The sequence below is a fragment of the Erpetoichthys calabaricus genome, chromosome 9 (assembly GCF_900747795.2).
Source record: "Erpetoichthys calabaricus chromosome 9, fErpCal1.3, whole genome shotgun sequence".
Lineage (NCBI taxonomy): Eukaryota > Metazoa > Chordata > Cladistia > Polypteriformes > Polypteridae > Erpetoichthys > Erpetoichthys calabaricus.
This window is the reverse complement of record NC_041402.2, coordinates 46,946,445-47,090,623: the sequence shown is the minus strand read 5'-3', so window position 1 is coordinate 47,090,623 and position 144,179 is coordinate 46,946,445. Positions and strand designations below refer to the sequence as shown.

Here is a 144,179-nt window from a genome sequence, read left to right as displayed (position 1 = left end):
CCAACTAGGTTGCTGCAGGGAGAGGTGTTAGTGAGGCCAGCAGAGGGGTGCTTACCCTGTGGTCTGTGTGTGGATCCCATTGCCCCAGTGCAGTGATGAGGACACTGTGCTGTAAAAATGGCACCACCCTTCAGATGAGACGTAAAACTGAGGTCCTGTCTCTCTGTGGTCATTAAAGATCAATGGGCATCCTTCGTAAAGATCAGGGTGTACCCTGATGTCTTGGCTAAATTTTTCACCACTGCCTGGTTATTCTGGCCCTCTAATGATCCCATGTCTCTTACTGGCTATCTCTCTCCACACTTCATAAATAATATATACTCCACTTTGATCATATCTTTTTGTTTCTTCCTCACTGAATTCTTCATAGAATTCTAACAGCTAATATGTGGTGAATGTACTGGTGCAAAATGGCTACCATCACATCAGCCAGCTGGGTGCTGCACATTATAGTGGTGGTTGAAGTGGCTCCCAACTCACTGTGTAAAGCACTTTGAGTGATGAGAAAATGTAAATGTAAAGAATTCATATATACATACATATTTTTATTAACAAGTGAAAGAGTGAGTCCAGAAAATTATTAGGGTAACAGCTGAGGTCACCCTTTTGAATTTTTTATGCAGGTTTAAAAGAAAGCAAAATCTCACAAGGATGCAAAGCACAAATACACTCAGCAAAAATATCAAAGTAACTTCCTTACCGTGGCAAAACTATTTACTTGTAAGAAAAGGTCTGGAGCATGGAGCTCTGTCCTCTAACAAGTCTGGGACCAACTGAGATGTTGATCTTTGGGGATATCAGGTTTTTATTGGTCTCTTGACTGGAAGGGGTGGAGTCAATTGGCCTTGATGAGTGTCTTCTCAATGCTGTGGGAAGAGAAGACACAATATCATTAGCGACAGGGCTCCCTCTTGCCCCAGCAGGGTATTGCCTACCTTAGATACATATATACAAAAACACAGCATGCTCAAGGAATATCCATCCATCCATTTTCCAACCCGCTGAATCCAAACACAGGGTCACGGGGGTCTGCTGGAGCCAATCCCAGCCAACACAGGGCACAAGGCAGGAACCAATCCCGTGCAGGGTGCCAACCCACCGCAGTGCTCAAGGAATATTCAACCCAAAAATATTTCTTTTATATCACTAACCAAATGTAGTTGGTAATTACGGCTGAAAAAAATGTTTATCTCATGTTTTCTTGCAGAATGAACATAAAAAAAGATGACAAATATTGGACACCAACGTACAATATCAAAAACATCCATAAAAAAATTTCATGCTACTTGTTTCACATACTCCACACGTGAAGTCACCCATTTGTATGCTTACAATGCCCCAAACACATACAGTTTTCCTAAAATATTGTTCAATTAGTCACTTCCAGAAAAATGTTCTTGTGAACAAAAGCGGAACATACTCAGATGTGAAAAAGCGTTTGAACCGAACACCCGCCTCCCCCTCATTCATTGGTCACTAACCCAGCCCAGTAACAGCTTATACACTCACTGAAATTGCATTTCATATAACAAGCATTACATCTTGCCTGAAGAAGGGGCCTGAGTTGCCTCGAAAGCTTGCATATTGTAATCTTTCTAGTTAGCCAATAAAAGGTGTCATTTTGCTTGGCTTTTCTCTACATTCATAATGGCTAACACGGTACAACACCCTAGTATTTCATATAACAGCAACAGTTCAAAGTGCACTGAGAGACATGTACAACTAATCATTAAAAGTTAAAGAAAAACAAGTCAATGCATTATCAGGAAGAGAACAAGCCTCGTGTTGTGTATTTCTGAGATGCTTCAACAAGCAGAGGCTCAACTCAACCATGCAGTTTCACAGCCTGTCATTAATAATCCAGAGTGGATGCCATATGAAGATAAATGTAATGACGAGAGATAGGACTGCAATTCAAATGCTTGTTGGCATCTGAGCACATTTCATTTTAGGTCATGACAGTGTTTTCCAGAAGTGACTTATGTGACAATATTTTAGTAAAAGTACATATGTTTGAGAAGTTGCAAGCCTACGACGAGATGACCTGACATCGAGAATTATGCAATATGATCCACGTGAGATTTCTTCATGGATGTTTTGATATTGTTTGCTGTAGTCCAATGTTGGTCACCATTGACTTACGTTGCATCATAAATTTTCTTTTATCTCCATTCTGCTTGTAAACATGAAATTGAAAGTTTCTCTTAGCCATCACTACAAACTGCATGGGATAAGTACAGGGCCATCTTAACAGCATTATAGGCCCCCGGGCAAAGCAGTGCACTGGGCCCAAACCCCATCCTTCCGGCACACAGAACCACTCACTGGAATTAAAATGTAAATGGTAGATAAAATTAAACATATATTATTTGTATTGGTACTTCCAACACAATTAGTGTTTAAACATTATAAAACGTCCTGTACAGCAAAGATTAATTAACACAGATGTTTGAAAAGTATAACATGAGCCTTGAAAACAAGAGCGCCGTTTGGAGATAGCAAGTGGGGTGGCCGCTCCAGGCCCCGCACCTAAGGGGGTCATGCTTTTGAGGTCCGCGTGTCCCATTCGAGCAGATTTGTCAAGTTATATTCTCCAGTATATATATATATGAGATGCTTCTAAGAGGAACCCTTTTAAAATCCCTCTTCAAGGTCAAATTCTGTACACGTACGTCTTTGAAAACATTCCATAGTCCGAATATTAATGCACAAAAACATGTATCGTTAATGATAACCGGTTGACATGACATCAATGTGAGTTGTGACTGTGACATCCTGAATATCGAGACTCATCGAGTATACTTGTAATTTGGGTACTGTTCTACAAGAGGCCCTGCTAATTTCTGCACGACACCACATTGCATCGCTTTTCGCACTGTCGTGGTATTGTCATGAATTATGAATTGCACTTAGATAGATTAGATTAGATTGGATTAGATTTTGATAAAGTCCACGTGTTATCTTGCAAAAATTTAGCTGAAGACTGTAATGAGAAAATCAGGTGAATGTTAAAATTGTTTTTATTAAATTCGCATGCAGTTTTACACAATCCATACACACCGATAACAGTGTTTGACGTAACCGGGCCCCGCGTTGGGTTGATCAGCCCTAGGCCCCGCACACCCCTAAGGCCGCCTCTGCTTAAAAAACACAAAAATTTCAACATATAAATGATACTCAATTTGTAAACATTACAGACGGAGATGGCACAGTATGAAATTATTATGAATTATTTATTATTAATCAAGTGTTCAACACAAACATTTGCAAAATGTCTTTGCACAGAATTGAGTTGAAGTGACGTTAACATATATACCTTTATGTTATGTAGTGCATGAGATCTGTACACATACATGCACGTGAGATTGCAAAGGTTACTGTGAAACTAAATCAGAGGTGAATGCCACTGTCCACTTGTAACACAATAACAAATATTTATAGTTTAGTATGGTATAGTATTTACTATAGGGGCCAAGCCCCCGACACCTTTGGCACCCAATCCCCAGTTGTGGCCAAAATATTAGTAAAATCTGTAAATGTAAAAAGAAAAATTTTTATTTATTGGAGTCAAAATCACGAAATTTTATAAATATGTAAAAGAAAAATTAATCATTACGGAGTAAAAATCATGAAATAAGAATAAAATATTTACTCTCTTACCAATTGGAGTATTCCCGTTAAACTGAGGTCCGCTATGCTCGATGAGTATTTGTAAGAGACTAAAAAAACGATCCATTCGTTTTAACTGACATTCTTATAGATAAAAAAAACTTTTTTCAAAAAATGACTCATTCAAATAACAGGAAAAATCACGTGAAAACTAAAGTGGTATGCTAAATGGGTCATCGTAACTCGACCTTCACCTAACTAAATCACTTAAATACAAACATTTGTGTTATGAATAGATCATTTTTTTTAATAGTTTGTTTCTGTGAAAGAAAGTTTACTCAAACAAAAATAAAAACCACGACTTCTTTGATATTTTAGTTTATAATTTAAAAACAGAATAAGAATCTGAAAATCTAACAACTTCACATTAAAGTTCAATAATTTCTGAAAAGAATGATACCAAACATATATATGTAGGTTTTAAAATAAGCCCAATTTAAAGCGTGACAAAAAAGTGACATAAAAACGTCACATAAAATCGTTGCACAAAATCATTGCACTTTTAGGTTTAGGAATTTATATATAGTCGATTTATTGACAGCAAGTCACAACATACATAGTTTAGCATGGGGCCCCCGGGCAACTGCCCAGTGTGCCCATGCGTTAAAATGGCCCTGGATAAGTAACATACCACAAAAATCATTTGGGGGGGATGGGGTTTACTCCTTTTGAGTAGGTCACTAGGCCAAATCCAGAAGCATGGGGTGAAAGACACGACGCAGTCATTGAAGGGATGCTAGTCTGTATATGTAATACACTTTTTAAAAGTTTAATTTCATCTTCACATGGATTCCGTTTTTGATCCATGAGCAATTCAAGTGGATAAAAGGAACGTGGCTCTGCCTAAAGGTAGAAATTATTGCGTGCATTTCCCTGCTTTAATAGCCATTTCTCTGCTCTGATAGCTTTCATACATGTTCTCGATTTACCCCTTTGTTGTGACGGTCAGGGTCAGGGGGTCCTTTTTGTTAGTTTTGTTATGTTGCTCTATTTTCACATCGCCCCTTACTTTGTTTTTCCTTACCTCAGAATGAATACACTGCATATGTAAAACACCCACCTGGTCAACTACTCGATATTCTATCATTGGAAATGAGAAGCAAAAAAAAGACATTCACGTGTGTGTTTCTAAAGTGTACCGTATATTGTGGTATATGACTGGGCTCTGAATTCCAGTATGTTCATTTTGGGCAGGATCAGTGTAACCAAGTTACAGATTTGATGGAACCACAAACGGATTACTGTAGCAGAAAGAAATCACTGATTTTTCTTCCAATAATAATCCCCAGATAAAACCAGCAGTGCATTTTTCGATATTGTTTTGAAAGCCTTGATTGTATTTTTAAGAATAAATTGAAATCCTTCACTGTGCTTCTTTCATATCTTTTAAGTTTTTTTTTTTTTTTTTTTTTATGTGACACGATATTGAAATCTTTGTGTCCGCCGTGCTGGAAAACCAGGTCATTGTAGCCTGCTTTTATGAAATTAGCGTTTTCATCTAACATAATCTTTGTATATGCAGTGTTAGAAATACAATCAGCCAGACGTGGAGGAAGAAAAGAAGCCGGCAGCGGAGCTTGTTTTGAAAAGTGTGGCACTGGCAGTGACATCTCATAGCCATATGAAATAAATGATGGAATTTGAGAGTTTTGCTGAAATTAAAAAAAAAAAAAAAAAAACTAAATTAAGGAAAAACAGCAGACAGTAGGATGTCTTGTGATAAAAAAAATCAGATTTACAAAAACTGTACATGTTCTCAGAACTCCTTTTTTCTCCAAATCTAAGCAGAAATGACACCATTGCTAATCAGAGCATTTCTTTTATGAAAGCTAGTGAGAACTGAATAGGTTTATAAACTACCGAGTCTACTTTCCACATAGCTATTTAAAATGAAAACAATGCATTTCATTAAAAATACATCCATCCATCCATTTTCCAACCCGCTGAATCCGAACACAGGGTCACGGGGGTCTGCTGGAGCCCATCCCAGCCAACACAGGGCACAAGGCAGGGAACCAATCCCGGGCAGGGTGCCAACCCACTGCAGATTAAAAATACATTTCATAGGAATATTTTTTTTCTGATTCCATACTGTTTTTAGGGTTCTCTGCAGTCCTGTTCTCACTCTTTTCCTTTCCTGCATGCTTAGCCCTCTGATGGTGAGAAAGTGTGGTTAAGGCTTTGGACTTGTGGGTACAAACCCCACTACTGACACTGTGTGACCCTGAGCAAGTCACTAGACCTGCCTGTGCTCCAAGTGGAAAACCAAAAGAGATTTAACTAATTATATCATAAATGTTGTAAGTCACCTTAGATCAGGGGTCTCCAACTCCAGTCCCGGAGAGCTACTGTGTCTGCAAGTTTTCATTCTAACTCTTTTCTTAATTAGTGACCAGTTTTAGTGCTAATTAACTATTTACCTTTATTTTAATTGACTTTTCTTAAGACTCTGACAGCTGAAATTATTCTTTTTTCCTTAAACGGCACCTAAACATAAATTTGATGTGAAGTGAGCCAACAGTTGACCAACTAAGTTGGGGTCTCAAACTCCAACCAATTTCACTTTATTCAGTTTCTTAATTTGAAGCCAATTCTCATTGCTAATTAAACTCGTTATTTAATTCCATGGCACTCATTCTGTCATGGCAGACATTCTTAAAACGGTTGGTTTTCTTTTTTTAAGAGCGCTGTCAAAATGTTTTGTGGACCTGAGCAGATCAACATTACTGAGGCCTTCACCTTTCTTTATTTTCAGTTATTGTGTGATGGACATAGGTTGTTGTTTATGTGTTGGCTCATTTTGTGTCTTAATATTGTTTTGGTTGCTAATTAATGAAAAAAGAAATAATTAAGGGGCCTGAGTCTTAAGTTGTGCATCAATTAAAATTAAGGCAAAAAGTTAATTAGCAGCAAAATCTGATCACTAGTTAAGAAAAGGGTTAGAATGAAAACCTGCAGCCACAGTAGCTCTCCAGGACTGGAGTTGGAGACCCCTGCCTTAGATAAAGGGGTCAGCCAAATAAGTAAACGTAAAATGATAAGAAGGGGGCTGGCAGGTGAGATTGTCAAGTGACCCTCCTCAGATTACTTCAGCAGCCCCAAGCTTTCAAGTGACATTAGAGAATGAAAGGACACCAGAATGCCATTTACTGTTCTTGTTCCAATTTTATCTCATTGAGTATCTCTTGCTCAATGATCATTCTGTTTCCACAGAGACTGAATCATTTCTGAGCACTGCCATTTCACACTGCTTGAACTCAAGTATGTACTTGTATGTTCTCCTGTTGTTGTTTTTTTTACGGCTAGCTCCATGGTCTCTTGTTCTCTTATGGTTGATTAGCAATTATCATTTGATCCATTATGAATGAGTGAGTATGGACCTGTGACTGGTGATCCATCAAGAATGGGTTTCATCTGCCATAGACACAGGTTTAGTCCACCTGAAACTAAGCATGTTTGGGCCCAGCCAGTACTTGGAACGGAGACCAACCATAAAAGCTTGGGTTGCTGCTGGAAGAAGCGTTGGTCAGGCCAGCTGGGGGGCTTACCCTGTGCTCTGTGTGCAGTGAAGGGTAACGTAAAAGCGAGGTCCTGACTTTCTGAGGTTGTAATGGATTCCTGGGCATCCTTCATAAAGAGTAGGGTGTTTCCCAATATCCTGGCTAAATTGTCCACTATGGCCTTGTCCATTCTACATCCCCTGTTTCTAACTGACTATCTCTCTCACCACTTCACCACCAAATAGCTCATGAGCGGTGAGCATACTGGCACAAGAAGGGCTGCCATTGCATCATCCAGGATGATGTCACATATTGGTGGTGGTTGGAATGGCTCTCCTCTGTCTATGTAAAGTGCTTTGTTTGTATTCACCCCAATTTTTGACAGCCATTGTATGCCCAACTTTCCTGGAACAGGGTCTTTCTCTAAATTGCCTTGCCCAAGATTTCTTCCATTTTTTTCCCCCTACAAGGGTTTTGAAATGGAGGGGCTATCAAACAATAGGGCCTGTTAAAGCCCTTTGAGGCATTCCTTGTATGATTTTGGGCTAATTTTGGACTATACAAGAAATGAATTGTTGTTGTTGTTGTTGAATAGCTAGAAAAACACTTAATAAATATAATCAATTATTATTATTATTAATATTATTATTATTATTATTATTATTAAACTCGTGACTAAACTGGGCATAGTAAGTGGAATACAACAAATAGTTTAATTTTGTTTTAATGTTTCCTGACTGGCGTGAATATGCGGGCATTGGCGTAGCTGGGGTGGGGGGCAAGGGGGGACATCTGTCCCTGGGCGCAGCATCCAGGGGGCGCCAAATTTCCCTTCCCCATTGCATTTTGACAAACAGGAGGGGGCGTGAAATCTTCAGTTGTCCCCGGGCGCTGAAAACCCTAGCTACGCCTCTGTATGCGGGTGTGTGGTTGGACTCTGCACTGGGCTGGTGCTTTGTGCTGCCAGGGTAGGCTCTGGACCCTGGTGGGCTAGAATTGCTTTAAATAGGTTGCAGAATATGATTATTTTTTTCCTACTTTATAGAAGCTCGTGGTTGACTCAAAAGGCCTTGTGGTTACATGCTTTTCAATTCATTGTTCATCTTTGATAACTGCTGCATGACTGGAGCAGGGGCCTCATGCATAACGACAAAAGTCGAAATGTGCATATGCACAAAAAAATTCAGATGCAGAAAACTGTATGTAAGCCATCTTCCATGCACTTCCGCTACATAAATCCCGGTCTGCGTGAAATGTAATGCTCGTGTATGTGCCTGTCACCCCTCCCAGAGTTATGCCTCTTTGACTATGCAAATCAATATAAATATTCCCTTAAGTTCAGTGTTCTGTGAAAAGCCAATGGCAAAAGCACATGGAAAAAAGAAAAATATCAGCGAATGCCAAGTGGAGGCAAGGAAAAACATACTTTTGTTGGTTTAAGCAGTGATATAAACAACAAAAGGAAGCTGATTGAAAGTTCAAGTTCAGAAAGTCTCACAGTGCCCGAAATAAAAAAGAAGTTGTCAGATATCAAAGTTGCAGTGAAAAGCCGAGTCATAGCCCACCGTTTGAGAGTCATATGGAAGCTTTTTAGGGTACAGAGAAAAGAAAAAAAAATAGGGACACAGTGGAACAAAAGCTCAAAATGTCAACTTTAATCTCAAAATTTCCATTTTAATCACGTAGTTTATTTTGTCATTAAAGTAGAACGTCATAAACTTAATCTTAAAATCTTTTAATTTACCAGTTTCTCAAATCCCATCGTAAGTAAAGTTTCACGTTAAATGCTTCATATACTATGTGCTCTTCTATATGCTCTATGTGTGTGAATCACTACTTGCTTCTTAAACAGGCTTTCTCTTCCTCCAACAGGACACAGAATACATTACATTCATGATATCACAGCTGGCTGGATAATTTAAATACTAAGATGTACACCTGATATCATTTTCACGATGAAATGAATTAATGCATGTATTAAACATGGGGGCATGGTGGAGCAATGGTAGCGATGAGCTGGCTCCCCGTCCAGAGATTGTTCCTGCCTCCTGCAAGATGCTTGCTGCACCGTGCGCATCCCTCGATGAAATAATTTATTGCAGCAGTACAGTCTCTTTCAAATATACTGACCTCCAATTCCTGTCCTATCTTTTCTTTCTCCATGTAACCAATCACCACACAATCAGCTCTTTAATAAATGTCAGACTATCTGTAATCTTAGAATGGCGATTCTTCAAAACTTTTAAGTAACATTGAAATATATTTGTAGTACATGTTTAATTATTCTGTCTATCCAGGGTCACGCCAGTCCCAGGAAGCATACAGTGAGAGGCAGGAACAATCCATGGAAGGGGCATCAGTTCATCGCTACCACTATCTATTATTTCCACACGTTTAATAACAGTATACATTATTTAAATTAAGTTAAAAAATTATCTGTATAATGTAATATATATAATTTACTACATTTCATCTGAAAAATTATATCAAGAGCTCCTAGAAGATTGTGCTTGGAAATCTAAATCAACTTAGAAGCCAGTCGTCATCATCTGTAAATACATGCTCTCAATTGAATTGAATTCCTTTATTGTTATTGCATGGTACAATGAGATTCAATATGCAGATCCTCCATAAACTTATTTTCCTATAAAATGGTAAAATAACAACAAAAAAAAAAAATAATAATACGATAAAAACCAATGAAAAATATACAATATGAAAGCATAAGTAGCTCAGGTTGTGTAATACTACATCTGTAATGCAAGTTTACAGTGAGGTAATTGTACTTATACATACAAACAGTTCTACCGGGAGCACTTCATGGACTGATTGAGTGCGTTTATAGCTCTTGGGCTTAAACTGTTTCTGAACCTCGAGGTTCATGCAGGAAAATTTCTAAAGTGTTTGCTGAATGGGTGAAGTTCAAATAGACTGTGCACATGGCTGAGGCAGCGTGTGCTAGAAGCTGCATCCTCATAATTCTCCCTGCTCTTGACACAGCCCGCCATAGAGCTATCCAATCAGCTACTGTAGAGCTGTGATTCCACACTCAGATACAGTGGGTTAAAATACTCTGAGTGGTGCACTGATAGTAACAATGCTAAAGCAGCTACAGTATTTGGAATAGTATGGCCATTCCGGGCACCATTATATGGTTACATGTTGATTACAATCAGATGCCTTAAACTAATAAACGATATGCGGTTAATGTCAGTGTACTTGATAAAGCTGTGTCAGGTATGTGAATCTAAAAAATAAAGGGAAGCCAGCCAGGAACAATAGTACTGCTTTGACACTGGGTGCCGCCAGTTTGCAAAACCGAGCTGAAAACTTGTGTACGCTATAGTTTGAGCTGGCATGAGAATGTGCGTGGCTTTACGCCAAGTTTAGTTTGTATACATCGCGATGTGAGTGTGGAAACGGGAGTATGCAACATTTTTGTGCATATGCACCGTTTATACATGAGGCCCCTGATGATCACTTATCCTGCTTTGGCTTTAATTGTAAATATATGCATATATAGTGACCTGCAGGGGGTGCATCAGTTCCCCAAACCCAACACAGACAAACACAGATGCAAGTTCAGCAATACACACAGCTTTTACTTTTCTGTGGGAAACTCTTCCCAAAGTGTTTACCACCACCAAAGCACAGTTCCAATGCCCAGTACAATATAGGCAACCCAGAGCAATGCCTTTCTCTTCTTCTCCTTATCTCTCTGTTTCCTTCCACCTGGGCTCCTCCTCCAGCAAAAGCTTCATCTTCTCCCTCCTGACTTTGGCTCTAGGAATGAAGGCAGTGGGCTTCTTTAATCCTGCACCCAGGAGTACTTCTGGTGGCCTATTAGTGTGGTCCACATGCACTTCCAGGTGAGACGGAAGCCCAACAATGTACAGCTCCGCAGTCCTTACAGCACCCACTAACAGCACCCACAGAATCAACAGGACTCCAACTCTCATGAAGCTTGGTGGAAATTTGAGGCACCGTTGCAACACAGGGGGGGCTGCCATCTAGCTCTCCAGGGGAGATAATGCCCTGTGTATATTCTCTCCCACAGTCCTTCCATTAAGAATGCGTCCCGGCCAGGCAAACCACATAACCTTAGGGTTTTGAAGTCCAAAGCCTTAACCACTACACCATTTTGCCACACCATCAGGGTGCTAAATATATACAGTATAGGAAAAAAATGGTGTTTTAGCATTGCCCTTATAAAGCATACTATATTAAATAAAATATATTTTTTTAAACAAAAGTTGCTGTTTAATAGAATAAAAATATTTTAAGCTAGCTTCCTCTTTTCGATATTTTTTAAAGACGAATTTACCTATCATTTTAACAAATAATATTATTTCACCTGTCAGTCTGGATGTAATATATGACAGAGAGCATTTTTCATAACCTGACTACTTAAATAAAGAACCTACTCCACCTTTATTGCATAGAAAACAATACAAAGCAGTCAGTCACAATAATCTTTTCCCATCTCCAAGCGGCTGAGAATTAAATGATATTTTTTTTTTCGTGGTGTCAGCTTTTACTTTTGATCTAAAATCTGCTTTTCAAAACCAAAGAAAATGAGAAATCTGAATAGCCTTTTCTCCTCTACTCGTGCATCTCCTACCGTATAAAATCTGGCAGGGAGCCACAGGAAAACAGCTTTAGCTTTAGGCTAAAATATAAGATGAAGTGTCCATTAAACATGCAATGTATAAAGTATTGAAAGCAACGGACTTCCAGTAATAAAGGCAGAATATTAACTACATGCATGCCGGTTTAGCCCTTATAATGAGTAGGCAGACGATTTGAAAATAAGACAAACTGGAAATGAACTGACCTTGCAGCAGACTTTTTCAGCTTAATGGCGAATCGCATACTCAAGGACACCTGTGGAAATTAAGGGGAAGTGCATTTAAGACTGAAGCCAGGAAACACATCTTTACTCAAAGAGTTATGAGAATCTAGAATAAACTATGTAGTTATATGGACGACAGACATGGGCTGGTGGTTCATGGTTTCCTTACTTGGCTAAGGAATTGAGAGGCCAGGTAGAAAGGCAAGGAGTTCCCTGCCTCACGAAGGAGGATGGCAGGAGAAGCCAATACGAGCAAAAAAATCCAGATGCATAAATCTGTGTGAACACCAACTTCCACGTTCTTCCGCTCCATAAATCCCGGTCAGCTTGAAAAGTAACGCACGTGCACGCACCTGCCGCCACTCCCAAACTCCTCCCAGAATTACACCTCTTTGAATATGCAAATCAATATAAATATCCCTTAAGCTCAGCGTTCTGTGAAAAGGCAATAGCAAAAGAACGGGGGAAAATAGAAGAATTTCAGCGAATACCAAGTGGAGGCAAGGAAAAACTTATTATTTGTTGGTTTAAACAGTGGTATAAACAACAAAAGGAAGTTGATCAAATGACATAGAGTGTCGGAGAAGTTTGAAAGCTCAAGTTCACAAAGTTGCACATTGTAACTAAAGTAGCATGTTAAATGCTTTGTTTTGTATTTGTTCTTCTATGTGCTCTATGTGTGTGAATCACTACGTGCTTCTTAAACGGGCTTTCTTTTCCTCCGACAGGACACAGAAGCCATTACGTTCGTGATATTACAGCTCTTTGAATAATTTAAATACTGAGATGTATACTTGATATAATTTTCGTGATGATTGGAGTTAAAGCATGTTATTAAACATGGGAATACGGTGGAGCAGTGATAGTGATGAGCTGACGCCCTGTCCAGAAATTGTTCCTGCCTCCCGCAAGATGCTTGCTGTGATGTGCGCAACCTTCGGTGAAATAATTTATTGCAACAGCATTGTCTCTTTCAAATGTACTAACCTCCAATTCCTGTCCTTCCTTTTCTTTCTAAACAATATGCGATTAATTTCAGTGTATTTATAAAGCCGCATCAGGGATGTGGATCTAAAAAAGAAAGGGATACCACACTTGAACAAAAGCACTGCTTTGACACTGGGTGCTTCCAATTTGCAAAACCAAGTGGAGAACTTGCGTACGCCAAGCATTTAGCTGGCGTGAAAATGTGTGTGGCTTTACGCCAAGTTTAGGTTTTATACATCGCAATTTGAGCGTGGAAACGGGAGTACGCAACATTTTTGTGTGTACTCACCATTTAAACATGAGGCCCCAGGCTAATACTGTGGAACATTTTAAAAAACTGCTGAAAACTCATTAAATTAATTTGGCTTTTTCATTGCTACATTTCAGTTGTATTCCTTATAGACTATATGGGCTTAGAATTATCATATTCTTCAGGGATCTGCCTCTGCACTAATCTGTACTAATCTATATTCTCTGCTCTCTTTTCTGGTTCTTCTGTGGTGGCGATCTGCACCACCACCACCTGATTAAGATACCATGCAGCCCCCTGAGATGATGGAATGAAAGAGACTGACATCATCAAATCTTATCATGTGGAACATGAAAACAAAGAGGACTGATTTAGAAACTTTTATGTTAGGGAGAATGCCCAGTGGGGGCTGGGTGGTCTTCTGGCATTGGAACCCCTGCATATTTTGTTGGTTTTTTTTCTCTAGCCTAATTGCTTTTTTAAAATTATTTATTTATTTATTTTTGTTCTCCTGGGCCATCTGACCTTACCTTGTTTTGTTGTTTCCTATTCTTTAATATTATTGCCTAATCTTAATCGCTTTTCTTTTTTGTAATTTTCTCTGTTATCTCGTAAAGCACTTTGAGCTACATTGTTGTTTGAAAATGTGATATATAAATAAATGTTATTGTTGTTGTTGTACCACAACCCCGAAAGTATGCAAGTTAGGCTGATGAGTATCTGAGTTTGGTACATGTGAGATGTTATTTTCCTTATTTGTACTTACTTTGTTTTTGCCATGTTCCTGGGGCTTTTCTTGTTTGCGTTCTTCCACTTTGTTCAAGTATGCAAGGGTGCGGCCCTATTGTTTGTAGAGATGATCCTATTGTTAGCCATGTGATACAGGACTGGTGATGTCCTTGACCTGCCTATTAAAAAAAGATGATGGCTCACATTATCTGGCGTCCTAGTTTTGAGGTGGTGGGTGCGGCAACATGCTCTATTAGCATATGCTCCCAACCTACTTTTGAAACCAATGCTAAAACTCCTGCAACTTCTTTTAAAATCTTTGTTAGGTTTTAAAAATTTCTAGTTTAGTAAAAATGTTTTATACTATGAATCTTTGACAAATACATTTTTTCATTTTGTTCTGGTTTTGATGATCATTATTTTTGTCTCATTTAGTTCCTGCTTTTCCTTTTGACCACATGTTCTGCTTGCTCCCCAAACCAAGTTTTCAGTTTGTGCTTATTAAATCTCTTTTTCTTACTCTGTCGACAGCTAGCCTTTTAAAAGTGATGCACAACATGGAGAAGCTAATAGACAGGAGACAGACTCAACTTAGACCACGATAAAGGACACAGACCAGCATCTGAATGCAAAATTGCAGGAGCAGCCTTACCCTGAAGCTTTCCATTTAATACAATGCAGTGCTTCACTTTGCTAATAGTCTTCTCCTTCGAATCTGATGCTTACCTGCTCAGTTCAAAGCTCTCCCTGACTTGCTGAACACATTTTTAAAACTGGCTCTAATACTGTTTCAGCAGAGGAGTGCACATAAGAATTCAAACTGCTTGACTTTCACCCTACTATAATATCCAGATCTCTTTTGTTCTGCTATCATTTCCAAAAACCTTCTGACGTTTGTCTTCTGCGCATTGATCATCATGTCATACATCCTGCCTGCAGCAGTTTCTTGGTTTTAACTGGCATATAAATCCTGCTGTTGTGACTCTATAATGTGAACATTTAGAAATTAGACATTTGTGGTAGCTTACATCTCTTACCTCTACATCACCTCAGTTAGCACTTCTCTCAAAGTGTTTAATTTAAAATTGGAATGCAACCAAAAGCAATTGGATGACCAGTAGAGAAGTTGTAAAAACAAGCCAGGAATCTCTCTCTATATATAAAATCTGACGTCTGTCTGTCTGTCTGTCTATATGTTTGTCCGCTTCTCACAAGAGAACTACTTTTAAATTAGGTTTAGATCAGGTTTTTTTTTTATAATTTGCTTGAACATTCCAGATGATTTTGCGACTTCTCTTGTTGTGTTATGTATCATACTTTGCTTGTGGTACTGATTTATTTACACAAATCTGAGAGAGACGAAATGGGCCGAGGGAAGGGGGGGGTGGAGGTCTCGTCACTCACATGCCAGCCTCGGAGCGTACCTTACATCCGCATAGCTAGCAAACGAGAGAACTACTTAATGGATTTACATCAAGTTTTTTTCTAGAATTTGCTTGAACATTCCGGTTGATTTTGCCACCTCTCTCATCGCGCTAAGAATCACAGTTCACTTGCAGGAGCCATACATACGCGCTAATTGAAATCAAAGGCTGTGGGCCAAGGGGAGGGGGAGGTGTGGCGTCAGGAGTGGGGAGTCGGTCTACCTCTGCGTTTTGGAGTGTACCTTACCCCCATTTAGCTAGCCATACCTTTTTGTTCATTGATTTTTAAAGTTTGTCTTGTTTCACTACTACTCAGGCAGAGCTGCAGGGGATGGCTAGTAGTTATTAAAAAATTAATTGAGAAAGTGTCAAATTTAAATCATAACCCAAAAAACACATGGTTAAAATGCTAAAGCTAATGTTGGAAATCAAGAAATCTTTAGAGGGATAATAAGAATATAAATAGCACAATGTTTTTTTTATTGGAATCTGCAGATCTTAGATAAATATATGGTGATCTTTATATTGTTGCGTTGATGATGCAATTCACCCAACTTCCGGGATCACTGTCTGTGCAAACCGAAGATGCAAAATGGCAAACACAATCCAAAATGGCAGCAACTGTAAGTAACTAAAAATGATGATGACCCATTTTCAAATAATTAATGGTAACGAGAAAGCAAATAAAAAAATAACAAACTATGAAAAAAAAATGTGATTCAGAAATAAGAATCATGACACCAACCAGCCCAGCTGAATTCAGGCCTCTACACCTCACCACTGTCTCTTCATTATAATGCGGGTACTCTAACTGGTTTCAGTCCAGGGATCTTTAAACATGTAAAGAATATTGATGGAGAGCAAAATCAGGCAGCTTGGGTTAGACAGTGAAAAACATAAGAAATTTGACAAATGAGAGGAGAAAGTTCAGTCCATCAGGCTTGTTTGTTTAGCTAATAGCTAAGCTGTCCCCATATCTCATCCAGATACTTCTTAAAGGTTGTCAAGGCTTCTGCTTCAAATGCATGTCTCAGTAATTTGTTTCAGATTTCCTCAACTCTTTGTGTCCTGGCTTCAATCCTAACTTTAGTTTGTGGAAGAATAATTTTAAGGTAACATGGCATTCATCTTAAAGAAAAAGCATAAAGGGTTAATAAATGTCACAAACCTGTTCAGGCAAACCAGGTAACCAGATAGAGGTCAAGTGAACAACAGAGACAAAGATATATTACTCACAATGTACTGAACATTGACTAAGAGATGACTAAGAAGTCAGCAAATGTCCTGTGAACAACTAGATTGGACATTTGTTACATACATAGAAATTTCAAGGGTGGTGGCTCAACCCAAATAATAGTATAAGAAGAACCAGAATATAATAAAATAGACATATTTTAAGTCATTTGGGTGTAAACCAATGAACCAACCAGATTAAATGTATGCATTGATTGACACTGTTATGTAATTCAGTTGCTGATAAAACAGAACTACACCTTTAATATTTGACCCTTCCTATAATGCTGTAACAGACTGCTGTAAGAGATGCTCCCTTCTCAGCTTGGTGCTGCAGGTGAAATAAGTGACGCAAATGGACATGATATCCTCCTGTCTGATTACTGACTCAATAAAGTTTTTATCAGACTTGTCCTGTTAGAGGATAAGTTTCTTTCTTCAATTAAGATGTTGATTTCTACCACAACTTTCCCTTAATTTCCACTGGTGTCCTCAAATATGTGATACATCATTAATTTGAAAGATTTCTGCTGAATCTCCCTTTTCAGTGCCTTTGTGAATTTTTGAAGACCTTGATTAGGTCTGCATGCAGTCTTCTCTGCTTGAGACTAAACAGGTTTAATTCTCTAAGCCTCTCACAGTAGGATATGCTTTTTAGTCCCTGCATGCTCTCCTCTGCACAGCTTCAAGTGCTATGTCTTTTTTGTAGCGAGGTGACCAGAATGGCACACAATACTGTACTCCAGATGTGGTCTCATTAGTACATTATTTAGTCTAAGCATAACATCCCTTAATTTATATTCAAAGATTTTTACGCTATAACCTTAATATTTTATTAGCCTTTTTAATTGCTTCTGCTCATTGCGTAGATGATGAAAATGTTGTGTCAACATAAACCCCTAAAAATTTTCCAGAGATTGTTTCCTTTATGACAGTGTCTCCCATCTTGTATTTAAAATTGTAGCACTTTGCACTTTTTGACATTAAAGTGCTTTTTCCAAGTGTTCACCCAGTTCTGAAGATAGTCCAGGACTTCTGTTTTTGCCATTCCTCGAAGTTTAGTATCATCTGCAAGCTTCACAAGTTTATTAACTACACCAAAATCTATACTGTTAATAAAAAAATCAGAAAAAGTAACAATCCCAGGACAGACTCCTGAGGGACCCCACTCAGGACCTCACCGCATTCTCCTCTTATCTGTGTCACATACATCAGGAGATTACAAGTTCCATCCTGAGGACTCCTGTGGCTGCAGCTTTTTGTTTCCAGCAGTGAGTTATTGTCAATTGAATTGATCTCATTGTTTAATTAGCTGGTCTGTATATCTTTTTACTCTCCATTTAGATTTATATGAAATGTAGAAATATTTGTATTTTACTTCATTTTTAAGTTTTTATCTCTCTTTTGTTATTTTCTTATTAATTCACCCTTTCCTGTTGAGTTTGCTCCCTTAATTGTGTTCTAATAATGACAATTAACAGTAAGTAGAGTAGACACCAGGGCAGATGAAACAGATAGATGAACTCATAAATGCCAAGTGCACTTTCTGTAATTGTACTGACAAAAGCTTTTAATACAGTAAATGCCAACATTTTCATTCATATTTTATGGATATTTCTTTGCAAATCCATTGTAACAGGTGCACCTTGGCTTGGCGTGATGATTGACCTGGCTGATTGGGGTCTGCCTTGCCATATGGTGTTTATGCTTGGACCTCTACCTGATATTATTACTTTGTTTTATTATTGTTGAATATTTTGACAGTGATCTTATTATTTGACAGGATTCAATGATTGTGTGCCTTTAGTTAATTGGCAGCAGTTGTTTCTCACGTCATTGCCGGTTTTCATAAATTCAAGGGCGTAAAAGCCAGCAGCTGTTTACTCTTAAAGTTTGTTTATGCAAAACTAAAAACTTCAGTCACTGTTTCTGAAAGAGAAAAGAAAAAAATAGATAGACGAAAAGGTAAATGCAAAAATGATCATGAAACAGACAACACCTAAATTTCAGGTGAGTTCAACCAGACTAAAGTCCAAGTTTGTTGAGAATTATTAGGAACTCTTAACTCCATTATGGCCTGAGGGGGCATTCATGAAGATTTCTGGACCCAAATGAAACCCAAGTAAATCAAAAAAGTCAGGTTTATGTAAAAATAATTTATAAACAGATGGGTATGGAGCTATGGAGATGAGATAAAAGCAATAAATAAAATCCTTAATTCACCTTGGTCCTATACAGGTTCACTCCTATATGTCAGGTCGGGTGTCTACCACATTTTTCCACACAGCTGTATCTCCCTCTATTTACTACTTCCATCTTTTCTCCTTGCTGTTCAGCCTTTCTTCCTTCTGACACTTGTTCTCCTGGCACTACTAGACTTACTGACAATGAGCCCAACATATTGACAGTAGGATGGACCCTTAAATTGCTGGCCCCTCTTCACTTCTGGGTAAACCCTGGGAAGTCCTTCAGGGGTCTCAGATGACATTATGTAGTCTTGGGGTTCAGGGATGGATCCAGTGACGTGCAGTTAAGTTCATGGCTGGTGAGGCACGGACTCAGATTTACGGAGTCATATTTACAAATATATGAACCCAACAGAGTAGCTTATTCACTATTCAATTGGCAGCATGCACATTGACTACTGGTTATGTTTCATATCTCATCAGCTTTCTTTACACACACATCGATAAGGCGCATATACAGTGCATCCGGAAAGTATTCACAGCGCATCACTTTTTCCAAATTTTGTTATGTTACAGCCTTATTCCAAAATGGATTAAATTCATTTTTTTCCTCAGAATTCTACACACAACACCCCATAATGACAACGTGAAAAAGTTTACTTGAGGTTTTTGCAAATTTATTAAAAATAAAAAAACTGAGAAATCACATGTACATAAGTATTCACAGCCTTTACTCAATACTGTGTCGATGCACCTTTGGCAGCAATTACAGCCTCACATCTTTTTGAATATGATGCCACAAGCATGGCACACCTATCCTTGGCCAGTTTCGCCCATTCCTCTTTGCAGCACCTCTCAAGCTCCATCAGGTTGGATGGGAAGCATCGGTGCATAGCCATTTTAAGATCTCTCCAGACATGTTCAATCGGATTCAAGTCTGAGCTCTGTCTGGGCCACTCAAGGACATTCACAGAGTTGTCCTGAAGCCACTCCTTTGATATCTTGGCTGTGTGCTTAGGGTCGTTGTCCTGCTGAAAGATGAACCGTCGCCCCAGTCTGAGGTCAAGAACACTCTGGAGCAGGTTTTCATCCAGGATGTCTCTGTACATTGCTGCAGTCATCTTTCCCTTTATCCTGACTAGTCTCCCAGTTCCTGCCGCTGAAAAACATCCCCACAGCATGTTGCTGCCACCACCATGCTTCACTGTAGGGATGGTATTGGCCTGGTGATGAGCAGTGCCAGGTTTCCTCCAAACGTGAAGCCTGGCATTCACACCAAAGAGTTCAATCTTTGTCTCATCAGACCAGAGAATTTTCTTTCTCATGGTCTGAGAGTCCTTCAGGTGCCTTTAGGCAAACTCCAGGCGGGCTGCCATGTGCCTTTTACTAAGGAGTGGCTTCCATCTGGCCACTCTACCATACATGCCTGATTGGTGGATTGCTGCAGAGATGGTTGTCCTTCTGGAAGGTTCTCCTCTCTCCACAGAGGACCTCTGGAGCTCTGACAGAGTGACCATCGGGTTCTTGGTCATCTCCCTTACTAAGGCCCTTCTCCCCCGATCGCTCAGTTTAGATGGCCAGCCAGCTCTAGGAAGAGTCCTGGTGGTTTTGAACTTCTTCCACTTACGGATGATGGAGGCCACTGTGCTCATTGGGACCTTCAAAGCAGCAGAAATTTTTCTGTAACCTTCCCCAGATTTGTGCCTCGAGACAATCCTGTCTCGGAGGTCTACAGACAATTCCTTTGACTTCATGCTTGGTTTGTGCTCTGACATGAACTGTCAACTGTGGGACCTTATATAGACAGGTGTGTGCCTTTCCAAATCATGTCCAATCAACTGAATTTACCACAGGTGGACTCCAATTATGCTGCAGAAACATCTCAAGGATGATCAGGGGAAACAGGATGCACCTGAGCTCAATTTTGAGCTTCATGGCAAAAGGCTGTGAATACTTATGTACATGTGCTTTCTAAATTTTTTTATTTTTAATAAATTTGCAAAAACCTCAAGTAAACTTTTTTCCCGTTGTCATTATGGGGTGTTGTGTGTAGAATTCTGAGGAACAAAATGAATTTAATCCATTTTTGATTAAGGCTGTAACATAACAAACTGTGGAAAAAGTGATGCGCTGGGAATACTTTCCGGATGCACTGTATAACTAAGAAAGAACGTTACATTTATAGCGATGAGAAAGAGCGGAGAGAGTGCATTTGCTCTGCATTGTCCATGTGTTCTAAATTTGCCGTTGAAACTTCATAATTCATACTCATTCAATACAAATGAAAGTATAGAGTGGTGTACAAAAAATGCATTTCAAATTTGACCTTAATTGAAATATTTATTTGTTTTTAAAAGCTTTTAATTCTGATGCTTTAATCAATTTTAATAAAGACTGTCCAACAAAAGGATAACAAGAAAAACAAATGAATATTTTATTTAAGGTCAAAATTTAGTTTTTAAATATTGGATTGTTTTTTTCTTAGTCTGATCCCATTTTTTTATAGATTGAAAACTGTTTATGGTCTTACCTTTATTTGTAAATGAAGTCTATACACCAGTCCTTCTCCATGAATATCTCAGTCACTTTCTTGTATCAGTCCTCCTTATTTTCCTTTAGTTTTAAAAGTCATAATCTCACATTTGGGCGGCACGGTGGTGCAGTGGTAGCGCTGCTGCCTCGCAATTAGGTGACCTGGGTTTGCTTCCCGGGTCCTCCCTACGTGGAGTTTGCATGTTCTCCCCGTGTCTACGTGGGTTTCCTCCGGTTTCCTCCCACAGTCCAAAGACATACAGGTTAGGTGGATTGACGATTTTAAATTGGCCCTAGTGTGTGCTTGGTGTTTGTGTGTGTCCTGTGGTGGGTTGGCACCCTGCCCAGGATTGGTTCGTGCCCTGTGTTGGTTGGGATTGGCTCCAGCAGACCCCAGTGACCCTGTGTTCGGATTCAGCAGGTTGGGAAATGGATGGATGGATAATCTCACATTTTGGCAGTCAGTTGGAACAAAAAATAAAAATAAATGGACCGCTGCAGTGCACTTGACTTTCTAATATCGTTAACTTATTGGCGCCTCTGCTTAGAAGAACAGCAGCATCGAGCACCTGTTGGGCTCACATGCGCCCCCCCCCCCCTTCAGTACAGCACGGTACTGTCTGCCTCACCTTGTGCCTTTTCACTGCGGTTTTATGTCCGATCAGCAAGACTAAATATATCACACACATTCATTAAAGATATTAACCAGACTGTAGAAAGTCAGGGTGTATAATAAACATATCTGCAAACATTATATTGGTGACATACAGAGAGACAGCAACAGGCCGCGACAATTGCAGGCATCAACCCAGTGTGTGAGGGAGAGCGCAGTCCAAGGTGAGGTGAGACTCGTTGCTGCCACACCTTACGTTTCTCCCCTGTATTTGAACAGGGAATGTGCCATTTCAGCGATTTTGACTATCAAAATTATCACAATTATTGGAATCATACAGAAAACAAACTTATAGCACAGACCACTGGACATATTTATGTTATCATGATGACAGGTGAAGCCTCCCCTGACCACACGTCCCTAGATAGATCTGATGTCCACAGATCTTTGGGCCTGTGCCATCAGTGAGGTATACCCTAGCGATGCTACACAATAACAAACATGATATTTGTGATGGAAATGTAATAATATGTATATAAGCAACTAGCAGTGCTACCCATCTAAGACGGGATGAAATCAACATAGACCTTAGTGTTAATGTTTGCAGTGCACCATACAATGCTATTATGTCTCTGTTATAAACCATTTAGATTAAAGGTTAGATAAAACTTTATTAATCCCACCTGGAAATTCAAATGCATAGAGCAGCAGAAACATAAAAAAACAAGAATACAGACTCACAGGACAGATAATACAGCCAATCAATTGATAAATGAATAAATAAATAAATAATGTTAACAAGTACATCGGGTAGAAACATTGAATTGCCTGATAGCAGTAGGCAGAAAAGACCCCCAGAGGTGCTTTTTAGCACACCGTGATGAAATGAGCCAGTGGCTAAAAGTGCTCCAAAAGAGTGCCTCCTGGCGGGCATCCATTTATTATCCATAAAAAAAAGCAGTTGAGATATCAAACAACAATGAAAACAAACAAACAAACATGGAGCTGCTGAAACAGGTAGCTGCTCGTGGCAGTGCTGGAAGAAAAATGGTATTGGATTCATAAAATCAGTGTCAATGTTTGTGTTGTGCCACCTATTAGAATGACAGACATAGCAACCAGACGGACACACAGACAGACAGACACAAAGACAGACTGACACTGGTCCTTTCCTCCTTTCCTGTCTTCCACGTCAGTTGGTGAAACAATCACATTCAGGAATCAAGAACTTCATCTACATCCTAAATCAACTGAAACCGCTATTTGCTTTTGCATCTTTTCATTAACTTTAATAACATCAGACTGTCTCTATTCAATGGCTTACCTATGTCTACGTAAAATGTAGATATATACTATATATACAGTACTGTATATATGTTTATTTTTATATTAGATCTGGTTGTTCTATTGTCAACCTTAGTGTATAAATATTTTAATTAGAAAATCTTTTTCTGATAAGAGTGAAGGTTTGTTTTGCACTTTAGTAGTTAAATTTTGCTTACCAATACCTGAATGATTTTGTTTTTAGTATATTTACTGTACATGTATTAGAAATTATCATAGTAGTAATTAATGATAACAATCCAAGTAAATGTAGTATATCTTTGTTTTTGTTGATTAACCTGTGGAAAGTGCCTTGTGTTGCATGTAAATGCATGACACAGTGCTATATAAATACAGTTATTATTCATCCATCCATCCATTATCCAACCCGCTGAATCCGAACACAGGGTCACAGGAGCCAATCCCAGCCAACACAGGGCACAAGGCAGGAACCAATCCCAGGCAGGGTGCCAACCCACCACAGGACACACACAAACACACCCACACACCAAGCACCAATTTAGAATTGCCAATCCACCTAACCTGCATGTCTTTGGACTGTGGGAGGAAACCGGAGCGCCCGGAGGAAACTCACACAGACACGGGGAGAACATGCACACTCCACACAGGGAGGACCCGGGAAGTGAACCCAGGTCCCCAGGTCTCCCGCACTGCACCACAGTGCCGCCCAATACAGTTATTATTATTTATTAATGTGGTGTCACAAGAATGAGTCACAGACATCATAAACGTTTGGGGCAGCCACCTGTATATTGTTTCTTGGCTGCAAAGTTGTTTAGAGTTTGACAGAGAGATGTTCATAGAACAGAGTCCAAAACAGAACTGATCATTATAAGAAAAAATGGCGGCTTTAAAGGCTGGTGGAGGAAGTGACGTCTTTGGGACTGGAAGTAACGTCATCATAAATGCCAGGACCGGAAGCGATGTCAACACATGCTGGGGCCGGAAGTGACATCATCAAAAACAGGGACCGGAAGTGACGTCTTCAGAGGCACCAAAACCCAGTGGGATTTCCCAAGAAAGCTCTGCAGGGAACTGAGAGAGACAGTCAGTGCACCCCGCCACCCCCTGGTCTGGTGTAGAATTACAATTACTCAAGCCCTTTAGCTGCCTCCTACTGACACGTGTGTGATGCTGGATATTTGTAAACTCCATTTCTTGTATTTCTTTTGGAATCAAATGCTTGAGAGTATAAATTGGAAACTGGTTTGGACAATTCCTGACAGCTATTATATTTTAAATAAGGTTAAAGAGTATCGTTAAAAATTGTTCCCAAGTTTTACCCAGAAAAACGAGTACTTTCTATGTTTAAACACTAGTAAGATGGCTTGTGCTCTTTTTGTACTGCTGATGGGGTATCTCTGTTTTCAAAATGATTGTGAACTGATTTGCAATATTTTATTTTGAAGGAGGGCGGCACGGTGGCGCAGTGGGTAGCGCTGCTGCCTCGCAGTTGGGACACCTGGAGACCTGGGTTCGATTCCCGGGTCCTCCCTGCGTGGAGTTTGCATGTTCTCCCCGTGTCTGCGTGGGTTTCCTCCGGGCACTCCGGTTTCCTCCCACAGTCCAAAGACATGCAGGTTAGGTGGATTGGCGATTCTAAATTGGCCCTAGTGTGTGCTTGGTGTGTGGGTGTGTTTGTGTGTGTCCTGCGGTGGGTTGGCTCCCTGCCCAGGATTGGTTTCCTGCCTTGTGCCCTGTGTTGGCTGGGATTGGCTCCAGCAGACCCCTGTGTTCGGATTCAGCGGGTTGGAAAATGGATGGATGGATGGATATTTTGAAGGAATTAAAGGTGTATTTGAAGTTTAAGGATTTAGATATTTTATTGTACTGTGTAAGAGAAAACAAGGAAAATGAATATCTATTTATTATAAATGTATGTATTCATTATTTTGTGTAAAATTCACATTCATAAATCAGAATGGACTGGGAACACTCCATCATTCAGCACCTTTTAATAACTATTTAAAGTTTATGAAAGGTCTTGAAAATCTGGACACAAAGCAAGCCTTTGAGTTATATAAAAGAGTGCAATTTGGTTAAATAAATGTTCAATTTGTTGCTTCTGGATATAATTAGTGTAGGTTCTCTAGATTTGTTGATTCTGTTTTGTTTGTACTTGTATGTTTATGCAAAGTGTTGTAATATTCATTATAATTAATAAAAATAACTTTGCAAAAAATAACAGTATTATAGGCATCAATAGAAAGTCTGGCTGGAATTGTTAGATTGGATCTAAACATCAAAAGTGTATCCATTGATGGTCCGTTGTCCTTGGAGAATTTGACTTTAAACTGATAAGTAAATCTGGCCTTATCCTACTCACGTGGTCCTCCACTCTGTAAGGGGTCTTCTTAATTGTTCTCATCTGACAAACTCAACAAAGTCCTCTTTTCTAGACAGTCATTCTTATTGGTGCTTTATGCGATTATTCTGTACACATAATTACACAGTATATGCTAATGTCTTTCTTCTAGCATTTTGTGTTTTTGTTTCCTGCTTGTTGATTCTTATTCTAATTTATAAAATTGAGTTTGGTGTTTTAACCTAGTATTTGTTGTTTAATATTTGTTTCTATACAGCATTACTAATTTGATCTTTTTTCTGAGCAATTATTCTGTTTGTATACTGAATATCTGTAAAGTGCTTTGAGCATGGGAAAGGTGCTAGTAAAATAAATTGTCTTTCTTACCTTTAACATTATCTCTATGTAATTTCTCAGTGAACCAATACAGGCCAACACTTATCACCAGGTCTAAGTATAGAATGATCATTAATAAATCAATTATCCTACCTTAAAGAAATACTCCACCCAAAAATTATATTTTTTAATACACTACTCACCCCTTTGTAGTCTGCAGTAGTAGCCCAGAACAATCTTCAATGTTTTCATGGAAAAAGCACACACCAAAGATTGTGACTGACCGTGACCCAATAGTGACCAATGCTGAATAGCAGCAAACAATGTCAAAAATGTCCATAATCAACATGTGACACATAATCTACATGTCCATTATCCATTTGAATGCTAAAAATGATCAAAATGCTTGCAATTTTTTTGCTAAAATATAAAAACTTGAAAAGTCGCTGTACAAGTTTAATAGCAAAGTAGCATTTTCATAATACAGAAGACTGGATTCCTGACCAATGAGTGAGGGGGAGAGGTGGGTCTTCAGTTCAAAAGCGCAGTATTATAGAAATGCTTCTTTCCTGTTTATGTTGAGGTGTTTGAGTGTGTCATAAGGATGCTCTCCAGGTGGCTTCTTCTCAGCCTGCTGCAGGCACATCCCACTGGGTGGAGACTCCTTGGCAGATCCAGGACATGCTGCAGGTATTCTGTCTATCAGCTACTTTGGGAACACTTGATAACTCTACAAGAAATGCCTGGAATCTGTAGCTGGGGACGGGGAAGTCTGGGCTAACCAGCTTCACCTGCTGCTGCCATAACCTCACCAGCGAAAACACTTTCAGAAGAGAAGATGTGCTGAAATTAAAATGTCTTTAGCAATTTCAGGTAAGGCTTTTTCTGTACTTTAAATGGGATGAAGCCGGGACTTTGTTCATAAAGATGGTGCTTTTTAAAATAACTATGACGTTGCAATTTTCTCTAATATTTTTGAACTGAAGGATTAGATGTTTCCACAGCTCTTAAGAACATACCATGCCATTTTCTAAGCCCACTTAATCCTGAGCAGGGTTGCAGGGGGTCTGGAGCCAATCCCAGTAAGAACAGGGTGCAAGGCAGGATCAGTCTTTGGAGAGGGCGCCAGTCCATCACAAGGTGAAGACACTTATACACACACACACACCACACAAGGAACAATTTAGCATCGCCAGTCCACCTAAGCTGCATGTCTTTGGACTGTAGCAGGATCTGGAGCACACGAAGGAAACCCGCGCAGATGTAGGAAGAACATGCAACCTCCACACCTGGAGGACCCTGGATGCAAACCTTGGTCTCCATAATGTGAGGCAACAGTGCTACCCACTATGCCAACATGCTGCCCATCTTACGAATATTTAGGTCTAAAGTTGCTGTTTATTTAAAAAAATGCAAACACTGCTTACCTTGAAGGAATTGGGAACATCCTGAATTATATTCATTAAAACCTGCTGACATTTCCATTTCTTTTTTGGCAATTTAGTTAGAATTGAGTCTGATGGACAGATAATAGTTTTTATTTCTGAAAATATAATATTCAATTGTTTATTTAATTTGCTGAATTAAGCACTAACATATTGTGATCCAGCAACTAGAAGCTGACTACCTAATTTCCAATCCTGTGTTATCTAGCTTCTTATTAAATAAAATCAAAAATGCATTTCTACTAACATTAAGTGGAATTAAATCAAACAGTAAATTTGTTATTGTTCTGAATAAAAATATAGATTTCCATCTATTAATGGTGGTGTAACAATTAAAACATACAACTATGGTGCAAAATATGAAACAAGTGGAGGAGCTCCTGACAATTAGTGAACTTTTGGGAGGACCTCTAAAAATTGAAAATTGTCCATTTAAATTATAAAAAATTAGCATAAACTTACATTTAAACTAAACTGACACTTTGTGTGTCATGTTTTGATTGCAGGCTACATTTCCACTTCATTTATTCTAAATGTGCATTGGCTGTCAGGGGGCCAGTCCATCTCCGGGCCCACTCACATACACATACACAAACATATATAAACATACATACACACTTGTACAAGGGTCATCTTGGAATTAAATTAGATAGATAGATAGATAGATAGATAGATAGATAGATAGATAGATAGATAGATAGATAGATAGATAGATAGATAGATAGATAGATAGATAGATAGATAGATAGATAGATAGATAGATAGATAGATTAACACTTGTGGCCTGCAGGGGACGCACAGCTCCCAACACCCGACACAAACAGACGCAGACACAAGTTCCACAAGCACAACACAGGCTTTTATTTTGTTTTTTTGTGGGAAACTCTTCAATACCAAGTGTTTCCCACACCACAGCCACAAGACAAAGCTCAATAGCAAAGCAGCCCACAGCAACATTTTGTCTTCTTTTCTCTCTTTCTTCTCTCCTCCTCTCCTCCTTCAGCAAGCTTTATTACCTTCCTCCCGACTCTGGCACCAGAAGCAGTGGCAGCTGCTGTATTTTATAATCTTTGGGAATACTTCCAGTGCCCCGTAGGACTGGTCCAGAAGCACTTCCAAGTAAGGGAAAGGCCCAATGGCATAGGGCTCAGGAGTCCCTGCAGCACCCTCTTGCACCACCCCCAGAACCCAACAGGGCTGTGCCACCAAACTCCAATTCCCAATGTGCCCTGTAGGAACCTGAGGTGCTGAGCAACCCAGGGGGCTACCACCTAGTGATCCAGGGGAGAACATGCCTTCCCCAAGTCGTTCCACTATGGGGGCATTCTGGCCAGGCAAAGGCACTGACTGTCCACAACACACTATATGTCTTTAAGGCTGTGGAAGGAAAATCCGAGCAGCACCCATGTGAACACAGGGAGGACATGCAAGCACCACACAGACAAAAAAAATAGCCATAGGATTCAGACCTAGGATGATTGATCCCAGGATTTCTTCAACTATTTTTTCCTACAAGTTTTTTGGAAGTTTTTATGGAGTCAAGGCTTGTCGAAAAAAAGGGTCTGTTCAAGTCCATTCAAACATTCCTTGTGTGATTTCGGGCTATACAAGAAATAAATTGTCATCATTGTTGGATCAGCGAAGCAACCACTGCACTCCTGTAACATCCCACTGTAACACAACTCATTGTGGCAATGGGGTTAGGTTTTAATAGCCACTATGGCCTCATAATTGGACTTAGCAGTTTTGAGTGTGTTGTTTTATGTTCAGTCTACATCAAAACCTTCTAGTATCCACACTCAATGAATAAATTATTAGCACTACTATACTAATATTGGGTAAGGCCTAGTTTTGCTTTTCTCTAAGTTCTCCATGACATGGATTCCACAAGATATTGGAAACATTCCTTTCATTCCTTCATTCTGGCCCATGTTGACATGATTGAATTTCTGTAGATTTGTCATCTACACATTTATGTGAATCTCCTGTTCTACCACATCAAGAACACTGACCTCATTGTCATGTTTTTGAAACCAGATTGAGATGACTTTTGCTTTGTGACATCATGCAGTATCATGTTGGAAGTAGCCATTAGAACATAAAATTTTGGCCATGAATGAGTTCACATGGTCAGCAACAACACTCAGATAAGCTGTGGCATTAAAGCGATGATTGATCTGTATTAACAGGCTCAAAGTGTGCCACAAAAACAATCCCAACATCCTTACACCACCACCACCACCATCCTGGGCTGTTGGTTTTAAGGCAAGTTAGATATTTGGATTCATGCTGTTGGTGCCAAATTCTGACCCTACCATCTGTGTGCCTGAGCAGAAATCGAGATTCACCAGACCTGACTACATCATTCCCTTCTACAACTGTCTAGTTTTGGTGAGGCTGTGTCCACTGCAGCCTCAGCTTTCTGCTCTTGGCTGAACAAAATCAAACCCAATGTTGTCTTCTTCTCTTGTAGACCATCCGGCTTAAGGTTTAGCATGTTGTGCATTGTAAGATGCTTTTCTGCCCATCACAGTTGTACAGAGTGAGTATCTGAGTTACCAAAGCCTTTCTTTCCACTCATATCAGCCTGGCCATTCTTCTCTGACCTCTCATGAACAATTTGTTTCCATCCAAGAACTCACAGGATATTATTTGTTTTTTTGCACCATTCTGAGTTAACCCTGGAGACTGATGTGTGTGAAAATCCCAGGAGATCAGCATTTATAGAAATATTCACATCAATTTGGCACCAATAATCACTCTACAGTTGAAATCACTGATATCACATGGTTCCCCATTCTGGTGTTAACATTAAATGAAGCTCCTAACCTGTATCTACATGAATGTATGCATTGCACTGCTGCCACATGATTGGCTGATCAAATAATGCCATGGACATGCAGGTGTACACGTGTTCCCAATAATTTGTTCAGTGAGTGTATGTATTTAGCCTGTGGATTCCAGCATTTTTTACATCATCACAATACAAGCCACTTACACTCCCACAGATAATAAAGTCCGCTCTTGAAGAGACTTCTTGAGACTTGTCATTTGTCACCTATGGATTCTGGTACCTTATTTATTGTGCAAACTTTGTTATTACATACTTTAGCTGTGTTGTTTAAAATGCAGTGCAGTAATAACAACGGTGTACAAAATATTATATCTGTAACAACTTCGCAGTTATACGTAAGGGTTTTATTCCAAGATAGAATTGTGCCGTAAACTAAATTAAATACGTAAGCACAATGATGCTTTTAAATATCAACCGGAGATGACGCGGCTTTTCCATGTCGATCACCCGTGACAAGATAACCGAAGCACATCGCTTGTGCCACGGCCACTCCCCCCCCACCCAGCGCAAGCTTTGCGTGCCCTCGGCCTGGTCAAGTTTATCTCGGTTCCTCTTCGCGTAGTCCGTAGTAGTAATCGAACATGGCCTCAGCTAACAGGTGCAGGTAAGAGATTTCAAATTGTAACTACATTTGGATTTAACGAGGAAAGAATCGGCTTCAACCTGTGACAAAGAGAGGATTAAACACACATCGCCAGTTTATTCCAGACTGTCATCTATACGGCAAACTGTTACCATAAAACCTGTATTTGTATTCTCGATCTCGATGTTATCCAGCACGAAATATATAATCGCTGAAACTCTTCTGTTACGTAGACAATGTAACTTAAAAAAGACAATGTGGGACACTACAGGAAAGCAAATGAAAGCAACAATCCGGATTTAATTACTTAATGCAGAAAATAAATGCTAATAAGAAGCATGTGTAATTGTATTAATACCACGTATGCATGTGTGAATCACACGAAATTATTGTCAAGTCTAAATCTGTTGGTTTCAGCCGAAGACACACATGGATGTATGAATATTTTATTGTAAGAGTAAAATCTTATAATCCTGTTTCATCTCGTGTAGGCATTAAGGTGAAGAACTGTGCATTTCCTCGTTATGCCCATTTTGTAATTTCATTGTTAAAATAAACCTTTCTGTTTTACAAGTAATATTTAAATGTGAAGACATGCAGTTAAAGTAATAAAGTGTAACTAGATCACGATTTACGTGTAAAAATGTGCAATAGGTGTCTAAATGTTTTAATATAAATGTGCATCAGCCTGATAATATTTATTTTTGAATAATGACGATAATATTACGCGTGAATTTCTACTGACACCAGAAATTCCATTTGCTATGCACATATGTAACTGTTGGGCTTATGTTGCTATTGCACCAAACAGCCTAGTTAAGTGAGCGGTTGATTTCCGGTCCCATGGAATCAGCTCAGCATTTACCCTAGCAACAGTTGCCAGGGTATCGGACCACGTGCACACTCGTTCCGGGTGCTGATGAAAGGGGGGGAAGGGTGCTATTATTCTCCACGTTGGCGAACGTCCATATGAAATGCTGAGTGCAGAGCATTCCTGTCAGGACCGCGGACAGCTCACAAAGGAGGTTCTTTGTCTGGTACGGGGAGATCCTTTCCAGCTTTTTTTCTGTTTGCTCAAAGCTGACACTACAGTATTTGTTTTCAATCCAAAAAAAAAAAAATCGAATTCATTGCTCTTCTACTATGAAGTGAAGGAGCTCAGTAAGCAATAATTCAATGTTACCTAAATGATCTGATGGCAGTAACTGTGTTACCGTTACTTAATTACATCATAGTAGCTCAGTCAATCTTTTTTCATACTTGATGGTTTTCACAACATATAATTTGCTTTTCTATTATTCATACCTGATGTGAGCACAGACACAGCTGGTCTTCCTATTCCGATTTCCTTTAAACAGACCGTGATGATCGCATTTAACAGCTCCATACGTTTAGAGCAGATATTCCTAATCCTGGTCCTGCAGGACTACTTTGGCTGTCGAGTTTTTTTTTTTTTTTCTCAAACTACTTTTAGAGCTGGAAATCACTCCTCCTTGTTAATGATCACACTATTTAATTAACTGTCTCATTTTTGCTCGCGTTGTAATGTATTGGAAACTGAAAATTTTGCTTTTCAGGAAAAAAATCGTCAAAATATAATGAACCAGAGGAGATTAACAAAAATGCAAGTGCAAATAGTTCCAAGTCAACTCGTCATCTGTTGGCTATTCATTTGTAGGTGAGCCTCATTGTTAATTGTTAACTGGCTAAAGAAGGGAAGAAAATAATAAGAAAGCTGTCTAAAATTAAAGAAACAAACAAACAAAAAGGTTTAAAGTGCACCAGCATCTGTGGCTGTGGCAAGCATCCCTACAAACATCATAGGGAAGAAAGACTCAAATGACCTAGGGATGGAGATCCATATTACTAACCGAGAATGGTAAACCGGATGGACGCAGGGACATCCGGCCATGGGCCGTGGACGCAAAAGACGTACTGCGCAGGCGCCCCCACAAAACCCCCCTTCCAAGCAACAGAAACCGGATGGAATGCAACGTAAAATAAGAAATGAGGCGCCCGTAGCACACAGAAAAAAGGAGTCAGACGCCGGCGCTGCACACAGCGCCGCACGAAGCCCATGCCACACGAAACGGTATGCACACAAAGAAGAGGATTCAGACCCACGACACACAAACACCCCCTCCACTAACAGAGATAAAAAAAGTGAGGCAACGTGCCCCTAGCACACAAAAAAAAAAGAAGTCAGACGCGAGCGCCACACAAACCCCATTGGACACGAAACGGGACAGACTACGGACATAGCACACGAAACATACACAAAAAGGAGAATTCGGACCCACGACTACACTAACATAAATAAGAAATGAGACACAAAGCCCCATTACTGAACGAACCGTCCGTATTAAACATACGTCATCTGAACACATTCAAATTATGCAGCATAGGTCGATCTCATTACACTGATGCACTATTAACTGTTCAACCACAGAAAAGGCTCGATTACAGCTCCAAAACAACACATCCCAAATACTGGACATACAACGACACACCTCTCAAACGGCACAAGCAAAACATACACGTCACGGACATCAACGACAGACAGTTGTTGGGTATGTCCAACTTGCCAAATGCAATTGCTGATCTTGTTGCCAGACCATGAAAATCACTGGACATGTCACATTTACCTGCTGCATGCCACCCTTCCAGCGCAGTTGTGCTTGTCCTGTTTTGTGACAGCCAATAACATGCTGCCTAATGGAGCCTTCATAAGCTTCATTTACATAATTTTAGCTAATCATCAGCCTTACTCCCGTGAAGCTGGTCACATAATGTGACGTACCCAGGAACTGACTCCAGCTAGTCTGTGAGTCACCTCAATAACTTCAAACAGGTTTGATTTTGTGTTTAGTCGTAGGGTTGGGCTATGTGTGCATGAGAGCTGACAACCAATGAATGTTCATTTGGAGGTACAGTGCATAACATGCAGTGATGAGCAATAAGGAACACAGGTGTTTTGGACCTCACAAAACAGAAGAGAGGCTTGTCTCTGTCATGTCTCATGTTTTATGTACCATGACAGAATAGCAAAGAAAAAAGGTTGCAGATTGAAGCTGAACTGGCTGTAGCTGTTAGCCATTTGTACCACACCAGCTCTGTCAAGCAGTACAACATTAGCTGTCATAAAAAGGTTTGGGCAGGACTGTGATTGAAGATTGGCACATGATAGCTAATCGGGACGTGAGCAGCGATTTTCTGTCATGTAAACTGGCACTGTCTGATGACAAGATCAGCAACTGTGGTTGGCAAATCTGACATACCCTACAACTAGAAGTCACATAATGTGATGTCAGCTTAAAGCACATCAGCTGGAGCCATTCTAGCTCAGTAAAGCAGTGTGAACTGACTACCTCTCCTCTAATTCAGTCACCCTGTTGTCAAATTGCTGGATTGAATGGAAATTTTTATAGACGTTGTCTTGAGAGTTAAGATTCCAGTAATCCATAAGAACATTTTTATAATTTGGGGTGAGATAATGCATTATTGCATGCCCTTAAATATTCATGTTAACCCCTTTTTGAAACAAACAGCTGTTGTAGCCTTAAGAGGTGCTCCTAATTGGCTCCAAAGGGTGCCCAAAAATGTAGAAGAAAGGTGAAGATTGAACAGAGGGGTATGGGTTATGGAGGACAAAATACAATAGACAACAAATCTGTTTCCCTCTGGGCCAATTTACGGCATGAAGGGGCTCAATCCTATCGGCATTAGGTGGAGTGATGCCTTATGCATTTTAACCACAAGGCTGAATCTTCTCCTGCAAACTAGAAAGCACATTCATGATCAAATTGTATTTCATGCAAAGACATACATGCTGCCCTGCGGTGGGCTGGTGCCATGCCCGGAGTTTGTTTCCTGCCTTGCGCCCTGTATTGGCTGGAATTGGCTCCAGCAGACCCCCATGACCCTGTAGTTAGGATATAGCGGGTTGGATAATGGATGGATGGATGGAAATACATGCTTGATACATTTATTTTATTTCTTTTTTATTTCAATGATTATTTTTAATTGCTTTTTGTGTGGATCAAGTAGAAAATCAACAGCAAAACTCTCACTTCTCGCAAACTGGAAATCAATGTGAACAAACTGAAACAAGTGGGAGTTCAGGGTGAAGTTTTTAGATGGGTGCAGAATTGGCTCAGACACAGGAAGCAGAGGGTGATGGTGAAAAGAACCTCATCAGAACTGGCCGATGTTAAGAGTGATGACCAGCAGGGGTCGATGCTAGGGCCGCTGCTATTCTTAATATATATAAATGATTTAGATAGGAATATAAGTAACAAGCTGGTTAAGTTTGCAGATGATACCAAGATAGGTGGATTAGCAAATATTTTGGAGTCCGTTATATCATTCTAGATGGACTTGGATAGCATACAGGCTTGGGCAGATTTGTGGCAGATGAAATTTAATGTCAGCAAATGTAAAGTATTACACACAGGAAGTAAAAATGTTAGATTTGAATACACAATGGGCAGTCGGAAAATCGAGAGTACACCTTATGAGAAGGATTTAGGAGTCATAGTGGACTCTAAGATATCAACTTCCCTACAGTGTTCAGAAGCCATTAAGAAGGCTAACAGAATATAGCATCCTGATTTGAAGAGGACAAGTCCAAGGAGGTTCTGCTCAAGCTTTATAACACACTGGTGAGGCCTTATCTGAACTACTGTGTGCAGTTTTGGTCTCCAGGCTACAAAAAGGACACAGCAGCTCTAGAAAAGGTCCAGAGAAGACCTAGGCTGATTCGAGACATACAAGGGATGAATTATGAAGAAAGATTAAAAGAGCTGAGGCTTTTCAGTTTAAGCAAAAGAAGATTAAGAGGAGACATGATTGAAGTGTTTAAAATTATATAGGGAATTAGTCCAGTCGATCGAGACTATTATTTTAAAATGAGTTCATCAAGAACATGGGCTCACAGTTGAAAACTTGTTGAGGGTACATTTCACACAAACATTACAAAGTTTTTATTTACACAAAGAACAATAGACACTTGGAATAAGCTACCAGGTAGTGTGTTAGACAGTAAGACGTTAGGGACTTTCAAAACTCAACTTGATGTTTTTTTAGAAGAATTAAGTGGATAGGGCTGGCGAGCTTTATTGGGCTGAATGGCCTGTTCTCATCTAGATTGAGGGGGTTGGTGAGATGTCAATATTGGGCCTCTGAAAATTCCCCTTAGCATGTGAACGCAACATTTGTTCTGGCCAGGACTGTCACCTACGAGGTTGAGACAGGGCCAGATACCTCCTCAGTTTATGTTATCAGTGCTACCCCTAATGACTCCACCTGTCCCTGCAATCCTGGACTGCTGCCTTCTGTTAAAGGGCCAGTGAGCGCGCATCCAGCTGTCTGTCCAACACAATAGGGAGCTAGGAGGTACATACTGGAGAGCCATTCTCCCTGCTGCCACCTAACAGCTTCGGGGCCTCCTGGCATGGCTGTTGTTACCCCCAACAGCTGTGGACTGATATGGTGCCCAATAATCAGTTATCTCTGGAGTTCCACATAGTGCACCACTGATTGGCTTTCACATGCCTAGGACTCTAATGACCGTTATGGCCTTCTATGCACCTCTGTCTGGAGTAGACTAACTTTCAGATACTCCAGCACTTCGCCTGCTTCGCTGCCTGACTCGAGAATCTTGAGAATCACCTAGGTGTGTCACACAGTGACTTCATATGCTAGATTTAATTTCTGAAATCATCCCCCTTCACTTCACACTTCTCTTTGTGGCTCTTCTTAGAACAGTAAAGCCTAAAGCCAACTCAGCTTGAGCATGAATTTACTAATTTACCTAGGAACATTTTCTAATATATTTTACCATTCCTTATTTTCTCCTTTACTGCATTTTTCTGACTGTAAATGTAAATTAAGACGAGTAAGGATGTAGCAGTCAAGAAAACTAATGTTTAAGAGCAAACAATGTTAGCGAAATTTAAAAAAAGAAACTTGTATAGTGAGATCACAAACACGCTCGAGCAACGACGATTAAAATCAAAATGACATCGTTGTCCAAAACCTGTAGCTACAGCGGATCTCCAAGATCAGGGCTGGTGAGCCCTGGCTTTGATACTCTGTGTTACCTGCACACATTCTGTGAGTGGCTGAACGAAGTGACTGTTAAAGCCTCGATGGCTATCACATCAAATGACTAAGTAAGCACCTCTATTTATTTATCACCTTGGAAACATTTTGGTGGAAACACTAGAAGGCCCTTTTGAACTGGCTTTGAACCACTGAGTCAGGGGGGCACAGGAACCATTAGTCTAAATGTGGAAAAGCCCATGTTGTCCCTATGGCTGTGATCTGGACATTTACTTGGAGTCACAATGCTGCCCTTCAGATTGGCAGGCATTTGAAGTGAATGGAAAAGTGCCGACGTCTCTCCGCCCTGTTCCTTTGATTAGGAAAACTTTTATTAGTCGGAAACCATCATAGCCCACTAATGCAGATAAGTTAGCTAAACTTACAGGTTTCATGTTCTGTGTGCACATTTTCACTCTCCTTGGTGGATAAAGTGCAAATAGTTAGGCCTATACAAGTAACAGCTAAGGACCTCTTAAAGATTATCCAAAGATGAAACAGAAATAAAATTGCAGTACTATGTCAGCTGAAGAATTTCTTTATTTTTGTATATTTTACCATTTTGCAGCAAGTCAGCAGAGAGTTAAGGACTGCTGGGCTGTCAGAACTAAGTAGTGTTTATGCTTTTATGATATTCCTGCTGAATTAATTTACACTTTAAAAGTTAAAATGGTTTGGTTAAGTTAACTTTGGTTAAGTTATAGCAGTATGAATTTTGTAATCAGCTTTGTATTGTGCTTTTTTTGTTAATTTAATTTGATGCACAGTAGTTTTGGTGAAACAGCACTGCATATATTTCAATTGAAAATGAAGCTGTGAATTTCTTTGAATTTTACTTAGTTTGCAAGTTAATTAAAACAGTTTCTTGTATATTGCTCTTCACTGCGTTTGGGGTCAAAGCCACTGTCCTCTCTCTCCGTCTCTCTATACTGTACATTATATAGACACACACTAGGTGTGTAACCACTTTGCCCAGGAAATTTCTAAGTTTTGATTATTCGGATATATCAGATGTGCTATGTAACTAAGTACTTTTCTGTACACAATATTTGCATTTACTTATTTTTTATATTATTAGTTCACTTGAGCTAATAATGAGATATTGAAGGTTAAAATAACAGAATACAATAACACAGTCCATCTTGAGAGGCGCTGCTATTTCTCTAAGATTATAAATAACAATGTTAGTAATCCCAGAATCTTATTCTCTACGACTGATCGTCTGCTAAACCCAGGTCACTCAAAGGAATGCCTCCAAAATACTTCTAGTGAAACTTGTGAGGCTATTGCTGTATTTTTCAATCAAAAAATGAATGATATTAGAAATAATATAGAATATCTCCCCAACATTGCAGATCCTCTTAAGCCCCAGTACTCCGTTATAAACAAATTAAACTCTTTCACCAGGATAGATTTACCTGATTTGCATAAAATAATTTCTCAACTGAGACCCTCCACCTGCATCCTTGACCAAATACCAACAAGTTTTTTCAAAGAAGTATCGGGCGTGCTAATTGATAATGTTCTTGACATAGTAAATTCATCATTAGATACGGGGGTCTTCCCAGACTGTCTTAAGACTGCTGTAGTTAAACCCCTACTCAAGAAAAATAATCTTGACCCCTCTGCTTTTGAAAATTTTAGACCCATTTCTAACCCGCCTTTCTTTTTTTTTTTTTTTTTTATATTATTATTTTATTAATTTTCATTGTAATCATTCCATACAAATAGATCAATTTATAACCCAACAAAATTGAAGACAAATCAAACCCCACCCCTGAGAAGGAGAGCTTAGCTAAAGGAAAATTGCTTAGAGCTTTTTAATAAGGCAACGTTAAACAAAAGAAAGGGAGAAGTAAATATATATGAAAATAAGAGATGGAGAAGGGAGTTAAATGCGGTAATAGTTATTTCTCTTATTCTAAAATAATATTGATTAAATCCTGCCAGGTTTTGAAAAAATTTTGTACAGATCCTCTAACTGAGAATTAGATTTTTTCCAATTTCAAATAATATAAAACATTGGTTTCCCACTGACTTATCAGAGGAGAATTAGGATTCTTCCAATTTAACAAAATAAGTCTGCGTGCCAAAAGTGTAGTGAATGCAATCACCGTTTGCTTGTCCTTCTCCAATTCAAGTCCATCTGGAAGAACACCAGACACAGCTGTTAATGGGTTAGGAGGGATTGTGACCCCAAGGCTGTCTGAAAGGCACTTAAAAATTTTTGTCCAAAACGATGTTAGTTTGGTGCAGGCCCAGAACATGTGACCCAGTGAGGCAGGAGCTTGGTTGCAGCGTTCGCAGGTTGGATCCTGCCCTGGAAACATTTTGGACAGTTTTAAGCGAGACAGATGAGCTCGATATATAATTTTTAGTTGAATAATTCTATGCTTTGCGCATATAGAACTCGAGTGAATTCTCTGCTTTGCTACCTTCCACTCCTTTTCTGATATATTGATTAAGAGATCTTCTTCCCAATGTCCTCTTGGATCTTTGAAAGGTAGGGACTCTAATAAGATTTTATATAATGCGGAAATGGTGTTTAATTCCTCGAAATTGAGCAGTATTTTTACCAGCATTGTGGAGGGTGCGAGGTGGGGGAAATCGGGCAATTTCTGTTTTACAAAATTTCTAATTTGAAGATAGTGAAAGAAATGTGTAGCTGGGAGGTTGAATTTTGAACGTAATTGTTCAAAAGATGTAAATATGTTGTCTATATAAAGATCTCTGAGCATTTTAATCCCAAAACTTTTCCAGGTATTAAAAACTGGATATACTTGCGAAGGTTGAAAGAGGTTGAAAGAGGGGGAGGGCCCCTCCTCGAACCGCCACCTTACCATGGTGGAGGGGTTTGCGTGTCCCAATGATCCTAGGAGCTCTGTTGTCCGGGGCTTTATGCCCCTGGTAGGGCCACCCAAGGCAAACTGGTCCTAGGTGAGGGATGAGACAAAGTGTGGTTCAACAGACCTCCTATGACGAATAAAAAATTTGGACGGCGTTTTCCCTCGCCCGGACGCGGGTCACTGGGGCCCCCCTCTGGAGCCAGGCCCGGAGGTGGGGCTCAATGGCGAGCACCTGGTGGCCGGGCTTGCACCCATGGGGCTCGGCCAGGCACAGCCCAACGAGGCAACGTGGGTCCTCCTTCCCATGGGCTCACCACCTATGAGAGGGGCCAAGGAGGTCGGGTGCAGTGTGAGTTGGGTGGTGGCCGAAGGCGGGGACCTTGGCGGTCTGATCCTCGGCTACAGCAGCTGGCTCTTGGGATGTGGAATGTCACCTCTCTGAAGGGGAAGGAGCCTGAGCTTGTGCGTGAGGTTGAGAGGTTCCGGCTAGATATAGTCGGGCTCACCTCGATGCACAGCTTGGACTCTGGAACCAATCTCCTTGAGAGGGGCTGGACTCTGTACCACTCTGGAGTTGCCCCCGGTGAAAGGCGCAGAGCGGGTGTGGGCATACTTATTGCCCCCCGACTTGGAGCCTGTACATTGGGGTTTACCCCGGTAGATGAGAGGGTAGCCTCCCTCCGCCTTCGGGTGGGGGGACGGGTCCTAACTGTTGTTTGTGCGTATGCACCGAACAGCAGTTCGGAGTACCCACCCTTTTTGGAGTCCCTGGAGGGGGTGCTAGAGAGCATACCTTCTGGGGACTCCCTCGTACTGCTGGGAGACTTCAATGCTCACATGGGCAATGACAGTGAGACCTGGAAGGGCGTGATTGGGAGGAATGGCCCCCCCGATCTGAACCCGAGTGGTGTTTTGTTATTGGACTTCTGTGCTCGTCATGGATTGTCCATAACGAACACCATGTTCAAGCATAGGGGTGTTCATATGTGCACTTGGCACCAGGACACCCTAGGCCTCAGTTCATTGATCGACTTTGTGGTCGTGTCGTCAGACTTGCGGCCACATGTCTTGGACACTCGGGTGAAGAGAGGGGTGGAGCTGTCAACTGATCACCACCTGGTGGTGAGTTGGCTCCGATGGTGGGGGAGGATGCCGGTCAGGCCTGGTAGGCCCAAATGTGTTGTGAGGGTCTGCTGGGAATGTCTGGCAGAGCCCCCTGTCAGAAGTAGCTTCAACTCCCACCTCCGGCAGAACTTCGACCACGTCCCGAGGGAGGTGGGGGACATTGAGTCCGAATGGGCCATGTTCCGTGCCTCTATTGTTGAGGCGGCTGACCGGAGCTGTGACCGTAAGGTGGTCAGTTCCTGTCGTGGCGGGAATCCCTGAACCCGTTGGTGGACACCGGAATTGAGGGATGCTGTCAAGCTGAAGAAGGAGTCCTACCGGTCCCTTTTGTCCTGTGGGACTCTGGAGGCAGCTAATAGGTACCGGCAGGCCAAGCGGAATGCAGCTTCGGTGGTTGCTGAGGCTGAGGAGTTTGGGGAGGCCATGGAGAACGACTTTCAGACGGCTTCAAGGAGATTCTGGTCCACCGTCCGGCGTCTCAGGAGGGGGAAGCAGTGCAGTGTCAACACTGTATATGGTGGGGATGGTGCGCTGCTGACCTCGATTCGGGATGTTGTGGGTCGGTGGGGGGAGTACTTCGAAGACCTCCTCAATCCCACTAACATGCCTTCCAATGAGGAAGCAGAGCCTGGGGACTCAGAGGTGGGCTCCCCCATCTCTGGGACTGAGGTCACCGAGGTGGTCAAAAAACTCCTTGGTGGCAGGGCCCCGGGGGTGGATGAGATACGCCCGGAGTTCCTCAAGGCTCTGGATGTTGTAGGGCTGTCTTGGTTGACATGTCTCTGCAACATCGCATGGACATCAGGGACAGTGCCTCTGGATTGGCAGACCGGGGTGGTGGTCCCCCTCCCAACTACAAAGGGATCACACTCCTCAGCCTCCCTGGAAAAGTCTATTCAGGGGTTCTGGAGAGGAGGGTCCGTCGGATAGTCGAACCTCGGATTCAGGAGGAACAGTGTGGTTTTCGTCCTGTTCGCAGAACAGTGGACCAGCTCTACACCCTTAGCAGAGTCCTGGAAGGTGCATGGGAGTTCGCCCAACCAGTCTACATGTGTTTTGTGGACTTGGAAAAGGCGTTTGACCGTGTCCCTCAGGGAATCCTGTGGGGGGTGCTCCGGGAGTATGGAGTACTGGACCCCCTGATAAGGGCTGTTCGGTCCCTGTACAACCGGTGTCAGAGCTTGGTCCGCATTGCAGTAAGTCAAACCCGTTTCCAGTGAGAGTTGGACTCCGCCAGGGCTGCCCTTTGTCACCGATTCTGTTCATAACTTTTATGGACAGAATTTCTAGGCGCAGCCAGGGTGTTGAGGGGATCCGGTTTGGTGGACTCAGGATTGGGTCACTGCTTTTTGCAGATGATGTTGTCCTGTTTGCTTCATCAGGCCGTGATCTTCAGCTCTCTCTGGATCGGTTCGCAGCTGAGTGTGAAGCGGCTGGGATGGGAATCAGCACCTCCAAATCTGAGACCATGGTCCTCAGCCGGAAAAGGGTGGAGTGCCCTCTCAGGATTGGTAGCGAGATCCTGCCTCAAGTAGAGGAGTTCAAGTATCTCGGGATCTTGTTCACGAGTGAGGGAAGAATGGAGCGTGAGATCGACAGGCGGATCGGTGCGGCGTCCGCAGTGATGCGGGCTCTGCATCGGTCTGTCGTGGTGAAAAAAGAGCTGAACCATAAGGCAAAGCTCTCAATTTACCGGTCGATCTATGTTCCTACCCTCACCTATGGTCATGAGCTGTGGGTAGTGACCGAAAGAACGAGATCGCGAATACAAGAGGCTGAAATGAGTTTCCTCCGCAGGGTGTCTGAACTCTCCCTTAAAGATAGGGTGAGAAGCTCAGTCATCCGGGAGGGGCTCAGAGTAGAGCCGCTGCTCCTCCGCATCGAGAGGAGTCAGATGAGGTGGCTCGGGCATCTGATCAGGATGCCTCCTGGACGCCTTCCTGGTGAGGTGTTCCGGGCACGTCCAACCGGGAGGAGGCCCCGGGGAAGACCCAGGACACTCTGGAGGGACTATGTCTCCCGGCTGGCCTGGGAACGCCTCGGGATTCTCCCAGAAGAGCTAGAAGAAGTGGCCGGGGAGAGGGAAGTCTGGGTATCTCTGCTCAAGCTGCTGCCCCCGCAACCCAACCTCAGATAAGCGGAAGAGGATGGATGGATGGATGGATGGTTGAAAGAGGTCGTTCTCTTGCAGAGGTGCCACTGATAAAAGATTTTCCATCTTAAAATGCTTTCTAATTTGGTTCCATATTCTGAGTGAGTAAAGCACAATTGGGTTATTAGTATATTTGCGATAACTTGCATTTATTGGAGAGTAGAGCAAGGAGTATAAAGAAGCACTACAGGATTTTACTTCTATTGCGGACCAAGCCTGTGTATGTTCATTTATTTGTGTCCAGGTTTTTATGGCCTGTATGTTTGCTGCCCAGTAATAAAACTGAAAATTAGGTAAAGCCATGCCACCTTCTGCCTGAGGTCTTTGTAGGGTCGCTCTTCGGATACGTGGGTGTTTTGAGTTCCAAATGAATGAGGTTATTGTTGAATCTAACTGTTTAAATAAAACGATTTATTGATATATATTGGAATGTTTTGAAATAAAAAGAGAAGTTTAGGAAGGATATTCATCTTACCAATGTTAATTTTTCCGGCTAGAGTGAGATGAAGGGTTGACCATCTATGCAAGTCTTGCTTAATTTTTTCCATACAGACGGCAAAATTTTGTTGATAAAGAGCTTTATGTTTACTTGTGATATTTACCCCAAGGTATTTAAACTGATCTGCTATGGTAAAAGGTAGAGTGTCCAATCTAATATTATATGCTTGTGAATTCACTGGAAAGAGTATACTTTTATTCAGATTAATTCTAAGACCAGATATCTTTTGAAATTCTGTTAGTGCTGTTAAAACAGCAGGGACAGTGTTTTCTGGGTCTGATATATATATATATAAGACCATATCATCTGCATATAGAGAAATTTTCTGTTCCAGTCCTTCTCTGACAATCCCCTTTATCTGATAAGAATTTCGGCAGTGAACCGCCAGTGGTTCAATAGCGATTGCAAACAACAGTGGCGACAAGGGACATCCTTGTCTGGTACCACGTTCTAGTTTAAAGTAGTCAGAGCAAATGTTATTAATACAAACTGAAACTTCTGGATTGGTATACAGTAGTTTGATCCATGCACAAATATTCGGGCCAAACCCAAATTTCTCCAATGCAGTGAAAAGGTAGTTCCATTCAATCATATGAAATGCTTTTTCTGCGTTTAATGATAGTAATATCTCTGGGGTGTTTGATTTTGCTGGTGAATATATAATATTAAACAAGCGTCGGAGATTGGAAGATAGGTGTCGGCCTTTAATAAATCCAGTTTGATCCTGTGATATTACCGAGGGCAGCACTTTCTCCATCCTTCTAGCTAGGATTTTTGAGAGAATCTTAACATCATTTTTCAGGAGTGAAATTGGTCTGTATGATGCACATTGTAACAAGTCCTTATTTTGTTTAGGAAAGCCGGTGATTAATGCTTGTCGAAATGTTTGAGGTAGTATTTGGTTGTCTGTAGCTTCTGTAAATGTTGCCAATAAGTGGGGAGCTAGCTGAGTGGAGAATTTCTTATAAAATTCTATGGGGTAACCATCAGGGCCTGCTGATTTCCCGCTTTGTAGTGACTTTATAGCGTCTAGTAATTCTGTTAGCATTAGAGGTTTATCCAGTTCCTCAGCACTTAAAGCATCTATTTGTGGTATCTGTGATGTATCCAGAAATGCATTAGATTGTGTGTTGTCTTTTTTGGGCTCAGTAGAATATAAAGACTTATAATAATCTCTAAATGTGTGCATTATATTTTTATGGTCAATAATTTCTTCTCCATTCTTGTTGGTGATTACTGGTATTGCATTGCGAACTTCTTGTTTGTGAATTTGTTGAGCTAAAAGCTTATTAGCTATATCTCCGTGTTCATAGTAATGATGTCTAGACTTATAAATAAGTTGTTCAGTTTCTTTAGTTGTTAAGATGTTAAGTTCTGTATGCAAGGCCTGCCTTTTCCTGTGGAGAACTTCATTTGGACACTTGGCTTGTTCTTCATCTGTTCTAGTAATTTCACTTCTTAGCTCTGACACTTTCTTGGTTTCTAATTTATTTCTGTGGGAAAGATATGACATAATCTGTCCTCTTAAGAAGGCCTTTAGAGTTTCCCAGAGTGTTCCTGCAGAAACCTTTGTGGACGTGTTTGTCTCTATGAAGAAGCTGATTTGTTTGGATATAAATTCTGTGCAGTTCTCGTCTGCCAATAAAAGAGGGTTAAGACGCCATCTACGAGGTGAATGTGAGGGGCTTAATGATTTTAGCTCCCAGACTAGAGGGGCATGGTCGGAGATAACAATTGTGTCATATTTGCATGATTTAATTGTAGGCAGGAAATTATTATCTATAAAAAAATAATCAATTCTTGAGTAGCTATAATGCACTGGTGAGTAGAACGAATATCTTCTTGAGTTTGGGTTAAGAAACCTCCAGGGGTCTGATAAGTTGTGATCATTTAAAAACTGTGTAATTGTCTTTGCAGTATTAGATGTCGTCCCCTCTGTCACAGGAGTCCTATCTAAGAGTGGATTTAGAACACAATTAAAGTCACCAGCCATTATAATTTTATGAGTGTTCACATTGGAAATGGATGCAAATAGATTTTGCATGAATTCCTTATCATCAACATGGGGTGCATAAACATTTATCAAAATCATTTTACTGTTATATAAGTTGCCCATGACCATCACTTATCTCCCTTCAGGGTCCGATACTACAAATGGAACTGTTCTGTGTATGAGAATTCCCTCTAGTTTTCTTTATAAAGCTAGAATGGAACATTTGGCCAGTCCAGTCTTTTTGTAGTCTGAACTGATCCTTGGTTAGTAAGTGGGTCTCCTGCAAAAATACTATTTTAGCGTTTAAGCCTGTTAGGTGAGAGCATACTTTCTTTCTCTTTAATTCGTGATTCAGGCCTTTCACATTCCAGCTCACAAAGTTAACTGTCCCATCATGGAGACATTGATTCTGAGTTTTTAATGTCATTTTATAGTTTTAATTGGTAATGAGGCAGTTTTAATCTTAGTTTCAAGATTCCCCATGAGTTATTGCATTTTAGCCTATTGTTGCATTGATATTTATAATTATAAGGATTACAAGAATAGATTAGATATAGCCTGCTCTCCTTCTCTCCCCCCTTTATCCCCCCTCCCCCCCATTTTGCCTCCCCACATGAGGCTAGATCCCACTTCACGATTTCCCAGTCCTCTGACATACGAAGAGACAGAGCACGTCCAAAACAAAACAAACCCCACCCTGCAGCGGCGTTAGAGAATTAAAACAGAGATATCTTTTGCAGCTAAATTCTTAATACTATCTGCCGAAAATATTATCATTAGCAGTCTTTAAGCTTGAAATAATCTTCAGCGCTTTTAAGTTATTAAGATATTAAGATAAAAAAAAAAAAAAAGAATCAACCCTGGGAATGATTTTAAAAACTAGTCTAGGATAAACCTGGTAATTCCTACTGTAATAGTATAATGGTAATAGTATAAATAGTAGAAAAAGCAATAAACCAAGGGTATGATGTTAAACAGTCTACTTTAAGGTATAGTACAGTAGAATAAATAAAAAAAAAAACAAAAAAAAAAACAAATCCTACTTTAATTACTTCCACACTTTCACACTCACGTCTATAACTCTATAACTCTAATTAAAACATAAACATATAAAGTCCAGATAAAGAAAAGGATGTATAACTATAATACCAGTCTCTTTAAACATGGATCCAGAGAGCAGATCATAGGTCCTTCCCGTGCCTTCCCATGCCTTGATAGAATACGGCTCCTTATTAACTTTCAAAAAAGTGTTGGAAACAGCTTCTTTAATTCCTTTTCAACTTCTTCTTTGCCTAAGAAAATATAATATTGATCTTGAACTTCCACTTTCAGTTTGGCGGGATACAAGAGGCTGTATTTGATATCGGCTTTCCGTAGCAACTTTTTAATGTCAATGTAGGCTGCACGTTTTGCAGTTGTTGATGGTGAGAAGTCGGGGAAAATACGAATAACATTATTTTCAAATATAATCTCTTGCTTGTGTCTGAGAAGTGCCATCACATCAAGCTTACATTGTAGTCGCTCGAAGCGGACAATAAAAGACCTAGGTTTAAAGGTGTTTGGTCTTTTAATGCGTTAAGCCGCTACTATCTCAATGTCGAGTTTAAAGTCATCTCCAATTATTTTAGACAGTAATTCTACTGCAAATTTCACTGGGCTTGAGCTTTCTCGTTTCTCAGGTATACCCTCAATTCTTATATTGTTTCTTCTGCACCCATCCTCCAGAACTGCAAGTCTGCCTCCAAGTTTTTTGCATTCGGAATTCGCAGCTGTGGCTTTTTCATCGGCGTTAGACGCCAGTTGTTCCGCTGTTTCAACTCAAGCCGTGAATGCCTGCTTAACGTCTTCCAGCTGATCTGTAACGTCATTAATCTGGTCGGCAAGCATTTTCAGTTTGGATTTAGTTTCTTCGATGTGTTCCACTAATTTCTCCAACATGCCTTTAAAGTTCATGTCAAAACGTTTAAATAGACGGGTTTCCTTATCTTTGTTATCCTTCTTAAGCTCGTTCTTAAGCTCAATGGTCGCCTTCTTAAGATCATTCTTGTTATCTTTCTTAAGCTCATTTATGGCCGTAACCATGGCAGTGGCCAGTGTAGCGATCATCTCTTTCAGTTCGGACAGCTCGCTTCGGCTTTCATGCTCCGCGAGTGGAAATGCAGCTCCTGTTACAGCAGGTGCTGTGGGCTCGCGATGAGTAGATGAGAGCACATCCTGCAGGGCCTTTTCTAGTCTCGAATGATCCTCGCGACCTGTATCACTTGCACCTTCGCTCCCATTTTCACTCTCGACTGGAGACGATACAATGGAGCGGGGTCCCAGGAAATCTGCGCATTCGTCTGCCTGTTCTAGGTCAGTCTCCGAGATGCCATACCTTGCACTTGGGCCGGATGTCTGTCCAGACTTTGATGCAGCTTTAAGTTTCTTTTCCGGTTCTTTCTGACTTTTCTTCTTGTTACTCATGCTTGTATATTGTAGTGGAAGTTCCTTGGTCGGGTTAAATACAGGATACCTCTAAATAATATGAAATACGTGGGAAAATAAAGCCGCTAGCACGGAGCTCTGCTTCAGACGTCCATCTCCCATAAACGGACGAGACCAACTCCCATAAACGGACGAGACCAAATAATACATTATTTAAACTGTAACTGTAACTGTTGACTGTAACCTGAATTTTAAATCGCATATTAATCAGATCACTAGGACAGCATTTTTTCACTTAAGAAATATAGCAAAAGTTAGACCTCTTATATAATTAAAAGATGCCGAGAAATTAGTTCACGCTTTTGTTTTCAGTCGACTAGATTACTGTAACGCACTCTTCTCAGGAATACCCAAAAAAGACATCAATCATTTGCAACTAGTGCAGAATGCAGCTGCTAGAATCCTAACTAGGAAAAGAAAATCCAAGCACATTTCTCCAGTTTTGATGTCACTACACTGGTTACCTGTGTCATTCAGAATTGACTTTAAAATACTGCTTATGGTTTACAAAGCCTTAAATAATCTTGCTCCATCTTATATATCGGAATGTCTGACATCTTATATTCCAAATCGTAACCTTAGATCCTCAAATGAGGGTCTGCTTAGAATTCCAAGAGTTAAACTTAAAAGAAGTGGTGAGGCGGCCTTCTGCTGTTATGCACCTAAAATCTGGAATAGCCTGCCAATAGGAATTCGTCAGGCTAATACAGTGGAGCACTTTAAAAAACTGCTAAAAACACATTATTTTAACATGGTTTTCTCATAGCTTCAATTTAGTTTAATCCTGATGCTCTGTATATTAAATTAATTATCATAACTATTCATGGTGGCTCTAAAATCCATATTAACCCCTACTCTCTCTTCTGTTTCTTTTCCTGGTTTTCTGTGGTGGCGACCTGCGCCACTACCACCTAATCAAAGCACCATGATGTTCCTACATCAAAAGTGTTGGAGAGAAAAAAATGCTTAAAAAGAATAATATAGGTGCAAATTCAGAAAATAAGGAAAGTAATAATCTTTTTAATTTGCTTTTTGTTTGAAGTTTGCTCTTTTAATTGTAATTGACTACTGACAACTATGGACTGAGTAGACATCAGTGCAAACAAGACAGGCAGCCATTTCACAAATAGCCTCTAGTGTACTTATTAGTTAATAATAGCTTAAACAACCAGAACATCAAAAAAACTAAAAAGAAAAGTAATGAATACTTATCATTCTAGCACTCATAAATTCCTGCTTTATTCTATACATTTTTAGCATATCCAGTTTGTAATTATGGTGTAAAAAGAGAAGTAGTGTGAGATGTAAATTAATAAAAAACCTAGAAACATTCAAATCCTTAACCCTTGACACTTTCAATTAATTTACCTTCTTCTGTTTCATTTGCTCCCTTCATTGTATCCTAATAAATACAATTAACAGTGAGCAGAGGAGACACCAGGACAAATAATAAGTGGTCACTAATAAATAAATAAATAGAAAACCTGGCAGAATGTAAATCTTGGTGATGAAATCTTAAAAACCAAGATAAAAGAGACATTATCTTCCTGTGATATACATAACTGTTTTCTACATTCCAATAATATTAATCAAATCCAATTTTGAATTTTCAGGTTTTAAGCTTTCATCATTCTTTGTTGTCTACACCACTTCATCTTTTGTAATTGCACAAATGAAGAAATGTAGACAAGCTAATTAAACAATTGTCAGGTTTCCATTTGAAAGATTTCACGTGAAAAATGTTTAACACTCTGAATTGTTAATTGATGCAGGTGATGGAAATGATAATTGCTGGAAATACTTCACAAATATCAATAAAAAATAATCTGTTCTGTTTTAGTGGATAAATTGTTTATCGAGACTTGAAATGTTTGAAAAACTTTAGGGGAAATGTTTTCAACAGGAAAAGGTGTTTATGCATAAATTTAGTGTCAAGTGCTGGGAGTTTCATTATGTGCCTTTTCCTATAACAAATCATACAGCCGGTCAAAATCATCATACCTGCAACTTTCCATAACTGTCAATTATCAAAAATTTTCAAAAATTAAAATAACCCAATTTCCTCATGGGCATAAGTAAGAATACACTAATAAATCATTAAAAAAGGCTTAGTGCGTGTATGCATAGCCTATCTAAGTGTTCATAATATTTAGGCATCTTGTAATTGTTTCTATGTATCGTCCCTGGATAATAATTCTGATTCTGTGAAAATGGCTTCATTTTAAGTACTCACAGATGTGGCCATGCAAATGTTTCAGATGAAACACGTGTCGTTGACAAGCACCTGAGGAATTATCCATGTACATCCTTTACAGCTAATGTGATTGCTGTAATGTTCAGTTGGGGGAAGAAGACGTATCTGTGTTCCATTGAATGCTCTGCATGACTGTAGTAAAATGTGTCACAAAGAATTGTGATCACAGCAACATTTATTTCTATAGCACATTTTCATAAAAACGATTTAGCTCCATGTGCTTTACAAGATGTCAATGAAGTAGTTACATTCAAGTAAAAACAAACTAAAATTAGATACAAAAGGTAGGTGATTGGAGATCTCATTTGCATCCTTGATGTGTGGTAATCTGATGCATTGTTCTCTTCCTTGATTGGCTGTGCACACTGTGTAAACAACAGATGTGGATGGCAGGCTTACTGACCTCTAATGTGTCTTTCACAATTGTATCCTCCGTTTTTACAAAGCTCTGGCAATGAACTTTTGGATTGGAACTGCTAGTCAGTGGCTATCATGTGGAGTGACAAATGGTCCTCATCAACTCTGCAGCATTTAAAATGTTGACCTTGACATTCTAAATTGTTGTAGACTGAGAATTTCAGTAAAATGGTCCAGAATTTTCTGGTCAGACATCACTATTGTATGGGTGGTAGAAGTAGCTTGGCAAAGTAACAGTCGTATCAAGTGCCACAGCAGGATACACTGAGAAGAAAAACAGACCAAGGAGGTTTAATCAGAACTCGTGATGATGGTCAAGGTTTTAGTTTTGAGCAAATGATTAATGAACATAGTTGCAATATGAACAACTTAATTAGCAACTCTGATTAGGGTCCACCAGATCAGAGTATTGCAGATTCAGCCAGGATTTAATTGCAGAGACCTACGAGGCACCCTTTTCACAAGCAGGCAGATAGATCATTCCACATAAATAAGCACACAAAACCGGTCCAATGGAAAAGAAAGTTGCAAGCAGCTTGGACATACCCATAGCAATTAAATAGAACCAGTTGTTTTATTTCCACATGTCCTGAGCTGTCTACTGGCTCGCGCTTATTTACTGCTTTAAATTCTGTGGTGGTCCAATATTCCTGGAAAGTCAAGTGCATTTTAGGATGGCACAGTGGTTCATGTGGCTGTCTCACAGTTTCAGGAGGCTGGATTTCAGTTCCAGTCAGGTCATTTTCTTTGGGTTTTCTGCTTTCCTTCCACATCCCAAAGACATTGGTGTTAGGATAATCTGTAATTTTAAACTGGCCTTGTGTGATTACTATTTGGAGTGATGGTCCTGAGGCTAGGGATTTTCACTGGCAATCAGAAGGTTGCCAGTTCAAATTCTGTAAATCCCAGAAGTGATTCCACTCCTTTGGGCCCTTGAACAAGGCCCTTAATCTGCAATTTCTCCATCCTGGGTATTATGTTAACTGGTATCCAGTCCTGTAAGCAGGTCCTCCAACATGCAGGGAACACTTGGGAGTTTGTGGCAGAATTGGTACTCCACCCACTGTTAAAAAAAAAAAAAAACTCACACTCTTCTATTCAATTCAAACCAGTGTGGTGCTGAGGTTTCACCCATTGCATGGCTGCACTTGGGTCCTAATTTAGGATCGTGAGGTGGTTTGTTGTGTGGCAGCGCGCTGTATTGGTGCATACTCCCAGTCTCTCTCTCTCCCATGTGATTACAGGTGCTTGGTCTGGGGTCAATTACCTGCTTGCACCCAATTCTACTGGAGCAGCACCTCCTGAAAGCTTCATTGGAATAAGTCTGTCCTAAAATAGTGAGATGTGTTTTATTTCATTTGTTATTTACTGTGTGTGTTTTTTTAATCCATCTGTACAGTAATTGTCTTCACCAGTGATTGCATCAGTCCTCTTTTTACTGTAATTACTATCATTACATTAAAATGTAAAGCTGGATGGACAGACAGGCAGGCAGGCAGGCAGGCAGATAGATAGATAGATAGATAGATAGATAGATAGATAGATAGATAGATAGATAGATAGATAGATAGATAGATAGATAGATAGATAGATAGATAGATAGATAGATAGATAGATAGATAGATAGATAGATAGATATAATAATAAGATGCTACAGATGTTCTATCAGATGGTTGTGGCGAGCACCCTCTTCTATGCGGTGGTGTGCTGGGGAGGCAACATTAAGAAGAAGGACGCCTCACACCTGGACAAACTGGTGAGGAAGGCAGGCTCTATTGTAGGCATGGAGCTGGACAGTTTGACATCTGTGGCGGAGTGACGGGTGCTGAGCAGGCTCCTATCAATCATGGAGAATCCACTGCATCCACTAAACAGTATCATCTCCAGACAGAGGAGCAGCTTCAGCGACAGACTGCTGCCACTGTTCTGCTCCACTGACAGGCTGAGGAGATCGTTCCTCCCCCACACTATGCAACTCTTCAATTCCACCCGGGGGGGGTAAACGTTAACATTATTCAAAGTTATTGTCTATTTTTACCTGCATTGTTATCAATCTTTAATTTAATATTGTTTTTTTTTGTATCAGTATGCTGCTGGAGGAGAATGTGAATTTCCCCTTGGGATTAATAAAGTATCTATCTATCTATCTATCTATCTATCTATCTATCTATCTATCTATCTATCTATCTATCTATCTATCTATCTAGACGGACGGACGGACGGACGGACGGACACTTTACTAATCCTGAAGGAAATTGCAGGGTTACAGCAACAGACAAAAGGACACAAATATACATATAACAAGAATTATAATAATCTTAGATATGCTAACAAGGTACAAATCTGTAAGTAGAGTAACAAAGTGCACTGTAGGTATTTGCTAACTGTAAAGTGATTCGCATTGCACATGTAGTACTTATAAGTTACAGGATGTCACTGGCACTGTATATTGCACATGGCATCATTGTCTGTTGAGATGTTTCCTAGACCAGCTCAGTACCATTCAGCAAACAGAGCGCAAGACCACCTCAGCCTTGGAGTGACCCGTTATACAGCCTGATGACTGAGGGTATAAATGAGCTTCCATTCCTTGAAGCGACACAGGTGTCTCAGTCTTTATGTGTTCCTCAACAAGTTTTAAAATGACCGTCAGAGTGCAAGCTGCTGTTATGCAAGGCATGCGAGCAAGGAGTACTTTATGTAAGGTGACCATGAAAAACCCAAAATAGAAGGTCAGTCAACATCGCAACCAAAATGACAGACCAATTATTGTACTCAAGAACGATACACAACTTAAAGCCTGGAGACACTAATGAGGAAGAGTTTTGAAATGTTCAATAGGATATTTGATAAAGAGTTTTGTTATACACAAATATGGAAGTGCTCTGAAAGACCACCTTTTCATCCATCACGCTGTTTCCAGGAGCACATGACCTCTATGGACATGCCCCTAACTATGCGGGTCACTGTTCTAATGAAGGGAGACACAAAACTGCAGCATCTGTCAATAGTCAAAATGGTTGGGAGAACTGTCTAAAAAATATCACAACGGTTAACATAATTATAAAAAAAAGTGATTTCAGAATCAGACTTCTGTGCTACATAAAAACTCAAAACAAATGTCAGAACACCCAGTCTGTTCAAATTAAAGACATTGACATTTTCTGAAATACAGATTCCTAACAGCTGCACAGCAACTACAAGAATACATTTCTGACAAAGGGTTCTCTCGTCATCACTGCCAGACTTGTGCAAGAGACCTGTAAAATGATATAGATAATTCACAACCAAAGATGCGCATTTCTTATGATGTTTGTAGTTGAGGCTCTCAACAAAAAATGCTTAAACGAGTTCTGGGAAAATGTAAAAAAAAAATTGCAAGCTCAATCAAAAGCCTTATCCACGTTTACATTTCTACAGAATTTCAGACTTCATCTTTTTTCACTTGTTGAAAAGTCAAAAACGTCTGATTGAATTTTATAAAGGTTCGATTTGCTTACAGTTTTAAGAAACTGCAACTGAAATTCTTTTCCCTGGTGATTTTGCAATTGCCAAGCACAAACCTCACTAAAGACTTTTAAAGGAGTTTTTTTGGAGTGGGAAACAAGGATTTTTTTCTGTGTTTACCTGTGTTCACTTCTACAGCTGCGTAAGGCATTTAATCCGTATCACATCAGTTAAATCAATTCTGTCCCTTCCTGTCATTGACATCACTGTGAAGAATTGCTGTACAGTTTTTAAAAATGTGACGTGCTGCATATTTTCTACAGCAAACCTCAGTTCATGGAAAGTTGCTGCTACTAAAACCACTTTCACAGGACAATGTCAAGCAATTATCTTATCCTAGCTGAGAATATGCACACTTTTTTTCTTTCACTATCATATTTATTTAAACACTAAATGACAGGTAGACATGGAATTAATGAATTGTAAAAGGAGACAAGAACACTTGGAGGCAAACGCTGTATATTAAAGTTACACAAAAGGTGTAAAAATAAAACGTGTGGTAATGCGCAAAACTGAGACATCCTTGAAATGAGTCAGTCAGCCCAAGATGGCATTGTTTCTTCTTATGATGGATTTTGGGAGAAAGAGGCAGGTCCAGGAGGTCTGACCCCAGAAGTGATGTGATCAGTGGGAGAGGTGTCAATCTTCCTTTCTGCAGGAAGGGAAGGAGAAGAGAGAACATTATTACACAGTGCCCCCTCATGTGTCGGTGGTAAATTACACTCACACAAGAAATTAAGTTGTTCCCCAAGCACATGCGTGTGACAGAATGAAAAAGCTTCCGATCAGGAACTAAATCCTTTTCTTTTTATGTGAATGGCATGATTTTGGTTGAAAGCAAAACACTATTTATTTTCCATAGTTTTTTTATGAAGCAAGCATAATTTTGCTCATCACCTTTTAGGCTTTTAGAACAATCTTAATGCAAGATTGTGTGGTGACACCATTGGGCACAATTTGACACTTTGAAGAATGGCGTAATGTTCTGCTCCATCTGTTTTACAGTAGGCTAACTGTAGCTAATCTTGTATTCCTACTAGTCTGTGTTACTTTTCCATATCAATTGCTAGTACAAAAAAGCAAAACTACCAAGAATTTCTAGCTATTGGATAAAGTTCTGAAGTATTTCTTCTTTGACAACCCAATCATGTTATTCCTTGAAACAAACATACTACAGGAGATGGTTCTTTTGCCACACCTTCATGAATTTGTTCTACTTGTCATGTCTTGTCAGGTAGAAAAGTTGAGATGCCAACCCAACCAACCTTTTTAGTTGCGGAACAACAAAAAAGTATTTAGTAACAAAATAAACCGGCGTTCAATGGCACAAGCCTCTGATGGATCTAAGGATCTGTCCATGGAGCTCTGTCCTGTACTAGGCCTGGGTCAAGACTAAGACTCCTCCTTCTGGGAATGGCTGACTTTATATAGTTTGGACCAGAAGGGGCATGGCTTGTAGGAGTGATGAAGGAGGGGTCAATCATCCTTATGGGGCGTCTTCTCAGAGCTGTGGAGGAAAGAGACAAGACTATCAGTGAAAGTGCCTCCTCTCATCCCAGAGTGGCATTGCATACCTAATCTGAACCAATAAGATGACCAACAGACACAGATGCATAACCATCTCTACAAATGTTTCATAGCCATACTTGCAAAAGCACAAACACAGACTTGCTTCCTGATTGGTCAATATGATTGAAACACAGAATCAGTTCACATGACCCCTCTCACCAGACAGACTCCAGCTGATGGTGCTCAAATTTTTATGACATGTCAAAAAAAAAACATTGTCAGCCCATTAGCCATTAGTGATTTCATATCGTGTGATTTGTGGCATTCAACATTTTTGAGATTTTCTGACAATTTGAAAAACCACTAGAGATTTGGCAATTGAGCACTACGTGTATGCCCACCCTAAAACATGTGCAGAACTCACTAAGTAAGTGTAATGGTGTATTTAGCAAGCAACATGACAGTTTGGAATTAAGTCAAGAAATAATCATGCAGCAAGTAAAAAAAAGAACCAAAAAATAATAAAATGAGATAAAAAAATATCAAAAGAGCCAAAAGCGAAGCAGAATTTGACATTTATAGCTAGAGAAGCACAGCAACTTCTTATGTTCTCCAAACACACATTTGTAATGGGACAGTGGTGACTTTTATAATTTGTATTATATGTTATTGGCCCACATAATTTCTTTTATATAAGAAAGCCCCCAACAACATGCCCCCCACCTCACTAGTGTATAATGTGATGAGCACATTTTACTGGGCCATCTTTATGCCATTTGCTATTCACATCACCCTTTGCTTTTTAAAATAATTTGGATCTCCTCATTTGCCTGGGAATTGTCGTTCTGGCCTTACAATTGGCACTTGGCATGGAAGTTCCAACTGTCTCTGGCACAGCACTTACCCCTGGCATTTGAGGACTGGCATTGAGATCTCAGCCTCACATTGACAGCTGGCATTTGCACTAAATATGTTGGCTGACACTCAGCGGAGTTATCTGTTGGAAGATTTATATTTCATCTTTGTTGGATTGCTTTTTCTTGCACATTGTCATTTTTTAAAATAAATTACCATTCATTTTCAAGGCAGTGAAACCATGTCAGGGTTATAGGGAGCCTGAATGAAATCTGGCAGTGGTAAGAGCTGAGTAAGAGAGGTCCTGGATGGGGGGCAACTCTAGATCAGTGCTATTAAAGATAAATGTCAGCAGCATTAATGGCATATCTTATAATGCTTGAAATTTGCTGATTTATTTTGATATACAAATAATTTTAAAAAGGAAAAGACAAGCAAATAAAGGTTCACATCTGAGGACACATTAACAAAGAAGAAGATACAATAGGTAGAGTATCTGTTCTCTGTGCTAGCATGAAAAATTTGAACTACTATATTAAATAATGTGTCTTTTTATGGCAGTCTTTTAATTTAATGAAAACTCATTCATTCATCCACCCGAACAGATTCCGAACCTACTTACTCCACAAGAGGGGCCACGCAGGGAGCTGGCAGTACTGGCAGAAACTTGACCTGGGAAGGATGCCAGTGCCTCGCTGAGCAAACGTATGCACACAAACTCAAGGCCTATTTAGAGTCATCAAGACTGAGTGTGAGAACAATGGAGTGAGGATCATACTTGGGCAGCCATGTCTGAAAGACTGATCCAGAGAGGCAGAAGACAGCAAAACAAAAACATTAAAGGCCCAAGCACAAAAAAGAAAGATTTAGCAGTTCAGAGTGTAGTGATAAATGAAGGATCATCCTTTGAGATTTTGCTCTGAATGACACCTTTGCTCCAAAGAGGGATTTTGCTGCTGGGCAGTGTAGCAAGAAGAGGTATGAAGTCCTAGGAGAGGGCGTCTGTTTGAATGTGTGTTAAGGGGATAAAGACCTGCCAAAAGAGCATCTGATAGTCACAACACCCATGACTTCTCTCCTTTAAAATGTGTCTGCCCAAGAGAGTGGAGATCTCAGGCAACTTCTGAGCAGGTAGCTGTGACTGATGGCTTTGTTCATCAATGAATTGAACAAATTTGTTTTGATGGCGGCATGCCGTTCCTTTTGTTTTATTTATCCTGGTGTAAAGTCTCCATTCATGCCTGAATGTTCTACATTTCTATGGAATTTTTTATGCTTGGCTGAGGACATGTTGTGGCTGTCGTCTAACATCATTTTGTGAGCATTTTTCTGGTTCCCACATTTTTGGAATGTCATACTCCTACTTTACCTTTGCTGCATTTGACCCAGCCGATGTTGTTAAGGCAGGTGGCTCACTACGCAACGACTGCAGATGCTTAATCTTGCAATCTTGACTGTCCAATTACACAACTTGGAGTCATGGGAGAATGATGGCTTGTACGGCCGTAAGCCATGGTTGAATACACGGTCAACCAATATTGCTCTTATCTCCTTAAGCCTCCTTACTCTATCACTTCCACTTCCTCTGCTTCTTTTTCTGTCCATCTGTGCTATTTCTTTTTCAGTTTTGTTTCATGAATTTTACTAACATCATCTTTAGAATATATAGGGAACCAAGTTAATCATTTTGGCTGATTGTCTTTGCCCAGGTGATGCGTTTTCTCATTCATTAGCTCATTGGGTTTTACTTGCTGACTGAGGAATTTCTGCAAAAAGAAACAGCTGTGCTTATGATGATAATCTGCGCTGCTTCACTGAGGTGTGTGTGTAGAGTTTTTCATAAAGCATGCACCAGAATTTCAAAATGTGCAAACACAACAGAAATGTGTGCATAATTGTGGAAATAAAGTTTATGTTTCTGAGGTGTTAGCATTAGCAGTGCCTTAATCGGTCTATTCATTCACTCACAGTGTGTTAGGAATTGAGAAAAACTGGGTTGCAGATTGGAGACCCCACCCAACCTTGTTGGTCCCCTTTGAAGTTTTTCTCGAGTTGGACACAGATGTCAGCTCGAAGCGGGTTGGGGGATTGTTATCTTGGAGGTCCACACGAGGAGTCAAATGTGGATGAGAGATCATTGATTGTCTGAGAGTTAGCGCACCATGAAATTCCATGTGGGTCATACATGCATTTAAGATCGAAGAGTGGTGTGGGGGTGTCATGGTGGTGCCCAAGACCAACCAAAGACACCCCCTCCCGACGCCAATGCCTGCATCTTTTAAAATTGTCAGAATGCCCCCTGCCAAAAAACTCCACCATGTAGGCAACCATCTAGTTCACCTATATGGTAGCGCTGGCCTTGTTTGTAGTCAATTTAAAACTCAAATACAAGGGGAAAATCAAAAGTATTTTTCTAAAAACAATACATTTTGAACAATTCTTGGGTATGAACATTAGACTTATAGACAAAAGAATCATAAATATAAGAAATAAGTTTTAACAGAGAAAAAGAGAAAGAAGGAAAATACTAGAAAGGGAAAGGTTAGGTTGCATCTTGTCTCCCGCATTGGTCAGGCCAGAGCATGTCATCCATATTGTAAGTGATGTTCTACCTGCCAAGACAGTGGGGAAAGTGTCATCTGGAGTGACATATGTACCCCTGGTATGTTCCTTTATCTTTACCTCCACAAGCCTCCTCCATTGCCTGGAGAAGGGGACATGAGTCTGTAGTGCAGCTGGTCATACACCTTCTACCTCCAAGATGTGATAAAATTCTTCAGTTCAGTTTAAGGAGGGTATGTATAACAACAACAACAACAACAACATTTATTTATATAGCACATTTTCATACAAAAAGTAGCTCAAAGTGCTTTACATAATGAAGAAAAGAAAAATAAAAGACAATATACAAAATTAAAATGAGACAACATTAGTTAACATAGAAAGGAGTAAGGTCCGATGGCCAGGGTGGACAGAAAAGACAAAAAAAAAACTCCAGACGGCTGGGGAAAAAAATAAAATCTGTAGGGGTTCCAGGCCATGAGACCGCCCAGTCCCCCCTGGGCATTCTACCTAACATAAATGAAATAGTCCTTTTTGTAGTTAGGGTTCCCACGGAGTCACTTGATGGTGATGGTCATACAGACTTCTGGCTTTTAATCCATCCATCATTGTTGGAACATCATGGTGCTTTGGGTAGATGCGCCACCACCAAAAGGACACCGGAAAAGGAAACAGAAGAGAGAGTAGGGGTTAGTACAGATTCTGAATGAATAGTTATTATAATGAATTGGATATACAGAGTATCAGGATTAAATTACAGTGAAGTTATGAGAAGGCCATGTTAAAGTAATGTGTTTTCAGTAGTTTTTTAAAGTGCTCCACTGTATTAGCCTGGCGAATTCCTACTGGCAGGCTATTCCAGATTTTAGGTGCATAACAGCAGAAGGCCGCCTCACCACTTCTTTTAAGTTTTGCTCTTGGAATTCTAAGGAGACACTCAGTTGAGGATCTGAGGTTGCGATTTGGAATATAAGACGTCAGACATTCCGATATATAGGATGGGGCGAGATTATTTAAGGCTTTATAAATCATAAGCAGAATTTTAAAGTCAATTCTGAAAGACACAGGTAACCAGTGTAGTGACATCAAAACTGGAGAAATGTGTTCGGATTTTCTTTTCCTGGTAAGGATTCTAGCAGCTGCATTCTGCACTAATTGCAAACGATTGATGTCTTTTTGGGTAGTCCTGAGAGGAGTGCGTTACAGTAATCTAGCCGACTGAAAACAAAAGTGTGAACTAATTTCTCTGCATCTTTCGGTGATATAAGAGGTCTAACTTTTGCTATGTTTCTTAAGTGAAAAAATGCTGTCCTAGTGGTCTGATCCATATTACTAACCGAGAATGCTAAACCGGATGATGGACGCAGGCACATCCGGCAATGGGCCGTAGCTGCAAAAAGACGTACTGCGCAGGCGCAAAAAGAGTCCGCGAAAGTCGGCTGAGGAGCCGAGAAAGGCGGACAAAAGAGGGCGAGAGAGGCGGATGAGGGGCCGCGAGAGGCGGACAAGACCGCAGAAAAAAGGAGTGAGCACAGGAAAAATGGAGAAATGAGGCGCAAAGAGCACCGAAAAAAGGAAAAGGCACATAAAAAAGTATTCAAATGCAAGCAAAGCACGAAACACATTGCACACGAAACTAGACCCAAAAAAAAAAAAAAAAAAAAAAGAGGCTCGCGCACAACAGCAAGGCAAACTACAGGCACTGGACGGGACACACAGCAAGAGGGGGATTCAACAAGCCCATGGAACACAAAAAAAAGAACACAAAACCACCCCACAGACCCTACAAGCAAGGGACGGGACACACACAAAGAGGGGGATTCAACAAGACACAGGAACACAAAAAGAAAGAAGACGCTCGCGCAACAACAATCCTCCCCCCCCCCCCCCCCCCCCCCCCCCCCCCCCCCCCACACACATCCATAAGAAGTGACACCCAAAGCCACATATTCTAAAGTGAACGTCAACACCTTCACACTAGACAGCATAGGTGTCAGCATAGGTGGATCTCCTTACAATAAAGCACTATTAACCGTTCAACTGCAGAAAAGGAAACATATTAACAGTGACTGCGATCCTCCTTATTACTTATCCATATTTCGCATGCTGAGAAAGAAACAAGTCATGAATACACGGTCACGGGTACAAAACGAAAAGGAAAGGATAACAGGAACAAACACACGAACACGAAAGAAACAACAAAATAGACGGCTATGCAGCATAGGTGGATCTCATTACAAGAAGGCTCTATTAACCGTTCAACCGCAGAAAAGGCTCCATATTAACAGTGAGTGCAATACTCCTTATTACTTATCCATATTTCTAAAAGAAAAAATGTCTCGACTCCAAAAACGCAAAGCTCAACTAAAGCTTCTAACTAACGATGTACCTAAAAGTAAAAACTTTATGAACTGCATTAGATCCTACAATAGTTCATTTGCTTTTGCATATACCGGAGTAAATATCAGGCCACCAAAAGGCAATGGCCCATACTGCTTTCGCATATGTGCACAAATACTGCATCGCATTGGAACAGTGCACCCTGAAACAAATCAACAACGCAAATATGCACAAATCTACATCCTAGATCCACATCACGCAAACTATCAATCAGAGTGCTGCATCGCAACAGGCACGGATTCAAAACGAAACACCTCCCGTCTCAGACATACGTTAATGGCAGCGAAGGCTACAACAGTCTTCTCACACAGCACAGGCAAATCGATTACAGCTCCAAAACAACACGTCCCAAATACTACACATGCAACAACGCGCCTCTCAAATGGCACAAGCAAAACATACACCAGGAAAATTCATTCGGATAAATGAATGTCATTTGCAATCATTGTCATTCAGTTCACTTCCCTGAAGAAACAACTGGCAATACAAGTTATACATTTACACGTTGTTGTCAAAAGGGTCAAATTAGACTGCCTTCTTTACATTCATATACTGAATATCTACAGAAGATTCTAACTGACGATGTACCTGAAAGTGAAATCTTTATCAACTACATTAGATCCAACAAATCGGTATTCACTATGAACATTAACGGTGGCACTGCACGTGACATCCGTCTTGAAAAAATGTTGTTTATTGATGAATGTTCAATGGCATCCAGTCACTTACTCAACACCATTCATAAACTTCTACAAACGTTTATGAATAATAATATTCGATTTGGAGGAAAGGTACTTTTATGAGGAGGAGATTTTAGACAGTGATTAGCTATTCTTCCAGATGCCATGCACTCAGCTATTGTTCAGTGCACCTTAAAATACGCAGACAATTGGCATTGCTTTCAAAAGATACAGTTAGTAAAAAAGATACGATGTCCAGAACCAGATCATAACAATTGCTTATTACAACTGAGAGATGGTACACTCACCAATACAGATGGACTTCAGCCACATATTATTACAATTCCTCAAGCCTTTATCTGCGACGACTTAGTTACAGAGACATTTGGAACAGCAATCTCATTAGACCAAATGCCCCTTTTAACACAACACACTATATTATGTCCAAAAAATATTAATGTGGAAAACATAAAAACCCAAGTCATTCCATTACTTCCTGGAGAGACACAACTCTTTCTAAGCTCTGATAAACTTGACTCTGATCACAACAATAACCATCTTAAATGACCTTACAAGTTCTGAGCTGGAATTACCTTTTACACTTAAACGGCGTGTACAAAGAAATTTTCAAATAAACCTTTACACTGTGCCACACACTTTATTGTTTGCTTTCTATTTGCATCATCTACACCGTCACACTATTCTATATCTCATTCATACATCACGCTCTTTGTCATTCCCAACACCAGGGGTTGGCGAGCGAAGCGAGCAGGGGGCGGAGCCCCCTAGTTAATATGCGATTTAAAACTCAGATTACAGTCAACGGTTACCCCTAAGCTTTTTACCTCCGTTTTGACTTTTAATCCTAATGCATCAAGTTATTTCTAATAGCCTCATTGTATCCATTATTGCCAATCACTAAGATTTCGGTTTTTTCTTTATTTAATTTGAGAAAGTTACTATTCATCCATTCTGAGATACAGGTTAGACATTGTGTTAGTGAATCAAGAGAATGGGGGTTATCAGGTGCTATTGATAAATACAGCTGTGTGTCATCAGCATAGCTGTGGTAGCTCACGTTATGTCCCGAGATAATCTGACCTAATGGAAGCATGTAGATTGAGAAGAGCAGCGGACCCAGGATAGAGCCTTGTGGAACACCATATAGGATATCATGTGTATATATCATGCATAGTGGGAGAGACAGCATGAAAGGACATGAATGGTCGATGAGCCCTTTTTGGACCAGTGCATACTCAAGCCATGGTTGACCACATTGTCAAGCAGGGTATTTGTAATAGTTCTTCTTTGTCTTTTTTCTTGTCCTCCTCCTTCTCCTGTTATTCTCACACCTCTTCCTCCACCTCTCTGAGCAATTTTTGGTTCTTTTGTTCTCAAAACCAAGAGAACTAACCTGTTGCATATGAGGAGGGACCCAAAAATAACGATTATTTTTTTTTAAATTGTATATTTCTGAGAACATTTACAAAATGTAATCACCCTTAAAATTCTTTCCCTGAGACGCAATACACTTGTCCCACTGCTTTTTCACTTGTTCAAGAATATTCTGAAACTCTTGCAAAGTGATAGCCTTCAGTGCCTCCGTCGTTTGTGTCTTGACGTCCTCTACATCTGGAAAACAATTTCCTTTAAGGTCCCTCTTCATTGTTGGAAATAAGAAAAAATCGGAGGGTGCAAGGTCCAGGGAATAGAGGGGCATGAAAAACTGTTCTCATCCCATATTTTAATGAGAAACCTACACGCTCAATGTTGTGTGGGTGGGAATGTTGTGATGATGCAGAAGCCACTCGACTGATTGCCACAATTTAGGTCGTTTTCTCCACACTGTATCACGCAATTGCTTGAGCACTTCAAGAACACCGCTTGGCTAAATGATACAGAGGGGAGTCTAGTACACACACCTAGCGGCAAACGTTGGAACTAATTCTCCTCCAGCCTCCAGAAAAAAATTCTCATTATTTTTGGGTCTCCCCTCATATTTATACAGTAGTGCCCATGCTCTCAACTCTTAATGAAGAAATTGGCTGTAATAAGAGTTTTCACGCGCGGCACAGTGGAGCAGTGGTAGTGCTGCTGCCTCGCAGTAAGGAGACCTGAATTCACTTCCCAGGTCCTCCCTGCGAGGAGTTTTCATGTTCTCCCCATGTCTGTGTGGGTTTCCTCCCACAGTCCAATCACATGCAGGTTTGGTACATAGGTGATCCTAAATTGTCCCTAGTGTGTGGGAGTGTGTATCCTGTGGTGGGCTGGCGCCCTGCCCGGGATTTGTTCCTGCCTTGTGCCCTGTGTTGGCTGGGATTGACTCCAGCAGACCCCCGTGACCCTGTGTTAGGATATAGCAGGTTGGCTGATGACTGACTGATTGAAGAGTTTTCACACTTGAGAATTTGGTGTAGACAGTTGTCCAGTGAGTTTGCCATTTTGAATTACAGTGTTTTCCAAATTCAAACAAAGGATGTTTCAGTTTTGATAATTGTGTCTAATGCAGAGAAGTGTTTGTAGTGTTTTGGGAAATGTGACTTTTGAACTTGCAAACTGAGTGCTAAGCTGAAAATGTGTTTGCAATTTCGCAGACTTGGTTAAAAGATTTGGTACATGAGTAAATGGATTCAGTGATTGTGCCTCAGATACCTTTTTTTTGTGTGTTTATGATCAGAAAAAAACTAATTCAATTCAGGGTAGTGATCCCAAATTGGGCACAAGGTGGGAAACAACCCGGGACAGGATGATCAGTCCATTGCAGGGCACAAAGCCCCACTCAGTCACAGCGGCGTCAGTTTAACAGTAGCAGTAGTAGTACAGTATTGTCAAATGTACAGAGTGCCACGAAATTCTTATTTGTACGTCCAAACAACACGCAAAACGTCACAACTCTCTGGAGCCATGATATATTAAATTACATAGCCAAATCAAAATCACAAATCAGCTTGCCTGATATTCAGCACTCTTCACCAACTACACACTCCGAGTAATTTAGAGCCAACAAGAAACCTGACCCACACATCTTTGGGGACATGGAAGGAAAAACTGAAGCAGACACAGGTACATTGTGTTATAAATAGAGACCGGGCACAGGATTCACACCCAGGACACTGGACCTATTAAGCAGCAGCAGCACTGACCTCTTTTTAAAACTGCTTCCCCCCACCCACCCTTAAAAAAGCTGTCCCAGAATGCTCCAGGAAGGCTCATTTATAGTCATGGGGCTGCTTTGGTGACTGAAATTGCACCTTTGCTTACCTATTTTGACTATTTAAGGATTAATTGAAAAAACATGTATGCTTAATGATAAGGGATCAAAAGCCATTTTCAAAGATTTTGCAGGAATTTTAATATTTCAGAAGTTTCAAGACTACCAACACATTTTCTGGCATCACATTTTCCTGCCACTACACATTTAAATGCACCATGTGCATTTACATTTTTAACTGTTGTAGCGACTTGTATTACTGCTACTTTCTGGGAGCTTACAGTTGCTGTGCATTATTATTAATTTTTTTCTACCCTGCTGTAAAACTTTAAATGCTAATCGCTCTTTATGATGTTCACTATTAATAAAATCTCTTCCGCAAAAGGCTGAATAAGCTGATGTAGCTTCTACTCTTTTAGCACACACTTTTAAATACAATGTCTTGCATTTTTAATGCACTCAGAAAGCTTTTTGCTTGAGCTTCAAGGATTCTGGACAAGTAAAAGAGCATGAGGCACGTCTGAGAAAGGCTGCTTTAGTGAATGGGATAAATGTATGGTGAAGCTAAGAACAGCAAAGTCCTCGTGGGCTTCCTAAAATAGCCTTCAATCCCAGTGATGGAAATAGTTCAGCACGTCGTACTGTGCAGTAGTCCATGAATGGATAAATGTAATCGGGTCTATTTCCTCCATGACAAAAAGTGCATTGGTGTTTGTCAATTTCATGTATATGATGAGCCCGCAGAGTTTACAGTGTCCACTGGGGGCAGCGACACAGTGTTCTGTTGCCGAGTCCCAGTGTCTAATGTCACCCCCTTGTTCTAGGACCCTCTTATTAGAGCCTCTGTTTTAACTCCGTGAAGAGCCAACACTGAAGGTTCTTTCTGCTGCTATATAGCATTTTCTTTGAGAAGTAACTTCCTGCAGGAATGTACAAAATATTTATATTCTTTAAAAGTCTTTTCATTATTTATAAAGATCAGTGCCTGCATTTATCAAGCGCCTCAGAATTTCCCCTTGGAATTGCACTAAAAGTCAGACTAGGAAAAGAATTTTTGAGAAGTATATGCGATGCGTCCTTGAGGAGTAGGAATTTGCATTTGAAAATGAAAGATGTCACGATTTTATGTCACCCTGAGCCACAAAACGGCACTCACGAAGGTAAATGCATTGCACCTCAAAGATAATAATAATAATTATTATTATTACCGTGTGAAAGAATGGGGGCACCAGTGAGCCCCAAACCCCAAACATGAATACACCAAACAGTCCTGGGTTAAAATAAAGGTACCAAAGAAGTACCAAAGTACAAGTTCTCTCTCTTCAAATCACCTCTCCTCCTTTCACCGCACTGCTCTCCTCCAGCTGAGTGTAGCTCGTCCTTCTCCCAGCTCCGACGCACCTGGACAAGGCAGTGCAGTCCCTTTTATTGAGTACCAGGGATGTTACCCATTTGAAGTACTTCAGGGTCACATGAAAGTCCCACATAACGAGGAGTACATCTCCCTGCAGAGTCCTCTTGCAGCACCCATGGACCCCAGCAGAGCTGTGCTGCCGGACTACAATTCCCTGCATTCCCTGCTGGTTCCCGAAAGGGTGCAGATATCAAGGGCCATTGCCATCTAGCAACTGGGGGGGGGGGGGGGGGGGGGGGGGGGGGGAATAAACACCGCCCTGAGACAACCTTTCTCTGTTCTACTCTTTTATCACAGCCAGGGAAATTGCTACACAGATGTCCAGTTGAGACACCTGTCCATTTGTCTGGGGCTTCCTGTCTGGGTAAGGAACCATTTCATTCTGGCTAGGATGTCCATCTGTCCTTTAGGGGAGCCTTGTCTGGGTGCAACATCCTTCAGTCTCTTGGCTGGGATGCCTTCCTGTCCACTTGGGGCCTCACGTCTGGGTAAGGTAACTTCCCTGTTCCTTTGATGGGATGCCCATCCCATCCACAATTGTTATCAAAGGAGTAGGTAGCGGAAAAGAAGAAGAAAAAGAAGGGAAACATAACAAGTTGGGATACTGCGCTAAGCTGTACGTAACTGTTGCCACAATATCAAGAATAATACAGTAATGAGCACAGAGATGGAAAGACCAAGACCAAGACACACGCACACAGCAAATGAGCGAAAAGCCTAATAATGGGTGTGTTTAATCATATTTTGTAATCATTTCCCACTGTTATTGCCATGGGAAACATTTTTCAAAGTATCAGTTACTGAAATTAGCCACAGCTTTTCTCACACTTTTTCTGATGTCATGTTCACTCTCCTAGTGTTCCTGAGAGTTGTATGATGTGCTCTCTAGTAATCCCCCACATCTTCTGCGAGGCTCTATTTATCCAATGCCTCAGTAGGTTCCTCCCATCTTCTTGAGCCTTCTCTGGCTAAAGTGTAATGTGAATGTTCCAGAGGTTCATGGAATGCACGACTCAGTGAACCTGTGTAACTTTTTGCTGTCTGTCAATCATCTTGCCCCGCCTAACTTCAGGGTAATATGCTGGTTACTACAGTACAGTTTGAGTCAATGACCACCTGTGTAGATGTGCAGCCTGTAAATATCAATGCTGTATGTAATAAGTTAAAGGAAACCACAAATCAGAGTATATTGCTTTTAATCTAAATCTTTCACAACTTTATATTGGGTACAAGATTACAGATTGTGGCCTGCAGTGGGCGCACCAGCTCCCCAAACCCGACACAGACAGACGCAGACACAAGTTCATAAGTACAACACATGCTTTATTCAGCTGTGGGAAATGCTTTTCAAATATTTCCCACCTGCACAGCACAGTACAGCTAAGCACAATGATAAAAGCAGTACACAGCACTTTGTCCTCTCTTTCTCTTCTGCCTCAACTCTTCACGGCAAGCATCATCCTCCCCCTCCCAACTCTGGCTCCTGGAGCAGTGACAGTGGGCTTCTTTTGTCCTGCACCCGGGAGAACTTTCGGTGGCCCATTAGCATGGTCCAGAGGCATTTCCGGGTGAGGCGGAAGCCCGACAAAATAGGGCTCTGCAATCCCTGCAGCACCCCCTGGTGGCACCCATGGAAGCCAACAGGGTTGTACTGAACTCCAACTCCTGCTGGAATCCCCGAGGGAATCCAAGGCACCGCTGGAAGCCAGGGGGCTGCCATCTAGAGCTCTGGGGAAGATAATGCACTGTTCATGTTCTTTCACCTGGGCCTTCTTTTGTGAAGGCGTCCTGGTAAGGTAAGAGCCCTGGCCGTCTGCCACAAGATCAAAGCATTAACATTCAAATCTGACTGAAGCCACCACATTTACAGGATCTGCTACTGGGTGAAATTACGTTTATACCCAAAATTCCCATTATTCCTACTAATTACCTGTTTGAATTCAAAAGAATACAGTTTCCTCTAAAATGGTGTTTTGCAATGATGATCAAAAAAGCCAAAGTCACTAGGAAAAGCAAAAATTGATCTAGAGCAGGAAAGATTTACTTATGGACAATTGCATGTGGCATGTTATTGAATAGGGAGCCCCAATAAATTAATAATTTTAACCCAGAGGAAAAAAAATTGTATACCAGTATTGTATACCAATATTGTATACAGAAAAGTATTATATTTTTATGTACTTAGTACTTCTGATACATCCAGTTAAACCTCGGCAGTATAACCGAGACCCACTGACTAAAAATTACATTAAAAATAATCATTTAAACTAACAATAAGACTGAACACATACAGAAGTCAGAGAATTAACCCTGGCTGTAACACACAATGCTTTTAGAAAGTATTAAGACTCTTTCACTTTTTTTACATTTTGTTGTGTGGCGTTGTGTTACAATCATTTAAACTATTGCTTTTCCTCATCAAGCAACACTCAATACCCCAGAATGATAAACAAGGAAACCGGATTTTAAGAATTTCTGCAAATTTTTTAAAGATAAAAATTTAAAATATCATATTGATACAAGTTATCAGACTCTTTGCTATGATATTTCAACTATGACACTATTTACAGGAGCAGGTACACTTCCAGAGTTCTCCTTTGGTCAAACTATCCGATGTCATTAAACTGCAAAAAAACGTTTTCTAGCAGGCATGCATGAGTGACACCAAGATATTAAAGCACATGTGAACACACTAAAAGTAATATTTCTGTTTTTATTGTTAGTAAATTTGCAAAAAATTCTAAAATCCTGTTTTTGCTTTGTCATTCTGGGTTTTTGAGTGTTGCCTGATGAGGGAGAAAAATGAATTTAAATTATTTTAGCCTAAGGCTGCAGCATTACAAAATGTGTAAAAGAGTGAAGAGGGTCTGAAAATTTCTTGAAGTTGCTTATACAGCATAACACTGAAATGAAGAATTAAGCAGATTCATTAATGGATAAATGGATGGATGGACAGAACCATCAACTATGAACAGGCACAGACACTTAGATAAACAACTAAGAAATGCATTAGAATGGCTAAAAGGAATTGGAGGAAGCCATCTTTTTAGATTGTTACAATAAGACACATTTTAAGTGAAGTAACAGCAGAATAAGGAAATAGAGAACATAGTAGATGTAGATTTTTCTATAATTTCCATCAACGGCAATTATGTAAATGGAGCCCAAGTCATATTAAACATTAATTTAGTGTTGTGGCATACTGGCTAGCACTACTGGCTGACAGCTCTCAGCGTGTGGGTTCAAGTTCCAGCTCTGCGAGTTTGTACCTTCTCTCTGTATCTGTGCAGATTTTCTCCAGTTACTCTGGTTTTCCTCTCACCTCCCAATGACGTGTTAAGATGGATCGGCGATACTTAATTATCCCAGTGTATGTGTCCAGTGCCGGCAGAGTAAGCTCTGACCTCCATGACCCTGACCTGGAGATGCAGGACATAAAATGAATGGATAGGAGAAAACTATACAGAATGATGTATAAGAGAGCCTAAAGAAAATAAAAAATAACTTACAGTAAGTGCTTCCAATTAGAAGTTGATGAATGTGGGCTTGGGTGGCCGCACACTGGCACTGTTCCCCTCATAGCTCTAGTGATCTGCATTCCGGTCCTAGCCATCTTTCTTCCTGCGTTAAGGGTATGCTGGTGAGAAAGTTATAAATGGGGGTCAAACAACAGGAGGAAAAGTCTGCCCCCATTTTTGTTCGTTCTAAATATGTACAGTCTGATGCAGCAGTAAAATTTGTTCATAGTTTACAATAGTTTCTCATACGGAACAAGGATAAATCCTGATATTTGAACAAAATTTATACACAAACACTAACTGAGGTCTTATATTAACCAAAGTCAGGCAGGGCCACTCTGAACAGGTTATATCAAACTGGGTGACATGCTGATCATTGGTCAGGTCTACAGAGGAACTGCAGTCTTCGATAACTCAGAGCGCAGCATAAAATGCCTCTGTGTTATTTATGTGAGCAATGAGCTGCTCAAGGGTGACCCTCTATTAGTCATCATTGGCAGACATATCAAGAGGCTGCTGCTGCCTGAACCTTCCTTGCTTTTCCAATATTGTGGTCATGTTCCGCATCAGAGATCTCATTTGATTTAAACATATTTCGTGTAGTCATGCAAGCTAACACTATCCTCAAATCCCTGAGCAGCAATGTCAATATTTAAACTGTATGTCATTTGTTTTGAAAGTGGGTAGGAGTGAATGTAGTAAAAGAAAACCCTAAGACTGGAAGTCTGTGGAGAAGGAGGACTGGAGTGAGGGGAGATGAGGTTATTTATACGAGAGTAGACATTCCTCACAATGTCAGGGATGAAATTTGTGTTCCCCTCACTACATTCAAAGTGCAGTCAATCTGGATGTTTTATATAAATTATAAAGCAAGTTTTCAGCAACACCTGGAATTGGCAGGGTACAATAGTGATGACAACTCTAGCTCCATCCATTCACATGCCTTAAACTTTATAACCAAGTGAGTCTAGAAATAGATAACAAACCATTGCAAAAATGGCGCTAGTGTAGACCTGCGTCGGTGTCATCTGCAAAGGGGAGAAAAGTTAAAATGTTATTTCCATACTGAAAAGGAAAGAAGGTTAAAGACACAACGTTTTGTCTGTATGGCCTTCATCAGGTGTGCAACTGAAAAGGACAAGCAAGTAACAGCAGGGGAAGGAGGCAACAAAGTCAGGAGAGATGGAAGAAGAAAAGGCTGTCATTACAGACAATGAAGGGAGAGAATAAAAGGTTAGTCCAGCGGTTCTCAAAGGGGGGCATGAAGGAACAAAAAAGGGGGTGCGAATGTTGCCATATGTGGCGTAATTTCGCTATTCGTAGGGAAATTTTAAACTTGTAGTGGTGTATCGGCAGCAAAATATATAGGAATAAATTTTATTAGGGTTTCAAAGAAATGTTAGGGGGACGCGATTAAAGCTGTTATGAAATCTCGGGTCGCAAATACTTAAAGGTTGAGAAATGCTGGGTTAGTCGGTCATTAAGTCCTAGAGAAATATGTGATCACAGGCTCAGAATGAGCTTACCTTCTTTTTTTGTTAGAATCTTTAAAGCCTTGTGAAACAGCACAAATTTAGAGATGAGTGCGGCTGTGATCAGGGGATATGAAGTGTTCTACAGTAGACTTTGTAAGGTCTTTCATTTTAATAGCTCAAACTTGCTCCCAGAAACAGTCTGCTAGCTGTCTCCTTGTTTTACCTATGTACAGTAGATGGCTGGGCACTTCCTACAAGAAATGCAGTAAATACATTTTTTAGGTTAGAACGATACCTGTTGTTTAATATTGAATTTACCGGAAGGACCAGATACAAGGGTACTGTTGGTGTCATGTCTGTAAGTGACACAGTGGCATGTGTTACAGCTCAAAGTGCTTGGTGAGGAATGTTGTTCTCCTCTGTGAAGTGAGCTGTGGAAGAGAGGTTTGTGTGGGTTAGGTTGTCGAACAGAAGGCGATCAAGGGAGGGTTTGGAAAAAAGGGTTATGTGGAAGGATCAAACCTGTGGAAAATAGGGAAATTTTGTTTAATGACCTCTCAGAAAAAGAGGGTGTTGAGGTGAAATTAGAAGATCATCAGGATGTGGGTTTCATTATCAGGTTTCCTTATAGTGAATGTTATCAGGTTTACTCCTGGCTTGATTGAGGGCCCTGTCCACATTATGAGAAGAGTATCCTCTATCAATGAAGAAACTCCTCATTCTAGTAGTTTGTTACAAATGGCAACCTCATCACTAAGGAGGAGGCAGAGTCTAAGGAACTGTGAATGACTAGAGAGTTTTTAGTATGCCAGGGATGGACGGATCTTTCAGGGAAAGCAACTGTGGGAGTCAGTTGGCTTGTAATAGACAGAGGTTCTAAGTCCTGGAAAGCTGAGAGAAAGACTGACATCTAAAATGGTACAAGTTGTGGTGGTAAAATCGACTGTAAAACTGGGAGATGAATGGAATCTATTTTCTCCAAAAAGGTGATAATGTGTGAGGCATTCCCAAAACATACGACTTAGTGAAGAATGTTGTTGATTACATAATTGATAGTTAGGAACTTTTTCCAGATACAGTACATTTGAAATAATGTGAGTCAAGACTGATGTGTACAATGTATAATTTTAAGCTGAACACCTTGAAACCATACTTATGTGCAGGCTTAAGAATCATGTAACCTGTTAACGGCTGAATTTAATTCTTTATGCAAGATTCTAACAGAAAAGTCAATTTTCTGTCTTTGCCAAAGATCATCCAGTACTGTGAACACTTTTGCATCTGACATCATTGCCAGAGTTTGGTCCACTGCTGGTAGGATGTGGCTCTGTCTTCTCTCAGATCCATTCAGAGGTGTGAGGTCAACTCAAATTCTGATGTTACCCATCATAAGCTTTGGGATAACAACCATACCTGAACATCATTCTCTCGGCTCCATCACTTTTGAGATTACCCTATCTTTTCCATTTTGTCCAGCTCTGTGTGCACTTGGTCTCTGACGTGCAAAGGGTGGGGTGGGGTCTTGAGAGGGAACAGGGTGTGGATCTCAGTTCAAGTTCAATGTGATATGGCTCTTTTAGTTTGTCTAGTTCCAGGAAAACTGCTCGATATGCAACTGTAAAATCGGTTTCTTCATGCCCTACTTCTGTTCTGCAGATCAGGCTTAAAGCCATTATAGCTGGTCTACTTAGAAGTGGCTGTACCAATCCTGTCACCAGAAAAATGTTCTGTGAAGTACAGCCTCTTCTTGTTGCTATTTCTCCTTTAAAACAGCCTTCTGCCTTAAGTGGGTATTTACCTGGTCCAAACAATGTCTTCTGTGCTTTCTTCAGTTTGCCATCTCTCCCTAGGTATGGACGTAACGTCTGAATCTGTATCAAGTTTCAAGGTGACCTTGTCCCCATTTAGGTGGATCCATAGGACTGATGTCTACAAGTCTATTGCTCCTAGAAAGACAAAATCCTGAGTGTCTGTGTCATGGTGGTGTATGTACAGCTTCACCTGTGTGACAAGCTACAGCATAATATTCCTTTTTATGGCACTTTCTGTACTCAATCTCTCTAGCTGGGCAATCCTTCCATGCGTGTTTTCATCCTCAACCACACTGACCACACTGCCTGTTTGTCTGTTTTTTTTTGCCCCTTATGGATCTTTTGACCTATCTGTTTCTTCTGCTTTTTCATCTTTATCTTTATATTATCCACATTTGATGTGTTGTCACCATCTGTATTGCTATGTAGTATCTTTTGCTGTTTCTTCACACTTTCACTTTGCCTCACTTTTTGTATAGCATTTGCTAATATATCAGCTCAGAGTTCATTTGTAGTTGTTCTGACAGTTCCCTGTCTCTTATTCCCACTACAATTCCGTCCCTTATGAGCTCCTCTTTTAATACTCCAAAGCTGCAGTGTTCTGCTAGTTTGTGTACAACTCTGATGAAAGACTCTACACTCTCCTTCTTGCTGACATATTAAACTGTGCTCTCTCAAAAATCACATTATGTTTTCCTATGAGGTGCTCTTCAAATCCTGTCTTAACAGCCTTATGTATCTTCTTATCTCCATCAGTCAATGGTAAAAGTGCTAAGATGTCATCAGCTGCATCCCCCATAGCATATAAGAGTGAGTTTACCTGGTATAATCTTGTTTTGTATTGAGCGTGGATGCTACACGAAACTGTTCAAACCTTCTTATCCATCTTGGCAAAAGTCAAATGGCTCTGGATGCGATATTTGCACAGCAGTCAATTCCATCCAATTCTATCGCCTTTTTTTTCTTTTTCATTTTAAGTTTCACAACAAAAAAAAACTCCAGACTTTTTTCTTCACTCTATTTTCGCATGCTTATTCTTGCTGTCTTTTACAGCTAATCAGTGTTTAAACTTTGCGCTGATGGAAATGCGCCCAATATTCAATATACAATGCATCCGGCGCCGCCGTGAGTGGCAGCCTTTTCAGCAGCTCCGTGTATGACTGTATATGTATGTGTACTTTTCTACTTTTATTTTTCTATTTTTATTTATTGATCACTCCTACCACTTTATTTTATGTGGATTCCTTCCCTGGACACACTTACTTTTACAACGTGGGCATGGATTTTAACACGCCGAGACTCGCCTATTCAAGTACTCAACTTCGGGCGCTGAGAACAAATGCCAGTGCCGGTGTGGTTCCCTATTTACCCTACGAGGTAAGAAGGGCGGTATCGTGGCAGCAGAGCCGGCACTAAGCTAAAAAAGAAGCGGCTTGCGAGAAAGTGGCGTTTCAAGCCTTCGGTGCCTTCTGTGATTCTGGGGAATGTAAACTCAATCTCAAATAAGATCGACGAACTGGCTGCGCTGGTGAAAAATGTAAGGACCTACAGAGAATGCAGTTTGTTGTGTTTCTGCGAAACGTGGCTAAATAACACCATCCCAGATGCCAACGTGGAGCTACCCGGGTTTAGGCACAGTTAGAGCGGACAGAGATGCAAGTACCTGTGGTAAGCACAAAGGAGGAGGACTCGCTCTCTATGTTAATACACGGTGGTGTCACTCTGGACATGTTAACGTCAAAATCTCCACTTGCTGCAGGGATATCGAACTGTTGGCCGTAAGTTTACGTCCCTACTATTTGCCCAGAGAGTTTGGACATGTCATTGTTGTTATTGTATACATTCCTCCTCGGGCAGACGTGGAGTCAGCGAGTGACATCATCCATTCCGCTGTTGCTAAGTTACAAACGCAGCACCCTGAGGCGCTTGTGCTAATCGCTGGAGACTTTAACCATGTGACGCTGGACAAAACATTGCCTGCATTCTCCCAGTATGTGGACTGTAACACCCGGGGAAATAAGACTATTGATTTACTGTATGCAAACGTTAAAGACGCATACAGCGCCACCCCGCTGCCTGCGCTTGGGAAAGGAGATCATAACCTGGTTCAGCTTCAGCCTCACTATAAACCAAAAGTTAGAGTCCTACCTGTAACCACACGATCATTCAGGAAGTGGACCCCAGAGGCTGAGAATACTCTGAGAGAACTTTTTGGAACTACAGACTGGGATATCCTGCAGGGATCTCATAATGAGAACATTGAGGAAGTTGTTGACTGCACTACTGACTACATCAACTTCTGTATGGACATTGTAGTTCCTGTAAGAACAGTACGCTGCTATGCTAACAACAAGCCATGGATTACAAGTAACATCAAGGGCCTTTTGAATCAGAAGAAAAGGGCTTTTAAAGACGGTGATCAGCATGAGCTCAAGCGCGTGCAGAAGGAACTCCGAGTCCAACTCAGGGCGGCGAAGGAGCAGAAGTTGCAGAATAACAGCATGAAGGAAGTGTGGGATGGGATGAAGATCATCACTGGCTGCAGCTCGAAGCGGGGTACCACCATTGAGAGAGACGTGAAGAGAGCAAACCAAATGAACAACTTTTTTAACAGGTTTGACCACCCTAACCCACTCTCACTCTCACCTCGGAGTACTGCACCCTCCACACATCCTTCTGCTGATACCAGCATAGGAAAAACATCCCCACCCATAATAACAACAGCGCAAGTGAGCAGAGAGCTGAGGAGACTTCGTGCCAGCAAAGCAGCGGGTCCAGATGGAGTATCGCCACGACTGCTGAAGGTCTGTGCATCGGAGCTGGGGGGTCCTCTACAGCGCATCTTCAACCTGAGCCTGGAACAGGGGAGAGTCCCGAGGCTTTGGAAAACATCTTGTATCACCCCAGTCCCAAAGGTATCACGTCCTAGTGAGCTGAATGACTTTCGGCCTGTTGCTCTGACATCACATGTGATGAAGACCATAGAGAGGCTGCTGCTTCACCACCTTAGGCCACAGGTTCAACACGCCCTTGACCCTCTGCAGTTTGCATATCAGGAGAAGGTGGGAGCGGAAGATGCCATCATCTATATGCTACACCGATCCCTCTCTCACTTGGACAGAGGCAGTGGTGCTGTAAGAATTATGTTTCTAGACTTCTCTAGCGCCTTCAACACAATCCAACCTCTGCTCCTTAGGGACAAGCTGACAGAGATGGGATTAGATTCATACCTAGTGGCATGGATCGTGGCTATCTTAAAGACAGACCTCAGTATGTGCGTCTTGGGAACTGCACGTCTGACATTGTGGTCAGCAACACAGGAGCGCCACAAGGGACTGTACTTTCTCCGGTCCTGTTCAGCCTATATACATCGGACTTCCAATACAACTCGGAGTCCTGCCATGTGCAAAAGTTCGCTGATGACACTGCTATCGTGGGCTGTATCAGGAATGGGCTGGAGGAGGAGTATAGGGACCTAATCAATGACTTTGTTAAATGGTCCGACTCAAACCACCTACACCTGAACACCAGCAAAACCAAGGAGCTGGTGGTGGATTTTAGGAGGCCCAGACCCCTCATAGACCCAGTGATCATCAAAGGTGACTGTGTGCAGATGGTGCAGACCTATAAATATCTGGGAGTGCAGCTGGATGATAAATTAGACTGGACTGCCAATACTGATGCGCTGTGCAAGAAAGGACAAAGCCAGTTATACTTCCTTAGAAGGCTGGCTTCCTTCAACATCTGCAATAAGATGCTGCAGATGTTCTATCAAACAGTTGTGGCGAGCGCCCTCTTCTACGCAGTGGTGTGCTGGGGAGGCAGCATTAAGAGGAAAGACGCCTCACGCCTGGACAAACTGGTGAGGAAGGCAGGCTCTATTGTTGGCATGGAGCTGGACAGTTTAACATCTGTTGCAGAGCGAAGGGCGCTCAGAAGGCTCCTATCAATTATGGAGAATCCACTGCATCCACTTAATAGTATCATCTCCAGACAGAAGAGCAGCTTCAGCGACAGACTGCTGTCACTGTCCTGCTCCACAGACAGATTGAGGAGATCGTTCCTCCCCCAAACTATGCGACTCTTTAATTCCACCAGGGGGGGTAAACGTTAATATTTAACATTATACATAGTTATTGTCTGTTTTTTTCACCTGTATTATTATCATTCTTTAATTTAATATTATTTATTGTATCAGTATGCTGCTGCTGAAGAATGTGAATTTCCCATTGGGATTAATAAAGTATCTATCTATCTATCTATCTATCTATCTATCTATCTATCTATCTATCTATCTATCTATCTATCTATCTATCTATCTATCTATCTATCTATCTATTCTTACGCCAAGAAATATTGCTGAGATTTGGATTTCGTAGCTTCTGACACCATGTACAGTATAATGAATGAGGTCAGACGCTGACGGCTTGGTGAAAAGAACAACAACTCTTTATTTTTTGGCTACTTCTGTACCGCACACAGCATCATGGAAATTGTAGTTGCTACTGCTACTGCCACTCAACTCTGTCAAAAGCATTTTCTCTCTCCAGAGTTAACAGGATATCTGGCAGCTCAGATTCTGCAGTGGTATAAAATATTGTTAGCATCTGCACCAAGTGCAACAACGGATGTATTCTCTGCTTTTTACAATGCTCTTTGAGGTGGCTCGCTTACCCTTAAAAGAACTGCTCGCTTTTGTTGCACTAGTTGGAACAAACACCTGTGACTGTGCAGAGTTGCCATTTTTACATGTTTTAGATGATGTAATGCTAGCTCATTCTTTTGGTGACTCATCCCTGGCTGATGTAACTTGTTCATTGCATAGCCCTCCCTTCAAAGTCACTGTCCTCAGTGACCACTTCCAAATCTTTGCAGTGGCACACAAACTCGTCAAAATAGCGGGGTGATATTCTCTCCTGCTTTGGTCATGCAGCCGGTGTTGTGGGTACATCAGCAGAGATTAGGGTCACTGTGTTATCAGATGGCGCAGCTGGGATGTTGCATGCTTCACTCACAGGTGGCACAACCCAGATATTAAGTGCTGTGTTGTTATTCGGTGTTGCAAGGGGTGATCAGTGCTGGTCAACTGTAGACAAGCAGGTGAACCTCCTTGTGTGGAAATGCAGATGTACCAGTCTCTTTGCTATTTTCCTTTACTGGTATTGCAAACTGCGTTCCAGGTCTGGATTTTAGATTTGAGACTCTCTCTCTGACGCGCTTCACAATGCCTCTACGGTCTGCCTTGTCCTTCGCCTGCACATTTTTATTACTGGCCCTGCTTCTCACAGCTCATTTTGGGTCAGTGGCAACTCGATCTGCAACACTTTCTTAAGCCCCATGAGCCTGAAGCTGTTTGCACACCCAGGCTAATGGACCTTAGCAGATGGAGAAGTGGTTGTGGAGCTGCAGATGTGTTAATCTCTCAGCTCAGCTGTCTCCATCCCTGTACTGCTTCTGCAAATGGCACTCCAGATTATGGATCTGAGCTTCAAGACTCTCCAGCACCTTCTCCGATGAACCAAGCAGGTTTGTTTTAGGACTCCAAAGGACTCAGTGCTTCATTGTGTCAGAACAGAGGTCCTCTCCATGTCCTGCTTCTGACACCAATGTAGTGTCGGTGTCAAACCCCTCAATGCATGGATTCGCTATACTCTTTACATGGCTCTTTGAGGTGGCTCGCTATCCTTAAAAGGACTGCTTGCTTTTAGCTGTACTAGTTGGAAATAGCGCCAGCGACTGAATGGAGCTGCCATTTTTATAGGCGCTGCTGTTATTGATGATATAATGGCAGCTCATTCTTCTGGTGATTCATCCCTGACTGATATAACTTGTCCAGCACCATTGCAATATACTGTAATAAACAAATATCAAATGATTGATAATGAACATCTGCCTTTAATAATAAAATTAATTTGATGTTGATTTAGTATAGAATGGAGCACACTCTTCCTTCTCTTGGGTAAAATTTAACCAGGATCTAAATATATTAAATAAAAACATTTTGAATGGAAACTTAAAAATGAAAAAAAATTTTTGACAGCCTAAACATCACCTACAATTTAGACACAAGCCTGATCTTTAGCCATGAGGAACAAACTGATGAGCTGATTATCTACTTGGCATCTGGCCGAGGGTTACATTTGCAAATTGCTTAGATGGATTTTGCTTTCTGCTTCTTTTACTGAAAGTATCTTTTAGGAAACCAGAATGGCAGCCATTAGAAATAGAATTAGCCCTTTATTATAGATAAGTCAGGACAACTGTAGATGATGTGTGTCTGTTGAGATCTGCTGTCTTAAGCTTTGTTAATGAAACTTCATGTGTTGCCATATTTGCTCTTCTTTATGTCCAGGTCATTCTGAATGTGTACAGTTGGATCAGCTCCATTTGTATTATATCTCAAGTGAATGGTTTATATTTTGGAGTGGTTAGCCTTTGGCATTTCCTCCATCTGAGATCACTTTGGTCCCCATCTTACGCACCTGCCATTACATTTTTTGGAGGTAGTCTTCTCACTTGGGATGGAGTGTGAGTCCAGAAGGCTGTCTGGATTCAGGTTTTTTTGGACTGACCTTGCAGGGTCATATGGTTCGTCTCACTTCACAATTTGCTTTCTGTCATGTGGTCGGGTCTGTACAAAGGTTCTTTAGATTTATCGTAGGGTGTTAATGTGGTGCAGCGTTTAGCACTGCTGCCTCACATTTCTAGAAACCTGCAATTGAATTTCAACTTGTTCACTCTGTGAGGAGTCTGCATGTTATCCATGTGTCCTTGTGGATGCTTCTTCAAGCAAACTTTTCTCTCACACATCTCAATAACTTGCTGGGTGGGTTAACTACTGGCTCTAAAGTGGCCCAGTATCACTAAGTAAGACTGGGTGTGGACCCTGTGCTGATCTCTGTCTAGTCTTATTCTCAATTTAGATGTAAGGAATTAAATGTGGGCATGGATGGTGAACAGAATGTGAATGACCATTGTGCTAGACTTTCAGATTTTCAGTCCAGGAAAATAATTATGTAGACATCCAAGGTTAGAAATTGAAGCAGCATCACTACATGTGAAAGGCAGCTGCTCTAACCACTACTTGTGATATAGCTTGTCCGCGGCTCTAAATGGATGGCCATTTTTTAAAGAAATAAATTAAGTAGGGTGCGTGGTAGCATGGCCGAATCGGTTCCTGGGCGATATGCAGGCATAGGTGTTTCCGCCCTGAAGTGCACAGGTGTGAGATCACCGTGTCCATAATTGATGCCGGGAGCTGCTAATCGGCACACCTGTGCCACATCTCCATTATCAAAAGGAGAAGCGTGAGTGTGGAGGGGGAAAAAAAATAAAGAAAGGAATGGAACAAGAAAGAAATGGGCAGAGGTTAAGAGAAGAAGAAGGCAGGAGGCGTTGAGAGCCGGTGAGGGAGCGAGCGGGCGAGTAAAAGAGTGCAGGCGCACTTGAGCAAAGGCAGGCAGTTGGAAGGAGAGACCTGGCAGGGTGTAAGGCCGACACTCTGGGGCGGATGGATTAGGTCACTCCTGCTGAGCTTTTCAGAGGAGCAGGAGTGACCAGGATCATTGACAGCTTGCTGTGTAAGGCCAAGAAAGCAGTGAGAATTGAGAAGGCTTGGGAGGGAGAGCCCCAGCGTGAGCGCCCTTGCTGTTGGGGAACCAAGTCTTGGTCCAGCGAGTGAGCTGTAAATAGCCAGGGGACAGAAGGCTACCGGACCAGTTGAAAGTCAGCTGCACCTGTTGATAGGGCTACTACCCTGTTGCAAGGCCCATATAGGAGAAGCAGGGTAGCTGCCAGTTAAAAGGAGAAGGCATCAGGTTTTTTAAAGGACAGCTTCCCTCCATGGTTTTAACCTTATTTGAAAGGCTTTGTTTTTATGGATTTTGCCCTTCATTTTTTTTCACCTTGTTTTTATGGCTTATTTATTCATTAACTTTGAGCACTGCACTGTGGACACTGTTTTGGTTTTGCTTGACTATTTTTAATAAAAGCACTGAACACCTTTTTCATTATTCCCTTGCTCAGTATGATTTGTCCTCATTGCACAGCTCATCCCAGTCATAACTATCGATGGTGTCGGGCTCCCAAATCTGGAAAAGTGAGTATGCAGCAGGACCCGTACCGCCACACTACTCCACAATATGATCTGTGGATCAGCTATACCTTTGACAATTAAAAATGAAAATCTAATCCCAAATACAGTATGTGATACTCAGAAATTTGAAGTTTTTTATAAAGCTACCTGATTGAAGAAGTAAACTGCAGTTAATTGACAGGCATATTGATCCTGGGAATGATGGGGATGTCATTACTTTAACGCTATGCAAACAGAACATTTCTTAATTAGACAACTTAATGAAGCACACCATGTGTCGTCCCTGCTAGCTGCCTTCCTGCAGATGCTATCATCTTGGCCAGCTTTTTGACATTCTGGACTTGTAATATTTTTTTTTTGATTCAGCTATTTTGGATCTCTATTTCTTTTCTCGCATAAGACCAGAAAACTGTTTTTCTTAAAGCATCACAGTGGCTGCTTTCTGTTATCAATATGGCACTTTTTTGTATATATTAATAATTCATATAATTCTTCAGCTTCACAGCTTCTTGAACTGGATCAGTGAAAGTGACCTTTCAATTTTGTTTTCTGTTCGGCTGTCTTGAATGCTTTGCATTTGGATGTTAAGACGTGAATGTCTTTAGCCTGCCCAGGAGTGGGGATTCAATTTAGTGGAGACATGAAGGATGCGCTCACTAAAAGACAAGCTAAGTGAGATGGTGGCACGGTGGTTAGTGCTACTGCAGAATTAGTGTGTTCTCCCTTTTTCTGCAGGACACTTGTGTGAGTCTTTTAAGTTTTGCTGACATCCCAAAGACAAGGAGGTTAGGAGAAATGGCAGATTTAAATTGAGCGTGAGTGAGGGTGAACCATAGTAGATTGGTGGATTCAGAAAAAGTAATGAAAGCATCAATTCAATCTTCCCTTGTCTGCGTGGGATTTCAATTCCATTCACTTTATTTTTGTATAGCACTCTTCACTGAGTTCAGGCTCAGAAGACATGTATATTTAAAGCTATAACGTAACATAATGTAACATTCTGAATGCCACTTGATCCAACTTAGAGAGTTACAGCATGCCAGAGTCTATCCTAGCAGCAATGGGCACAAGGCAGAAAACAGTCCTGGACTGGGCACTCATCCATTGCAGAGTCAGCTCATTCACACAGCCACCTTCTCACTGGGTTTGCTTAGAACTGCCAACTAACCTAACATATACATACTTTGGGTATGTGGGTCTAAAACCAAAATACAAGGAAGGAAACTCACAAAGACATAGAAAGAACATGCAACCTTTAATAATAATAATAATGCGTTTTATTTATAGGGGCACTTTACATTAGCAGTAAATCTCAAAGTGCAAATATGGACAAAGACTGGGGGATGGAATTCCAACCCAGGATGCCATTATGCTGTAACACAACTGCAATTGTACACTATTGACACATAAACATGCATATTACGGTAAACACATAGTAAAGCAGAATTATTATTATAAACAAATCATGACCATATAAAGTGCCATTAAGGGTACAATCAAGATATGGACAATGGACAATGGAGAGGAAGACAATAACTCCAGTCAGTGTAATTCCTGGAAAAATAAACCTATGGGTGGCCTGCACTGAGTTATATCAGGCAAAGGCATTGTCCTGATGGCCTAAGCCAACCATCTGCCCTCTCCTTTCTGGACAGTTCACAATAAGTCCGTATCATTTTCCTTCCATGTCCCAAAACCATGTAGGTTACCTGAACTAGTGACTCCAAATTGGCCAAATAATGATGAGACTCCAGGCCCAATAATGATGAGACTCCATGCATGATGGACCGGTGCCCTACACAGAGCTGGTTCAGGTTCAGATCATTCTGAACATGTACAGTTGGATCAGCTCCATTTGCATTGTATTTCAAGTGAATTTTTTACATTTTTGAGTGGTTGGCCATTGGCATTTCCTCCATCAGAGATCACTTTGGTCTCCATCTTACGCACCTAGCATTAAATTTTCGGAGGTAGTCTTCTCACTTGGGATGAATTTTGAGTCCAGCAGACCTGATTTTGGTCTCTGCACAATTTGCTTTCTGTCATGTGCAAGGGTCTGTGCAAAGGTTTTTTAGATTTATCATAGGATGGTAATGTGGTGGAGCATTTAGCACTGCTGCCTCATAGTTCTAGAGACCTGCAATTGAATCCCATCCTGTTCTCTCTGTGAAGAGTCTACATGTTCTCCCTGTGTCAATATGGATGCTTCTTCAGGCAAACATTTTTTTCGCACATCTCAATAACTTGATGGGTGGGTTAACTACTGACTCTAAAGTAGCCCAGTATCAGTGAGTAAGAGTGGGTGTGGACCCTGTGCTGATCTCTGTTTAGTCTTATTCTGAATTTAGATATAAGGAATTAAATTTGGGTATGAATGGTGAACAGAATGCGAATAGAGCATTGGTCCTTTGCCAGACTTTCAGATTTTCATTCCAGGGAAATAATTATGTAGGCATCCAGTGTTAGAAATTGAACCAGCATTGCTACATGTGAAAGGCAGCTGATCTAACCACTACTCTACAATACGATCTTTGGATCAACTATACCTTTGACAATTAAAAACGAAAAACAAATCCCTAATGCAATAAGTGATATTCAGAAATTTGAAGTGTCTTTTATAAAATTGCCTGACTGAAGAAGTAAACTGCAGTTAAATGACAGGCATATTGATCCTGGGAATGATGGGGACGCCATTACTTTAACAGTGTAGTTATTTCAGGCAAAGGCACTGTTCTGATAAACTAAGCCAACCATCTGCCTTCTCCTTTCTTAGCAGTTCACAATAAGTCTGTATCATTTTCCTTCCACGTCCCAAAACCAAGTAGGTTACCTGAACTAGTGACTCCAAATTGGCCCAATATTGATGAGACTCCATGTTTGATGGACTGGTGCCCCACACAGAGCTGGTTCCTGCCTGATGCCCCATATTGTTGTCTCCCACATAAACCTAAACTGGAATAATCAGGAAAGACAATGGACACATGCATAAATCTTAACTTCCTGTCTTCTTTATATACTCATTATGACATTAATGGGCTTTCCGTTAAAAAACAACCTAGATAAAGTAGGGACCTGATATTAGTTTCATTATTACTAAGGAGAGAAATGAATGGCTGTCCAAGCTGTTTTGACCTGGATGGACGAATCACCATGAAGAATTTCTTTCTAATGAAGTTCCCTTTTTTTTAACAAAGGGCCATGGGAAGCTTGCATAATCTAATGCTAGACAACTGACAGTTTTGAATGTGTGGTTTGTTGGGGGGGGGGGGGGGGAGTGTCAAAGTAATGGTTAAACCTATTAGAGGGCAGTGGCGCATGTCAGCTACTGTACATCACATTTAATATGGTTGAGCATCTAGATGTTTGACTGGCTGAAGTTTTCTAGAAGTGGAGTTCTGACACTAACACTACACATTTTCGCTGGATTGTCCATTAAGTTTACAAAAGGGTCAAAGGTCATGTTTTGCGCAACCTTGTAGTTATAATGTCATATTTAACAGGGCTTTTACAAATTAAGAAAAAAAAAAAGGACTGACTGCCTGCCAGCATCTGTAATAATGGTGGCACAATGATGGCCCAGGCCAGGCCCTAATAATGCCACGTAACTGGCAAGGAGTTTCATTACCATAAATAATACAGCTGAAAAGCAGATACATAATGGTGGCATCAGTGACAAAAATGAAATGCAAATGCCCTGAAAATCACATAAATTAATGCATAAATTAATGAAAATTGCCTGGAATGACATGAATCAAAGGTAAAAACCTAAAATGAGTTTACAACAATTGATAGACAGGACTGAAAAGAGTAGGCATCATCCAGACGAGAATTAAAACTATCAAACCTTCATTTTGTCCTGCTTTTCTAGTTTTAGTGGTAGATTGCAATCCACCTTTATGAGTCTTAAGAAGTTTCATTTCATAATTTCTTAAAATACATTTGAATTTATTGAATCTTCTACTATCAACAAGAATCCCATTTTTTTCAGAACTGATGTCCACATCTTTGACTCTTTCTCTTCAGTTACACCTTTGAGGAGTACAAGGAGTCTGCTGAGTGGCTACTCGCTCACACGGACAAGCGGCCAGAGTTGGTTATCATCTGTGGCTCTGGCCTGGGAACTTTGGCAGAACAACTTGAAGACAAGACCTCCTTCAAGTACCAGGATATCCCTCACTTTCCCCTGAGCACAGGTCAGTATTTCTGAAATGGGCTGCCTGGCAGATCCTGTGGCAGTTGCTTGGCTGGTTACTTGTAAGACTTGTATGCAAAATGAAGAATGAGAATCCAGTCTACTGCATTAGTACTGCTAGCAAATGAGCATCATCATTTATGGCGATTTCTTGTTTAGTTGACAGTTTTTTGTATTTCAGTGTCTGCCATTCTGACTGCTCATTTTAATGTTAACTACAGTATGATAGAAATGGAATGGAAAAAAACAATCAAATGAATCCATCAGTCATTTTGGTTCAGCGTGCTCCAGTGCCTTAAATGCTTGCAGAGAGAGAAAGAGGGAGATTGAGAGACGTGAAAAATAGAAAGTTAAGGAAGAGCACAAGACACTCGTGAAGGATGTGAATGAGAGGCAAACACGGACTCGATTTTACCAGAGTGGTACAGATGACATGCTTTACACAGAAAAGAACACAGGCAGACACAGAAGTGTGAAGAAGGATTAAGAGAGCAGTATTTCTTGTTAGAAACCCAATGAAAAATACTTTGAACTTTTCATGAAGTTTCACATTTTGGAATTGCAGTATCGTTTGCAAAACACATTTTAGTGGCAGTTTCTCAAAAGTGCATGTGAATCAAATCCTCCTTGTTTTGTTAATCACTGCCTGTTGCAGTAGTTACTCCGAACCGTTTTTGTGTTAGTGTTTGTTTTGTTTCTTAAATCCAATTTTTATTGGCTTAAACAAAATACAGGAAAGAAATATACAACTAACAAAAAAACATTAAAATAAAAGGTTAGAGAGAGACCAAAAAGTAAATAAATAAATCAAGATCTCCAAATCACTGGTTGATGGCCATTCAGGCTTGTCACCAGTCAGGGAGCAGGTATCCACTTCCGAATACTGGAGCTGGTGGCTTGTTAGTCCACAGCATGGAAAACTCAGGAAGTACTGGGTTGTAAAAAAAGAAAAAAAAAACTGGAAATAGGCAGGAATAGAATCAGAGTATTCCAACAATAGACCAGTCTTGACTTGGCAGTAGTGACCAAGGAGAAGGACTGTCATTAAATGGATGTAAGTGGGAGCAAAGAGGTGCAGAAGAAGAAATGTACTGGGTGAGAGATGAATGTCAGGAGTAAAGATTAAGGAAATCAAGGTAGAAAATAAAAGAACAGGAGGAGGAGGAGGAGGAGGAGGAGGAGGAGGAGGAGGAGGAGAGAGAGAGAGAGAGAGAGAGAGAGAGAGAGAGAGAGAGAGAGAGAGAGAGAGAGAGAGAGAGAGAGAGAGAGAGAGAGAGAGAGAGAGAGAGAGAGAGAGAGAGAGAGAGAGAGAGAGAGAGAGAGAGAGAGAGAAGAACATACTATGTGAAGGAAGATCACAGGAGGTTTTGGAGGAAAGCATGTAAAAAAATAAATAGTACTCCAGGACAGAGTTACACTGCTACCTGGAATGTAGTGGTAAAGGAATGAAGACTTCACTTCACAATACAGCATAGAGTATGGCGGATAGCTTTGAATAGGGGGAAGGAAATGAGAAAAAAAAATGGCGAAGATAGAGGAGAAGATAATGGAGCTCAACATTTCTTAAGTGCTGACTTCGGCTGGAAGTTAAACAAGACAGGAGACAAAGAAAGATTAAGAAGCCTGGATCTTAGTGACTAGAAACCTCCTACCTGTTACATTGCTCACTACCTTATTTTTGACTATCACTTTCTTCCTTTTCTATTGGCCATTCTTCCTGTTCTTTTCTATTACCCAATGTATTTGTTTTTAATTTTCCATTGGCCGTTCTCCTTATTCTTTTCCACTACACTGGCCACCCATTTTATTTGCTCTTGTTATATTAGCCAGTCACTAGATTCTGTTGTTTTGCTTTGGTCAATCTACATATGCTTACCATTACCATTAGAACTACTCCCCCTGTTATTTCTATTACATTGGTCACTCCACTATTTTTAATTTTGCATTGTCCAGTCTCTCTGTTCTTTTGTATTATCCTGGTAACTTATTGGATTCTTTTTTGTTGTACTGAGCAGCCACCACATTTCTTCCTTTAACGTTAGTCAGTCTTGTTATGAGCTATCTACTTAAATACATTTTTCTCTTCAAATATATAAATAGAATTATGGGCTTCCTTTATTCAGGATATTTCTGTCTATGTACTATGCAATGGTATTGCTCCTAGAACATTGTTAACTAGGGGGCTCCGCCCCCTGCTCGTTTCGCTCGCCAACCCCTGGAGTTGGGGCATGACAAAGAATGAGATGTATGAATTAGATATAGAATAGTGTGCAGGTTTGGATGATGCCTATAGAAATAAAAAATAGAGTGTTTGGCATAGAGTAATGTTTTATTGGAATATTTCTTTGTATACAACATTAGTAGTAAAGATGGTGTCTTGTCCTTGAATGAGTCTTCCTTGGTATGGATCATTTATAACTTTAACTTTAACGTTAGATGAACGTCGAACACGTGAGAAGGCAACATAAAGTTGTCCATGTCCAAAAACGGGTTCAGAGAGGTAGATGCCAACCTTGTCCATGGTTTGTCCTTGTGATTTGTTGATGGTCATGGCAAATGCAGGTTTAATGGGGAACTGTCGGCGTTTCAATGTAAAAGGTAATTCTAGGTCAGAACTCGTAAGGTCAATTCTAGGAATGAGAACAGTATTGTTAGCATGTGATCCTGTAAGAACTGTTGCTTGAATAACATTGTGTGTCATGGTGTTGACGACTAACCGTGTGCCATTGCATAAACCCTGTTTAGTGTTAAGGTTTCTTAATAGCATGATTGTTGTTCCGTTTTTAAGGGTAAGGTTGTGTTGTGGTCATCCGGCCGGGTTAATAGTGTTCAAATATTCTAAGGGGAAATTCAGATGTTCATTGTCGTCATCAGAGTCAACTTTGTCAGAGCTTAGAAAGAGCCGTGCCTCTCCAGGAAGTAATGAAATGACCTGGTTATTAATGTGATTAACAGTAATATTTTTTGGATATAATATAGTGCGTTGTGTTAACCACATATGCGAAAGCAGTATGGGCCATTGCCTTTTGGTGGCCTGATATGTACTCCGGTAGATGCAAAAGCAAATGAACTATTGTAGGATCTAATGCAGTTCATAAAGTTTTTACTTTCAGGCACATCGTTAGTTAGAAGCTTCTGTAGATATTCAGGATATGAATGTAAAGGAGGCAGTCTAATCTGCCCCTTTTGACAGCAACGTGTAAATTCATTATTTGTATTGCCAGTTGTTTCTTCTGGGAAGTTAAGTGAATGACAATGATTGCAAATGACATTCATTAATCCCAATGAATTTTCCTCAATAGTGGACTCATTATTGAAGGCGTTGTCAGCCAACTTGCGTAAGCGTTTAGCAGGTGTCTGGCGTTGATGTCCGCGACGGGCATGTTTTGCTTGTGGCGTTTGAGTGCCGCATTGTTGCATGTCCATTATTTGTGACGCGCTATTTTTGAGTCTTAATTGATTCGCCTCCGCTTTGCGAAAAGTCCGTTTCAGTCTACGTCGTGCATTGTTTGTATCGAGCCTTGTCCGTTTTTGTATGTCGGTCAGTTGAGCTTTCTGCTTTTGGAGTCTTGCTTGCTTGTTTTCTGGCAGTTCATATAAGCGTTGTACACGTCTGCGTTCATTTATTCTGTCTCTTCGCTCCCTTTGTTGTATGTCTGAGACGCGAGCTCTTTCGGTTTGAAATCGTGCTTGTTTCGATGCAGCACTTTGAGACGCGCGCTGTATGCGTCTACGTTCATTGTGTCTGTCCATTTGGGCACGTCTCTGTAACGGGGTTACTTGAGCTTTGCGTTTTTTGATCCGAGACATTTTTTCTCCCGGAGTTTCCGAAGCGTGTTGTATGCGCCGCCGTGTATTTTGTTGTTTCATTCGTGTTCGTGTGTTTGGTCCCGTTATCCGATCCGAATCGTTTTGTACCCGTGACCGTGTATTCATGACTTGTTTGTTCCTCAGCATGCGAAATATGGATAAGTAATAAGGAGGATCGCACTCACTGTTAATATGTAGCCTTTTCTGCAGTTGAACGGTTAATAGTGCTTTATTGTAAGGAGATCCACCTATGCTGATACCTATGCTGCCTAGTGTGAAGGTGTTGAGATGACGTATGTTTAATATGGACGTTTCCTTTAGAAATGTGGCTTTGGGTGTCACTTCTTATTGATATGTGGGGGGGGGGGCGTCTTCTTTCTTTTTGTGTTCCAGGGGCTTGTTGAATCCCCCTCTTTGTGTGTGTCCCGTCCGTTGCTTGTAGGGTGTGTGGGGTGGTTTTGTGTTCTTTTTTTTTGTGTTCCAGGGGCTTGTTGAATCCCCCTCTTGGTGTGTGTCCCGTCCGGTGCCTGTGGTTTGCCTTGCTGTTGTGCGCGAGCGTCTTCTTTTTTTTTGTGTGCTAGTTTCGTGTGCAATGGGTTTCGTGCGGCGCCTGCGTTTGACTACTTTTTTCTGTGCCTTTTCCTTTTTTCTGTGCTCGCGGCGCCTCATTTCTTTGACTCCTTTTTTCTGTGGTCTTGTCCGCCTCTCGCGGCCCCTCATTTCTTGGGGCGCCTGCGCAGTACGTCTTTTTGCGGCTACGGCCCATGGCTGGATGTCCCTGCGTCCATCCGGTTTAGCATTCTCGGTTAGTAATATGGATATTTGTTTGTTATTAATTTTGCAAGACAGTGACACCATTTTGTTCCCTCCTGGGTACCACTATGTTATCAGTCCCACAGGTGGGATGCTGCTCCTGGTTGCCTGGGCATTTGTTTATGGACATGCTGGATCTGACATAATCAACGTGATGCCATACCTACACAACAGATTGAATATATACTAAAGGATTAATATTTAATGTTTATTCTGGTTATTCAATCTAATAGCTTTCTTTTTACTTTCTTGTATACAAAGTATAGGGAAAGTAGTGTAATAGACCAAATATTAGACCTCGAGATTTTGATGAATCTTGACATTTTAGATCTTCCTGAGTCCAAAAATACCATTTTTGGAATTACGTCTGTGTGTCTGTCTGTGTGTGTGCGTGTGTGTATGTAAGCACTTTAACTTGAGTATGCTTTCACTTAGGTCAACCAAATTTTGCATACAAGTAATAGGTAGAAAACATAGATTTCCATTAAGTTTTGAGCTTTTTCTGTCAACCGGAAGTGGTACTTTTTTATTCATGCAGCTACAGAGTGCAATTTATTCAACTTTGCTTTTATAATAATTGTTCAATATATTATTAATTTGATTTGATTTGTTGTTGATGGTTCTTTAATGTACATAATATAAAAAAATAAACATTGTCTTGCAGTTTACTCCTTAAATATCCAACACCGTATCTGAGTATACAAGAAAGTCTAGGGGAGACCACTTCTGATTTTTTAACTTTGAGTGACGATTTGACTTTGGTAACAACATTACAAGATTTCTGAAATAAACTACATATCATCTCCTGGTCCTCTTAGAGCCTTAAGGCAGAATGATTGCACATATGATAATAATAATAATAATTCTTTACATTTATATAGCACTTTTCTCACTACTTAAAGCACTCTCCGCACAGGGAGGACCCGGGAAGCGAACCCACAATCTCCTTACTGCAAAGCAGCAGCACTAGGTGCTTTCCATTATATTAGCTACTAGTCTTACTTTACTTTTTACTAAGATTGTGCCTTTTTTGTTATATGTTTCCTTTTTCTACAATTTGTATTTTTTTCTGTATTTGTTAATGATTTTTGCATTTTTTTGTAACTCTACTGCCGATCCCTTTTTCCACTAGTAGGGCCTTTAGGTGTGTCCTAAGGAGCCGCTTTAATCCAACTTCTGGCCTTATTTTTAGCATTCCTGCATGTGTTGTTTCCCCTTTCATATTTTTTTTTCCTAGAATTTAAGTCTGTTGGTCTTTTCACCTTTTTGTTTTGATCTCTCTGGCTTTTGGTATTTGCTTTTGAGGTTCCTTATTTTATAGTTTTGTCTACTTTGGAAATGTGTTTGAATACGATTCCTTACATTGTTACTTTTGGACTCTTTTGCCTTTCTGAGCATTTCTTATTTAATAAACTATAGATTTTTTCTCTCTGAAAGAGTGGTTTAAAAAGTTCCCCTCTCCTTTTTTAATTTTTTTTAGGCCTAAATCAGATCTTGAGATATACTTGAACTATGCAAAGGTTTTTAGAGTTTTGGGGTCTGAACCATAACACAAGCTACATTAGCAAGTCTGTTTCATGTGTGGCGAACGGCCGGGTCCCATGCCCGGCCGGGACGCCCCTGCTGCTAATGTTCTGGGGAAGCAGCCATGGGCAGCTCAGTACCTCCCCCGGGATGCTTGGTGGCAGCCTCCCTGGCCGACGGTGATTCCCCAACCTCCCGCAGGGCTCCATGGGAGATGGAGTCCTCCACAGCCTGGTTGGGGCTCGGGGTGGCCGCTAGGGGGGCTGTCTGGTTTCAACAGCCTGGTTGGACGAATCTTCAGCCCCACCCGGAAGTGCAATTAGGACCAGGTGGTCAAGCACCTGGAACACTTCCGGGTGGGCTATAAAAAGGGCCAGCTACCACCACTCAAGGAGCCAGGGTTGGGAGGAGGAGGACTACGCTTGAGGAGGAGTGGTGGTAAAAGGGAGAAAGGATTGTTGTGTTGTGTTGTGTTGGAAGAGTGCTTTTTGGACTGTGTATTGCATGTGGGTCACGGGGAAGACGTGCGCCCACGGGTGAAGAAAATAAAAAGTCTGTATTGGTTTTATATGTGCCTCTGTGTCCTTCTGTGTTGGGTCAGGCGCCTATATAACGCCTTTTGTTACACGTTACATTGCTTATATTGGTCACTATTTACATTTTTTCATTGACCAATCACTATATTCTTCACTTTTACACTGGCCACTCTACTTGTCCCTGTTTCATTCGTTAGTTACTTATTCTTCCTCTTTCGTTGGTCATCCACATATTTTTTGTCATTAAACTCTAATGGCTTTTTGTTATGATATGCAAACTTCTTTATTTTTGCTAGATTTTTATTTTATAGTTGAAATGTAAACTATGTTGGTTTTTTTTCTTTTATCTGAATGAAACTTATTCTGCTATTAGTTTTTAGATTGACTACCTTATTTAAAAGTTAGTAATTTTTTTCCATCGGTGTAGCTGCATTTTTCCAAAGTTACCGAAGTTCAGCAGCTCTAACTTAAAAAATGGGATTCAACAAAGGCCTGACGCGCAGAAATGATTCCACAGACAAAATATCTTAGTTTTTAAAAGTTTAGTTAAGTTTCAAAGTAAAACAGTTCACACAAAAAAGAAAATTAAAATAGCAAAAAAGGGAAAAAATTTATATTAAGAAAAGTTCAGTTCTAAGCTTAATCTTGTTACATCTTAAATCATTACTATTTACTTATCATTTCTAAACCATTTCAAAACGTTTCTGAACCATTTCAAAGGGGTCAGAAACCTGTATGCATATCCCATTTCTAAGTTAAAATGGGTCTTTCAAGTGCCTGCTTACTGGGACCTGTTCTAAACACAACAACTACTAATATCACACTGTTTCTCAGTTATAGCAAGAAGGTTCTATTTCTTACTAACTTATAGGGGGAAAAGACCATACCATTGTCTACGACTATGGAAGAAATTATATTCTATTCAAATTAAGCAACCATTTGAATAACATGAATTTAACTCAAAACTTTAACTTTCTAAAATTGGCTCTTACAATCGGTTTTGATGCTGCTTTGTTTCATAAATGGATATCACTATTTTTGAAAGTTTAGCATGTGTCTATGCCATGGCAGTTTCCCATGATCCTTTGGGTAGGTGTGCAACTGATGATATCCTGTTGTGAGATGGTATAAAGAGACTTTGTTCTCTGTCAGAGATTGGATAAGAACTTAGTGATTCCTGTGACTTTCTTTCTGACATTATTATTAAGCTCTGCAATTCTTTCTTGACTACTATTCTTTCAGTTTGTATTTTGGTTCTGATGATCAGTTTTCTTTGATCTTCTGGTGTCAACCTTGGCATCGCCCAGTCCATTCATAACAATAATACTCACTAGCATCTAGTCATACACTTTTTTCCTGTTATATTGCTTATTCCCCTTATTTTTTCCTATCTTACATTGCTCACTTCCCTCATTTCTCATTTTCAAGGAAAGGGTAGTATTATGTTCTGTGTTCCATGAATAGCTTTAAGTGTATCTCTGTTTCATCTTCTTGCCAGGATGCCAGAAATATGAAGAGATCTATACAATTTTTGAATATAATTTCGGAATTTGGCAAATGTCTACAGAAAATAATACAGAAAAGAGAGAACTGACACTCCTGCTGTAATTAAGAGTGTTGGGCATTTCTTATGAGCCAATTTATGGCAAAATGGGTATTGCCAGAGTGTCCTACACAGCACACCTCTCTTCTCATTACCAACCGTTCCTTTGGCGGCTCAACTCATTGACCATTGGACACTTGGGTTTGGTGTGCCATATTGTGATAAGTTTTGTGCTGGAGGACTTTAAGTTAACATTTATTTTAGAATGTCCACATTCTGCTTTAGAGGTACAGGATGATCGCTAGGAGAACGAAAGCTCTGCTCCAAAGGTAGCCATCCATATTTTGACGTTCAACATTTGAAGTTTATAGAAACTGAATTAAATACATTGCATTTTAAGGGGAAATCTGGGTAATTTAATGGGGGTGTGCACTTTAATCAGGCAGAAGGTCCAAGTGGCCATAACAGCTGAAGATTTGTGTTTTTACTGTATTTGATGACATTAAACTGCAACAACAAGTGCAATTTCAGGACAAAGCACCTCATTTTCTATACTTTCTATAGATGAGATGTAAAATTACTTTTAGAGAGCATCAATGGTGAAGGAATCTTATTTTTTTTAATGATTCCTCACAATGCAAGCTACAATTGAACCTGGGGCCTCCCAATGCTGCCCTCTCTACCCCATTGTTTTTGCCATTTCTAAACTCTAGAAATATTTTGAACTAATGTGCGGATTATGCCATCAAATCTAATGTTTTCCCTCCCTTTAAATAAAAAAGCATGTTTTCTGGTTGTTTGTAGCACACAACTAAATGACCAGTCAGCCTGCCTGCCTGTCAAGGACAGCCTTTAGGTATTTATGGCTCCCTGGTGACATCATTACAGACAGTGCAATGTGTGCCCTTTCACATTTCTTACTGAAAATGGCTACTTTGCTAATTTCTTTATAGTTAAATGGAAGAAAAAGCTAAAAGCATCCACTGGGACCATTTCCACTGAGGAAATGAACCTTTCTGTGACTTGTTTTTTGATTTTTGATTTTTTTTTCAGTGTATGGGAAAGACCTCCCCAAGGTATCAGATTTTTCTGGTAATTTGGTTTTGTTTGCAGAAGACATTGCAGTCCAAAACTATTAATAGGCCCTCCTGTGAATTGCTAAAGTGATTTCTAAAGAGTAAAGTGATTTCTTAACAATGGCCACCAAGTAAGGCACTATATAGAATCAAAATTGATAGAATGAATGAATCAAGAGGTGTGCTGGCCCTCAAGGATATATGTCTATCAGGTTCCCCAAGGAAAAGTGACACCAGACACCTTGCTGAGTTACAGTGTGCTGCACATATCTACGGTTTTAAAGTGGGATGGTTGGTGGTAGGTTTAAGGTTTGCTTTTCAAGATATTGATAACTTCAGAGTTGAATTTTATGTTAAGTAGTTAAACATTGGACAATACGACACATGGTTGTGATTTTTGGGAATTCTGATGCACTGTAGAGTGTACAGCAGAGTTAAAAAGTAATAATCTGGAAATATTCAGTCCACAGCTTGAGATCTTCAAAAAGACCCTTGGCGTACAGATGTCACTGACGCAGTAACTCTGCACTGTTCTTTGTTTTCAGGACTCAGTGTGGCAGAATTATGACATGGAGTCTTCAGAAATGGAACAGTCATGTGACTCATAAAAAGTGACTCTATTTTTTTGTTAATCACATATCTATTTTATGTGTTGTGGCAGATTTCCGGGGTCATTACCTGGCTGGGATGCCTAAAAGGTGGCAGGAATAGCTTCTGGGCCACGAGGGGGCCACTGCCCTGGAGCAGCAGAGGACCACGGGAGAAGAACAAAGAGCTTCTGGCCTGTTGGGACCCATGGCCACCGCCAGGGGGCTCCTCAAGCCTCGTAGGACTCATAAATAGTTACTTCCGCCACACTCGGCGGAGGAACCTGCCAGGGACGCCCGGAGTGCTTCTGGGGCAAAGGGCAGCACTTCCGCCACACCAGGAATCTCGCGTTTCAGAAACAGTTTCATCCCAAGAACTATAAACGTACTCAATCAAGTGCTCCTTGTAGAACTATTTGTACTTATAAGTATAATTACCCCACTGTAAACTTGCACTACAGTTATAATATTGCACAACCTGCGCCACTTTATAAAGCATGTATGATGGCGATATCATTTTTAAGATGAAATGCTTCAAAATATGTTGCTTATAATATACAGATAAAACTTTAACTTAATTTAAATAATCTGTATTGTTAATAATTAAACATGTGAGGACACGGTGCCGCAGCGCTAGCTAGTTCACGGATAGTTCCTGCCTTGCGCTGTATTATTGCTGGTGCTGACGCGACACTGGAAGGATAGATGGATAGAATAATTAAACATGTACTACGAAGATATTTCAATGTTCCTTAAAAGTTTTGAAGAATTGGCGTTCTTTTTGTCCAACGCCCTTTTACTTGAATCTACTGGCAGCATCTACCATCTATCCTTAGCTTGATTCACAGTACCACAATGGCTTCTTTCCAGTGTGCCCACAGCTTGTTTTATGAGTGGATGCACAGTTGCAAGTTCCATATGGTGTATTTGGTACACCGAGCGGGTACTTACATATGTATGACAACGATAAGATGTTCATCTTGCAATGACTTTGTCTGCAAAGAACATTCAACAACTGAAGTGAAATGTGATACATGTGCAAATCCTGCAGCGGGTGAAAGTGTGACCAGTGACGAATGAGGACTAGAGAAGTGGATCAGGTTTATTTTCAGATAGTCCTAGACTGTGTCATACTATTCAGTAATATGGTATTAAATTACATTAAAACACGTACAATTTAAAATTATTGCAATATTTTATATTACCATCTCACACCATGCATATAAATAGCCATTTTAACACTGGTTAGAGGAATGAAAAGTTAACACCATATTCATATGATATTCAGTCTCTTATGCCAGACAGTGGCTGACATGGAGATGGGTGTTTCAAGACTCTTCCTATTTCATCACCATTTTCCTTTTCTTTGTCCCTTTTTTTAGTGCCTGGACATGAAGGAAGACTGGTGTTTGGGAAGCTCAGTGGAAAGCAGTGTGTCTGCATGCAAGGCAGGTTCCACTTTTACGAGGGCTATCCCATGTCTAAGGTACATCTGCTCTTTGTTCCTTTAGTTGGGGTTTCCTCTGACTATCTTGTTTATTAGTGTCACAGTAAAGTTCTTGTTAAAGGCCACATGTGCAGTGTTGTCCCTGCAGTGCTTTTTGTCGTCATGGCAGGCAGAGATGTCAAGTGATGCTTGTCAAGTGAGCAGTTCCTTTTTTACAATAAATGAGGACCCACTACTTTAGTTGAGTCATCTGTTGGTAATCTACTGTTCTTCTCTTTTTTATGATTACAACTGCTTTTTCATTTACTTATTATCTTTCCTAAATACAATAAAGTTGTTATTACTGGTATTGTGTATATAATGTTCAGGTATTCTTCACTGATGCAGCACAGGGAGTTATTGAGGAGCCTTTCTAATGACTGACCTGCTGTCCTGGCTACTGTACAGGGTGGTCAAGATCTAATTATGCAATTTTGATTACATTATAACTTATTAAGTTTATTACATAGAGAATTCACAACTGAATGGAGGACAAGTGGGACATTACATGGAAAATCAGTGAATTAATTCAATGTAAGTCCATTTTCGTTTATTACAAGATATTTCGAACAATTCTTTTGTCTTGCATTGTTTTCCTGCATTGCATTAAAAGTTGCATAATTAGATCTGGACCACCCTATATATTCTGTGTAGTCTGCTTTTTTTTTAGTTTTTCAAAAGTCTGCAAGGCTCATTCAAAACCACCAGTGAGGCAGAGTAGTTCAAGAGTAATAAACCATGGCTCCCTGCATGACCGTGAGTTGGGCTGCTGCCCTTTTCAAGCAGGCTTTACAGTCCCCAGAAGCCTCCAAGCCAAATTTGTGCTCAGTCTTTGACTTACAGAGTACTAAGTCCCATCACTGTGTTTGTTACCCTTTAAATAAAGCATTCACCATAGCCCCTCAAAGAAATCACCACTGGAAAGGAAAATGTTCCCAATTCAGTCTTCTGATTCAGCAAATCAAGCTGTGCAGATTGCCAGTCAAAGAAGAAAACAACTATCCATTTTTGAATGATTCTGCATTAATTATTGAGGTGCACATTTTACCTTGTAAACTGAAGGTGCTCTGTCAGCGTGGCTGTGATGCTTTTACTTGTCACATAATTTAGTTGTCTCCAGAGAATTTTAGGACATATTCTCATGCAGCCTGCTATATACCACCACATGCTGTCTTTAAATGTGGTCAAGTCTAGACGGCAACATCATTATATCAAGTGAACCTGTGCCAGCTGAAGTTTAATTAAGTTTGTGGCACTGGTCTTTGCGTTCTGCATTTTGCTGAAAAGAGCCCCTGCAGAACAAGTCCCTGCAGACAGATGACATTATCTGCCTTCAACTAATATGTAAATTAAAGTTCCATCTGGCCTCACCTGTTGGTAATTTGAGACTTTATTGCTTTATACCACCTACATGTAACAGAGCAGGCACCAGGAGACCTGTTGATTAAAGATAGCAAGTGTGTTTGGAGTAAATAAACACAAAGAAAAAAAGAAAGAAAGAAAGAAAGAAAGAAAGAAAGAAAGAAAGAAAGAAAGAAATCTATATTCAGAATTTGGTTGGATAGAGAGAATTAAATTAGTTAATTAGGAACAGATGGATTTCTACAACTGTGCACAAATGACATTTGGGTAGATAGCTGTATCAAAATGGATAGTTGTCGCTTCCTGCTTCTTGGTCAGATAGATGGCTGGACAGACAGACAGACAGACAGACAGACAGACAGACAGACAGACAGACAGACAGACAGACAGACAGACAGACAGACAGACAGACAGACAGACAGACAGACAGATAGATAGATAGATAGATAGATAGATAGATAGATAGATAGATAGATAGATAGATAGATAGATAGATTCTGTAATCAGTCAACCTGTCAATAAGTAGAGAGACAGACAGAGATTCACAAGGCTCTCTCTGACTAGCATTTGATCAGATAGCTAGACTGAAATAATTAAACAATAAAGTGACAGTTTCTTTAGCTCTTTCTAATTAGCTTTCAGATAGATAGATTAACAATGGTCCACTCATAGCTGGGCTGCCTATGTTACTTACTTACTTACTTATCTGGCTGATACTTTTATCCAAGACATCCTCCAACATTTGAGTGATCATTGGTTACATTTCTTTTGTTTTCTTCCCCACTGGAGCACAGGCAAGTGACTTCCTCATGGTCACACAAGTGTCACTAGTGGCATTTGAACCCACAGCTTTAGGGTTTGAAGTCCAAAGCCTTAACCTGTATGTCATACCACTATGTGTAGTGGCTATGGTATGTGCTGGGACCCTTGCAACTCTTAGGGACTCCTGCTACTCTTCAGCAGAGTATTGTGTGGCTGTCTATGTTTAAATCTTACATTTGCTTGTAATTTTATAGTAGTAGTAGTAGTAGTAGTAGTTGTATCACATTATAAAGTAGAGTGAAATTCTAACTTCCATGTCTGACCAACATGCAACACGTCATAATTCTCCAGCACTACCATAAACAAAAACTACAGAGCATAATTTCAAAAAGAGGGATTTTTCAACATGAGATGGCTTCCAGTCTATTATGACATAAATAATTCTTTATATTATATAGCGCTTTTCTCACTATTCAAAGCACTTTCATAGTGAGTGAGGAGCCACTTCAACCACCACCAATTTGCAACATTCACCTGGGTGATGTGACAGCAGCCATTTTTATGCCATTTTTACGGCACACTGTCCCCGACACTGCACTGGGGCATTGAGATCTACACACAGACCACAGGGTAAATGCCTCCTTCTGCAATGCCTCTACCAGCAGCAACCCAAGCTTTTCCTGGTTGTACTGGACAGACCAGAACATTATTAGCTTCAGGTGGATGATCTGCTCTGGAGTGCATGTGGTATGGCTGTATGGCCACATTTTGGCTGGTAACGCAGAGCACTCACAAATTCTAAACAACAAGCATAGAAAGTGTTCCCTAACCACAATATCACTTTTAAGTTGTAAACAAGTGAAATATGCTAAGAAGTAAAATTTCAAGTAACTGAAATATTCTAGGCTGTTGTCAAAAACAGGCTTTGTACACCACATCCTTGACGTTTTGCTTTGGAGTTGTTTATTACCGTGATGTCTTGGTTATCTACATCTGTATTAATGACTACAAGCACTTCAACTCTGAGCCACAATTACATGTTAGAAGCTCCTTTAGTCTGCAGTCATTTTTTTTTTTAAATGATGGATTCTTTCATCACTACTTGGGCTGTTCATGACAACCCACTTACGTCAGACTGTGGCACTGCAAGTTAAACAGCACGAGCACACAAGCAAAACAAATTTATCCAAATACCATATGGAAATAATGGCTGTCACCAATAACTGTGTTCATCCTAACTCACAAACCTTGAATTATTTTCTACCCAACACAATCTAAACATAGTGTAAGTAGCTTCGAACTACAAAAGTTTTCACAAACAAGAACAAAGCAATAAAGCAAAGTGTCTCTCTAAGAAAGCTGAATACCCTACATTAAACCATGCAGTAGGTTCTGGGCTTAGTCACTCCACCTATGCCAGGAATACCACAAGTAAAACTATGAAAGTAAGATTGGGAATACACACCCAGCACAATAAATACAAGAAAAACCACACATTTCTACCAAAACTACGTCAAATCACTCTGACCACGTCTCGTCTGTACTGTACCTTTTTCCTGTCCCACTTTTGAGGGAGGGCTTTTAAGATGCTCTTGGTTCTTGTTGATTCCTGCTTTGAACCCACTAACAACTTGGATTAAGCAAATTAACAACATATATGGATGGGTTGGTTCTTGACCAGGCAGAGGACCGAACCTCATTTAACTATTAAATGCAGTGGAGTGCATTGATGGTAGAGTGACACTGCACTCTATGTGGGAGAAACTGGACAAACACTCCGCCAGAGAATGAATTTACACAGGTTCTACATCAAGCATAGCAGTAGGGATGTTCCTGTAGCAGCCCGCTTCAACAGCCATGGACACTGTGAGAGAGACTTCAAAGTCACAGCGCTTATTGGCAACTTCAGAACACGGCAAGAGAGAAAAGAACGGGAAATTAAACTCATGCTAAAATATAACACATTATAACATGGTTTGAATAGAGACAAGAGTTTTATGGCCAGATATGAGGATTGTCTGCATCTCTCGGACTGACACAGACAGCCTGACTACAGACCCACATTGTATGGAAAAACTCCTCAGAAACTTCAAAAGACTTTATTGGACAGTTATCTTATCCAAAGATCTTGACCATACATTGTTCTCCTATCTTGCTAAATGAATCTTAGCCTGGAGAGGTCTATTAATTTTTTACATCTAAGATGTCTCACTTAAAGATTTTCCAGTGCTGTATCTGTCCTGTTGTTTATATAAACACAGAGAATTCCAGTCACTGTATTACATCTTGCCTGAATTAGGGGCCTGAGTTGCCAGGAAAGCTTGCATATTGTAATCTTTTTAGTTAGCTACCATGACCAGTTTAAACCCCAGAAATAGTGATCTCCATTAAACAAATTCTGCGACTTTGAAAACCAGTTGTCTTCACTAGTGAGGACTTAGGTGTGTCCTACTAGTGCAGTCATATTGTAATCTTTTTAGTTAGCTACCATGACCAGTTTAAACCCCAGAAATAGTGATCTCCATTAAACAAATTCTGCGACTTTGAAAACCAGTTGTCTTCACTAGTGAGGACTTAGGTATGTCCTACTAGTGCAGTGATGTTGTAATCAGTTATTTTGTGTTTCATGTTTGCAATTGATTTAGATCACTTAGTTGAGATCTGCTTTCACTTTCACATTAAAGTCTTTTTTTTCTGTTGATCTGTGTCACTGAACCTAATTTAGCAATAAACTGGGGAAACTTCCATGGGGAAAATACTTTTATTGGCACTGTACATGCATTGTGACTACTAAGAACGATCTTGAGCAGAACCTATACCCAGAATGTGGTGAGCCCACAATCCCAAATAAAAGGGCAAAAGAAAGATCTGTACATGAGGGTATAACAGAAAGACAGCTATCAGGGAAATACAAAAGGAAAACAGCAAACACTACATCCCATGGGCGTAGCAGGAATCTCCAACTTTTCATCTCTAATTTAGGTGTTCTTCCACATCAGACAAACTCTTGCTACCATCTTCCTCCTGAGACCGACCTATTCATGTGAGGGTCTAGAGCTGAGGTGTCAAACACCAGTCCTGGAGGGCCACCGTGGCTGCAGGTTTTCATTCTAACCATCTTCTTCATTAGCGACCAATTTTTTCTGCTAATTAACTTCTTTTGCCTTAGTTTTAACTAACTTGACTCAGGTCCCTTAGTTGTTTCTTTTTTGTTTATTAGCAGCCAAACTATAATGAGACACAAAACAAGCCACCACATGACCAGCTCACCTGTGCCCATCACACAATATCTGAAAATAAAGAAAAGCGAACATCTCAGTAAGGTTGATCTCTCAGCTCACCAATACATTTTGATGGTGTTCTTTGAAAAAAACAGAAAATCAGCAGTTTTAGAAATGTCTGCTGTGGCAGAAAGAGAGCAGCAACAAGCTGTGGAAGTAAATAATGGGTTTAATTCCCAGCAAGAATCGGCTTCTCATTAAGAAACTGGTTGGAGTGAAATTGGTTGGAGTTTGAAGCCCCAATTTAGCTGGTCATCTGTCAACTCGTTTCACATCTCATTTTTGTTTGGCTGTCATTTAATGAAGAAAAGAATCAATTGAGAGGACTGAATCCTTAAAATCAAGAGCTTTTAAAAGGAAAGGAAAAGGAGTTAATTAGCATTGAAACCTGGTCACTGATAGGAAAAGGGTTAGAATGAAAACCTGCAGCCACTGTGTCCCTCCAGGCCTAGAGTTCGACACCCGTGGTCTACAGGTTTAAAGCCTGTCTTGAGCACATTTATACTGTACCTGAGATGCACTTCCATGTTAGGCAGAACTCCATAAAACCAATGAGGCCACCTCCCTGGAGTCCCAAGCATCACCACCATTGGGGCATGTGACAGCTTAGCTATTAGCGAAACAAATGAGCCTGATGGACTAAATGTCAAATTTCTTATGTTCTTATGAGGTTATCTGTCTCGACTACAACTCCCTGGCATTCCCAAGGAAGTTATGATTTCAGGCACATCAGATTATGCTGCCCTCTCTCAACTTGGGGGACTGAACTAAATAACATCTCTTATTCCCGGGATTCATTCCCTTACTTGCCTCCTAAATTTCTTGTGTGAGTTAAAATGTATGTAAACAGAGCAAATATATAAAAGGTAAAATATATATTTAAATTAAGCTATCATAACATAGAATGTAACAGTAATTTGCACCACAAAGTTTGTGGATCATGATACCTCTGTTTCTTACAATCATCTTTTTTTTACACTAATGATAGCTAATACAAGCTGTTGAGATTTTATGCCATTAGAACAATCTTGACGAGAGCAGGCCATTACGCCCAATAAAGCCTGTCAGTCCTATCCACTGAATCCTTCTAAACTAATGTCAGGTCTAGTGTTGAAAGTCCCTAAAATCCTACTATCTATCACATTACTTGGTAGCTTATTCCACATGTGCTGTGTCTTTACAGAAACTGGACCAGCTCACTGCTAGCTAACGTCATGAGTAGCATTTATAGGGTGACATTATTTAGAGTGGGATTCATGGAACCCTGTATCTAAACTATGATTTTATCACATGGATTCCACCTTTGGCTCAACTTGTTCAGGCATTTGCTTTCCACACAACATAAAGTGTGCAGACCTGGGTGATTGGAGATGACCAATGAAGGGACTCCTGTCTGAATGAAGTGAACACAGGGAATGTGTCAGAAGATTTTTGGTCTCAGACATATTCAAGGCCGCCCATGACTCAACCTTAAGAGGACAAAACAAAATCCTTCCAAGCCCTTTGTGGTAAATATTACGAGAAGCAGACTTATCCCAGTCATCTATAAGACTATAATTAATGACACGATTAAAAATGACTGTCTGAAGAATGTTTTTATTATTCCATTGTAAATAGAAAAAAAAACTTCATCACATATAATCGCGCTTCTAGGGTGATGAAACGATTATCATTAAAAAAACGGATATGGAACGGTGCCAAGAAACAGGATTTGCTCTTCCATATTTTTTTTAATTTAATCTCTGTCATTTTTTACAAGTTTGGCTTCCTTCCTCATCGCTTCCACTTTAATCTCTTTGTTCTTCTGGAGTGTCTGAACCTGTTCTGCTCCCAGCAATCATTTGTTTGTTTATTTTCTCCCCCTCCAGTAGGTCTTCTAAAAATAAACTTTTTTTTCTTATCTGAATTTGTGATAGGGGTGGCACAGTGGTGCAGCGGTAACGCTACTGCCTCGCAGTTAGGAGACCTGGGTTCGCTTCCCGGGTCCTCCTTGCATGGAGTTTGCATGTTCTCCCCGTATCTGCATGGGTTTCCTCTGGGTGCTCCGGTTTCCTCCCACAGTCCAAAGACATGCAGGTTAGGTGGATTGGCTATCCTAAATTGTCCCTAGTGTGTGCTTGGTGTGTGTGTGTGTGTGTGTGTACCCTGCGGTGGGCTGGTGCCCTGCCCGGGATTTGTTTCCTGCCTTGAACCCTGTGTTGGCTGGGATTGGCTCCTGTAGTTAGGATATAGTGGGTTGGATACTGGATGGATGGATGAATTTGTGATTCTTACCTTGTAAAACATTTTAGATCATGAAGGACCACCTTTGACTTTGTATGACACTATATACAAAGGGTATGGCTGTGTGCAATTATGACCCAGAATTAAACAATCTCATATGTAATACAGGCCTTTATGATAGACAGGGCACGGTCATGGAGCGGCAGGAGCCTATCCAGCAATCACTGAGCACAAGGCAGGAGCAGCACCTGCACTGGGCATCAGTCTATCACAGGGTGAACACACAGACACACTAGGGCCAGTTTGGCAATATCAGTCTACCTAACCTGCATGTCCTTGGACTGTGGGAGGAAACCAGGGCATCTGGAAGACATGGGGAGAACATGCAAAATCCATGCACCGTTGCTGCATCACCATGCCACCCTTTTAATACATTTTGTACTGAAAATAAGTAAAAAAAAAAAGATATTGTGACCACCAGGGGGCACACAGCTCCTCAATAACCCAAACACAACAGGCAGAGACACAAGTTTGCCCAACACACACAGTTTAATTCACTTGTTCACCACAGCACCGTACCAATAATAATAATAATAATTCATTACATTTATATAGCGCTTTTCTCAGTACTCAAAGCGCTATCCACACAGGGAGGAACTGGGAAGCGAACCCACAACCTTCCACAGTCTCCTTACTGCAAAGCAGCAGCACTACCACTGCTACCAAGACCCACAGTCCACAAGCCCAATACAGCAGTTGGTCTTTTCTTCTTCTTCTTTTCTCTTTCTCCCTCTTTGTCCTTTCCACCTCCATTCCTCCTCCTCCCATGAGCGTTGTCCTCTCTCTCTTGACTCTGACTCCCAGAATGAAGGCAGGCGACTTCCTTTATGCTGCACTTTGTTAGCGAGGTCTGGAATCACTCCCAGGTGTGTTGAAAAATAAATAAATAAATATATTGTCACACACGTGTGTTTAGGAGACAACTAAAGGACTTGAATACATGTGATTCCATGCCAGACCAGGGGGTGGCGAAGTGCACTAATTTTCCCTCTCGATCTTTTGCAGACCAATCTAGGGAAATCCTGTTCTGGGGCAGCCAATGACGTCACTTCCGGTTCCGGTATTGATGACATCACTTCTGCCACTGGCCTTTAAAGCTGCCATCTTGTCTCCAGAGAGTCAGTTCTGTTTTGGACTCAGTTGAATGAACATGTCTTTGTTGCTGAATCAGTTTTGCAGCCGGGAACAATTATACGGGTGGCTGCCCCAAACCTTCTCAATGTTTGATGGTCGTTTTTGTGACAATATATATGCCAAATAATACAAAGATTGCACAACATTTGTTTTGCACTAACTGGAGCTCATCAGATGTTATCACCTTTGCTTTGCTATACGGGGAACTAACTTACCTCAGACATCAGCGCCTGAGGCGAGTACTCTTTGTATTATTTGGCAGACACTGTATCACATATCTATGAGCTGCGTCTCACAACTGAAAGGATGTGTTGGATGTTTGCTGACTGGCAGACCAACCACAAATGTTACCTGATAGGTAACCACCTAATAATCAGATTGTAATTCAGACCTATATATATATATATATATATATATATATATATATATACAATATATATATATATATATATATATATATATATATATATATATATATATATATATATACAGTATATATATTTATATATATATATATATATATATATATATATATTGTGGTGGATTGCCGGCTTTCGATTCCACGGGGCCACCAGGAGTCGCTGTAGGGGGACTCGGAGGCTCTTATGTGCCCTATAACCTGGGAGTACGTCATGGTCACGTGACAGGAAGATACGATGTGCTCCCGGGTTGAAGAAAAGGACTGTTTACCCTGACCCGGAAGGGATAAGGAATTGTGGACGGATTGGACAGGTGCACCTCCGGGTCAGGGTGTATAAAAGGACGATGGGAAATCCCAGACGTTGAGCTGAGCTGGGTGGAAGGGTGGCAACGCGTCTGGGAGTGGAGGATTGGTTATTGTTTATTGTGATTTATTATTGAGTATTGTGGAGAGGAGGGTGCTTTGTGCACATTATTGTCTAAATAAAAGAAATATTTGGACTTTTACCTGGTGTCTGACGTCTAGTCTGAGGGTTCAAGGGGTCACTGAGACCTCTATCTATCACAATATATATATATATATATATATATATATATATATATATATATATATGGATTTTTTCTTAGGTGCTTCTGATGTGCTTATTCACATGCTGAATATGTGTGTGAAAGTTAAATACTATTAAATATGAGGGGTGAGCACATGGGAGGGCCCTCTGATGGTCTGTTGTCCTCTCTGGGGATACTCTTCTTCTCCTTGCAACTTTCATTGGGATTACTGCTTTTAAGAATGTTTTGTTAAAATTTGACACCTCAGTAACTAGTAAGAATAAGAAAAATAATTGTGGAAACAGTTCTTCTTATTAAGTCAGTCAGTCATTTTCCAACCCGCTATATCCTAACACAGGGTCACGGGGGTCTGCTGGAGCCAATCCCAGCCAACACAGGGCGCAAGGCAGGAGCAAATCCCTGAGCAGGGAGCCAGCCCACCGCAGTCTTCTTATTAATTAAATCTATATTTAATTATTTTTATTTTTATTAAAGCTTCTAGGGGTTCATCAAACTAAAAATATTTTGGTGATTTTTAAAATTAAAGGTTAATTTTTTTATTCTTCCATCATTCAAATTGTATTTTTTTTATTTAGTATTTTTAGTACTTTAATGTTGTATTGAACTACATGACCACCTTTCTAACTTTCTTATAAGTTGCTTACTTTTAAAGTAGGGTTGTTTTAGAAGTGGCAAAAAGCTAATTGTATCATTATTTAGATTAATGAATGACCACCTTGTATTTCCACTGGCACTTTGAAATTGTCTTTTTTTCTTTCAGGTCACCTTCCCAATCCGAGTCTTTCACCTTATTGGGGTCAAAACACTCATTGTGACCAATGCAGCTGGAGGAATAAATCGTAGCTTTAATGTTGGCGATATCATGCTCATTAAGGACCATCTCAATATAGCAGGCTTATCTGGCCAAAACCCTCTGTGTGGGCAGAATGATGAACGGTGAGGGTCTTCAAATTGAAAGCTAACACTTTTGAAGGGCCAGTGCTCTGTGTGGCATCATACTTAATGTTTTTCATTTTCATTCAGGTTTGGGGTGCGATTCCCCTGTATGTCAGATGCCTATGACAAGCAGCTCCTCAGCTTGGCTTTAGAAATTGCAAAGGAGATGAACTATTCGAGTTTTATCCATCAAGGGGTATACTGCATGCTGGCCGGTCCAACCTATGAAACTATTGCAGAGTGCTGTATGCTCAACACCTTGGGAGCAGACGCAGTAGGTAAGGCTGAAGATGAGTCATTTATCATCTTGCAAAAACTGACCACAATTTGAATGAATAGAAAGTAAAATGTTAAGCAATTAATTGTGAAAAATATTCAAAGTAGTCCTCGAAAGTCATAGTAGAGTAATGAATCACATGGTTAAGTGAAAAACTGAACCTCAAATTAAACCAGCATTGCTTGATGTCTGATTGGGTTAGTAGATATGCTGATGAAGGAGATGGTCCAAGATGCTGTTTATAGAGATGCCTAAACATCAGCAGATTAAGAGCAGTTTGGATGGTCATATGATGCCCTGGTCATATGATGCCCAGTGCCTTGCACTGACTCAACACTGTGGGCAGTTGGAGACGTAACCAAATGGATCAGTGGTTTAGAGAACCGAGACACCGACACAGATGATATAGCAAAAGCATTACAACTGTTTATTCCAAGAAGTGCCCATTAAACACAGTCCTGTGTCGTGCAATCATTTTTTTTTATTGATTTTATAGTAATCATTCCATACAAATAGATCACTTTTTACAAAAAATAGGATTGAAAAAAATCAACCCCCACCCCTGAGAAAGAGAGCATGGCCAACAGAGTAAAACTTAAAGCTAGTAAAAATAAGTAAATTGATGAGTTTAATAAGCGGATAAAGATAAATGGAGAAGAAAAAGAAATGGGAAGAGAATCTGCTTCCTCAGTGCTTTAAGAGCTTAAAGGCTGCAGCAAAACGATTATATACACGTTTTTCCAAGTCTTTATTATCCTGCCGCTGCTCCTGCAGCTCCAGCCGCAGCTTCAAGTTTGTCTTCTCACTTGTCTTGAGCAAACCATTTATTTCTTTCTTTATATTTTTCTGAATGTCTTTCTTGAGCTTATTTATGGCCGTGGCCATTGTTGCGATCATTACCTTCAGTTCGGACAGATCGTTTTGGCTTTCGTGCTCCGTAAGTGAAGTGGCACTCCCTATTACAGTCAATGCTAGAGAGGAGTAGATGAAAGTGTGGACTGCAAGGCCATTTCCAGTTTCAAGTGATCTTCTGGAATCGGCGAGCTATCGTGACCTATATCACTTGCACATTCGCTCCCATTTTCGCTCTTGACAGGAGACGATGCAGCGAAGCAGGGTCCTGGGGAGTCTGTGTTTTTGCCTATCTGTTCCGGGTCAGTCTCTGAAAGGCCGTACCTTGCACTTGGACTTAATGTCTGTCTAGACTTGGATGTAGCTTTAGATTTCTTTTCCGTTTCTTTCTGACCCCCTTTCTTGTTGCTCATGTTTATATACTGTAATAGAAACTCCTCGGGTTGGGTAAATACAGGATACCTCGGGATAATAAGAAATAAGAGAAAAAATAAAGCAGCTGCTAACGGAGTTCCGCTTCAGCCATCCATCTCCTGTAATGAACGAGACCAACTCCCTGTCGTGCAATAATTTATCCATAAAACTACTTTAAGTGTAATGACACGTATAAAAAAAAAAAAGTAGTTAAAAAGGAATAATGTAATGGAGAGAAAAATAATCCAATCTTTATCCCTAAAGTTTCATCAAGGGGAAGAGATTTGCTGAGGGCTAGCTCACCTTACAACCTCACGATCTGCCTCCACCTGACTGGATTTTCTGGAGGTCTTAATTGAATGCAGTGCATGTCCCCTCTCTAATGGAGCAATCAGAAGGTTACATGGATGAAAAGACAAAAAGATGGAAAGACGACCTTTAGCGTCTGTATTGGCATGGGACTTCTACAGGAAATCCCTGCTAACGCTTCTTCAGTCCCTACCAGTGGGCTCACGTGTCACCACGCTGGTGATGCTGTGTGCTTCAGTCATGAAGGAACTTGGGTTGTCAGATGTGTGTTTTTTTCTGCTAAATTGTGCTGTTTTTTAAAGTATTGTGCAGGGCAAAATAATAAGTTGCTGGTATGTATTTTTGGGCTATTTTTAAAAGGTACCCACACCACCAAAATGCCAAAACTAGAAGGGACAAACCCCCATCACGTCTCTCTATCTTTAATACTTCAAGGCTAGTCAATTTTATATTGTATATTATAGTCATCAGAGAGCATTGTAATTCATTGGGTTTTTATACAGCGCAGTTAGGCCTGTCATTGGGCTGGAAAGTTTTGCAGGACCTGACAACCCTGTCCATCGCTTGGGTTTCGGAACTCATACATGCAAGCAATCTGCCACTCAGGTAGCTTTCCAAACTTTTTCAGGTTCTTAACATACTTATGAGTCCTTCCTTGCAAGCCACTAATCTGGCGCCCATATCCAACAGGAGCAACACTGTGATGTTGCCACTTTTTCACTCAAGATGTGCACATAGCTTGGTAGGCCTCCCGAACTTGCATGAATGACTGAGTGTGCCTCCACTTGGAAGTGTGTCCTTGAGCAGCTGCCCAGCCATTTCGTACTGGTACCTTACCAAAGGAAACAGGGTTGTGCATCAAACCTATTTATATAAAGAAAGGTAAATCTATAAATAATCATAATGTAGCAACCAACTACATCCTGTGATCTGGGCCATCACAAGTCATAGGAAACGCATCTCACGCTTCAAGTGAGAACTGAGGAACAGCATGCAGTTTTACCACAAAATTTGAGAATAGGGACACTCAGCAGAGAACCCAAAACCAAAGTGAGAATTTTGATAGTAACATATAGGTGTGAGTCTGGAACTGGGTCCTTGCTACAGCTAAAAGCCAGTGGAGAGAGCAAAAATGTAGTATGGGTGAAGCGAAGCACAGGATATGACAGTCAGGCAACTGCAGTCTTCAAGGTCTGGAGAAGTTGCAAAGCATTCTCCTGCAAATGGTAAGAAGAGTAGTCCAGTGTCAAATCAAATGTGATATCTTTGTGATTGCACACATTTTAAAGGCACTCCATGTTCAGTCTCTTTTATTATTTAAACAAGCAACATGCCTAACAAGAGTGCCCACTCACTGTATGTTAAATAAATAGCATGGTAACCAGTCCACCAAACCAAATACCTTCTGTGTAAACATAAATGATAGGTAAAATGTAATTGCATGCTGATAAATTAAAATAACTCCTATTTGGCCATTAACATATTTACTGTATATAATAAGTTTAAGAGATATCAACACCAGAAGTCACTTCAAGTCTTTCCACTTGCTTTAGGGAGACCTACAGCATCAGATTGTTTCTTTATCAAAACAACATGTTTTCCATAAGAAAGCAAATGTTTGCCTTGATATTTCATGTTATTCTTTTTTCATATTTTATTTAAGAGTACAAAACACATGCAGTAATTTAACCAAAGCCACACTCATGTGAAAACAGAAACTAATGTCTACATTGTTAAAGAAACACATAGTAGTGGTGTGGATGAGGCCTAGGATAATGACTTGCCTGAGCATTTTCAGTCTTGCTCGTGCAACAGTCATTCCCTAGAGCTCCCCTGGATTTTTTAATTTAGTGTGCTTTTCTGACTCTTGGCTTTGTTCTTCCTAATTTTTTAGTTATTCTTTAATATTTGGCTCCTGCTTTATAATGCCTTTTTACTTTTATGAAAGTATTGGAATTGTCCAAAAATTCCATTTCGAGATTTTGATGAATCTCGATATTTTAGACCTCCCTGAGTCCAAAAATACTATTTTTGGAATTATGTCTGTGTGTCTGTCTGCGTGTGTGTGTGTGTGTGTGTGTAAACACAGTAACTTGAGTGCACTTTCACTTAGGTCAACCAAATTTTGCATACAAGTATTAGGTATAAAATATAGATTTCTATCAACTTTTGGACTATTTTCATTAACCGGAAGTGGTACTTTACCTTTTATTCATGCAGCTGTAGAGTCCGATTTATTCAATTTTACTTTTATAATAATTGCTCAATATATTATTAATTTGATTTGAGTTGTTGTTGATGGTTCTTTAATGTACATAATATAAAAATATAATCATTGTCTTGCGGTTTACTCCTCAATTATCCATCCCCATATCTAAGTATACGAGAAAGTCCAGGGGAGACCACTCACAGTTTTTTTAAAATGTTTTCTTTGTGTGTTTTGACTACACTTTTTGCATTGTCATCAAACTATAAAGTACAAGTAAATATTTTAAGACTTAGAAAGACCTACTGAGATCAGAAATGTGAAAACGCAGCAGGGGGGCTAAGAAATGTAAGTGCTGAAAGGATTTGAGGGCCTTACATAACCCTTTCAGGTTACAGAAGCCACAACTGACAGTCCTGATAGCAAACAAGGCCACCCTGCTGCAGACACTGGACACAATTTAGGTACGGTGATGGGGGTAAAACTACAAATGTAAATTAAACAGAAAAGACAACACTGAGGGAGTAGCGGAAATGAAACCTATAGGAAGAAGATATAAACGGGGACAAGGCACTGTTGCAATCTGAAGTGTATTATAACAAATGAGACTTTAGTGTTCACAAGAATGTTTAATTTAGCAAAAGACCTACAAACTCGAGACTTTAAAAGTATTTTATCGTAGTTTTCACAGCTAGGAATTCTAAAATTTAAGACCCTGGAACCCCCAGTAATGAGGCCATTCTCTGTAATAAGAGATGTGCTGCTTTGTGCTTCTGCATTGATGATGCCTATATAGTGGCTCTTAATTTTTCCTTTAGGAGGCTTGTTAAATTACAGTTCAAAAGTCTTTTTGTGATCCAGCTAGTGCTTTTGTAGAATAAACTACTGAGTCATGTAGTTGAAGCAGAAACCTGGACAACCTTTCAGAAGTACCTAGGTTAAATATTGGGACAGCTTAGCTACTAGCTATGCAATCAAGCTTGATGGTCTCAATGGTCGTCTCTCGTTTATCTTATGTTCTTATGTTTTCTAAGCCACTCACTAACAAAGGGTTTACCTACAATTTTGTGTGGGGTTTCTTAAATGGCCATACAACTTACACATCTTTCCCACCAACTTTAAATTAACTTTAGTGCCTGCATTTTAAGCAGGCAAAACTATCTGAGCTGAACCTACTTGTAAACACCCAATCAGAGCCCTGATAAAACATACGTGAAATTTTTAGAAATTAAATATTAAGGCTTTTTACATTTTGCTTGGATGTTTTGTTGGCTATAACTGTAGTTTTCAACAAAACATATTTGTCATTGTTATTATTGTTTGTTATTTCTTGTCAGCGAGTTTGGTACGATTTGGGGGAAGTTTTGTATAACTGTGACCATATTCTTTACAGTCACGATGCCTGTGCCTAGATTCCTATGTTCAATCTGTATAATAAGATGCATTATGGTGTTCTGGAAGTACCATTATATACATACACATATTCTGTGTTTCAGAAATGATGGGTTTGATTAATGCAATGATATTCACATTTCTCACTGCTTTCTTCTTTCTTTCTCAAATTTGTCTGTCACACAGGTATGAGCACCATCCCAGAGGTTATAGTGGCCAGACACTGTGGGCTGAGAGTATTTGGGCTCTCCTTGATTACCAATAAAGTGGTGATGGACTATGGGACCCACGAAAAGGCTAACCATGAAGAAGTCCTTCAAACTTGCAAGTTGCGTGCTAAGGACCTACAAGCTTTTATCACAAAACTGGTTTCCAAGGTTGACTAGCCGAGTAAGTTCTTTCTGCACTAAACTCCAGTTAGCAGAGTAATTGCCTTCCTTGTCTGGTTGTATTTTACAGGTCAAAGTAGATTTTATAGCTGTTTCCAGAAAGAAGATTTGACACCTAAATTTCTAATCATCAATTCCAACACAATAGTAAGTGTGAGTGTAGCAACAAGACACAAGGTTGTCATTTTGCATCAACAAAGCATTTCCCAAGCAGTCGGGAGTTTCAGGATGTGCCGTGTAACATCTTCGGAAAAAGCACAAGGAAATAGGCAAGGCGGAGGAACAGAAACACAGGTTGGACACAATAACTGAATGCAGCATATGAGAAATACAGAAACTGATGTCCCTTCCAAATCAATAGAAGTGTAGCACAGCTATCAACTGTGAACTCGCTGAAACAACTGGAACCCAAGTACACCCTTATACAGTTTGGAGAAGTCTTGTCAGAAGTGATCTTCAGGAAAGAGTTGCTTCCAAACAGCCATTCCTCATTACTGGAAACAAATATTGCACAGAAACACAAGGACTGAGCCCATGGATAATAACAGCAAGTGCTCTGAACTGATGAGTCAAGATTTAAAATTTTTGTTTGTCTGTAGAAGAGATGGAGAGAGTAACATGGATGAGTGTCTACAGTCATCAGTAAGCATGGAGGAAGTTCACAGAGTTGAGGGTTTAGTTCTGCAAAAAGGTGGTCTTCTTAGAATGAATCAAAATCCTTAATGCTGAGAAGTGCTGAGCAGATTCTCGTCCATCACACAATTAAATCAGAGAGATGTCTGACTGGTCCCCACTTCATTCTGCAGCAGAACAATTACCTCAAATACATAAAGATCAAAAAGAAGAACAAGAAGTTCTATAACATATGACTAGGCCTCCCCAAAATTCAGATGTCAAGGCTGCCTGGGATTACCTGGGGAGACAGAAGCAAGCGAGACAACTAAAATGTGCAGAAGAATTGGGTGATGTTTGGAGCAAATGATCAGCCGTATTTCTTATAAATATTCACACCAGTGTACTTACAGTAAGATAAAGTGTTAAAAGTACAAGTCTTAAGTCTATTCTAGCAGTATTGCTTGCAAGGCAGAAATCATCCCTGGACAGGGTGACAGTCCATTGCAAAATAATCTTCTAGATACACACACTTGTGGCCAAGTTTTGAGTTGACTTAACATGCAAATCTTTAGCCATATGGGATGGAAATTAGAGTACTTGGAGTAAAATCTATGCGGTGTCACACATGTGCACATGGCCTCCATGACATCACTTCTGGTCCAGAAGATTCACCTTCCGGTCACGAGTCTGATGACGTCACATCTGGTTCTGGTCATAATTACCTCACTTCCTCTGTCACACTTCCTCTGTCACACAAACACCCACCATCTCAATCTCACCAGTTGGTTCTGTTTTGGACTTGAACCTGTACACATCTGTAATGAAAACTCTTCCATTTGCAGCAAGGAAAAATTATATGGGTGGCTGCCCTGAATCTTTTTTGTGACTCTTGTCTCATCTTTGGCAGTGGGCATGAAGACAACATGCAAATTCCACACAGGCTACAACTAGATGCCATATTCTATGAATACACAACAAACCACTCTGCTTCCCCTGCTGTGCTGTCCATTGAACGTATACTTCAGTGTACTAATGAATGACTTCTTTGCATTGTACCCCTGATTCCTCTGTGCTTTTTGTTTTCTAAGTGATCTCTGCTTAACTGTTACAGCTCCATATACAGTACAGTACAAGTACAGTATAAATTAATTAGCATTTGTCATTAGCAAACGGGACAGGATCCTGTAGTCAGGAGGCTAGATTTGAAGGGCACATAGGAAGTGAGAATCACTGGGTCAGGCACATCTGCCAGAAGTTCTCTTAATAGATTTTGAACTTTTAGGTGACAATGCCTACCATCATTACCTCAAATTTTTGTTCTCTTCCTGTCCAGTATACAGAGTATTTTATATAAGTCACATTTAGAGAATGTTCATGTTGAAAGGTGCTATATAAAGTGAGCTATACTTGAAGCAGATGGTGGCTAGATGGACTGAATACTCTCCTCTCATTCTGAAGGTAGTTGCAAGAAAATAATTAATTTGTGTGTATGTTGTTTTAGCTCTTTCAACAAAAATAGTCTAATTCCAGATATCCTCCTGTTTTCATTTAGAATTTTGAAGAGACCGGAGGATGCTGAGAAAAAACAGCACTTTAATGGCATGCTTTTCCTGAGCTTATTGACTATTGGACAAAGGACCAAGATGGTGGAGATCAAATAGGTTGGGTGTCTGGGTGGGTGAGGTGGTCCTGGCAGTACCTGCAATACATTTTAGAAAATATTTCTTACGTGGACTAAATCACCTTGGTTTTATTTAACAATACGTTTAGTTTAGTTAGTACAGTTTAGTTTGATACATCTTAGCTTTATTTTACAGTAAGTTAGTATAGTTTAGCATTCTTACCTGAATAAGTATAGTTGATACACCTTAGTTTTATTTTAGTGTAACTTTACTTTAGTGGCTTCTGTTTTGTTTTTTTTATTTTTGATAACAAATTGTAATACATGACACAAACAAACTAAAATGATTGCAGCTATATTACATTTTACTAAAATGTTAAGGCAATGGGTTTTTACACTCTTTGGTACTCTTTTTTTGTACTAGTAATCACACTGCTTCTAGAACCCCAGTAAGTTAGGCGTGGGTGCTTTGTTGAGCGTCCTACTTCCTTGTAGTAGCCACGAGAAACCTTGAGGCCCATCACTCCCTAAGTGTATACATGTTCCCAACAGATTTTACTTACTTTTGCAGTCCATCTGTCAAAGAGATCCATCAGTTGTACACCAGCGTGTACTGTCGACTTCGACTCTAACCTGCATTCACTACTCAACCACCTAATCCAGTGTTTTGCATTAGATATTTAAACATCAGCAAAATGCTAATCAACAAGTGTTTTATCATAAAAGTGTCTACAAAAGGCACTTTAGCCTCCTAAGGTTCTTTTTTATTGATGGACAAGTTAATTCTGGAAATGCCTGAATAATATTCTTTAGGTTACTAACCTTGTTTTTACATGTACAGCCACAACAGCTACCTCTGGAATCCATAACAGATGCAGACCGCATGCTGCTGAGATATGTTCTCAGTTTTTCACCCCTTGAGGGATTTAACACTGAACATCTGAGTACCTTAACAGTGGCAGGCTACACACCAGTTTTCCACCACTGCAAGGGTTGAACCTCTGAATACCTTAACAAGACCAATTATGCTTACAGTTTCCTCCATTGCTGAACCGTTCTAACAGGAGCTTACTACCATGAAAGTATTTTAAGCAATATACTTTAACTAAGACCAGGAGTTTGCTCCTGCAGGTATCACACCACTGTCTACTCCCAGTCTTTTACCTTAGAGAGGATTTAATCTGAATGAGCACAGCTTGTTATATTACTCAGCCTCTTAACACTTATAACTTGGGTTAGGATCCGATAAGAACCTGCTTGAATATCTCAGCCCCTCATCCTCTACAGTCACCAACCCTCTAGTGGTCATTAGTGTCAATAAACAAAAAGACAGCTTTGGTGAGATAATACCCAAATTTTATTTCAATATAGACTTACTAGGGGGCTTTGTCCCCTGATCACTTCGCTCGCCAACCCCCCGGCCTGTGCTATGCGCCAGCCACTTTGCGTCACTGCCACTCGCGTGTGTGGATTTCACTTTCACCAAACAGCAATTTTTTTAATTCTCGTGGATTTTCCGCTTCATTGGGAAGAAACACTACTTTTCCCTGATGGCAACATGAATTAGACGATCTAAGTCTCTGACTTAAAGTTTAAAGCCTGTGATGAAATAAAGTCCACAAAACAATTATAAAGTGTTGGGGAATTGCCTATTGCTAGGATGCAATAATTGGTCAAAAATGATTAGAAAATCAGACATTCAACATTCATGGATTTGAGAAGCTTGTTTTTATACAGTAGAAAATGGCTACAGGAAATGATTTGGCAGGAAGTTAGATGTAATCGGAAGTGACATCATCTGGACTGGACGGAAGTGACGTCATTTGGACTGGATGGCAATGAGCCAGAAGTGACATCATTCTTATGAGCCGGAAGTGACATCATCAGTGGAGGGCCGGAAGTGACGTCATCTGTGGGAGTTGGAAATGATGTCATGGTTGAAGAGAATACTGTTGTGGAGCCATTTTCAATGGTGAGAATTGTTGATGGTACGTGAGGATTATTATTTTTCTTCCTTGGTTCTAGAAAGGCAGAGGTAGAGGCATCAGTACCACAATTCAAACCCCTGTCTGATTATAAATCACTCACCTCTGGACTTGTTGACTGCCTCCTAAGTGCACGTGTGTGACAAGCCAAACAATATCTACATACTTCTGTTATATCACCTATGTCCATATATTCGATCTCTTTTTGCTGTTCCGCTATTTAACCGAGTAATAATTTCCATTTGTTAGCGCTAATGCAATCTTTACTATCAGTTTTTTGAGACTTTCGAATTTTAGTACATTCATAATCTCTAACCTGTTCTACATGTGTATCGCACCAACATTTTTGAACCTCTTTATGACGTTCTACTTTGTCTTCTACTCTTTGTGTTTTATTTCCGACCCCACTTGGAGCTGAGGGCACAGGAACTGTGTCTGACAATAGCATTCACACGAATGAGAAATGATTGGACTGTGGGCGTGGTTGTAAATGTTTGAGACGAGGGCGGGACTTGTCAAAATCTCTTCGCAAAAAGTCTTTTCTTGCAGGACCTGAAATTATCTCTTGCGGGAGTTGAAATTGTCTCCGAGAAAGTCTCGTCCCAGGATTTCCTTTTATAATAAAGAGATTATTTACAGAGAAACCCGGCATGTCAAACAACAGCAGTCATAACAGAACTCTTTGATTGGAGTGGTGGGCTGTTTGCATGTGAGAGTTGAGAACCAATGAGCTTTTAGCTGGCAGTACAATGCATAGAATGTAGCAACGAGGAATAAGAAACAAGTTTTGTTTTGAACCTCACAAACAGATTCAAATCTTGTCGATCTGATACTGTACCTTGTGTTTTATGTACTAACACAGAATGGAAAAAATAAATAAAGGGCTACTGAACTCGCTGCAGCTGTTAACCCTTTGAACATTGCCAGCTCTTTCATGCAGGATGCTATTGGTTGTTGGAAAAAGGGGCGAGTATGGCTGTACTGGAAGATTGGCATTCAGTCAGTAAATGTGATATGGGCTGCAATTTTCAGTCATTTAAACTGACATTTTGCAGCAACGAGATCACCGACTGTGATCGGCAAATGTGACATACCCCACAACAAAAAAGTTACTTTGTGTGACCTTGGCTTCACTTTTGTTCCCTGACAACATAATGCTTCATTGCATTTTCAAAACTGTCTCTCTCACATGTACCTTATGCTCTCTCTCTCTCCCAGTGTTCTCAAACTAAACACAATGTCTAAAATGTATACATTTCTCTTATACAGTGCCTTGGTAGCTGATTGTGCCAGAATTAGCAATACCTGCATCAGCTGAAATCAGACAACTGATAATTTCCAATGGTTTTCTTACTTGTTACTGAAGCTATTTTTAAGTTAAACATGATGAAATGCTGATGGCAAGGTCCCAAACACCTATTTCACATCTTCCAAAAAGCTCGCCCACTCTGGTTAGTTTATCTGTGCTTAATCTTATGTAATCTGCCATTTATTACATCTTATTTATTTGCATGCATTCCTGTATCCTCTCTTGCATCATTGTCATTGTCATGTGTTACCGTCTGTGCAAAATGGCTCCTACCTGTTAAACACCTATTTAAATACACCCTTATTAAAGATTGGGGCTCCAGTTTATTCAGTTAAAAGCTGCATCTTATCTAAATAATCCTATAATAATCCAGGTATCCACATAAATTAAATATTACAGGTCTTATTTAACAATCTGCAAAAAGCAGCATTTTTTCACCCACAGACAACAGGTCTTTAATCATCACTCTGTATACTGCGTGTCCAAATTTGTGACTACATGTGCACATCCACTATTACAAAATCACAGAAAAAATGAAAATGGAGCACATTGTGCTAAGTGTGTGTTGTGCTTCGGTGCCTTGAAATGGCGTGGGCCTTTAAGAGAGAAGAAAGACCCCCAAATAACTTCAAAAATGCCCACTCTCAGTTGGGGGCTGTCAAAACTCAGCTAATAATAGGACAAACACAGTGGAGCACAAAAAGGTAAAATGGAGTTGTATGAAACACCGAGGCATTCCAAAGCTATCAAGTCCCAATACAGATATTCCAAGAATAATCATAGAACAGAACAAAAAACAAAACAAGACACAAAGACACTAAAACTCACCAAACTCCCAAGAGCATTTGAATGAACTGCCAGGAACTGTGGGAAATCATCACCTTTATAAGACTGAGAGCAGTCCTTGAAGGTGATGGTCAGGTGAATCCACAAAACACAAAGCACATAATAAAGGCTTAGAGAAAAAAACAAGGAAAAATGAAAATAATTCTCGAAAGTAACATTAACATAAATAAATAATTAACAAATGTGCTATAGTAAAAGGAAATGAAAAAAGGATTTGGAAACATAACAGTGTGGCTGTGTTCAAATAGAAATTTTCTTATATGATAAATATCTTTAATACAAATAAGAAAAAAATATCACAGAAACCATCTTATTCATTTAAGAAAAATGAAAATACATAGATCTGTACCCATAAGTGTCTAAGCCTTATATACGGAAGTCCAAGAAATACTATTTTAACTGTGCAATCTACTTGAGCAAACTAAGGGATTTTCATATTTCTCAATTTTGCTTTAGAGTCATACCAGTCCTGTCTAAATGGAAGCACCCATTTGAATGTACATGCTAGCTATCCTCAGCACTGACGGGAAACATCCCATCACCACAATACTATGACATGTAAAAGGGCTATAATTTCTTTCAAGAGTTTCATACTATTCATTCTGTTTGGAGTTTCCTGTTTTTCTTGGGCATTAGGGGAACTGGCATTGCTAAACTGGCTGTATAGTGTGTGTGTGTGTGTGTTTGCTTACCCCGTGACTGACTGGTCCCTATCCAGGTGTTAATCCTGCCTTGGGTCAATTGATTATTGGAATAGGCTCCCTGGGTGAGTTTGGAAGGTGGATGGATGAGTTTTCTCCACATGCTACAATGTTCTTTATAAACTGAAAGATGTGTATTTTATAAAGACTGTCCATTCTGAAAAGGCCTGGTATGAATGACCGTAGGGCACTGGCACAATGCAAAGGTATTTCACATAAACATCCACATTTAATTCAGGTAAAATAACTGGTGTCTGCAATAATAAATCTGCGATTGTGATGGACTGGGGCTCGGCGAGATTGGTTCCTGCCTTGAAACACGCAGATTCAGAGGGATGGATGAGTTTATCCCTGTGGATTCTCCATCGGGTATGTTGCACCTCAACATATTCCACTTTCTTAGATCTTTGTCACTTTCTCTTCACATGCCACATACTGGCACAGCTCTAGCTGCTCGGTATGTGTGTGTGTGTGTGTTGGTGAGCCACCTCAGAGTGTCATCTTCTTTTAATGTCTCTGTTTTAGTTGTTTTGTTCTACTATTCCTAATATTCACTACTGGTAAAGCATGCCTCCCTTCTCATTTGGTTACTAGTTGTTTTTTTTTTTTACCTGACCTTAGGCTAGAGAGAATTAAATTGTTATATTTAAATATATAATAAAGGATTATATTTATAGTACATTTCAGAGTTTTATATTAATAGTTTGCTTTGTCTGAAATTAAAGTTAATATATAAATTTATTTAGCACATTGTTTGGCTTGTAAGAGCTTGGAAAATGCTACTGTTGTATTTTCTCTTATTTGGAACTAATTAACTTATATTGTTTGCAAACATTAAAGCATTACAGCTTGAGTTGTGGTGTGTTTGTGTGATATTTATGACCATGGGGATGTCCAAAGGTTCAGGCTCCTGCACAATTAAACCGACAGCATAAGTCTTCTATAAAATGGCTCCTTGCATACTGTTATATAGCAAGGAGTCACAGACAGGATTGTTATGGAAAATCCTGCTCCACAAAATAGCAAAGGGACGAGGCCTTCAGAAATATCCCAAAAATGGGTGTCACCCCAAGGCAAGTCTGACCCCAGGAAAATAAGAGGCTATAGGCCTCACTAAGTCTCAAAATGGAGGTCAGGCTTTTAAATTCAAAAGGAATAACCAAGAGTTTGGAAATCTTAAAGCATATCTTTCCAGTAGGAGAACTGGAAAAACTCCTGAAAAAATCTGGCTGGGGTGATAAAACTGAAGATTTAATAATAAAAAAAAGGAAAGTATAACAAAATGTTCAACAAACAAACAAAGAGGCAAAAAGTATTTGTCTGAAATGCATTTTCAGCAAACAAATCACAATACATTTAATCAAAAATCAAAATGTTTGTAACAGTAGCAGGAAGTCACAAAAACCATTAAATGTAAATAAGCAATAATCAAAAGGAGAACTCACCAAACCAACAAGTGCAGTCAATGAATGGCGAGGGACTGCATTTCCCATAAGCATTTATAGTGCTGGGAAGTGCCTCAGCAGTGATAGATGGGTGGCCCCACCACTTGGGGAACCTGTCACAACACATACAAAACAGTGGAGAACAAATCTACTGTACATAGAATCTAAATAATCAAGAAAACTGAAGTAAAATACATAATTAATAAAAATATTAACACAAATGATTGTAGTCAATGCACATAAAAAATGACAGAGACATTTAAACATAAGCCAGGGGAGGTACCCTGGCTAATCCACAAAGGGTTGTGACGCCTCCAAAAAGAGCCACTAAAGCAGGATAGGACGTTCACCAGTTTGTCCACATAATGCTACACCTGAGGCAGCCTGCCCCCAACTACTACCTGAAATATCTGGCCCAAGCAGGCCCCAAAATGTGAAGTTGGCTTTGAAGGTTCAAAAAGACTATAAAAGTTCCAAAATATATAAAAAAATGCCCTACAAGGGATAGGGTAGCTGTAAACTTCTGGCTTGTTAAGACAACCTAAACAAAATATATTTTTAAATAAGGAACATATTATAAAAGAACAAGAAATAGAAAAACAAAAATAGAAGACAAAAAGAATCTGCCTAAAAGGTAGTTCAAACTAAGTCTTCATACATATTATTTTAAATTCAGAAAACTAATAACAGAAGTAAAAAGTCCCAACAAATACAATAATCTCCAACGCTCAATGACAACTTGAGGAATATAAAGGTGAAAGGCGGTCCCTCAAGTGTGACATCATGCTGCCCCCACCTCTAGGAGGCTCCACCCACATAACACAAACAGCGTATATAATCTTAAAGACACAGTACATTTAAATGCTAAATAATAAACATTACAGAAATTGCATTTAAGTATGAACAATTATGATTAAAAAAAAGAAATAAAACCAAAAGTATATAAAGCCAGGAAATAAAACCTGGCTCAAACATTGCAAACACCTAATAAAATCACATGCCATGAAGACAACAAGAGAAGTGGGCGTTGAGAAAGAAACTGACTCATTAGATTATAAGTCTTTATTACCTCCCTGCTAGCTTCACCTGGACAGCCTGACATTATAGTTCTTATTTTATGTTTTTTCCCATTAGACATTCAAATTTTCACTAGTGCATAGTATAGAAGAGTTGTTTCTATATTTCTGCAAAGACCAGAGATTTACATGACTTATTCACTATCAGACAGCAGGCCACCTTTATCGATTTAAGTTTAAGACTTTCACCATTCGGCCTACACGCCAAACACTTTGTGTTCTCCAGAGAGTTCAGATTGCCTACTTGGATGATGTACAGTCAAGAGGAGTTACATTTTGATTAATTTGTTAGCCAAGGTGGTCTCTCTGATTTCCTGAACTAAACTGGCAGGCATTATAATGTGTAATGCATCCACTTGGAAAAGCTGGTACAAATTCTTAACTTCTTTTAAGACAGAAGTTTTTGGAACTGTAAAATCTCATTCGGACTCAATAATAGACATTCACGTTTATAATGGGGTGGTGTTTCTGTTTCATAGTGCCAGGGAACTGGATTGAAACCCCAGCCTAGTCATAACCTGAGCTTTTCAGCTTTTGGATGTTCTCTCCTTGCCTTTGTGGTGTTTCCTCCAGGTGCTCTAGTGCCTTCACATATCCTAAATACATCACTGTTATTTGGCAACTTTAAACTGACCTGATATGAATTTACGCCACTACAGACTGGCACCCCATTCAGAGCTAATCTCCTGCTTTATAGTCAGTGTTACTGGGATCGGCTAGCACCATGACCCTGAATTGCACTAAATTGCACTAAATAGAATACAAAATGAATAAATTAATGGATGCTTATAATGATGCACTAATTAAATCATCAAATGACAAACTACATTTAGCTCCTCATTTGCCACAGTAATTTTGATTCTCCGTGCAACCTCCAAGTTTTTTTTCTTTTTCCCAAATTAAATTAAATCTGGCCCTACAGCAGCATTTAAAAGTAAATCCAATTAAATTGTGCAAGCAGATGTCTACAGAAGACCGTGCAAAAAAACTGAGTTATCGTTCCGTTCAGGGTACCGCTGTTTGTTCTTTCTTTCTTTTTTATGTAGGCATTTAATTAATGTCTGAAAAGCACAGTGCTGGCTTACTACCAGATCAATTAGCTAAATCAATGAGTGACATACTATTTCTACCAGCTCAACTCAAGATGGCTTTTAGCCTATATGGAACAAGTATAGATGCCCTAGAAGAGACATATGTCCATGTCCCAAAATGTGGGGCATCTTTTTGACTCACCTTCCAGCACTAAGAAGGCTCTGAGTTCACTTGCAAGTTGGACCAGAATCTTCAGCTTCTCTCAAAATGCAAAGAGCCTCAGCTAGAGTAAAACTAATAACATATTGTAAAAGTATGGCTACAGCCGAACTGCAAGGGCACAGTTATTGTCAATTTTACACTTGAATATTTCTGTATGTAATTTTGTCTGCCAGTTAGTTCAATTCTGCTGCCTCAAACCTCCAGGGACCTTGGTTCAATTTCAAGTTGGTCACCATCTGTATTGAGTTAGCACTTTCTTAAACATGCTAGGTTAGCTGGTGAGGATATGGTTAGGATTTGTGAAGGATTTCCTTGCAATCTACTGTTGGCCCCTGTTTTGTCTTGGTAGAGTAACATTTTACTCTACTCTCCCCTATTGTATTATTAATATGTAGCCTTTGTCAGAATGACTCAGATCTCACACACTTACCATTGTTTATAAGGTATTATAGTATATAACTTCTCCCCACCTTCCCTTCTACATCAATAACCTCAGGCAAATAGGTGTAGTAAAAGACAAGCAGGAGTTAAATTACAATTTAAACAATGTATTATTGATAATATTCATAAATAATAACCTTATGCAAAGTACATTTGAATATTGGCAACCATACAACCTGATAAATAATGATGTGTAGTTTCAGGCAGCACACAGACTTGTTAATTACTTAAAAATGTCTCTAGTTAAGGCATCATTAGTGGTCAGCTTTCTCCAGAACAGGCCACATGCCTGTCTCAATATGACTGCCGAGCTGTGCTCTTCATTGTGTTGTCCTTTTCAGTTCATGCCTCAGTTTGGTAAAAGAGAGAGAGGTTAAGCAAGCAAATTTATAGATTCTCTGTCCAACCACTAAAGCCAATAGGACGTCATGGTACCTAAAGGCTTCTGATACAAGCCAATTCCAAACAGCCATACATCAGACCAATGGTGGAATAGAATATCTTCACACCTGCCCCCAAACCACATGTTAAGGTAAAGCTTGGCAGTTAGGCAGCCTTGCTTTGTGTGGGTGATGAGAGAGAGACTTTAGCAGAGAAACACTTGCCAAACTGGTTTGAAGCACTTCCCCCCAACTCTGTCATAAAATTCAAAGACACTCATTCCTAAAGGGGGGGGGGGGGGTTGTAAACATGAATGCTTCTCAGTAATGTAACACTATTATTATATTGCTTTGTCTAAGTTACAAATAAAGACATACAAAATATTTATCAACTTATATGCAAAATCTCACATCACAACAGCCCCCTTTAGACCATTACAACAACTCATAAAAACAACTGATTTTTTATGGCATGCTTCATTCAGTGCAGATGCAGAGGGCTGCGAACAATAAGTACGGAACTGGTACACGTATAAGTGCAGATTTGTTAAAACAGACAGATAACAAATTAGAACTGATGAAACACAAATGGAAACCAGCAACATCTGTCCGTTATTTACTTCATGAACTTACTTAATCTCCAGTTGATAATGGTGGAGATTAAAATTGTAAAAGAGAAAGTCAAATACAAATTCACAGACCTGGAGACCTTGGCCAACCTGCCACAAACCTGCTCCTGGGTTTTCTATAGTGGAGTCTGTGCTGGCCGTCCAATCTGATGACTTTACCATACGTGGGAGAGTACCTGGCAGTAGATCAGTGGCCCTAAGTACCACATCGAGTTACTTAGAATAGAAACAGAATAGACGAGGGTTAGTGACGGTTTATAATTATTATATTAATTATAATTCTTATCAAATGATTAACAAAGAGAGATCCAGTATGCACAGCTAATCCACAGCTCTAGTCAGGGTATGCCAGACTGAAGAAGTGAGTCTTCAGCCTGGAGTTAACCGCTGAGACTGAATGGGTATCTATTACATTAGCAGGCAGATCATTCTACAGCTTTGGAGTCCTGTAACTAAAGCTTGACCTCCCACTGTTATGTTAATAATATTTAGAATCTTAAATAAGCTGGCATCTTGAGATCTCAGTGTTTACTGTGGTTTGTAAGTAATGATAAGTCCAGATAAGTAAGTAGGGCTTTGGTCATTTAAGTCTTTATACATTAAAAGGAGGATTTTGAAATCAGTTCTTAGCTTAGCTGGAAGCCATTGTAAGGACATGAGAACTAGAGTTATGTGTTTCTAGTTTCTGGTTTGTGTAATAATTCTTGCAACGGCATTTTGAATTAACAGGAAGCTACACAAAGAACAATTAAAATAGCTAGTGAATAATGCATAGCAGTAGTCATCCCTACTAGAAATAAATACATTAATTAATTTCTCAGCATCTTGGAAATTTAGAAAACATCTTAATCTTCCAACATTTTTAAAATGGAAAAAATATGTTTATGGACAGTTTTGTTATGTGTGTTTTAAATGACATGTTAGTGTCAAAAATATACCTCAGTTGAGGTTAACGTCATTCCCTCCAATAACAAACATTTTTGTTTTTTCTAAATACAGAGACAAATAGTTCTCATCCATCCATTTCTTATATTCACTGACACAATTACAGTGCACCCAGAAAGTATTCACAGCGCATTATTCCACCTTTTGTTATGTTACAGCCTTATTCCAAAATGGATTAAATTCAGTTTTTCCTCAGAATTCTGCACACCACACCCCATAATGACAACGTGAAAGATGTTTACTTGAGGTTTTTGCAAATTTATTAAAAATAAAAAAACTGAGAAATCCCATGTACATAAGTATTCACAGCCTTTGCTCAATACTTTGTCGATGCACCTTTGGCAGCAATTACAGCCTCAAGTCTTTTGAATATGATGCCACAAGCTTGGCACACCTATCCTTGGCCAGTTTCGCCCATTCCTCTTTGCAGCATCTCTCAAGCTCCATCAGGTTGGATGGAAAGCGTCGGTGCACAGCCATTTTAAGATCTCTCCAGAGATGTTCAATCGGATTCAAGTCTGGGCTCTGGCTGGGCCACTCAAGGACATTCACAGAGTTGTCCTGAAGCCACTTTTTTGATATCTTGGCTGTGTGCTTAGGGTCGTTGTCCTGCTGAAAGATGAACCGTCGCCCCAGTCTGAGGTCAAGAGCGCTCTGGAGCAGGTTTTCATCCAGAATGTCTCTGTACATTGCTGCAGTCATCTTTCCCTTTATCCTGACTAGTCTCTCAGTTCCTGCCGCTGAAAAACATCCCCACAGCATGATGCTGCCACCACCATGCTTCACTGTAGGGATGGTGCCAGGTTTCTTCCAAACGTGACGCCTGGCATTCACACCAAAGAGTTCAATCTTTGTCTCATCAGACCAGAGAATTTTCATTCTCATGGTCTGAGAGTCCTTCAGGTGCCTTTTGGCAAACTCCAGGTGGGCTGCCATGTGCCTTTTACTAAGGAGTGGCTTCCGTCTGGCCACTCTACCATATAGGCCTGATTGGTGGATTGCTGCAGAGATGGTTGTCCTTCTGGAAGGTTCTCCTCTCTCCACAGAGGACCTCTGGAGCTCTGACAGAGTGACCATCGGGTTCTTGGTCACCTCCCTGACTAAGGCCCTTCTCCCCTGATCGCTCAGTTTAGATGGCCGGCCAGCTCTAGGAAGAGTCCTGGTGGTTTCGAACTTCTTCCACTTACGGATGATGGAGGCCTCTGTGCTCATTGGGACGTTCAAAGCGGCAGAAATTTTTCTGTAACCTTCCCCAGATATGTGCCTCGAGACAATCCTGTCTCGGAGGTCTACAGACAATTCCTTTGACTTCATGCTTGGTTTGTGCTCTGACATGAACTGTCAACTGTGGGACCTTATTTAGACAGGTGCGTGCCTTTCCAAATCATGTCCAGTCAACTTAATTTACCACAGGTGGACTCCAATGAAGCTGCAGAAACATCTCAAGGATGATCAGGGGAAACAGGATGCACCTGAGCTCAATTTCGAGCTTCACGGCAAAGGCTGTGAATACTTATGTACATGTGCTTTCTCAATTTTTTTATTTTTAATAAATTTGCAAAAATCTCAAGTAAACTTTTTTCACGCTGTCATTATGGGGTGTTGTGTGTATAATTCTGAGGAAAAAAATGAATTTAATCCATTTTGGAATAAGGCTGTAACATAACAAAATGTGGAAAAAGTGATGCACTGTGAATACTTTCCGGAAACACTGTAATTAAGGATGCCATCGAAGAAAAGTCAATTGATCAAACAAAAAGGTATAATTGGGTGTCTTCTACTTATGAGTGAAAATTAATGTTATGTTTTGTAATGATGGAGCCCAATTGAAGCATGAAAACTAAAAACAGTAAAGGTCCCAGCACAGAGCCCTGCAGCACACCATATTGAACTTCTGAGTGTAATGTTGGAGCACTGTCAGCAAATTTCTCTATGCACTGGAATCAATTGACCCCTTCCCTTCTAGATGAAGAGCTATAAAAATCAAATGCCTCCAGATGTCAGTGTCTCATTTGGACCTACACTTGTCAAAGAACAGAGCAGCACGCGAAAGGCCCGCTCTTAAGAGCCACCACCTCTAGGAAGCCAAGAGGACTTTGAGTTCTTATTTCTGTTTTCTGCCCTTGTGCGTCTATTTTGATTTACACTTGTTCTGAATTAAAAGGGGTGACCCAGCTGGCATGCTAACACTTTAGGCACTCACCCTGTATTCATTCACCCATCTACAACAGGTATATAACAGCATTGGCTTTTTCAAAAGTATAAGGTTTTGCTTTGATAAAAAATGTAGTGTCATCAGTTCATTTCAGAGTGAATGTCATGTATATAAAGTCCAATAAAATACCTATCTGCATGTTTGACCAACATGGAGCAGGCTGCTGCTCTCCTTGTTCGACTCCATTGGTCATGTATAAAATGACATCAGCAAATATTAGACGGTGGTGAATGTAACAGCTAAGATTCCTAAGCAGGACAATGTATAGTCAAGATTTTTGGATAAGATAACTATCCAACAAAGTCTTTTGAAGATTCTGGTGAGTTTTTCAATACAAGGTGGGTCTGCACACAGGTTGTCTGTGTCAGTCCGAGAGATAATAATAATAATTCTTTACATTTATATAGCGCTTTTCTCACTACTCAAAGAGCACTCCACACAGGGTGGACCCGTGAAGCGAACCCACAATCTCCTTACTGCAAAGCAGCAGCACTACCACTGCACCACCTGTGAGGATACAAACAATCCTGGCCACATATAAGGATTGTTTGCATCTCTTGGACTAACACAGACTATCTTGACCATATATTGTTCTCCTCTCTTGCTAAATGAATCTTAGCCTCAAGAGGTCTATTAATTTTTTACATTAAAGATGTCTCACTTAAAGGTTTTCCAATGTTGTATCTGTCCTAGTGTGTATATAAACACAGGGAACTCCAGTTTCTGCATTACATCTTGCCTGAAGAAGGGGCCTGAGTTGTCTCAGAAGCTTGCATATTGTAATCTTTTTAGCCAATAAAAGGTGTCATTTTGCTTGACTTCTCACTACATTCATAATTTTTTTTTTTGTTTTTTATTTCATCTTATACGATTTCTCGTATTAGAAATTTGTTAGTTTTCGCATACCTCTTGGGGTCAGAGCGCAGGGTCAGCCATTGTACAGCGCCCCTGGAGCAATTACAGGTTAAGGGTCTTGCTCAAGGGCCCAGCAGAGTAGGATCTCTTTTGGCAGTGACGGGGATTCGAACCAGCAACCTTCTGGATACCAACGCAGATCCTTAGCCTCAGAGCCACATGCTACAACACCTGAGTACTACAGACATACAGTGTGACAAATTGCTACAAAAACTGAACAGGCATAGTAAATAAGCAACATGAGTTCTATTATTTATTACCTATCATTATTCTATTACCAAAACTTGTAAGTCTCTGCGATGAATAGTCCATGACAAAGTGCAAGTTTTTAAAAAAATAACTGCACCCTATGAGGTGCAGGTGAGTGTGTGCCTCATTAGGAAGACTGGCTATAAGAGAAGCCTGCACGGCAGAGAATGAGGATAAAAAGAGAGCAATGGAGACACAGAAGTTAACGGATGGCGAAAAGGGCAGGAGCAAGCAAGAGCCAATGCAGAATAAGAGGAAGCAGGCGGACAGGAATGGAGACCCAGGAAGCAGCATGTGGTCAGTGCTCAAGAGGGGGGTGAGAGTTGCCCCTGCTGAGTAGCTTGGGAGCAGGAGCAACCAACACACTCTGGAGGGACTCCTCCCCTAGACCAGAGAATGGTAGTGGGAGTCCTATGAAGGAAGGCTGAGCGGTGCCCCATGGAACACTATGGGATGGGCGTCAGGGACACGGGCAGGACTGAAAATTGTCTCTGTTTGTTGGATGATATCCCTCCATGGCGTGAGACCCAAATAAGGGAGACATCTATTTTAAAGGGATTCACCTGGACTCGTGAGATTTTAAACAGGGCAGCTATCTGCTTGTTTTTGCCTTATTTTTATGGATATTTATTTATTGGATTTTTAACCTCCACATTTTCACTGTCATTTTTATTGGATTATCTATTTAAAGAACATTTTGCGCTGCACTTTAGACACTGATTATGTAGATTGTTCGGATCACTTTTGCACCTACCCTTTGGCTGGATGTTTGTGTCCTCATTTGCCTGGCTCATCCTTGGTTACATTATTGATGGTGGTGGGTTTGAGAGGCTCCCGAAGGCAACAGGGAGTGTGGAGCTAATCCATACTATCACAGACTCATATGCAAAACCTTATGTAATTAAAGACTTTTTCAATTCAATTAAATGTTGATGTACTGCTTATTGGAAAGCTCAGAGCACTTTGCTTTGTTCCTTATATTTTGTTAAAATTTTAATAAATACCCAGATATATGTGAAATATCAACACAACAATACGTACAATATGCACATATATATTGTGAATAACTAGTGACCCTTTTGTAGTTTCCTTGAACTCAGATTAATGACAAGGAGTTTCTAAAGTATCAAGTAAAAAACATCTTATTGATTAAAAGGACTTCAGGGAAGGATATACAAAAGTGCAGCAGAGGAGGACACTAGTACAATAAGAAAACAATCCTGAATTTGGTCTGGGCCAACCTTTACAGTCATTAAGTACTTAAATATTATGTGAGGTGATGGGCCCACTTTTACACCAAAGTACCCAAAAAGCAGTCCTTTGAAACATATCTTTCTGTTCACCTTTTCCCATACTCTGGCCCCTTTCTCACCTGCTAGAGAAATGCCTTCTCTAGTTAACACTCTGACAGCTTCCAAATGTGATCTGACTAAAGGGCAGCTTTATACCCCATTCTGCAATTGCTTCCAGTCATGTCCGGTTTCACATCTATGGTCAGGCTTGGCCTGTGTTTAAAAGACAGATACCAGGAGTTAAAGGAGACACAATAACATGAAAATATTGGGACCCCTTATTATTGAAAGTTTGTAGAAAACAAAAAGCATCCAACAAGTTGTGGAGATGTCTTTTTAGACCTGAGTTCAAAACAGAACTAACTCAAAGATGTCCTAACTGCTGGTCTTATGGCTTGCAGGCAGGAAGAAGGTGTGTCCAGGAGGGCAGACAATGGAAGTGACATCAGAGGTAAAATGGCTGCCAGTCTTTCATCCTATAGAGGGAGGAAGATGAAAGGCATTAGCAAACAGTGCCAACCCCTGGTTTTGTGGGTAACTACCATCACCAGAACCCTTAAGCTGTCTCCCAAGCACACACACATGACACAGGTTAGAATTCTGCCTAGTAAGAAATTCAGGGGAATTATGTGGTGGATATATTAAGAGGTTAAAAAGAACTTTCAAAGGAAAGAACAGCAATATAAGGCATATAAGACTAATAATTCCAGAGCATGAGAGCAATGGTTTAAAAGGATATTAGGAAGGCTAAAAGGCAGTTTGATATTGCAGAAATGGCAAATGATGTCCCAAAGAGATTCTTTCATTTTTTTAGTGCTAAAAAACCAGTCAAGGAGGGCTTGAGATGTATTTGGAATGGTAAAGGTGAGCTAGAATATACAGAAGGTGATATAGAAAATGCTCTGAACTTACATTTTTCAGAGATTTACACATGTGGAGAAGTCATTAACATTACAAACATAGCAGGGACTACTGAGGAGGTAAGTCAATGATTTGGAAAATAGAGAGAGAAGTACTGTTTAGATTAAAAAGGCTCTAACATAACAAATCACCTAGATCAGATAACACATATTCTCCAGTATTTAAGGGAGTTACTGAGTGCATATAAACCCTTGATACTGTTTTTTTCTAAAATCACTACACACTGGGGAAATTCCTAATGACTGGAACTAGAAAATGCTATCCAGTTATATACAAAGGGTGATTGGGTTGATCCAAGTAACTATAGGCCAGTAAGCATTACATTCATTATTATTAAGGAAAAGATAAAACATTATTTGTTTTGACCACATGTAATTAGCAAATAGTTGGCGTGTGTTCAGAAAGGCAGGTTGTGTTCACTAATATGCTGGAATTCTAGGAGGAAGAAACAAAAATCTATACTAATAAAAGGCAAAGCCCTCACTGACTGACTCATCACTAATTCTCCAACTTCCCGTGTAGGTAGAAGGCTGAAATTTGGCAGGCTCATTCCTTACAGCTTACTTACAAAAATTAGGCAGGTTTCATTTCAAAATTCTACGTGTAATGGTCATAACTGGAACCTGTTTTTTGTCCATATACTCTAATGGAGGAGGCGGAGTCACGTATCGCGTCATCACGCCTCCTACGTAATCACTTGAACTGAAAAAAAGGAAGAGATTTACAGCACGAGTCAAACGCGGGAACGAAGGTAAATGACGTTAATTTTTGAGTGTCTTTTAATACCGTGTAAGCATACATATTAACACATGTGCAATTAAATGTGAGCATTTACGGGGTGATTTCTCAGGCTTAAAAGCTCGCCTTTTATTAAAAAGGTAAATGCTAACTGTTTTCATTCTGAAGGGCACAAACCACGTTGGATTTTGTAATGATAGTTGATTAGTAAGGTCTATTAAGGGATACTTACAGAATGATTAGTAATGCCTGTGAATGCCGATGCAAGTAGGAGAATGGGCGTGAACTAAAGAACGATTAGTAACTTGTACAGTAAATGTCTCTAAAGTCTGTCTATTAAAAAGTTGTTATATCTTTCAATCCTGTGTATTGATTAAACTACGAACCTAACAAGATCACTACATGGTGTCAGAAGTGGCGGATTGGAAGAGGAATCTGAAGAAGAGGTTCAGCTTTTGAACGAGTCGCGTGTCTGTGAGTAACCCGAAAACGTGATCAGAAAGCGCTAAGACGTTCAAGCAAAAGAGAAAAAAAAATATGTTAGGATTACAGCCCCCACCAAATCTCCAGTTAAAGGGAAATGTAGCTGAAAATTGGAAAAGATTTAAACAGAGATTCAAGTTGTATCTTGCTGCGATTGAAGCAGATAGGAAAAGTGAAAAAATGAAAGCGTCTATGCTTCTACATGTAATTGGCGAAAAGGCACTAGAGGTGCATAACAATTTTCAGTTTGAAGAAGATGGAGACAATATGAAATTGAACAAAATAGTTGAAAAATTCGAAACGTATTGCAACCCAAAGCGCAATGTGACGTTTGAGCGGCACAAGTTTTTTTTTACATGTTTCCAGAAAAGCGGAGAAACAATAGACCAGTATGTGACGGAATTGCGTAATAGGAGCTGTTCTAAGAAGAAACCGTCAAGACATCAAAGGACCAATAATCTCTAATCAGAACACTAACACCAGCGAAACAAATATTAACGAGAAAACAAGTATAAATCAGGAAAGAACATCTCAACTGCAAACACAATTAACCAGAATATCAAAATGTCAAGTAAAACCACCAGAACGACTCATTGAGACATGTTGAGGATTAAAGGAACATTTTCAATTAAGAAATGCTGAATTCCTTTAACAGTTGTGCTTTTTATACATAGTTTGAATGCTGGATGTATGCCTGAAATGTTCTGGATAGTTCAGTTGTTTGAAGTGATAAAGAATTAAACGTATGCATTTACGGAGTGATTTCTCAGACTTAAAAGCTCGCTTTTTATTAAAAAGTTAAATGCAAACTGTTTTCAGTCTGAAGGGCACAAACCATGTTAGATTTCAGCCGTTAAACGCGCAAAAATGTCGGTACACCAGATAAATAAGCGCAACATATTATCAGTTGTATTGTATGCTTACAATACATATAGAAATGTGTTAATCGTTAACTAATAGTATCGGATGGTGTTTTTCGACTCGCGCCTTGATTTAAACGATTGCATGTCTTGGTGGGTTTCCATAGCTTATTGTCAATATCTTTACACCTCTTTTTAAGACTTATTGACTGAAACGGGCTTTCATGAAAAAACTTAGGGCTTTGCTACACGATACACCCTCCACAAGTTAAGGAAGTAAAAATAAAAGGTATATATTTCTGTTTTATTTAAACCTTTTAAGTTCGTATGCATAGCCCCATTTGGATGTTTTAGGTTTTTTTTTTTCTTCAGTAATATTTAATCTCCTTAAAGAAAAACAACATATGCATTTTACTTTTTTTGTATCTCTTTAGTAATATTTTAGTGTAAAAGGATAACGAGTATTTAAACCTTTTATGTTACTTTATAGTTATTTTACACAATGTCGAAAAATTAATAAGAAAGCTACATATTTTGGCAGCTGCTGCTTTAATTTTCAATGAAATGAAAAAAGCTCTCCAAGAGAAAACCTCAATGAAGAAGAAACAGTTGGCACTATCTAAAAATGAGAAACCCTCATTTATAAAGGTTTGCTGCAGATGACTTAACTGAAAATAAATGAATAGTTCCTATGTGTATAATACATATTTATCTATTTGACTTATGCCTTTATTCCAGCAACTTGCAACATCTAAGGTACAATTTGTTACATTACTTTGGTTTTTTGCAGCACAGGCAGGTGAAGTGACTTCCTCAGAGTCACACAGTGGTGTCAGTACCAGGATTTGAACTGACAAGCTCCGGGTTTGCTGAAATATTACTGAAGAAAGAAAAAAAACGTAAACGGGCAAATGGGGCTATGCATACAAATGTCCATCCATCCATTATCCAACCCGCTATATCCTAAATACATGAGCCAATCCCTGCCAACACAGGGCACAAGGCAGGAAACAAACCCCGGGCAAGGTGCCAGCCCACCGCAAGGCGCACACACCCACACACCAGGGACAATTTAGAATCGCCAATGCACCTAACCTGCATGTCTTTGGACTGTGGGAGGAAACCGGAGTACCCGGAGGAAACCCAGACAGACACGGGGAGAACATTCAAACTCCACGCAGGGAAGCGAACCCGGGTCTCCTAACTGGCACCTTTCACTGCACCACCATACTCCCCGCATACAAACTTAAAAGCTTTAAATAAAACAGAAATATCCATCCATCCATTTTCCAACCCGCTGAATCCGAACACAGGGCCACGGGGGTCTGCTGGAGCCAATCCCAGCCAACACAGGGCACAAGGCAGGAACCAATCCTGGGCAGGGTGCCAACCCACCGCAGGACATATACAAACACACCCACACACCAAGCACACACTAGGGCCAATTTAGAATCGCCAATCCACCTAACCAGCATGTCTTTGGACTGTGGGAGGAAACCGGAGCGCCCGGAGAAAACCCACGCAGACACGGGGAGAACATTCAAACTCCACGCAGGGAAGCGAACCCGGGTTTCCTAACTGGCACCTTTCACTGCACCACCATACTGCCTGCATACAAACTTAAAAGCTTTAAATAAAACAGAAATATATACCTTTATTTATACTTCCTTAACTTGTGGAGGGTGTATCCTGTAGCAAAGCCCTAAGTTTTTTCATGAAAGCTCCTTTCAGTCAATAAGCCTTAAAAACTGGTGTAAAGCTAAACTTGCTGCACCGCTAATCAATTACACTTGCCTAACGCCTCTCCTAAGGGGACATACTGTGGGATCTGGGCATCCGTCAAAGCACCAATCACAGGCCCGATTAGAAAGCGGGAAGCTGTGATTTGTCGTCTCCCTCCCATGTAACAATCACAGCCCGTGTTACAATGCACTATGTATGTATGTATATATGTATATATGTATATGTGTGTGTTTATGTATGTGTGTATATGTATGTGTATATATATGTTGATATGTGTATATATATATATATATGTATATATATGTGGATGTGTATATGTGTATATATATATATGTATATGTAGATATGTATATATATGTATATATGTATATGTATATATATGTTTACATAACCTCTTTAACACACTACTTCTCCGCTGCGAAGCGCGGGTATTTTGCTAGTATACAATAAAAGAGGTGCATGTGATATTATTAATCTTGATTTTCAGACAGATTTTGTTAAAGTACCACATGAGCGGTCAGAGACTAAAAGAAGTGGGAATTCAAGGTGCTGTGTGTAGGTGGTTACAAAATTGGCTGAAACACAGAGAGCAAAGTGTTACAGTGAGAAGGAACTTTTTCAGAATGAGGTGATATTAAAAATGGTGTCCCTCAGGTATCAATGCTGGGGCTGATGTTCTTTTTAATGTATGTTTCCTTACCCGCAATATACAAAGGTCCTCATTCGAGTCCAATGTCAGGCCCACAATCCATTCTGCTGACCGAATGACACACTGCAGTTTATGCATTCAGTCAGCAGATGCATTGCCATACCATACAGTTATGGAGAAAAGTGAGGATAACAGATTGAAAAAAACAGAACCAGCACTAATTGGGACACGTTAAACTTGTTAAGCAGTCAGAGAAAAAACAGACACTGCTGAGCCTTTTTGAGAACAAAACTTTGTTGTCATTGCAGTTCAGACTTTGCAGTGCCAAGAAACTGAAATGATTCCAATCAATAAGAAAACCTATTGAAAACAATTTTACAGGAAGTCCTTTTGAATTGCACTTTTGATATATCAAAATGTCTAGAAATGTCATTTAAGATACAATATACTGTATTGAAATGTATTTGAGACATGTGAAACTGTACATGAATGTATTTTTTGAAATCTTTACTTGCATTTGAGAAATATTTCAGAATTAACAGTGCATCATTTCAAGATATCTTGAAATCTGTTTTAGATATCTTAAAATGAATCTAAGATACAGTATTTTTGAAATATTTTCAAATATCTGTTATTTTAAGATTTCTTAAATGCATTTCTAGATATTCTAAAATGGATTTTCACATTATGCTTTAACTGTAAGTACGGTGGATGAGTTATATCCAACTTTTACTCATAAAATAAACTCTTTCTGTATGTATAAGCATAATATGAGTATTTTTGGCTATACCAATATGCATAAAACAAGACTTCCACATTTTGCCCATAAACCTAGTTTATGATTTGCCTATATGAACAAAATGAATGTTTTTTTATGGAGGAATGTATTGGGCAAAATAAAATAAGTAAAGTAATGTGTAAATAAATATATTGTTAAATGTGACAATAAATAAATAAAAAGAATGATATGTGAGCATAAATAATTTATTATTTTTTTCATTTATTAATTTCAGGGATACCATGCACAACATGTGATATATGTTGAAACGAAAATGGTCATTTTCAACTGTCAAAGTTCAGAGGGTGGGCACCAGTGAGTACTAATTTTTGATTCGTAAATTGTTGGTAGAGTGGACATAAATTTTTGACCATTAAGTTCTACATTTCTACACATCAGATGTGAACTCCTGAAAGGTTGATTGAGGGCTTCTTGAATTAAAGTAGCTGTTTTATGTAGTAAGTCTTTTGCATTCATATACACCAGTGATGCACAGTCACAACTGCGCTTTGCTTGTTTTAGGAATCCTGAAGCTCATTGGCATGTGCAAAGTTGAGCCTATATGCATCCTTCCCATGTCCTGCTATATACTGTACATAAATGATATACACCACGCCTTTACTTATAGGACGGCAATAGTACATTATGTCCTGCTCATATCCATAATATGAGTGCTTTATGCTTTGCCATAAACATTACACAAACATGTTTTATGCTGCCTTTACACATAACATGCATTTGTTCTTCCTTGCCTGTGTTTTAACATATTGTAATTGCTTTACATTCTGTCCATACACATAACATAAACCTTGTCATATGCAGTATAACAGCAAGTCACATATTCACTGTGTGTATTACTTAAGTGCTTTATTCCTACCATACACATTATGGACAGTGAAAGTGATCCAAATGAAAAGAACACCAGTCCCAGGATCTGTGAGGTGGTATTATTAACTGTTGTGCCACACCTAGCTGAACAAGTGGAAATACTGTAGGCGTACAGACTAGTGCATAAGTTGAGCTGATTTGTATTTTTGATTAAATAGAACAAAGTTATATATTTTAGTACATTGTTTTTCATCCTGGTATGGAAGATTGGCTGTCTTGTGTCTTTAACAAATTCTTGTTTATCATGGCACTGGAGAGTGGCACTATGTTGCATTTCACTCTGCTTTGTACACATGACAATACTAATACTACTACTACTTTTACTACTGTTTTTGATCTTTGATTTGAAAATGTTATGTCCTTCTCAGATCTCTAACACAAGAACATTATGTCCTGCTGCTACATATAAACAGAGAGTTTGTCAAAATACTACAGAACTGTGAATGGATGTATATTTTTATGGGCATTTTTTCTTGCGCATTTCTCATGCTGTGTCACCAAAAGTACTTGGTGTGAATAAGATGCAGTACATGGTACTAATACAATTCTCACATTGTCATTCTCTGGAGGTGTGGTGGGAAAATGTGTATAATTTCAAATTTATCTTCTCTCAAAAAAAGAGAACTGACATTGTCTTTGTACATTTGTTTAGCAAAAAAGGACAATTTTTTCTTGCAGAAAAACATTAATCTGCACTTAACTCAGCATTTAGAATTAACTTCAATCATGAAATCCTGCTGCCGAACATCCAAAATCTAAGCCCAGACTGTCTGAGACACTGTGTTCAGAATGGGCTTTCCCCAAACCTAGAAACAAAACAATTTGTATAATCTTCTGTACCTAAAATTAATTGAGAGGGAGAGATAAACCATGAAAACTCTGGCTCTTTGAAAATAAGATGGTTTACTGTCAAAAGAAAAAAACAATCTTAAAGCAGTAAAACATGTCCAGAACCCAATTAAAAAACACTAAATGAAGCAAATAATCAAAAAGAGAAAATCACAATAGTACTACAAATTTAAGTTTTTCCAATCATGGACAATGCTGATCTGGGGGTCCGCGGCCTTTGCATGGAATTTTTGAGGGAGAGAGTGAACCTCCAGCTGTATGTCATGGTGGCTCCAACCTGTGAAATTCAGTCTTAAAGTGTGTTACACAAGCACATTAGTGAATCACTTTCTGGGCTCATCTGAGGTAAGTAATACTAGCCCATGGTAAGAGGGGGCGCTATTGCTAATAATATCATCTCTTCTTTCATCTGCAGTGGCAAGAAGAGACCCAGTGAGGGCAATTGACTCGACCCCTTTCAGTCAGATCCCTATAACAGTCTGGATGACCCAGAGAAAGATGTTTCAATCTGGAACCGAACTGCAAAGAGGATGGAGCTCCTGGTCAAGACCTGCTCTATCAAGAAGGCTGCCTTTTATTTCTGTTGTATACACCAGTTTTGTGCCATGAAGCACCAGTTTAATAATAATTATTTTCTTTAATTAATAGTAATAATAATAATAATAATAATAATAATACATTTAGGATTAATTCCTCTTTGAAGAACTTGAGTGTCCATCCATCCATCCACACTAACTAAACTAGAGGAGACTGCAAATTTAAGCAACCAAAACTAGTCTGTAATTGAATAATCCTAAATCAAGCAGAAAAGTCAAAGTCCATTAAGCAGTGAATCAAAAAAGTAAGCACTTACAAAAATAGGAGTACAAATATTTTATATTTACTACAGCTGTAGTGTTAGGGGGCCCTGGCCTCTTAGGCTCAACATAAAGGGGAGATGAAAGATAAAAAAAAACTTGCAACAACTAAATAATGCATAAAAACAGATTGCAACATAGTTATTAAACAACATGGAATATAGAAAACAAGAAGACAAAAACATTTTTCAAAAAGTAAATGGATAAAGTTTACAACAAAGAACAACAATTAAAACAAAAGACTTTTGAGCCTGGGATGAAATTGTGGATAAAGCTCAGCAGTATGGCAGGTAATTCAATTTATTAAAGAGGGCAAAATCAGTTTGTTTTACTTAGATGTCATTGCACCACGTGAATGCTGTAGTATCAAATAATGGCCAGCCATTACATTTCAGTTCATAGTGAAGATTCTGTGAGTTAGTAGAGCCTAGCCCTTTTTAATTCTGGCAGTTAATTTCGCCAAAATAAAATTTAGCATTATGGCCTTTAAGAGAAACTGACACCAAGACACCAACAGTGGAAGCTTTTAGCTACCTCATATTTTTTGAGGTACCAATTTTGAATTACCTTGGTTGGATCCTTAACATGGAGACAATACCAAAAAAGGCACGAGAGTGCCTGTGGTTTTTGAGACCCCTAAGAACATTGTCATTTTAACTCAGGTCTTACCCAGCTGGCAGCTCTACTGGGCTATTTACAGGGCAGTGTGGAACGCCAACTAATATATTGGAAGTTCCAGGGCCAGCTTTACCAATTAGGCGAACTAGTCAAGTCAAGTCAAGTTGGGGAGCATGCACTGGTACAGTGCGTTGCCGCACCCACTACATTACGAAACAACTGGGGATCCCGGTTGGCAACCCACCAGGCAGACACGCGGTCCAGTCCCACTCTCTGGAAATGACCCTCTATCTGCCACAGGCAGGTGTTACATGGGCGACCCCTTGGCCTGGTCTAGCCACTTGGGTCCCCAACAATGAGGATCTTACGAGCTGCATCACCCTCGGGGAAACGCGCCACATGGCCGTAGTTCTGTAACTGATGCTCCCTCACAATGCAGGTAATGTGCCTCATTCGGCTAGGTGGTGGCAAAATAGGGGGGGGGGGGGTGGTATTTTTTAAACAATGCAGACTTGAGTCTGACTTGCAAACACACAGACATAACTGCCTGAATTTCGTTAACCTCATTATATTGTTTTATATCATGATGTTTTGTCTTAACGTCTAATGACCTACATGAGCCACCACTATTACAGGTGGTCTTCTAAATCTCAGGGATGGGGGGGGGGAAATCATAATTTGTAACATAGATAATAATAATAAATTGGCATATCATAATGTAGTGACTCAAGACGAGACAGTGCACAGTAAGATAGGGAGAAAAGACGTGGTCAGAAAACAGGCAGAGGTCAATAAACAGGGTACTGCTGACCGATAATGAAAAAATAATAACGCTAACTTAAAAACCAAAGTCTAAAACCAAAAATAGATTTTTGTTCAAAAAAACAGCAAATAGATACAAGAAATCAAATAGCTAACCCTAACGTCAGATGCTCAGGGAATCTTTGAGCCGATCTTTATGCCGGCACTCCAAATGACATCAGACAGTGCACATTCCCTGGGGCTGTTGGGATGGATCACTGTGTCAACAACCAAAGCTCAGTCATTAAAAAGGTAGAATTTAATAAACAAACAAAATGGCATCCCGATAAAATGTTATGAAACTTCAACTTAATAGCCATTGTGAATATTCCAAAATCAATGTGAAATTCAAAAACATCCAACATCTATGAAAGAAATGAGACCAATGACCATAAAAAGGCATGGAAAAATACAAGAAAATAACTCATTACAACACATACGATACACAGATGGGACAAAACAAAATTAAACAATCATAGCGGCAAAAGAACTGTGGCTCTTGAATTCATTACTAAAGACTAATTTGATTCAAACTATCAACATCTCCGAAATGGGCTTGCATTAAAGCTTGTGTTAATACTCCAGAAATATCGCTCTCCACTGTTCATTACCATCTATGATGTTTATTTAAAATGTTATCCTGAGTCCATCTACCTCTGGAAGAACTCTCTGAGCTCATGCATTGATCAGGTGGTTATGTTGCATTATTTGCATACATTAGAGAGGAATAGGAAATGTAAACATTTAAGGATAATCAGAATCTCGATCTTGGGAGGACCAGAGGTCCATGTATTTCCTAGTTTTAAAATAAAAAAATACAAAACGTTAAGTATTTTTGGAAAAAAATGAACCTAACATAATTTCACAGCATTGCTTACACCCATGTAGTTGATAGGAACCACCACATTTACCAATACATTATTAGGTGCTAGGAATTATTATTTTCCCTTTCTTTTATACTTTTCTTGTGTGTCTTCCCTGCAGTTTCACCCTTTACTTAGAAGACAACCATCTTCTTTATTTGTATTGTGGTCTCCTTAGTCAACTGATTTGTGAATGAATCAACAACCACCGTCTAGCATTATCGATATAAATGCTAATCATTTCAGACATTTCTTCTTTTAGCTTACAAAGTGTCCTGACTGGTGCTAACTTTGTGTGGTGTAGTAGTAACTCAACCATACAGGACAGAAGGCTGTTCAGGGGGCTGTGACATCTGATCAAAAAGAAAGATATATTCCAAACACTGCAGTAAAAAATACCTCCTCTTTTTGAAAGGGCCAGAACTTTAATAAATGGTGATGAGTGAATCCTGTGGAGTTTGCTTCGCTGGGAATTCACTGAAATCATAGAAATGTTCCCAAACTTCGCCAAATGCAGCAAAATGCACTGAAGTCAGTGGAGAAAGAGGAACTGAACTATTCTGAGTGACTTAAAGTGGTGCATAGGTGTTTTAAGAGTCTCGGAGGTCTAGGGAAGGATCTGCCCACTATGCTGAACCGATTATTGTGGTCTGAGCTGTGAGGCAGCAGCGCTAACCACTGCACCACTGTGACTCAAACAACAAAAGAGTTCAACAAAATACAACAGAAGGCCAGAAACTAGCAAAAAGTAAAAATAAAAATATTTATACCATTGCTGTCAAACAGTTCCACCCTTTGGGAGCACATTAGCCATGCAACAAAGTGGAAGGTCATTCAATAGTCTGACAATCCATCACCAAAAAAATATCTTTTTTGTTTCCAATCTCCATGCAGCTGCTTTTTGCTTTTTCCTTTCATGAAGCAGTTAGAAATGCTTTGTAAACAGTAATATTATTAATATTTCACAGAATTGCACCATTTGTCCTTCTCTCTTGTTGGAGTGGATGGCTCCTTTAAGGCTTATTTTGAGATCATAGTTGGGCACACAGCTAATGCAAATTAGCCATGTGGTTCTGCAGGAGCAGCCTACAGGAATCAATATTATTTGTTCAGTGGCAGTACTGATAATATTCTCATTATGATCAACAAATGTACCCCTCAAATGAAAACACTTCAAGTTTTTTTTCTTTTGTTTAGATACATGCAGGGTGGCAGACTGGAGTACTGATCGGGTGGTAACATCGCACATGCCCAAAGCAGCTTTGCAACAATCTTATAGTATGTGTGTTTGAAAGTTTTCGCAAAGAA

The 144,179-nt window shown here is 40.0% G+C and overlaps 1 protein-coding gene across 1 annotated transcript; it reads left to right on the top strand.

The window, feature by feature from the left end:
• Positions 1-30,480: 30,480 nt before the first annotated feature.
• pnp6 (purine nucleoside phosphorylase 6) lies at positions 30,481-116,307 on the top strand. The gene is made up of 7 exons (XM_028809604.2): positions 30,481-30,863; positions 85,775-85,944; positions 97,215-97,318; positions 107,891-108,066; positions 108,154-108,344; positions 113,703-113,906; positions 116,073-116,307. Exons 1-6 carry the CDS (start codon positions 30,841-30,843, stop codon positions 113,900-113,902), a joined length of 864 nt encoding a protein of 287 aa, XP_028665437.1. The 5' UTR covers positions 30,481-30,840; the 3' UTR covers positions 113,903-113,906; positions 116,073-116,307.
• Positions 116,308-144,179: the final 27,872 nt, after the last annotated feature.

Bases quoted from the DNA above. Each gene is read 5' to 3' on its own strand.
- pnp6 (XM_028809604.2), top strand. From the start codon at position 30,841: ATGGCCTCAGCTAACAGGTGCAG. The intron at 30,864-85,774 runs GTAAGAGATTTC...CTTTCTCTTCAG, and splicing joins GCCTCAGCTAACAGGTGCAG to TTACACCTTTGAGGAGTACA. The intron at 108,345-113,702 runs GTAAGGCTGAAG...TCTGTCACACAG, and splicing joins CTTGGGAGCAGACGCAGTAG to GTATGAGCACCATCCCAGAG.